General features: G+C 39.9%; 2 pseudogenes; one reads left to right on the top strand and one right to left on the bottom strand.

Annotated features, from left to right (window-relative positions):
* Window positions 1–27,836: 27,836 nt before the first annotated feature.
* On the top strand, window positions 27,837–93,923 carry LOC114687901 (annotated as a pseudogene).
* A 20,882-nt stretch (window positions 93,924–114,805) lies between these two features.
* On the bottom strand, window positions 114,806–119,198 carry LOC114687899 (annotated as a pseudogene).
* Window positions 119,199–144,179: the final 24,981 nt, after the last annotated feature.

The following is a 144,179-nucleotide window of genomic DNA, read 5'->3' as shown; positions in this document are numbered from 1 at the left end:
GGAGGAAGCACAATTCTTGTGTTTAGCATTCACTGTTTTGCCTATATTAACATGGAATAAGAGTGCTCTAATCTAAGAAGAGTGTTTTTCTTATAAGCCTATGGTTATTCCTTCATAATGGATTTGAATCAATTGTTTCATTTAAGAGCAACAGTTTTTTGGACTTAGGACAGGCACTCTTGTGCTTCCCTTGCCATACACAGTGCAAATAGCACTCCAGTCTGTTTCCAGTGAGTACAGTGTATTGGACTGAAGAGGAGCTCCTGTTTCAGTCAGTTTCTATGCTGAGTTGAACTTGATAGCCATGTGTGAGGAAGCACAGTTTTGTGTTATGAGCCACCTCACTCTTCTGGCCCTATATTAAACACAGTGGAATACAATAGTGCCTCTAAATCTAAAGCAGAGTGTTTTGTTTGTTATGCATACTAGGGTTCAATTTCCCCTCCTAAATGGAGTTGAATCCAATTCAGTTTCCAGTTCAAGTAGCAACAATGAGTTTTGCCTAAGGACAGGTACTCTTGTGCTTCCCTTGTTATACACAATGCAAATAACTTGCATTTTTCCCAGCGAGTACAATGTATTGGAGGGAATAGGAGCTTGTATTTTAGTCAGTTTCTCATGCTGTGTTGAACTCGATATGGCTCGTGTGTAGGAAGCACATTTCTTGTGTTCTTAGCCAGCTCACTAATCTGGCCCTATATTAAACACAGTGGAACACAAGAGTACTCCTAACTCTAAAACGGAGTGTTTTTCTTGTAAGGCAAGCTGGGGTTCAATTCCCCTTCCTAAATGGAGTTGAATCCAATTCAGTTTCCAGTTCTAGTAGCAACAGTGAGTTTGGGCTAAGGGCAGAAACTCTTGTGCTTCTCTTGCCATACACAGTGCAAATAGCAGTGTATAGGACTAAAGAGGAGCTCCTGTTTTAGTCAGTTTCCAATGCTGAGTTAAAGTCGAATTGGCCTGAATGTGTTAGGAAGAAGAGTTCTTGTTTTCTGAGCATGCTCACTGTTCTGGCACTATAGGAAACACAGTAAAGTACAAGAGTTCCCTTTCTTAACAATGTTTTTCTTGTAAGGCAAGCTAGGGTTCAGTTTTGCTTCCTAAATGGAGTTGAATCAAATTCAGTTTCCATTTCTAGCAGCAACAGTGAGTTTTGTCTAAGGACAGGCACTCTTGTGCTTCCCTTGTCATACACAGTGCAAATAGCACTCGCGTCTGTTCCCAGCTAGTACAGTCTATTGGACTGAAGAGGAGCTCCTGTTTTAGTCAGTTTCCTATGCTGAGTTGAACCCGATATGGTCCATGTGTGTAGGAATCACAGTTCTTGTGTTCTGAGTATTCTCACTGTTCTGACCCTATAATAAACACAGTAGGGTACAAAAGTGCCCCTTTCTTAAGAGCAGTGTGTTTTTCTTGTAAGGCAAGCTAGAGTTCAGTTCCCCTTCCTCAATGGAGTTGAATCCAATTCAGTTTCCAGTTCTAGCAGCAAAAGTGAGTTTGTGCTAAGGACAGGCACTCTTGTGCTTCCCTTGTCTTACACAGTGCAAATAGCACTCACATCTGTTCCCAGCGAGTACAGTGTATTGGACTGAAGAACAGCTCCTGTTTTAGTCAGTTTCCTATGCTGAGTTGAACTCAATATGGCCCGTGTGTTTAGGAAGCACAGTTTTTGTGTTCTGAGCCAGCTCACTGTCCTGGCCCTATATTAAACACAGTGGAATACAAGAGTGCCCCTAACTCTAAATCAGAGTATTTTGCTTGTTTGCAAACTAGGGTTCAATTCCCCTTCCCAAACGGAGTTGAATCCAATTCAGTTTCCAGTTCTAGTAACAACGGTGAGTTTCGGCTAAGCATAGGCACTCTTTTGCTTCCCTAGCCATACACGGGGCAAAAAGCACTCGCGTCTGTTCTGAGCAAGTGCAGTGTATTGGACTGAAGAGGAGCTCCTGTTTTAGTCAGTTTCCTATGCTGAGTTGAACTCGATATGACCAGAGTGTGTAGGAAACACAGTTCTTGTGTTCTGAGCATTCTCACTCTTCTGGCCCTATAGGAAACACAGTAGCATATAAGAGTGCCCCTTTCTTAAGAGCAGAGTGTTTTTCCTGTAAGGCAAGCTGCGGTTCAGTTCCCCTTCCTAAATGGAGTTGAATCCAATTCAGTTTCTAGTTCTAGCACCAAAAGTGAGTTTGTGTTAAGGACAGCACTCTTGTATTTCCCTTGTCATACACAGTGCAAATATCACTCACGTCTGTTCCCAGCGAGTACAGTGTATTGGACTGAAGAGCAGCTCCAGTTTTAGTCAGTTTCCTATGCTGAGTTTAACTCAGTATGGCCTGTGTGTGTAAGTAGCACAGTTCCTGTGTTCTGATCCAATCCCTGTTCTGGACCCATATTAAACACAGTGGAATACAAGAGTGCCCCTGACTCAAAAGCAGAGTTTTTCTTGTAAGGCAACTAGTGTTCAATTCTCCTTCATAAATGGAGTTAAATCCAATTCAGTTTCCCATTCTAAGAGCAACTGTTAGTTTGGGCAAAGGACAGGCACTCTTGTGCTTCCCTTGCCAAACACAGTGCAAATAGCACTCGCGTCTGTTCCCAGCGAGTACAGTGCTGTGGATATCACTCTATATAAATAAAACACTGCCAGTGACCAGGTAGGATGTATAGCTAGGATAAAGAGAGAGGAGTATTGGGGAATCAGGAAGAAAGAAGAGAGACACTGCAGCCACCGCCAGGATAAGCAGCATGTAAAGACTCCGGTAAGCCATCAGCCACGTGGCAATGTATAGATTTATAGAAATGGGTTAATTTAAGATAAAAGAACAGTTAGCAAAAAGCCTGCCATGGCCATACAGTTTATAAATAATATAAGCGTCTGAGTCATTATTTTATACACATGTTGTGGGACAGCAGGGCTTGGTGGAGCCTGGAGAGAAGCTCTCAAGCAACAAATGGCGCCCAACAGTTCGAGTTTCCATCTTTTACCTGAGAATATTTAATAACCAATTCTAAGCAGCCAAAACCAGGTTCCTGCTTCTTGTCTCTTATGGGCAGCTTGACACCACAAAAGGCAGGTTTGAACACTGGCGGTTCCTGTCTTTTGCGTTTAACCACCAGTACGGTGGTATGAGGTGTCTGCCAGTGGCACATTAGGCTGTGTGGTAGATTTAGTCTTTAGTATTATTTTAAAAAAAAATAAAGAAAGGTTTCTGGGCTACACGCTGCTTTGATAAGAAGCATAGACCCACTATTTCTGAGACTTGATGACTCACAGAACTGGCGGAAAACGCCATGTTGGTAAGCTGAAATGGGCGGAGCCAGCAGCCACAGTGCTGTTTCAGTCTTAAAATACTACAGTTTAAAGCAATAGATTCACAATATGTAGGCTTAAACGAGACAAAAAAAAAGATAAATTAATATAAATAAGCCACATAAAGATGACTACCACACAGAGAATCTGGACTATGTTCTCTTTGATATTCATAACTGAAGAACAACATTTGATTGCAAAAGCTGTTGAGTTATGTCAAAATGTATATTTTAAAGTTACCTTCACTTCAAAATTTGGCTTAAGGATATGTTGCTTTGGAAAAGAGGCTCTGCTTTTATTTCTACAGAAAGCCAGAGGCTATGGATTTGTTCCAGATTAAGATACATCAGGTTTGACCAGCCAAGACCCCCTGAAAGGTCTCCGATGACACCATGGCCCAGATGATTCAAAATCCAGAATCTTTTCAAGGCAATTGGCTCAGATGATACAGCCTCATGGACTATTCCATGATCCTAAAATTTTCTTTGTGTCCCCATAGATGCAGGGCCCCCCTCCAGCAGGAAGTAGTAAGAGATGCTATGCCCACATTCCCAATATACCAAGCTGGCTTTAGAGGTAGAATTGGCTCACTCCCCCTCTAAACCCATACATATGGCTTTAAAAAAATGGTTAAGAGATTCTAATGTCCCAAATCAGAAGAGTCCTCTGGTGTGAGACAGAGAAAAAACAATATTTTTATTTAAAACAGGTTGATTATAAATGTGATCTCTTTCTAAAAAAGAAAAGAGGATATGATATAGATATATAGGAAGATATAGAGATTATAAGATAAAAGGGTAGATTAATGAACCTACTTTTAAAGAACACCTTGTTTAAAAGGTTTTACATTGGTATAGATTTTAGTTTATGTTTAAAATGTTTTACATTGGTATAAATTTTAGTTTATTGATACAAACTTGAAGTTAATTTTGTTATACTGTATATATATATTCTTGTTAGAGGTATAATGTTTATGTAACTCATTTAAAATTGTATTAGATAATTAAAAAATAGATTAATATTTAGTCATCATTGATAATCATATTTGTTGCCATGTTAGTTAAGTCTTCTAGGTATACATAGATATATTTCAGATAGATAGGTAGTCTTCAAACACTTCATTGACCAAGACAATATGGCATTTAACTAACTTAGAATTCTGTTGACATGAGACACAATTGCTCCTGGCTGCGCCAATTTGATCCCAAGAGAATGTTGGGCTTCTAAGACATTTCCATTTGGAAGTTTGTCTTCTTGGCACAAAATGGCCTACTGGGCAAAGAACTGTCCTTGCCTTGATGGCTGACAGTACGAATGCAATGCTGTCCATCCTGGACAAGCAGGACACAAGGAAAGCGACCACTGTACTCTGCCAAGACAGGGTAAGATGGTCTTTCAGAATTACTGCTTCTGAAAATGGTCTGTCAGATACTCCAGGCCTGTATCAAATTTGAATGCACCAACAATGCTGAGAAACATTTGGTGACTGTCCAGGCTGCCAGCTGTCTTGGTCTACTCTTGCAAATTTCCCGAAAGTTGCTTATATCAATCTACCATTTCTCAGGCACCACTATGTTCCTTCTCAAAACTTTGATGTGGTTGAAAACTAGATAGTTGTAATTTCCTCAGTTATGATAAAAGATAAGTTAGATATAAAACCTTAAACTTACAAATATAAGATAGATAGGACATCTTCTTTATTATTGTAACTGTAATTCTTGCTCGATAATTGTTTTGTTAAATTTAATTTTACTATGTTAAAATTAAAACCTTCCTTTTTAAAAAAAAGAAGAAAAGGGGAAGTGCTGTGGATATCACTCTATATAAATAAAACACTGATGGCCAGTGACCAGGCAGGAAGTATAGGCAGGACAAAGGAAGAGGAGAATTAAGGAAACAAGAAGAAGGAAGAGAGACACTGCAGCCACCGCCAGGATAAGCAGCATGTAAAGACACCGGTAAGCCACCAGCCACATGGCAGGGTATAGATTTATAGAAATGGGTTAATTTAACAAAAAAGAACAGTTAGCAAAAAGGCTGCCAAGGCCACACAGTTTATAAATAATATAAGCATCTGAGTGATTATTTTATACATGGGTTGTGGGAATGAGGGGCTTGGTGGAGCCTGGAGAGAAGATCTCCAGCATGAGTACAGTGTATTAAACTGAAAAGAAGCTCCTGTTTCAGTAAGTTTCCTATGCTGTGTTGAACTCGATATGTCCCGTGTGTGTAGGAAGCAAAGTTCATATGTTCTGAACCAGTTCACTGTTCTGGCCCTATATTAAACACAGTGGAATACAAGAGGGCCCCTTTCTCCAAAGCAGAGTGTTTTTCTTAGAAGGCAAACTAGGATTCAATTCCCCATCCTAAAAGGAGTTGAATCCAATTCAATTTCCAGTTTGGGCAAAGAACAGGCACTCTTGTGCTTCCCTTGTCATACACAGTACAAATAGCACTCGCATCTGTTCCTAGAGAGTACAGTGCATTGGATTGAAAAGGAGCTCCTGTTTCAGTCAGTTTCCTATGCTGAGTTGAACTCGATATGCCCCGCATGTGTAGGAAGAACAGTTCTTGTGTTCTCAGCCAGCTCACTGTATTGGGCCTATATTAAACACAGTGGAATAGAAGAGTACCCCTAACTCTACAGCAGAGTGTTTTTCTTGTAAGGCAAGCTGGGGTTCAATTTCCCTTCCTAAATGGGGTTGAATCAAATTCAGTTTCCACTTCTAGCAGCAAAAGTGAGTTTGGGTTAAGCACAGGCACTCTTGTGCTTCCCTTGTCATACACAGTACAAATAGCACTAGCAACTGTTCCCAGCGAGTACAATGTATTGGACTGAAGAGGAGCTACTGTTTTAGTCACTTTCCTATGCTGAGTTGAACTCAATATGGCCCGTGAGTGTAGGAAGCACAGTTCTTGTGTTCTGAGCATGCTCACTGATCTGGCCTTAGAGGAAACACATTAGAGTACAAGAGTGCCCCTTTCTCAAAAGCAGAGTGTTTTTCATGTAAGACAAGCTGGGGTTCAATTCCCCTTCCTAAATGGAGTTGAATCCCATTCAGTTTCCAGTTCTAGCACAAACAGTGAGTTTGTGCTAAGGACAGGCACTCTTGTGCTTCCCTTGCCATACACAGGGCAAATGGCACTCATGTATGTTCCCAGCGAGTAAAGTGTTTTAGACTCAAGAGGATCTCCTGATTTAGTCAGTTTCCTATGGAGAGTTGAACTCATTATGGCCTGTATGTGTAGGAAGCACAGTTCTTGTGTTCTGTGCAAGCTCACTGTTCTGGCCCTATGGTAAACACAATGGAATACAAGAGTGCTCCTAACTCTAAATCATAGTGCTTTTCTTGTAAGGCCAACTAGGGTTCAATTCCCCTTCCTAAATGGAGTTGAATCCAATTCAGTTTCCAATTCTAGCAACAACTAGTAGTTGGGGCTAAGGACAGGCACTCTGGTGCTTCCCTTGCCATACACAGTGCAAATAGCACTCGCGTCATTTACCAGAAAATACAGTGTATTGGACTGAAGAGGAGCTCCTGCTTTAGTAAGTTTCCTATGCTGACATGAACTCGATATGACCGGTGAGTATAGGAAGCACAGTTTTTGTGTTCTGAGCATGCTAACTGTTCTGGCCCTATAGGAAACACTGTAGAGTACAAGAGTGCCCCTTTCTCCAAAGCAGAGTGTTTTTCTTTTAAGGCATGCTGGGGTTCAATTCCCCTTCCTAAATGGATTTGAATCCACTTCAGTTTCCAGTTCTAACAGGAAAAGTGAGTTTTGGCTAAGGATAGGTACTCTTGTGCTCTCCCTGTCATACACAGTTCAAATAGCACTCCTGTTTGTTTCCAGTGAGTACAGTGTATTGGACTGAAGAGGAGCTCCTGTTTCAGTCAGTCTCCTATGCAGAGTTGAACTCGATATGGCCCGTGTGTGTAAGAGGCACAGTTCTTGTGTTCGGAGCCAGCTCACTGTTCTGGCCCTAGATTAAACACAGTGAAATACAAGAGTGCACCTAACTCTAAAGCAGAGAGTTTTGCTTGTTATACAAACTAAGGTTTAATTCCCCTTCCTAATTGGAGTTGATTCTAATTCAGTTTCCAGTCTAGTAGCAACAGTGATTTTTGGCTAAGGGCAGGCAATCTTGTGCTTTTCTTGTAATACACAGTGCAAATATCACTCGGGTCTGTTTCCAGTGACTACAGTGTATTGGACTGAAGAGGAGCTCCTGTTTCAGTCAGTTTCCTATGCTGAGTTGAACTCCATATGGCCCATGTGTGTAGAAAGCACAGTTCTTGTTTTCTGAGCCAGCTTACTTTACTGGCCTTATATTAAACACAGTGGAATCCAAGTTTGCCCCTTTCTCAAACGCAGAGCGTTTTTCTTGTAAGGCAAGCTGGGGTTCAATTCCCCTTGCTAAATGGAGTTGAATACAACTCAGTTTCCAGGTGTACCAGCAACATTGAGTTTGGACTAAGGACAGGTACTCTTGTTCTTTCCTTGCCATACAGAGTGCAAATAGCACTCCCGTTTGTTCCCAGCCAGTACAGTATATTGGACTGAAGAGGAGCTCCTGTTTTAGTCAGTTTCCTATGCTGAGTTGAACTCGATATGGCCCGTGTGTGGAGGAAGCACAGCTCTTGTGTTCTGAGCCAGCACACTGTCCTGGCCCTATATTAAACACAGTGGAATACAAGAGTGCCCCTAACTCTAAAGAAGAGTGTTTTTCTTGTAAGGCAAACTAGGGTTCAATTCCACTTCCTCAATGGAGTTGAATCCAATTCAGCTTCCGTTCTAGAAGAAACTGTTAGTTTGGGCTGAGGGCAGGCACTCTTGTGCTTCCTTTGTCATACACAGTGCAAATAGTACTCCAGCATGTTCCCATTGAGTACAGTGTATTTGACTGAGGAGGAGCTCCTGTTTCAGTCAGTTTCCTATGCTGAGTTGAACTCGATTGGCCCCAGTGTGTAGGAAGCACAGTTCTTGTGTTCTGAGCATGCTCACTGTTCTGGCCTTATAGGAAACACATTTGAGTACAAGAGTAAATTGCCCCTTTCAAAAAGCAGAGTGTTGTTCTTGTAAGGCAAGCTGGGGTTGAATTCCCATTCCTAAATGGAGTTGAATCAAATTCATTTTCCAGTTCTAGCAGCAACAGTGATTTTTGGCTAAGGACAGGTACTCTTGTGCTTTCCTTGACATACACAGTGCAAATAGCACTCGTCTCTGCTCCCAGCAAGTACAATGTATTGGACTGAAGAGGAGCTCCTGTTTTATTCAGTTTCCTATGCTGAGTTGAACGCGATATGTCCCGTGTGTGTAGGAAGCACAGTTCTTGTGTTCTGAGCCAACTCACTGTTCTGGCCCTATATTAAACACAGTGGAATAAAAGAGTGTCCCTAACTCTAAAGCAGAGTGGTTTTTTTGTAAGGCAAACTAGGATTAAATTCCCCTTCCTAAATGGAGTTGAATCCATTTCAGTTTCCAGTTCTAGTAGCAACAGTGAGTTTGGGCTAAGGAAAGGCACTCTTGTGCTTCCCTTGCAATAAACAGTACAAATAGCACTCATGTCTGTTCCCTGTGAGCATATTGTATTGGACTGAAGAGGAGCTCTGTTTCAATCATTTTCCAATGCTGAGTTGAACTCGATATGGTCCGTGTGTGTAGGAAGCACAGTTCTTCTGTTCTGAACCAGCTCACTGTTCTGGTCCTATATTAAACACAGTGGAATACAAGTGTGCCCCTTTCTCCAAAGCAGAGTGTTTTTCTTGTAAGCCAAACTAGGGTTCAATTACCCTTCCTAAATGGAGGTGAATCCAATTCAGTTTCCAGTTCTAACAACAACAGTTAGTTTGTGCTAAGAACAGGCATTTTTGTGCTTCCCTTGCAATACGCACTGCAAATAGCACTCGAGTCTGTTCCCAGAGAGTACAGTGTATTGGAATGAAGAGGAGCTCCTGTTTTAGTCACTTTCCTATGCTGAGTAACTCTATATGGCCTGAGTGTGTAGGAAGCACTGTCCTTGTGTTCTGAGCCAGCTCACTGTTCTGGCCCTTTAGGAAACTTAGTAGAGTACAAGAGAGCCCCTTTCTCAAAAGCAGAGCGTTGTTCTTGTAAGGCAAGCTGGGGTTCAATTCCCCTTCCTAAACTGAGGTGAACCCAATTCTGTTTACAGTTCTAGCAGCCACTGTTAGTTTGCGCTAAGGACAGGCACTCTTGTGCTTCATTTGCCATACACAGTGCAAATAGCACTCCCCTTGTATTCCCAGTGAGTACAGTGTATTAGACTGAAGAGGAACTCCTGTTTTGTTCATTTTCATATGCTGAGTTTAACTCCATATGGCCTGAGTGTGTAGGAAGCCCAGTTCTTATGTTCTGAGCCAACCCACTGTTCTGGAAACACAGTAGTGTACAAGAGAGCCCCTTTCTCAAAAGCAGAGTGTTGTTCTTGTAAGGCAAGCTGGGGTTATTTCCCCTTCATTAATAGAGTTCAAACCAATTCAGTTTCAAGTTCTATCCGCAACAGTGAGTTTGGGTTAAGGACAGGCACTCTTGTGCTCCCCTGCCATAAACAGTTCAAATAGAACTTGTGTCTGTTCCCAGTGAGTACAGTCTATTGGACTGAAGAGGAGCTCCTGTTTTTGTCAGTTTCCTATGCTGAGTTGAACACGATATGGCCCATGTGTGTAGGAAGCACAGTTCTTGTGTTCTGAGCATTCTCACTGTTCTTTCCCAATACAAAAACAGTGGAATACAATAGTGCCCCTTTCTCCAAGGCAGAGTGTTTTTCTTGTAAGGCAACCTAGGGTTCAATTCCCCTTCCTAAATGGATTTGAATCCAATTCAGTTTCCAGTTCTAGCAGCTACTGTTATTTTGGGCTAAATACAGGCACTCTTGTGCTTCCCTTGCCATACACAGTGCAAATATCACTTGCATCTGTTCCCAGTGAGTACATTGTATTGGACTGAAGAGGAACTCCTGTTTTAGTCAGATTCCTATGCTGAGTTGAATTTGAATTGGTCTGAATGTGTAGGAAGCACAGTTCTTGTGTTCTGAGCATGCTCACTGTTCTGGCCCTTTAGGAACATCAGTGGAATACAAGAGTGCCCTTTTATCCAAGGCAGAGTGTTTTTCTTGTAATGCAAATGAGAGTTCTATTCCCCTTCCTAAATGGAGTTGAATCCAATTCAGTTTCCAGTTCTAGCAGCAACTGTTAGGTTGGGCCTAGAACAGGCACTCTTGTGCTTCCTTTGCCATAACACAGTGCAAATATCACTCGTGTCTGTTCCCAGCTGGTATAGTGTATTGGACTGAAGAAGAGCTCCTGTTTTAGTCAGTTTCCTATGCTGAGTTGAACTCGATATGGTCCCTGTGTGTAGGAAGCACAGTTCTTGTGTTCTGAGCATGCTCACTGTTCTGGCTCTAATTTAAACACAGTGGAATACAAGAGTGCCTTTTTTTCTCCAAAGCATGTGTGTTTCTTGTTAAGCTAGCTTGCCTAACAATTCCCCTTCCTAAACGGAGTTGAATCACATGCAGTTTCTCATTGTAACAGAGACAGTTCTTTTCGGGTAAGGAAAGTCACTATTGAGGTGCCTCTGCCAAACACAGTGCAAATAGGACTGGCTTTTATTCCCAGCTAGTCAGTGTATTGGTCTGAAGAGAACTTAAGGTTCTCTCCAGTTTCCTGAGCAGAGTTGAACTACATAGAGCCCGTATGTGTAGTAAGCACAGTTCTTTTCTTCTGAGCCACATCACTGTTCTGACCCTATAGGAAACACAGTTAAGTAAAATACTGCCCCTTTCTCCAAGGCAGCGTGTGTTTATAAGACAAGCTAGTGTTCAATTACTCTAACTAAACAGAGTTGAGTCACATGCAGTTTCTCCTTATACGAGCCACTGTTCTTTTGGGGTAAGGAATGTCACTATTGAGCTCCCCTTGCTCTACACAGTGCAAAAGGAATTTGTGTCTTTTCCCACTATATACAATGTATTGGGTTGAAGACAAGTTTCAGTTCTCTGTAGTTTCCTAAGCAGAGTTCAACAAGATATGGCCCGTGTTTGTAGGAAACACAGTGCTTTTCTTCTGAGCCATCGTACTCTTCTGTCCCTATAGGAAACACACTGGAGTAAAAGAGTGCCCCTTTCTCCAAAGCAGAGTGTCTTTCTTGTAATGGAAGATAGGGTTCGATTCTGCTTCCTAAATGGATTGAATTACACGCAGGTTCTCTTTCTACAAGCCACAATTTTTTGGGGGAAAGATAAGTCACTATTCAGCTCCCATTGCCATACACAGTGCAAATAGCACTCCTGTCTATCTCCAGCAAGTACATTGTATTGGGCTGAGGAGAAATTTCGGTTTTATCCAGTTTCCTGAGCAGAGTTGACCTAGATATAGCCAATGTGTGTAGTAAGGACAATTATTTTGTTCCGAGCAGCTTTCTATTGGGATCATATAGGAAACACAGTTGAGTAAAGAGAGCCCCATTCTCCAAAGCAGATTGCGTTTTCTGTTAGGTTATCTATGGTTCAATTTGCCTTCCTAAATGGAGTTGATTCATATGCAGTTTCTCATTCTACCAGCCCCAGTTCTTTTCGGGTAAGGAAAGTCACTATTGAGCTCCAATTTCCATACACAGTGCAAATAGCTCTCGTGTCTGTTCCCAGCAAGCACAGTGTATTAGGCTGAAGAGAAGTTTCCTTTCTATCCAGTTTACTAAGCAGACTTGAACTAGATATGACCCATGTGTGTAGGAAGCACAGTTGTTTTTTGTTATGAGCCAGCTCACTGTTCTGTCCCTATAGAAAACACAGTGCAGTAAAAGAGTACCCCTTTCTCCAAAAGAGAGTGTGTTTGTTGTAAGGCAAGCTTGGGTTTAATTCCCCTTCCTAAATGGAGTTGAATCACATGCACTTTTTCTTTCTATCCACCACAAATTTTTCAGGTAAGGATAGTCACTATTGAGCTCCCATTGCTATACACAGTACAAAAAGAATTTGCGTCTCTTTCCAACATGTACAGTACATTGGGCTAAAGAGAAGTTTCGGTTCTCTCTAGTTTTCTAAGCAGAGTTGAACTAGATATGGCCCATGTATGTAGGAAGTACTACTTTTGTTCTGAGCCAGATCTCTGTTCTAGCCCTATTGGAAACACTGTAGATTAAAGAGTGCCCCTTTCTCCAAAGCTCAGTATGCTTCTTGTAGGAAAGATAGGTTTCAGTTCTGCTTCCTAAATGGAGTTTAATCACATGCCATTTCTCCATCTCCTAGCCACAATTCATTTCGGGTAAGGAAAGCCACTATTGAGCTCCCATTGCCATACACGGCACAAAGAGCACTCGCGTCTGTTCCCAGCAAGTTCAGTGTATTGGGCTGAAGAGAAGTTTCAGATCTATCCTGTTTCCTAAGCAGAGTTGAACTAGATATGGCCCATGTGTGTAGGAAGCACAGTTCTTTTGTCCTGAGGCAGCTCACTGTTCTGGCCCTATAGGAAACACAGTAGAGTAAAAGAGTGCCCCTTTCTCCAAAGCAGAGTGTGTTTCTTGTAAGGCCAGCTAGGGTTCAATTCCCCTTCCTAAACGGAGTTGAACCATATGCAATTTCTCGTTCTACCAGCCACAGATCTTTGCAGGTAAGGAAAGTCACTATCGAGCTCCCCTTGCTATACACAGTGCAAAAAGAATTTGTGTCTGTTCCCAAAATGTACAGTGCATTGGCCTGAAGAGAAGTTTCAGTTCTCTCTAGTTTCCTAAGCAGAGTTCAACTAGATATGGCCCATGTGTGTAGGAAGCACAATTCTTTTATTTTGAAGCAGCTCACTCTTCTGCCCCGCTAGGAAACACAGTAGAATAAAATAGTGCCCCTTTCTCCAAATAGAGTGTGTTTCTTGTAAGGCCAGCTAGAGTTCAATTCCCCTTCCTAAACTGAGTTGAATCACATGAAGTTTATTATTCTACAAAACACAGTTCTTTTCTGGAAAGGAAAGTCACTATTGACCTCCCATTGCCATACAGAGTGCAAATAGCACTCGTATCTGGACCCACCAATTACACTGTATTTGGCTGAAGAGAAGTTTTGGTTCTCTGCAGTTTCCTAAGCAGAGTTGAAGTAGATATGGCCAGTGTGTGTAGGAAGCACAGTTCTTTTATTCTGAGGCAGCTCAGTCTTCTGGCCCTCTAGGAAACACAGTGGAGCAAAAAAGTGCCCCTTTCTCCAAAGGAGAGTGTTTTTCTGGTAAGGCAAGCTAGGGTTCAATTTCCCATCCTAAACAGAGTTGAATCACATGGAGTTTCTCGTTCTACCAGCCACAGATCTTTTTGGGTAAGGAAAGTCAGTATTGAGCTCCCCTTGCTATCCACAGTACAAAAAGAATTTGTATCTGTTCCCACAATGTACAGTGTACTGGACTGAAGAGAATTTTTGGTTGTCTCCTGTTTCCTACGCAGAGTGAACTAGATATGGTACGTTTGTGTAGGAAGCACAGATCTTTGGTTCAGAATCAGCTCACTGTTCTGCCCCTATAGGAAACAGAGTAGAGTAAAAGTGAGTCCGTTTTTCCAAGGCAGAGTGTGTTTCTTGTAAAGCAAGCTAGGGTTCAATTCCCCTTCCTGAATGGAGTTGAATCACATGCAGTTTCCCATTCTACTGGCCACAGTTCTTTTCAAGTAAAGAAATTAACTGTTGAGCTCCCATTGCCATACACAGTGCAAATAGCCCTCGCGTCTGATTCCAGTAAGTACAGTGTACTGAAGAGAAGTTTTGGTTCTATCCTGTTTCCTCAGCAAAATTGAACTACATATGGCCCATTTGTGTAGGAAGCACAGTTCTTTTGTGCTTAGCCAGCTCACTATTCTGGCCTGTTAGGAATCACAGTGGAGTAAAAGATTGCCCATTTTTCCTAAGCAGAGTGTGTTTCTTGTAAGGCAAACTAGCGTCCATTTCCTGCTCCTAAACAGATATGATACACATGCAGTTTGTCATTCTATTAGCCACAGTTCTATTTGGGTAAGGAAAGTCACTGTGAGCTCCCATTGCCATACACAGTGCAAATAGCACTTGCGTCTGTTCCCAGCTAGTACAGTATATTGGGCAGAAGAGAAGTTTCATTTCTATCCAGTTTCCTAAGCAGAATTGAACTCGATATGGCCCGTGTGTGTAGGAAGCACAGTGCTTTTTTTCTGGGCCAGCTCAATGTTATGGGCCTATAGGAAACACTGTAGAGTGAAAGACTGCCCCTTACTCCAATGCAGAGTGTGTTTCTTGTAGGGCAAGCTAGGCTTCATTTCCCCTTCCTGAACATAGTTGAATTACATGCAGTTTCTTGTTCTACCAACAGCAGTTTCTTTTGGGTAAGGAAAGTCACTATTGAGCTCCCATTGTTATACACAGTGCAAAATGCACCCGTGTTCTTTCCCAGCAAGTACAGTGAATTGCACTGAAGAGAATTTATGATTCTATCCCATCTAATAAGGAGAGTTCAACTAGATATGGCCTGTGTGTGTTGGAAGCACAGATATTTTGTACTGAACCATCACATTATTCTAGCCCACTAGGAAACACAGTAGAGAAAAACAGTGCCCCTTTCTCAAAAGATTTTTCTTGTAAGGCTAGCTTGGGTTCAATTACCCTTGCTAAAAGGAGGTGTATCACATGAAGGTTCTCATTCTACCAGCCACAGTTCTTTGCGGGTAAGAAAAATCACTATTGAGCTCCCATTGCCATACACAGTGCAAATAGCACTTGCGTCTGTACCCAGCAAGTACAGTGTATTTGGCTGAAGAGAAGGTTCGGTTCTATCACATTTTCTCAGCAGAGCTGAACTAGATATGGCCTGAGTGTGTATGACGCACTGTTCATTTGTTCTAAGCCAGCTCATTGTTCTGGCACAATAGGAAAGACAGAAGAGTAAAATAGTACTCCTTTCTTCAAAGCAGAGTGTGTTTCTTGTAAGGCAAGCTAGGGTTCAATTCCCACTCCTAAACAAAGTGGAATCACATGCAGTTTCTTGTTTCACCAGCCACAGTTCTTTTGGGGTAAGGAAAGTCACTATTGAGCTCCGATTGCCATACACAGTGCAAATAGCACACCTCTCTGTTCCCAGCAAGTACAGTGTATTGGACTGAAGAGAAGTTTCAGTTCTATCCAGTTTCCTAAGCAGAGTTGATCTCGATATGGCCCATGTGTGTAGGAACCACGGTAATTTTGTTCTGGGCCAGCTCACTGTTCTGACCCTATAGGAAACATAATAGAGTAAAAGAGTGCCCCTTTCTCCAAAGCAGAGCATGTTTATTGTAAAACCAGCTAGGGTTCAATTAACCTTCCTAAACAGAGTTGAATCACATGGAGTTTCTTGTTCTACCAGCCACAGTTCTTTTCAGGGAAGGAAAGTCACTACTTTAGTCCCATTGCCATACACAGTGCAAATAGTACTCGCGTCTGTTCCCAGCTAGTACAGTGTAATGGGCTGAAGAGAAGTTTAGGTTCTATCTAGTTTCCTGAGGACAGTTGAACTAGATATGGCCAGTGTGTGTAGGAAGCACAGATCTTTTGTTCTGAGCCAGCTCACTGTTCTGGCGTCTTAGGAGTTAGAGTGGTGTTAAAGAGTGCACCTTTCTCCTAAGCAGATTGTGTTTCTGTTAAAACAAGCTAGGGTGAAATTCCCCTTCCTAAACGGAGCTGATCAACAAGCAGTTTCTTGTTCTACCAGCCAGTTCTTTTCGGGTAAGGAAAGTCACTATTGAGGTCCCCTTGCCATACACAGTGCAAATAGCCTTTGTGTCTGTTCCCAGGAAGTACAGTGTATTCAGATGAAGAGAAGTTTCATTTCTATCTCATTTACTCAGCAGAGTAGAACTAGATACAGCCCGTTTGTGTAGGAAGCACAGTTCTTGTGTTCTGAGCCAGCTCACTTTTCTGGTCCTATAGGAAACACAGTGGAGTAAAAGTGTGTCCCTTTCTCCAAAGCAGAGTGTGTTTCTTGTAAGGCAAGCTAGGGTTCATTTCCCCTTCCTAAACGGAGTTGAATCACATGCAGTTTTTCATTCTACCAGCCACAGTTCTTTTCAGGTAAAGAAAGTCACGATTGAGCTCCCAATGCCATACAGAGTGCAAATAACATTCATCTCTGTGCCCAGCAAGTACAGAGTATTGGCATGAAGAGAACTTTGGGTTCTATCCAGTTTCCTAAGCAGAGTTGAACTAGATATGGCCTGTGTGTGTAGTAAGCAAAGTTAATTTGTTCTGAGCAAGCTCATTGTTCTGGCCCTGTAGGAAACACAGTGGAGTACAAAAGTGCACCTTTCTGAAAATCAGAAATTTTTTCTTGTAAGGGAAGCTATGGTTCAATTCCCCTTCCTAAACGGAGTTGAATCACATGCACTTTTCGTTGTACCAGGCACAGTTCTTTTCAGGTATGGAAAGTCACTATTGAGCTCCCAATGCCATACAGAGTGCAAATAACACTCATGTCTGTGCCCAGCAAGTACAGTGTATTGGGCTGAAGAGAAATTTGGTTCTATCCAGTTTCTTAAGCAGAGTTGGACTAGATATGTTGTGTGTGTAGGAAGCACAGTTCTTTTGTTCTGAGCCAGCTCACTGCTCTGGCCCCATAGGAAACACATTAGAGTAAGTGAGTGCCCCTTCTCAAAGCAGTGTGTGTTTCTTGTAAGGCAAACTAGAGGTCATTTCCCCTTCCAAAACAGAGTTGAATCAAATGCAGTTTCTAGTTCCACCAGCCACAGATCTTTTTTGTTATGGAAAGTCTCCATTGAGCTCCCATTGCCATACACAGTGCAAATAGCATGCACAGCTTTTCCTAGCAAGTACAGTGTATTGGGCTGAAGCGAAGTTTCAGTTCTATTCAGTTTCCTAAGTAGACTTGAACTACATATGGCTTGTGTGTGTAGGAAGCACACTTCCTTTGTTCTGAGCCAGCTCACTTTTTGGGCCATCTAGGAAACACAGTAGAGTATAGGGAGCCCCTTTCTTAAGCAAAATTTATTTCTTGTTAGGCAATTTGGGTTCAATTAACCTATATAAACTTTGTTGAATCACAAGCACTTTCTCCTTCTACAAGCTAAGTTCTTTTCGGGTATGGAAAGTCACTATTGAGCTCCCATTGCCACACAATGTGAGACTATTCCCAGCAGGTACAGTGTATTATGATGAAGAGAAGTTTTGGTTCTATTCAGTTTCTTAAGCATAGTTCAACTAGATATGGCCCGGGTATGTAGGAAGCACAGTTCTTTATTTCTGATCCAGCTCTCTGCTCAGGCCCTATAGGAAACAAGTAGAGAAAAGAGTGTAGCTTTCTCAAAAGCAGAAAATTTTTTAAGGGAAGCAAGGGTTCAATTCCCCTTCCTAAATGGAGTTGAATCACATGCAGTTTCTTGTTTTACCAGCCACACTTCTTTTCAGGTAAGGAAAGTCACTATTGAGCTCCCATTGCCATACACAGTGCAAATAGCACTCGCGTCTGTTCCCAGCAAGTACAGTGTATTGGGCTGAAGAGAACTATCTGTTCTATCCAGTTTCCTAAGCAGTGTTGAACTAGATATAACCGGTGTGTAGGAAGCACAGTTCTATTTTTCTGAGCCAGCTCACTCTTCTGGCCCTATAGGAAACACAGTAGAGTAAAAAGGTGCCCCTTTCTGCAAAGCAGAGTGTGTTTCCTGTAATGCAAGCTAGAGTTCAATTTCCATTCAAAAATGGAAGTGAATCACATGCAGTTTCTCGTTCTACCAGCCACAGTCCTTTTTGAGTAAGTAAAGTCACTATTGAGCTCCCAATGCCACAGACAGTGCAAAGAGCACTCGTGTCTGTTCCCAACAAGTACAGTATACTGGGCTGAAGAGAAGTTTTGGTTCTATCCCATTTCAAACACAGAGTTGAACTAGATATGGTCAGTGTGTGTAGGAAGCACAGTTCTTTTGTTCTGAGCCAGCTCACTACTCTGGCTCTATAAGAAACACAGTGGAGTAAAAGTGTGCCCCTTTCTTCAAAGCAGAGTGTGTTTCTTGTAAGGAAAGTTAGGGTTGAATTCCTCTTCCTAAATGGAGTTGAATCACATGCATTTTCTCATTCTACCAGCCACAATTATATTTGGGTAAGGAAAGTCACTATTGAGCTCCCATTGCCACACACAGATGCCACTTGCATCTGTTCCAAGCAAGTACAGTGTATTGGGCTGAAGAGAAGTTTCAGATCTATCCTGTTTCCTAAGCAGAGTTGAACTAGATATGGCTAGTGAGTGTAGGAAGCACTGTACTTTTGATCTGAAACAGGTCACGGTTTTGGCCTTATAGGAAACACATTACAGTAAAAAAAAGTGCCAGTTTCTCCAAAGCAGAGTGTGTTTCTTGTAAGGCTAGCTAGGGTTTAATTTCCCCTACTAAACATAGTTGAATCACATCTAGTTTCTTGTTCTACCAGCCACAGTTTTTATTCGGGTAAGTTAAATTACTATTGAGATCCCATTGCACTACACAGTACAAATAGTACTCGCATTGTTCCCAGCAAGTACAGTGTATTGGGCTCATGTGAAGGGTCGGTTCTATGCTTTTTCCTAAGTAGAGTTGAACTAGATAATGCCCGTGTGTGTAGGAAGCACAGTTCTTGTGTTCTGAGCGAGCTCACTGTTCTGGCCCTATAGGAAAAACAGTGGAATACAAGAGTGCCACTTTCTCCAAAGCAGAGTGTGTTTCTTGTTACGCAAGCTAGGGTTCAATTCCCCTTCCTAAACAGAGGTGAATCACATGCAGTTTCTCCTTAGCTAGCCAAAGTTCTTTTCGGGTAAGGAATGTCATTATTGAGCTCCCATTGCGACACACAGTGCAAATAGCACTCGTGTATTTTACCAGCATGTACAGTGTATTGGGCTGAAGAGATCTTCAGATCACTTCTATCCAGATACCTATGCAGGGTATATCTAGATATAGCTCATGTGTGTAGGAAGCACAGTGCTTTTGTTCTGAGCCAGCTCACAGTTTTGGCCCTATAGGAAACAATGTAGAGTAAAAGAGTGCCCCTTGCTCCAAAGCAGAGTGTGTTTCTTGTAAGGCAACCTAGGGTTCTATTCCCCTTACTAAAGGGAGTTGAATCACATGCATTTTCTCGTTCTACCAAACACAGTTCTTTTCAGGAAACGAAAGTTAGTACTGAGTTCCAATTGTGACACAGAGTGCAAAGAACACTGGCGTCTGTTCCCAGAACGTACAGTGTACTGGGCTGAAGAGAAGATTCGGTTTTTTTTCCCATTTCCTAAGCAGAGTTGAACTAGGTATGGCCCATGTGTGTAGGAAGCACAGTTCTTTTTTTCTGAGCCAGCTCACTGTTCTGACCCTATTGGAAACACAGTAGAATAAAAGAGTGCCCCTTTCTCCAAAGCAGAGTGTGTTTCTTGTAAGGCAAGCTAGGTTTCAATTCCCCTTCCTAAATGGAGTTGAATCACATGCAGTTTCTCATTCTACCAACCACCACTCTTTTCAGGTAAGTAAAGTTACTATTGATCTCCCATTGTCATACACAGTGCAAATAGCAGTTGTGTTTGTTACCAGCAAGTACAGTGTATTGGGCTGAAGAGAATTTTTGTTTCTATCCAATTTCCTAAGCAGAGTTGAACTAGATATGGCCATTCTGTGTATGAAGCACAATTATTTTGTATCGAGGAAGCTCACTGTTTGGACCACATAGGAAACACAGTAGAGAAAAGAGAGCCCCTTTCTCCAAAGCAGAGTGTTTTTCATGTTAGAAAATCTAGGGTTCAATTCACTTTCCTAAATGGAGTTGAATCACTTTTAGTTTCTCAGTCTACCAGCCACAGTTCTTTTCCAGTAAGGAAAGCCACTATTGAGCTCCTATTGCCATACACAGTGCAAATAGCACTCGAGTCTGTTCCTAGATAGTACAGTTTATTAGGCTGAAGAGAAGTTTCAGTTCTATCCAGTTTCCTATGCAGAGTTGAAATGAATATGGCCCATGTGTGCAGGAAGCACAGTTCTTTTTTTTTGAGCCAGCTCACTGTACTGACCCTGTGGAGGAACACAGTGGAGTAAAAGACTCCCCCTTTCTCCAAAGCAGAGTGTGTCTTTTGTAAGGCAAGCTATTGTTCAATTCCCCTTTCTAAACAGAATTGAATCACATACAGTTTCTCGTTCTACCAGCCCCAGTTCTATTCAGGTTAGTAAAGTCACTATTGAGCTCCCTTTGTCACACACAGTGAAAATAGCACTCTTGTCTCTTCCCTGGAAGTACAGTGTATTGGGACTTTGGTTTCTATCAAGTTTCCTAAACAGAGTTGAACAGGATATGGCCCATCTGTGTAGGAAGCACAGTTATTTTGTTCTGAGCCAGCTCATTGTTCTTGCCCTGTAGGAAGCACAGTTACTATGCGATTGTCTGTATGTCAAATCTGTTGCTCTGATTGGTCAATAAATAGAACACTGTTAGCCAGTGGCCAGTCAGGAGGAAGTATAGGCAGGACAAGGAGGAGAAGAATTCTGGGAAGTGGAAGGCTGAGCAGAGAAACTGCCAGCCGCCACCTTGACAAGCCGCATATGAAGACACGGGTAAGCCACAAGCCACATGGCAAGGTATAGTTTTATGGAATGGATTAATTTAAGCTATAAGAACAGTTAGCAAGAAGCCTGCCACCGCCATACAGTTTGTATGCAATATAAGTCTCTGTGTTTACTTGGTTGGTTCTGAGTGGCTGTGGGACTGGTGGATGACAAAGATTTGTCCTGTCTGTGGGCAAGGCAGGAAAACTCTAGCTACAAATGTCGCCAAACGTGTTGGCAAGAGTTTCCACTTAAAACCCGAGTAAAAAGATTCTAAAATGGAGCTAAAAACAGTTCCTAGTTGTCTCTTTCAAGTTAGTGACAGCATGTGTGTTTTAGCTACTAGCCACTATGTCAGGTTCCTGGTGTGTGCGCTTGACCTGCAGTATGGCGTTAATGAGGCCTCTGCAAGTGGCACATTAATCTGCGTGGTGGACTTAGCCTTTGCTAGTACAAAACAAAAAGAGGTTTCTGGGCTACATGCTGCCTTGATAGAAGCATAGACTCACTATTTCTGAGAGTTGATGGCTCCCAGAGCTGGTGGAAAACGTATCACCACCATGTTGGGAAGCTGAAGTGGGCGGAGCCAGCAGCCACAGCCCTGTTTCAGGCTTAAAAGGCTGCAGTTTAAAGCCATAGGCTCAAGGTAATATAAAAAATAAGCCACATAAAGATGGCTATCACACAGAGAATCTGGATTATGTTCTCTTTGATTTTAGTAACTGAAGAAAAACATTTCATTGCAAAAGCTGTTGAGTTATGCCAAAATGTATATTTTAAAGTTACCTTCACTTCAAAATTTGGATAGAAGGATATGTTGCTTTGGAAAAGAGGCTCTGCTTTTGTTTCTACAGAAAGCCAGAGGCGATGGATATGTTCCAGATTAAGATACATCAGGTTTGACCAGCCAAGACCCCCTGAAAGGTCTCCGATGACACCATGGCCCAGATGATTCAACATCCAGAATCGTTTCAAGGGAACTGGCTCAGATGATACAGCCTCAAGGACTACTCCATGATCCTTAAATTTTCTTTGTGTCCCCATAAGATAGAGCGGCCCCCCTCCAGCAGGAAGTAGTAAGAGAAGCTACGTCCAAATTCCCAAATATAACAAGCTGGCTTTGGAGATGTATAAAAGTTAAAACCTTCCTTTTGGAAAAAAAATATAGGGAAGTGCTGTGCGATGGTCTTTATGTCAAATCTGTTGCTCTGACTGGGAAATAAATAAAACCCTGTCGGCCAGTGGCCAGGCAGGAGGAAGCATAGGCAGGACAAGGAGGAGAAGAATTCTGGGAAGTGGAAGGCTGAGCAGAGAAACTGCCAGCCGCCACCATGACAAGCCGCATATGAAGACACCGGTAAGCCACAAGCCACATGGCAATGTATAGTTTTATGGAAATGTATTAATTTAAGCTATAAGAACAGTTAGCAAGAAGCCTGCCACCACCATACAGTTTGTAAGCATATAAGTCTCTGTGTTTACTCAGTTGGGTCTGAGCGGCTGTGGGACTGGCAGGTGACAAAGATTTGTCCTGACTGTGGGCAATGCAGGAAAACTCTAGCTACACACAGTAGAGTACAAGAGAGCACCTTTCTCAAAATCAGAAATTTTTTCTTGTAAGGGAAGCTACAGTTCAATTACCCTTCCTAAATGGAGTTGAATCACATGCACTTTTTTGTTCTACCAGCCACAGTTCTTTTCGGGTATGGAAAGTCACTATTGAGCTCCCATTGTGATACAAAGTGCAAATAGCACTCAAGTCTATTCCCAGCAAGTACAGTGTATTAGGCTGAAGAGAAGTTTTGGTTCTATCCAGTTTCCTAAGCAGAATTGAACTAGATATGGCCCGTGTGTGTATGAATCATAGTTCTTTATTTCTGAGCCAGCTCTCTGCTCTGGCCCTATAGGAAACACAGTGGAGAAAAAGAGTGTACCTTTCTCAAAAGCAGAAATTTTTTTAAGGGAAGCTAGGGTTCAATTCCCCTTCCTAAACGGAGTTGAATCACATGCAATTTCTTGTTCTACCAGCCACAGTTCTTTTCGGGTAAAGAAAGTCACTATTGTGCTCCATGCCATACACAATGCAAAGAGCACTCAAGTCTGTTCCCAGCACGTACAGTGTATTGGGCTGAAGACTACTTTCAGTTCTATCCAGTTTCCTAAGCAGAGTTCAACTAGATATTGCCCCTGTGTGTAGGAAGCACAGTTCTTTTGTTCGGAGCCTGCTCACTCTTCTGGTCCTATAGGAAATGCAGTAGAGTAAAAAAGTGCCCGGTCCTCCAAAGCAGAGTTTGTTTCTTGTATGGCAAGCTGGGGTTCAATTTCCCTTCCTAAACGAAGTTGAATCCCATGCAGTTTCTCATTAACCCAGCCACAGTTCCTTTCAGGTAAGGAAAGTCACTATTGAGGTCCCATTGATACACAAAGTGCAAATAACTCTTGCATCTGTTCCTAGCAAGAACAGTGCATTGGGCTGAAGAGAACTTTGGGTTCTATCCAGTTTCCTAAGCAGAGTTGAACTAGATATGTCCAGTGCGTGTAGGAAGCACAGTTATTTTGTTCTGAGCCAGCTCATTGTTCTGGCCATGTAAGAAACACAGTAGAGAAAAAGAGTGCAACTTTCTCAAAATTGGAAATTTTTTTAAGGGAAGCTAGGGTTCCATTCCCCTTCCTAAATGGAGTTGAATCACATGCAATTTCTTGTTCTACCAGCCACACTTCTTTTCAGGTAAGGAAAGTCACTATTGAACTCCCATTGCTATACACAGTGCAAATAGCACTCGCGTCTGTTCCCAGCAAGTACAGTGTATGGAGCTAAAGAGAACTTTCTGTTCTATCCAGTTTCCTAAGCAGAGTCGAACTAGGTATGGCCTGTGTGTGTAGGAAGCACATTTCCTTTGTTCTAAGCCAGCTCACAGTTCTGGCCCTTTAGGAAACACAGTAGAGTAAAAGAGTGCCCCTTTCTCCAAAGCAGAGTGTGTTTCTTGTAAAGCAAGCTAGGGCTCAATTCCTCTTCCAAACGGAGTTGAATCAAATGGAGTTTCTCGTTCCACCATCCACAGATCTTTTTAGTTAAGGAAAGTCTCTGTGAGCTCCTATTGCCATACACAGTGCAAATAGCACTCAAGGCTGTCCCTAGCAATTACAGTGTATTGGGCTGAAGAAAAGTTTTGGTTCTCTCCTGTTTCCTAAGAAGAGTTGAACTAGATAGGGCCCTTGTGTGTAGGAAGCACAGTTATTTTGTTCTGAGCCAGCTCTTTGCTCTGGCCCTTTTGGGAAACACAGTAGAGTAAAAGAGTGCCCCTTTCTCCAAAGCAAAGTGTTTTTCTTGTAAGGCAACTAGAGTTTAATTGCCCTTCCTAAACAGAGTTGAATCCCATGCAGTTTCTCGTTCTACCAGCCACACTTCTTTTCACATAAGGAAAGTCACTATTGACCTCCCATTGACATACACACTGCAAATAGCACTTATGTCTGTTCCCATCAAGTACAGTGTATTGGGCTGAAGAGAAGTTTTGGTTCTATCCAGTTTCCTCAGCAAAGTTGAACTAGATGTGTCCCTTGTGTGTAGGAAGCACAGTTCTTTTGTTCTGAGCCAGCTCACTGTTCTGGCCCTATGGAAACACAGTAGAGTAGAAGATACCCCATTTCTCCAAAGCAGAGTGTGTTTCTTGTAAGCAAGCTAGGTTTCAATTCCCCTTCCTAAATGGATTTGAATCCCATGTTGTTTCTCGTTCTACCAGCCACAGTTCTTTTCAGGTAAGGAAAGTCACTATTGAGTTCCTATTGCCATACACAGTGCAAATAGCACTCGCGTCTGTTCCAAGCAAGTACAGTGTATTGGGCTGAAGAGAAGTTTTGCTTCTCTCCAGTTTCTTAAGCCGAGTTGAACTAGATATGGCCCGTGTGTGTAGAAAGCATAGTTCTTTTGTTCTGAGCCATCTCACTGTTCTGGCCCTATAGGAAACACAGTAGAGTAAGAGTGTCCCTTTCTCAAAAGCAGAGTGTGTCTTGTCAGGCAAGCAAGCATTCAATTCCTTTCCTAAATGGAGTTCACTGAACTCTTCACATTGACAGAATTCTAATTATAGCAAGACATTCTTCTCACACTAAAAAAGCATGTTACTTGATGTAAAGTGGCTCTTTAATACTTGATGAACAACATGACTTGTGCTCCCTATCAGGAGTTCTATGTGCTCTCACTGTGACACAAAGTTAAAATGACCCCAACAGTTATAAAATGAAGGATAAGATGGGGTAAAATGTCTGGCAACATTGTATGTTATTCCCAAAAATGTTCTGTAGATAAACATTTCTTCTATGTATGATTTCAAAAGAAAATATCCTCCAATCAGCCAGCTAGCCGGAAAGCAGGGATTTCTCATTAAACCTGAACACATTAACAGAAGACAGAACTCCTCCAGTTTTGAGTCTCATTAGACTCTCTTTATCATCCTTTATTTCCATCAATCCTTTTCCATAGTCTTCCTTCTGCTACCTCAGCATGTTTTCCTCTGGGTTGTACCAGGGTAAATACAGTGCTTGTCACTAGGAATCTCCTAGAGGAATACCAGAGTCACAGCATATACCGGTCATATTGTAGCCCTCCCTCGCCACCTCCTCTTTTTACTCCCAGGCACATGCTCCCCAGTGCCTGGTCAGTGATAGAAATACCAGTTTTCTTGTCTCTCAGTTTTGTTTCATGAGTCTCAAACTCAATTGTGTTGGTCCAGCTTCTGCTTGATGAGGGTCCCACATGACTGTTTTCTGGCCAGCTCTTTAAGTTCCAGTAACCATGGAGGGCCAGGACAGCATCAACCACCATGGTGTAAAGGCTTGAGGTTGTGCAAGCTTTGGATCCTATCTCTTTCTGTTCTAGATCTGATCTGTTCTTGATTTAGCTTCTTCCCATCTAACTTTCTTTTCCACTGGTCTATGATCCTGTCTAGTCCTGGGCTTAGGGGAAGGATCAAAGAAGCTGTTTGATCAACTTTGATCCTTTATTCCTAAACCATCTCTCTGTTACGTTCCTTCCATTTCAAATTTGGTAATTAATGTGTTATATGTGAATATGCAGTGTTTAAATACTTACATGAAATCAATACTAAATGCTAGAGGTTTTAGAACATTTCAGAGTTGCCACCAGTAATCAAGTTAGAGTGGTCAGTAGTTTTTCTTGCTTGACTAGAGGATTGTTAGATGTGTGTAACTTCCCCATCTTTTTCCTTAAACTGGTGTTCTCTGCTTGCTCTGTATTTACTCTTTCTTCTTCACTCCCAAATATGAAAAGGACTCATGCCATTGAGATTACCCTTAGGAGCAAATTGTGTACAGTGTAAATATCATCTTACTAGACTTAATGTCAGTTTTATTGTGCAGTGGTCCAGAGCCCCTGTGAAGTAACCATAATTTTAAAAATCATGTAAAAATGGGCACAGTATTTGGATTATATTTCAATAAAGCATAATGATGCTGGTCATATTGAGTTTCAATCATGTGGGCAGTATCTGGAGTGATTAAATTCAGATGACTCCATTGTATGGGAAGCTGAGCCATCAGTAGTTCAGTAAGCCCCAGTGGGCACGCAGTAGTCCTTGGATATTCTGCCCATGCTCAATGTACTTAGTGTAGATCAGCAGGTCTGTTGCTTGATAATACCTACTTCCCTTTCCTCTCAGAATTTTCAGTTATCATCAAATAAGTTCTTCACATTAAAGAAAGTTATAAAACTGATAATGTATAAGATGAGTTTAACCATTTTTTTCTGTTTGCAGCAAAGAAATAAGGTCTCTAAAACGTATCTATTAATACAAGTGTTAGTAAAAGTGACGCCTCTAGAACCTCATCTATTATTCATAATGGACTTTATTCTAGGATGTGAATCTGAAAATAGTGTGCAGCAGGGCTGAAGTTAGCCCTCCAGGAAACACATCAGCACCCCAGAGAATACAGACTAAGTGTAGAAACTGTGTGTGTACCTTTCTCTCCACTTCTTTCCCAGTGCTTAATACGTTTTCTCCCAGAATAATGAAATTATGTTGTGGAATTTTGCTTCCTTTTTGTCATGAGGTAGTGATATGGATCGGAGTTACTGAGTCTGGTTTTTCTTGCTTTCTGATCCTAGCTCTGAGTGGTCTTGCCTTAGTCTTATCAGCACTGTACACCATCATTTGCACAGAAATGTCTTCTCTGTTAACTTCGGTGCTGTTCACTGAACTTGTACTTTCCCTGGGGACGTTAAGAATTAGACAGATGAAGCTCATCTGCAGCTCACTAGGAGTGTTTAGGTGTCAGAAGTGGGAAAAGGGTACAGGGTCCTTAGGTAGTTTGCCCCACTCCATTGTGTCTTCCCTCTTACCTGCCCACTCCTGTCACCATCAATGCTGTAAGAGGCAGTTGCCCTAAGAATTGGACACAGGATGTAGGCCAGAGAGCAGTGTGCTTTTCAGCAAGCCACTGAACATTGTCAGTTTTGTTGGTTTTATACTTATTTATGTGTTTGTTTTGGTGAGAACATGCCACAGCCTGAGTGTGTAGGTGAGAGGAAATCTCATAGATACATTTTTCTCCTTCTACCCTATTGGGACCTGAAATCAAATCCAGGTTTCCAGTTTTGTTGGCAAGTTCCCTTATGCATTGAATCATTTTGGTGTCTCTGTTTGCTTTGAGGCAGTTTTGTTTTTAGTCCAAGATGGTCTTGAACTGATAATCACCCTGCCTCAGCTTTCTGGGTGATAGGATTACTGGAATGCACCATGCTGTCTGCCAACATTTCTTATGCTGGAAAGAATTGTTGGGAATGTTTGCTTTGTACAGTATTGCAAAGTTCAGTGCAAACATTGTTAATATTTCTATTAAACTGATGTGAATTGAAGTTTGGAAAAGATGTGACATACTTAGACTAAGTTTAATGGGTGTTTGGAATGTTCCTAAAGCTAACTATTTTTTTCCTTTCTGCTGTAGGTATATTTTATTTAGCCAAATGTATGACAAATTAAGTGAAAACTCAGTGGCAAAAGGAGTGTTCTTGGAGTGCCTTGAGCCATGTATTTTAAGTGATAAATTGGTGAGGATTATACTCCAAGTCATGAAAGACTTGATTGTTCATTTCAAGACAAAAAGCTAATGGAAAATGTGGAAGCCCTCATATTGTACACATGGACATCATCAGCCTAGACATTCAGCAGGTAAGTTGACAGTCTGCCCACTTGAGCAAGAACTATTCCTTCACTGATCAGATTTACCTGACCAAAATGTCTCTCCCTGCTTTCCACAGACCCTAGTTATTGAGCCCTTTTGCTTATTGATACACTTCTTAGGACTTTATGTAAGTAGAAATTAGATAACAAATGCCCCAAGTCAGAGAGTGATCCTTGGCCATTTTTCAGAGCTCCTGGCAGTTCATCTTTAAATCACCCAGGAAAGGCTTCTTGCCTGACTCTTATTCAGTTTGCTCACTAATGTAGCTTTCATCTGGCAGGTTGTTTCCAACCATGGATACCTTCTCATTAATAAAGACCATTCTTACATTTAAGAAAATGATGTCATTTAAAAATCAGCTAGTATATGAAGCAGAATTGAGTTTTGAAATAAGAGGGTGGTGTGAGAGAAAATGACAGGGATTTTTAGAACAAGTCAGCAGCCTGTGGTTGATGGTGAGCTTTCAATTTTTATGTGAGGTTCGCTTTTGTTGCTTAAAGCATTTCACAGTTTAATTCTTTAATTCTCATTAATCCTCATAATGAGTGTCCAAGCATCTCCAGCTAAGATCTGAGTGGCTTTCAGATGTCTTAGGAGGACCAGTCCCTTCTAAAGGTTCAGATCCCACAGAACGAGAGCTTAGAAACTCTACTATTCTTTTTCTAATGTGAGCATTTGAGGTAAAGCAGGGTTCTCTGTACACATTCCTTTTTGGTATGTGGGTTATTTGGAGTAGGTGGCATGGTCTCCCAACAGCTCAGTGTTTTGAGAACATATTATCACTTTGTCCATAGATGACTGTCATAGCTAGGAGAAATTTTTATTCCTTCCAAGTATTTTCAGATTTTTCTAAGTACAGTGTAAATATGCTGTGATCTCTCTCTCTCTCTCTCTCTCTCTCTCTCTCTCTCTCTCTCTCTCTCTCTCTCTCTCTCTCTGTGTGTGTGTGTGTGTGTGTGTGTGTGTGTGTTTGCTGGTGTGTATCTTTGAATGTGGAGGCCAGAGTTCAGTCTTGGGTGCTGTTTTTTAGGAAGAACCCACTTCTGTTTGGACCTGTCACTGGGACCTGAGCTCTCTGATTAAGCTAGGGCTGCTGGTCAGAGCTCCAGGGGTCCTCCTGTCCTCACTTCCCTGGTGCTGAGATTATGTGTACACCACCACACCTGACTCTTTTCATGGATGCTGAGGATTAAACTCAGGTCCTTAAGTTTGAGTGGCAAACACCAACAAGCTGTCTCTCCAGGCCCCAAATAAAAATCCTTTTTTAGTTTCTTTTATCTGCAGTATTTGTTAACTCCTTCCATAGTGCTTGTTGCATGTCAGGCCCTGAGGATGCTGAAGCCATCCTGGTTGTCAAGTGTCTCTTCATAAAGCTTAAATTTAAGGAGAGAAGTCTGGAGGTTTGCAGAAAGATAAGTAAATGAACCAGAGATTATTTGAAAACAAGTGTTAGATTAGAAATCAAAAGGACAATATAGTAGAAATAGGCTACCTGAGATTACAGAGTATCTTTGACTGACAGAAGGTATCAGAAAACTGAGGGTAGTGGTGTGTGTCTGTTATCCCAGGATTTGGGGTTGTGGAGGATTAGAGGTTCAAAATACAGAATAAGACAGACTACAGCCAGTTTGGGATCCATGAGACTCTCTTTCAAAGAAAAAAAAGGCTTTCAGATGCAGAGAGAAGAAATCAATAATGCATGTATTTTGGATGAGAAGTTCATTTTCAGTAAAAAACCAATGCAAAGGGGAGAAGAGACTGCCTTGTGTGTTAAAATGACAGGAAAGAGGCAAGCAGATCTGGAGGCCAATGATTAGAAGCAGAGCTTGCAGGACAAGGAAAAATTTGTTCATTTTGTTCTAAGAGCTGTATAGAAATCATTAGACTGTTTAGCAAAATCACTCTGCTGCCAGGTATGGTAGATGATGGAGAAGGTCAGTGTGATGGAAGTCAATGTGATGGAGAAGGTCAGTGTGATGGAGAAGGTCAGTGTGGTGGAGAAGGTCAGTTTGATCTGATGTTCTTGAGACTAAGTTGGATGTGAGGATGTGTGAGTGAGGGATGAGGGTATGTAAAGATGTTGTTTACATACAGACATATGGACAGGGTGAATAGTGATTACCTGAAGGTAATTGGAAGACAAGTGGTCCAACTCTGAAAGGCAGAGGCAGGAGTCTTACTTTCCATTTCTTTTGTGTGGTAGCTGCTAGACATCTTGGTGAAGATCTTAAGCAGCTGGACAGGGCAGGGGAGGTTAGGGTAAAAGACATGTCCGTCATAGTAAAGAGAAAGAGAGGGCAGAAATCCTACAAATCGCTTGTTTTTCTACTTCTGCCTCTGGCCACTTGTCCTTGTCTCTGCCAAGCCATTCTCCTCCAGTTGTTTTGACAGTGGATGATGTGACACAACCCTCATGGGAACAGAAAACAAGGACCTCATTCTGCTAGGCATCTGCTCTCTTCCTTCAATGTCTCCTCTCCTCTCCTCTCCTCTCCTCTCCTCTCCTCTCCTCTCCTCTCCTCTCCTCTCCTCTCCTCTCCTCTCCTCTCCATTTATCCCATGTCACAATCCTTTCCCATGTGGTTTCCCATCCTTACCATCATCTACTGGTGCAGCCCCTCATGGTCATCTCTCTTCTTTTGGCTCATGTGTCGGATGTGCTCATGCTATTCTGAATGACTTTGAATGCTGAAGAGGAAGTCGGGCTCCTTTAGAATGCTTATCTAATTATAAGCAATTGTGTGTGCATGCATGTGTTTAGTTGGATGTCTTCTACAAGTCTATTCATTATGTCTTTTATTTTTGAGATTAAAATATAATTATATCATTTTCCTCTTCTCTTTCCTCCCTCTCGACCCTCTTAAATATCCCTCTTGGTGAGTCTTAAATTACACCATTTTATTGTCTTCTTTGATGGTGTCCAAGCTGAGTGTAAGCTCTAGGAAGGTAGAGCTCCAGGCTGCATTTTTCTGAATTGCTTTGTTCTAGTGCTAAAGAGATGTTTTGTGAATTTTTGAAGAACTGTTTTAATGATTAAAAGTAAAATAAATATTGAAAAGAGGTTACAAAAAACGAAATTAGAAGTTGAGGGCTATTTTAAAGTAGTTGTACTGTTTGAAGTAATACTGAACCTGCAATAACATCCTTCCATTGGGTTTGAGGATTTCAATTTCAGTTTCCACCAGAGAAGAAGGAATACAAAAACTTAAGGAAGAGAAAGGTCTTCACTCCCAGAGTTTGAGGGAAAATCGTTGGTGTCACATGACTCACGAGACTCTCCCCTTTACAGGTGGTTCTCATGTGTTGGGAGAATCATCTGTATGATGCCATGATCTATGTCTACAACAGAGGCATGAATGAGTTCATTAGCCCAATGGAAGTAAGACACTTTCTAACTCGATGCATTTCATATTGTCTAATCTCCCTGTACTCTATAGTTGTATACTTGGAATAGCTTGTTTTCATCTATTCATTTTAAATTTTATATCAGCTTATTAGAACTGTGTTCATTTTTTTAATTAATTTTCTTTTTTGTTTTTCAAGACATGGAATCTCTATGTAACTGCCCTAGCCGTTCTGGAACCCTCTTTGTAGAACAGACTGGCCTCTAACTCATAGAGATCATCCTACCTCTGCCTTCCAAGTGCCAGGTTTAAAGGCATGTGCCACCATGCCATCTCTAAAAAATTAATTTTTTATTATGTTTATTTGTGTGTGTGCATGCATGTTAGTGTGTTTATGTGTGGACAGGCATGTGCATGTTGAGGACGTGTGTGTGTGTGTGTGTGTGTGTGTGTGTGTGTGTGTGTGTGTTGATTCTCTTTCTTCTGCCACATGGGTACTGGGGATTAAACTCAGGCTGCCAGTGTGCATTTAGCACTGAACCATCCCACTCACTGGCCCTTACCTCGGGACTTTGAGGTGGTATTTTTTTAATTTTTTGTTGATGATTGAACTCAGGACTTCTGTATATTGTGCATTCTCTACCTATAGGGAGAGAGCTGCACCTCTAGCTTCAGTAGTCTTTAGTTGCATATGTAACTATTTAAATATCAGGGAACAGTAGGTAGAAATAATGCTTACTGTTAACTTTAAGTTCTATTGTGTTTTATGTAACTTTTAGAGAAGGTCTAAGAAATTTTTATGAGTATGATAGGAAATGAAGAGCCGTTGGGCAGTGCTGTTTTGTGAGTATGTTCTGTGAGTAGGTCAGGAGTCACTGTGAACTGCTACTGTGTTGCTTTGCTGAGTAAGGAGTGTTAAGGCATTCATGATAATGCTGTCTCCCAGGATCTCTGGGAGAATGTAGAATGTAGAAAGTAGAGGCTTTGATTGAAACCATCTTGTTGTCACTGTGCATGATATGGCTACAGACACATGTTGCTTTCTCAGTCTCTGCTTGTTGCAGTCATGACAGTGACCCTTGAGGAGCTAGATACTCACTTTAGTATTGTTTAGACAGTTGTCGCTCATTCAGTTGCCATTTGTTGGAGCACACCACCTTGGTCACACTTTTTTCTCTTGGTCAGTTTCTAACCTGACTGGATGATGCTGAGAATCTGTTCTTTGCTTTAACCATATCAGTTGTCCTCTTAGCAAGGCTCCACTCTTCCTCACATGTGGAGCATTCTCAGGACACTTCTAGACCACCAGTAGGAAGAATTAATGTAGTTTCCAATTTTTCTCAAAACAATTCTGTAAAACCAGTTCTAGTTTGAGACATCTATTCCACATTGATAAAAATGGTTGTCAAGGTAGAGTTGGTAAGATGGCTCAGTGAGTAAAGGCTCTTGACAACCTGACCTTGATCCCTGGAAACTACATGATGGAAGCAGAAAACCAATTCTCACAAGTTGTCTTTTGACCAGCACATACATCCTGTGGTACACCCACATACTCCCACATAGACACGTAGAAATAAATTAATTAAAAAATTAAAGTGGTTGCTGTATTTTTATATTGTTTTTGATAATTTAATTTTATATGCTTTTGTTCATTTATGAGAGGCCAGGCAAATATCATGACAGTCTGTCCTAATAAGTCAGTTAAGAACTAGGCCTCAGTCCCTGCTCCTTGGAACTGAGCAGGCAGTTTCTGAGGAAGCCACAAAGGACAATCAATCTTCAGTGCCTCTGACAGCAGAGACAAGGGAGATATCATGTTCCAAGCCTGGGCTACTGAGCCAGTCCCCACAGTCAGAGTGTACAAGGCCAGCTAGCCTCCACAGCAGCTCACGGTAATAATCAAATAAGCACAAAGCCTGGGACTTGTCCAGGCCAGCCCAAAAAGGGAAAAGGTGCTGACTAGCCATAGCCAAGTCAAATATATTAATATGATTGCCACTTGCTTAAGCCTATCATATCTCAGATGACCTAACTGCCCTAGGAACTCCCCTTAGCTAAGCTTAAAGGAGACTGCAAGCTTCTCTTGGGATTGTCATCATTTTGCCTTTGTGTAGAAATAATAGGCCCCAGCATGCTGTAATAATACTCTTGCTGAGTACATACTTCAATAGTGGTCTTTTGTAGGGCTTCTGCAGGACCCTAACAGTTTACAGTCTGGTTTGTTTCTACCTCTATGTTTCAGGTGAAACACTGTGCTTGAACTTGCTTCTCTTTTGTTCAGCGTAGTTTCCAACTTGAATGGGTTTTGGTAGGGGCAGCCTGGAATTTGTTATTAAGCAGTTTGGAGACATCAACAATAGGCATTAGGTTCATCCAGTGGTTCTTTTTTTTTCAGTGTATAGGGCTTAGTTGTTTTAGTACTGAAGAAGTCTATATTAAAAAACAATTTGCATCTTGAAAGTTTCTGGGTTTTTGAGGATAAAAGACTGTGAAATCCCCCTAGTGCCTTGTATTGGGAGGAAAGTCCTCTAACTAATTTAGGTCTGAGTGGTGGATATAAAGGGGCAGTGGAGAAGGGATTGCAATGTGCAGAGAGGAGAAAGGATGATTCTCCAATGTGTGTGGACACTCTCTAATGATTAGTTCTAAGAAAAGACAGAGGTAAAGGTTGAAACACCCAAGCCTTAAAGGGAAGGGGAGGAGTTAGGGCTTTCAGAAAAGAGCTCTCTGCTTGTGTCCCTTTAAGTAATGTGAGCATCTCTCCACGTTGGCTAGCCTCTGATCCTGGGGTTCTCCTATCTCCACCACCAGAGTAGCTGGGATTGGCTAAGACTACAGGTGTCTGCCTTTTTTGTTTTATTTTTTTGGTGTGTGTGTGTGTGTGTGTGTGTGTGTGTGTGTGTGTGTGTGTGTGTGCTTCTTGATGCTAATGGACAGATGAATTTGCACTTCTTGGTGCTAACAGTCTGTCCAGTGGTGTCTCACTGGGTACACAAACCACTTGTAAAGGCAGGCCCTATACCCAGCAATGGATGGCCAACACGAAACAAACAATGGTAGCTTTTGAGATTTATTGTCTCATATTGCTTTGTTTTGGCATTTTTTAAAATCTTACTGACTCTTTGTTTGTATATTACAGTTTCCGATTTTGTGTGTGTGTCATGTTTTTTCTTTTCTTCTTTTTAAAAGAATATAGTTTGTTTGTTTTTTTTTTTTGCTTGTTTGATTCTAAAGAGAGAGAAAGAAGGTGTGGAGGTGGGGAGGAGGAGAGGATCTCAGAGGAGTTTGGGGAAGGGAAACTGTGATCAGAATATATATACATATGTATATGTATGTATAAATATATAGTATTAACTATATATTGTATTAAAAATTTATTTTCAATGAAAAAAAACAAAGTAAGGTGGATTAAAATAAATTGTAAACAAAGCTTGTGAAGCTGCCTTAATCGTGGTAAATAGTTTTGTGTTTGGTTACAGTGATGAGCAAGAACATGAACCAGTTGAACTGATAAGCAGTTGAGTGTCCAGAGCTGTCAGGGCAATTCTGTAAGGGCTATTAGACATTATCCTAGGGGGATGAAGGGAATAATATATGAACTTTAAGTGACCTACTCTGTGTATCTCAAATAATAAATATTCATAAAAGTCTTTTTTAAGAAGTTAGTTTCTTTCCAGTCAGGAATGTTGGGCATGGTGACTCATACCTAGAATCCCTGTACTTAAAGCTGAAACAGGAAGATTGCTATGAGTTATAGGCCATCCTAAGCTACAGAGTAGAACCTTATCTCCAAAACCAGACAAGAATTCCTCTGGAAGACCCTGCCAATGCTCTCTTTTGGCCTGTATGTTTGAGGTAATATGCTTTTCCCTGGAGTCTGTACATGTGAGGTGATGTAGGGATGTGCTTTTCCTGGGGTCTGTACATTTGAGGTGACATAGGTATGTGCTTTTCCTTGGGGTCTGTACATTTGAGGTGACATAGGTATGTGCTTTTCCCTGGGGTCTGTGCATTTGAGGTGACATAGGTATGTGCTTTTTCCTGGGGCTGCAGCTGTTGAGATGTTTTCAGTATAAAATCCTCTTTACCACTTTGGTGAGATGCTGTTCCTTCATTTTATTACTTGTCTTTGCATAATAAAGCTCTTTCGGAGCCTAAGATGCTTTTTATATCAGAAAGCACAACCTCGACAAAGACCTTCCTGTAGCTGGCATTTATTAAATAAGGGTGTGGCTTCAATGTTTCCTGGGGATTCTTCCACATAGCTCTGTTCATATACCAAAATTACTTTAGTTCAAATGGGAAAGTAGATTCCTGCCAGATTCACCTAATTGCCATTTAGCTGAACTGAAGCAACAATATAAATTAATCTTTATAGCTTTTCAAAAGTTTGTGAGCCGCATCTTATTACCTTTGAAGGTTTTGATTTCATGTAGAAGTTAATGTTTATGAAAATTGCTAAGTTACACAGTGCAAACCTTAGAATTCTGAAGCATTTGTAACTGAGAAACTGGGAAGACAGACCTAAGAAGGACTTTGCTTATAATTTGCTCCTACAGGGGTACACCAGCTTCTGCTCAGGCCACCCAGAGATAAACTGCGGCAACCAAGCTATGAACAAAAGCTTCATTTTGTTTAAAATGAAGTGTAAAAACTGTGGTCTTTGTTAGTCAGAGAGGTGTGTCAGTCCATCTCCTGCTGGAGCTCCTCTGCTGCTTCTGTGGATTGTTCCTATTACTTGCCATCAGTAACTGTATAGGATAGTGGCACCTACGTACCTCTCAGCCCTCTCTTGTGGCCACTTTCATTAAGTCTGTGCAGGACCTACACTCTCTAGCCAGTGGGACAATTCAGGGTCATTTGTAAAGTGACAAAGTCAGTGTGGTAGTTTGAAAGAAAATGGCCCCCAAAGGGAATGGCACTGTTAGGAGGTGTGGCTTTGTTGGAGGAAGGACTTTTAAGACTCATATGCTCAAGCCATGCCCAGTGTCTTAGGTCACTTCCTGCTATCTGCTCAAGATGTAGGACTCTCAGCTTCTCCAGCACCATGTCTGCCTGTGTGCCACCATGTCCCACCATGATGATAATGAACTAAACCTCTGAACAGTTAGCTGCACCTTAATGAAATATTTTCCTTTATAAGAGTTGCTGTGGTCACGGTGTCTCTTCAAAGCAATAGAAACCCTATCTAAGATAGTCAGGACCTATTGATCTTTATCTGGATCCCTTTCCCCACTAGACTCTTTGACCAGGCATCTCACATGACTTTTGTCTGTCTGTTGTAAGTATTTTCTAGCTAACACACTGGTAGATAATGGGTAGCAAGCACAGATAGGGACTTCACACCTCTGACAAAGTGCTCAGTGTAGCCTAGGCATTGGCACAGTCCTGTGGTACATGGCCCTCTTCCCGGTTCATCTGAGACAACCCAGGACTAGGATGATGATTTTCTAGTTGTCTCTGCTCTCAGTCACTGTCAGCTCCTCTGCAGCACATTCTGCTCTCTCATGAAATTGTCTGCATCACCTCTCCTCTGAAAATGCCACCCACAATCCAGGTCACTACTTTCTCCTCAGGGACACAGCATCCAGACCCAGTCATGGCAGACAGTGTGTTTTATGGGAGACTGTTTTCTGCCTTCCTGTGTTTTGTTCAGTAGTTGCCTTGATTCTTCCTGAGTCCTCAGTTCTGAAAGTCCAGTAGTATGGTGCTGACTTCACTGGGACTTGTGAGGACCTCACAGCAGCCATCCTCAATGGCAGGTCATGGCCCTAAGACTGACTGCACCCAAGAATATCAGGCCATGCCAATCCCACTAATAGAGGTCAGGGATATTGCTTGTTTCCTTTTGTTTAGGATTTTCAATTCTCTGATAGGTGAGAGTTTTCCTTTGGCCTTTATGGATGGAACTTCAGGGTCAGCTTCCAGTGGTGAGTAGGGCTGTCTCTGGTCTCCCTGGATATGTGTGCAGCTCTCCTGTGTTCAGTGTTGCTGAGATTCCAGGAACATGTGGGACTCTTTAAACCCCTGCAGATTCATCCTCCACATTATCCTTTTGAAAAGGCCTTCTTTGTCCTCAGTGACAGCTGTACCTCAGGCAACTGAGCGCTCAAGGGTAGCAATGATTGTTTTCACGAATGTCCTAAGAGCAGTGCTCTTCTGTCTGAAGGGTGCTGAGTCTGGGTAAGGACAGTTATGTGGAGATTCTGGATTCTGCTATCTTCCCCATAGAGTATTTCCTCCTCCATTTTGTTAGCCAGTTTTACTAAGAATGGGTCTTAAATGAGCTGCCAGGTTGGTACTGTGCATTTTATATAGAGCCTCCTGAAGACTAGGCAGTGCTCTGCCACCAAGCTGCATCCGTAGCCCTCATTCTCAGCATCTCTGTCTGTCACTTAGGCCAGAGAAATTAGAAGTCTTTCTGAGTATTGTGTCAGGTGTGCAGGTCATAATGTGCTTACCCTAAGGGAAAACCCTCAGGAGAAAAGGACTCTGGGTACCCTCAGGTTGTTAGCATCTACTTCCTCTTCAAGGTAAACATGCACAGTTACTTTATGTATTAAGTGCAGTCTTGCAGAGTGTTTTGCTTGTTTACAATGATGGATGCAGGAGTCATTTTGTTAAGCCTTAATCTGTTATATCTAATTACAGCCCAAACTTGGTATTATTGAAATAGGCTTGAAAGTTGGTTTTCACACATGTATCTACCATAAATGAATAGGGAATATAGCACTGAAAAATCTAAATGGAGTTGTTGAGTTTTTACACCAGAAACACAGTGGGAAGACTTGAGTAGTGGAGAGCAGATATTGATTTTGTTTGCAGGCTCTGCACACCCACCAATCACCTGCTTGCATGTCAGACACTATGCTCGTTGCTTAGAGTACAGATCACAGATATCCCACTCCAAAGGAGCTCCTGGGAATGGGATGGTGGAGAGGGGCATGATAATGAGTAAATTCAGCTCTCTAGGAATATTCTCTGAGCTAGATATATTCTTGCTGAGATTTCTAAAAACTAAAGTATTTACATAACCTGCTGCCAGCAAGATGACTCAGTGAGTAAAGGCTCTTGCTACCAAGGCTGAATTCAAGCCCCAGACCTACATGGTAGAAGGAGAGAACTGACTCCAACTCACAAAGTTGTCTTTTAACCTGCCCACATATACTCATGGATGCATGCACACATGCACTAAAAGCATTTATCATCAGTCAATAAACCTGAACTTGGTGCATCAGTGAGGTGATTGCTGTCATGTGCCATACTAGTTGAGGTGGATCAAATAGCACCTTTAATTAAAACAAAAGATAGCTATTCATATAGTATTGAGAAGTTCAGTTTTATTTGTAGAAACATTACAGACTTTCATATTTGTGAAGATTACTGATAAGGATATTTTCTTACTTGAATTATGTCTAGGATTCATTTTATAAAACAGGAAGTTCCAATTCTTCTTTACCAATACCAGCTCCCTACAGTCTTCATGCCATAGTGTTCCCAATCACTTCACCTGATTGATGATGTTCCACCCTTTGCTAACTCCCCCCCTTCAGCTAAAAACTCATCCAGTTATTTTTTGGTGCTCTAAAAGTCTTACCAAATCATGGAATCTCTTAACATAGTTTAGAACAAGCTACTTAGTCAAGGATTATTACTTTAAACATTTGAAAACATGGCCTTCTGAGCCCTGTGTGCTGTGGGTTTTGTGTATTCATGTGACCAATGAGAATACATCGTAACTACATCTCAGTAGTAATTGGCCATGATCTACAATTCACCAACTTTTCTCCCCCTTCCCTTCTCCCTGGCTGTCAACAAGAATTTGTAAGCATCTACTTAGCTCTACATGTGTCTACAAAAACAATCTAATGGGAAATTTAACATGTGACAGTAATTTTTCATCTCAATTTTATGTTATTTGGAAATATATTTACTCTGGTGGTATTCTAATTGTACGGAAATGTGATTTTGATTGTATGTTAATAAATAAAGTTGCCCAGGGGTCAGAGCTATTAGAGCCATAGACAGAGTGTGGCGGTGGTGGCACATGCCTTTAATCCCATAGATCTCTGTGTGTTCAGGGATACAGCCAGCATTGGAGACATATGCCTTTAAGACCTAGGGGGCTGTACATTCAGACAGTGACGAGGCAGTCATGTGTTTGGGTTTACAACCAATGAGAAGGCAGAACAATAATACTATAAAAAAGACTGTACAGACAGGAAGTAGCCCTCTTTCGGGAAGCTGGGACACCGCAGGCGGAAGGGTGAGATTTTAGCTCTGAGCTCTGACCTCTTGGCTTTCTCTTTTACATTGTTTCTGTGTTTCTTATTTAATAAGACTGTTGGTTACATCAACATCTGGCGCCCAACGTGACAAGAATCCATTAAAAACCGCTTGGCTTGGCGGCAGGTCCACTTTCGCGCAAGGGCAGCAGGCGGCCGGCAGCGGCAGGCGGCGGTCAGCTTCTTAGTCTGAGAGGCGGTTTCTTAGCCTGGGTCTAGGTCTGCTTGACCTCAGGCTGACTATCGGTGAGCTGCTTGCTTAAATCCTGCTTGCTTAAAGCCAGTGTTACAGGTGTTACAAACAACTCAGACCTGCCCTGCCGAACAGGGCCCTGCCTGTAAAGCCAACGCACGTGGTCGGAGCTTAAGGAAGCCAGACCCAAGCCTTGACTCGGCACAAGAGGGAACACATTGCTGGATTTAAACTTTAGCCGGCTACACTTTCTTGTTCTCTCTCTCTCTCTCTCTCTCTCTCTCTCTCTCTCTCTTTCTCTCTCTCTCTCTCTTTCTCTCTCTCTCTCTCTCTCTCTCTCTCTCTCTCTCTCTCTCTCTGGATTTACACCTGAGACACTAGCTGGCTGTTGTGAAAATCCCCTCGGATTTCTACTGTTCTACGCAGTTTTGGTAAGTCATAACATATCAGATATTTTAAAGGAAACTATCTAAAAGAGAATTTTTTTCCACATTAAAAAACAAATGGGTTTTATGTGTACATTGGAAGAAAATTGGTTTTTGTTTGAAATTTTAGGCAGTCTGACAATGGAACAACTATATAATATTAGTATTGGTGGAATTATGCAGCTTATCACTATGCTAATACACATTTTAATATTTAAAAAGATAGTCAATTTAAGTGCCAGGATAACAGCTTTAGAAGAACTTGTTAAACCTGTAAAAATTCAGACAGAAGAAATTAACAGTGAAGTTGTTTCAAGTCGGGATCATAAGATTGCAGAAAGAAAGCCTGTTTTCACACAGTCACCCTTAATTTATCCTGTAACCGTACAGCAGATGCCTGATCAAATGGCTACACAAAATATTTGGGCTCCAATTGAAATGTTGGATTTAAAAAGGTTTAAGGAGGCAATAGTATCTTATGGCATGCATTCCCCATATGTAAAGCAAATGTTAAACTCTTGGTCAACATATAATAGGATAGTACCACAGGACTGGCGGGATCTTGCACAAGTGTTCTGGAACACAGCCAGAGACTTCAATTTCTGATCTGGTTTAAGGATGAGGCTAAAAACATAGAAAAACAATGGAGGGATAAAGGAATACAAGTTTGCCAGGATCAGCTTATTGGAGAAGGCCAATATGCTTCAGTACAAACACAATGTTTATATGATGTCCAAACCCTAATTTTATGTCGAACGGCAGCCTTGAATGCATGGGACAGAGTTGAGGAACCAGGAAAAAAATCTGAGTCATTTACAAAGGTGATGCAAGGCCCAAAAGAGTCTTTTACAGATTTTTTACAAAGACTGGCTTCAGCAGTAAAGAGAATGGTCTCGGATTCAGAAGCTGGTAAGGCAATAATTGAATCTTTGGCCTTTGAGAATGCAAATTCAGCATGCAAAAGAATAATCAAGCCATTAAGGGCAAGATCTGCACCTATGGAAGATTGGATTAGAGAAACAATTAATGTTGAGGCTGATGAGCATGATGATACGTGGGTAGGAGAAGTAATTTCAAAAGGTTTGAGGAGTATTAGATGTTTTGGATATGGAAAGCAAGGACATTTGAAAAGGGACTGTAGACAGGTCATTCCTAGAAAAAATGTTTCTTCAAGGAACAATGGCAACAGAATGTCTCTTCCTTCTGGAGTATGCAGAAGGTGTGGTAAAGAAAACACTGGACCAACGAATGTAGATCAACAAAGGACAGACAGGGTAATCCTTTGCCTCAGTCTTCGGGAAACTCCCAGAGGGGCCTCATGCAGGCCCCGGTTCCAAATCCAGTTCAAACCTTCCCTGCAGCCATAGAGGAAATCCCTGCTCTGAGCGATTAAATAACCAAATGCCTATTGGAATAAATCATGCTGGTCAGGATGATGAAACAGAGAGAATAGCAAATTCAGGAGAAAACATAAAGAAAATTTTTTGGCAAACTTCTATTAATGAACAAAGACCAAAATTAACGATAAAAATAAATGGTGTTTTGTTGTCTGGTCTGGTAGACACAGGTGCGGACGTTACCATAATTGCACCAGAATTTTGGCATCCAACTTGGCCTCTTCAGGAGGTAAACGTTCAACTGTTAGGAATTGGGACATTATCTCAGGTGAAACAGAGTGCAAGATGGCTCGAATGTATAGGTCCAGAAGGACAGAGAGGAAAATTAAAACCATATGTGGCTAACATAACTATGAACCTGTGGGGTCGAGACTTGTTGCAACAATGGAATACTCAGATTAACATCCCTCCAATCTCAGAAACAAATCATAAACTAACACATGTTACTGAGAGAAATATTAGAAGATATTGTTCTAATGAGTGGTCACCAGCCATTCATATTATACAAGAACAGGCACAATAACTGATGATCTTCCAAAGACACCAACAGCTCTACCTTTAAAATGGTTAACAGACAAGCCTGTATGGGTCCAACAATGGCCTTTAACAACAGAGAAACTCCAGGCTTTAGAAGAGCTGGTAGAAGAACAGTTAAATGCTCAGCATATTGAAGAATCAACCAGCCCTTGGAATTCTCCTGTATTTGTTATTAAAAAGAAATCTGGTAAATGGAGAATGGTAACAGACCTTAGAGCAATTAACAAAGTAATTCAGCCAATGGGCTCTCTACAATCTGGGATGCCTTTGCCTACTCTGTTACCAAAAGGATGGCCTCTCATAGTTATTGATTTAAAAGACTGTTTCTTTTCAATATCCTTACAAGAAAAAGACAGAGAAAGATTTGCTTTTACAGTACCTACTTATAATAATTCTCAACCGGTTAAAAGATTTCAATGGAGGGTCCTCCCTCAGGGAATGTTGAATAGCCCAACTCTGTGCCAATACTTTGTACAACAGCCATTGGAAGTGATACGTAAAAAATTTCCTAAATCTATAATTTATCATTATATGGACGATATTTTACTAGCTGACTCAAATGCAGATACTTTAGAAATAATGTTTGAAGAAGTAAAGAAAATTTTGCCTTGCTGGGGATTACAAATTGCTCCTGAAAAGATACAAAGAGGAGACTCTATTAATTATTTAGGATATAAAATAGAGCTACAAAAAATTAGACCCCAAAAGGTGCAAATTAGGAGAGATAGACTACAGACTCTTAATGACTTTCAAAGATTATTTGGAGACATTTCTCATCTACGAACTATTGTTGGGGTAAAAAATGATGAACTGACTAATTTGTTCAAAACCTTAGAAGGTGACAAGGACTTAAATAGTCCAAGAGAATTATCACCTGAAGCTGAGAAAGAATTGGCCTTGGTAGAAAAGAAAGTGCATGAAGGACAGGTGGATCGTATTGATCCAAAGCTGGATTGCATTTTGGTTATTTTACCTTCTAGGCGTTCTCCTACTGGAATATTAATGCAGAGGGAAGATATTATATTGGAATGGATATTTTTACCAAATAAACCAAATAAAAAATTAAAAACTTATGTGGAAAAAATCTCTGACTTGATTTACAAAGGAAAATTGAGACTTCGTCAATTAGCAGGCATAGACCCAGCAGAAATTGTCGTACCATTAACTAAGGAGGACATTGAAAAATTATGGACAGAAAGTGAACCTTGGCAAAGAGCTTGCAGTAATTTTTTGGGAGAAATTAACAGCAAATATCCCAAAAGCAATAGAATTGATCTTATAAAGAGAGCTGATTTGATCTTGCCTCGAATTGTATGGCAAAAACCCATATCTGGAGTTTGTACATTTTATACAGATGCCAACAAAAAGGAAAGGCAGGTTACAAATCAGAAAATTTAAGTAAAGTGGTTCAAAGTCCGTATAATTCAGTTCAAAAATCAGAATTGTATGCTATTCTGTTGGTATTAATGGATTTTTCAGAACCTCTCAACATAGTAACTGACTCTCAGTATGCTGAAAGAGTGGTGTTACATATTGAGACTGCAGAATTTATCCCTGATGCTTCAGAATTAACTTCACTATTTATTCAATTACAAGATACAATCAGGAAAAGGAATCATCCTTTATATATAACTCACATTCGATCCCATACTGGTCTGCCAGGCCCTCTAGCACAAGGCAATGATGAGATTGATAAATTATTGATAGGAAATGTGCTTGAGGCCTCAGAATTTCATAAAAAACATCACGTTAATAGTAAAGGTTTAAAAAAGGATTTTTCCATAACCTGGCAACAAGCCAAAGAAATAGTAAAGAAATGTCCTACTTGTTCCTTCTACAATCAAACGCCATTACCAGCAGGATGTAACCCAAAGGGTACTCAGAGAAATGAAATCTGGCAGATGGATGTGTTTCACTTTGCAGAATTTGGAAAATTGAAATATGTACACCACACTATCGATACTTATTCAGGATTTCAATGGGCAACTGCTTTGAGTTCTGAAAAAGCTGATTCTGTAATCACTCATTTGCTAGAAGTTATGGCCATCATGGGTATACCTGCACAAATCAAAACTGACAATGCTCCATCATATGTCTCTGTTAAAATGAAACAGTTTTTTGCTTATTACAATATAAAGCATATTACAGGCATACCACATAATCCTACAGGTCAAGCAGTTATAGAAAGATCAAACAGAACTCTAAAGGATATGCTAAATAAACAGAAATGGGTAACAAAAACCCCAGAAATAGACTGCATAATGCTCTTCTAACTTTGAATTTTCTGAATGCCAATGAGAAAGGAACAACAGCTGCAGAGAGACATTGGATAATAGAAAAAACTACAGAATTAAATCAGCCTATATACTTTAAGGATGTGCTGACCTCAGAATGGAAACCAGGGTATGTATTACATTGGGGACGAGGTTTTGCTTTTGTTTCTACAGGAGAAGATAAGCTGTGGGTACCATCAAAATTGATAAAGGTTCGATTTGAACAAGAGAGACCTCTTAATTAGAGGAGGTGATAGTTCATCAACCAGCATGAACATCCAATTTAAACTAACTTGTATCAATAACACATGCCTTTTCATTTAATCAGATAATAACTTGTCAAAAGGAAACATCCCCAAAATTAGTCTTGGGGAAAGGTTTTTGTTTTTGTCTTTTAGGAGAATGAAGGTTAAGGAATCTGAAGAACACTGGACAAATGAGACAACTGAAGAAAAGGGACAAATCATCTATCCCAAGAAACAGAATGAAACGATGTATGGGTATATATTATCTAAAAAATTTTATGTCTTCCTAAATGTTTGTTTCTGCTTTTCTCTAAAGATTTAACACTATTGGTCTTCTAATAGTCCCAGTTCAATTAAAATTTAAAGCTGACTTTGGAGTTGGAGAATGGCTCTCTCCTTCTTTAAACTCAAGCATGTTGTTAAAAGGAAAATGCAAACTCCCTGTATCATGCCAGAATAAAAGAGCCATCTTCTGCTATGGTACAGGACAAAGGCAAAATTAATTAAGGGACTATTTTAGTACTAATCTCAACTCTTTTGATTCTATTCTGATTCTTTAAACTTTTCTTAAAGTATAAATTTTATATCAAAATTTACAAGATTAATATATATATATACATTTTAAACTTTGTTAAGATATGAATGGTCATATAGAGTACTAACTAATTCTAGAAAAAAGGCTAGCTGCATATATATGTTTTTGTGTTCAAGTCTCTTATCAGTTTTCTGCAGGAAATCACGGCCAGGCCTAACATCAACTGAAGTCTCCAGAAAGAAGATGGGCCCCACAACAACAACCATTCCATGTGGACAATAATAATATCATTAAGCTGACAAACATCATCCACAGATCAGCTTTGAACTACAAGGTGCTCATAGCAATTTTGAGATGACTAGCTGAGATGATCCAGTCTCAAAGACTGCTTGAATAAGGACTTGAGATAAACCCTGAACTTTGGCATTATACACAGGCTGGATAATGAAGGATATAGTTACCTTTCCTAGAATTTGACAATTAACCTAAAATTTTTCTTTCAGGATAAAGAAAACTTCACCCATACCCAGCAGGAAGCAATTTTAAGAATACGACGCCCACATTCCCAAAGAAGTGGTGTGGGGCAGGTGGTTTTTTGGTCCTTTTAATGGTTTTTGGGTCTGGGATAATTTTCAGTATTTAGGGGGGTTGGTTACAAGTTATTGTCAAGGGTTAGGAAAAAGGCTAAGCAAAGGAGATTAGATTTAAGGATCTTGTTTAAAAAAAAGAAAAAAAAGAAAGAAATGAAAAAGACAATTACTAGTTTTAAATACTTTACATTGGATTGGATTGTTTTATATTGTATACAAATTTGAAATTGATATTGTTAGAAAATGCTATATGTATAATTCTAATTGTATTCATACCATTCATTTAACAATGTAATGCAAATTTCTGATCCTTGAATGTTATTATTACCAACTACTAGGATATAAAGAAATGAAAGATAGTAGTTAGACATTACAATAGAACTTGTAGTCATATTATATATGTTTTAAAAATTGAGCAGAGATGTTTTAGACGGGTCATCTTCAAACCCTTCAGAGATCTACAGAATATGGCATTTAAAATGTTTTAATAACTTAGAAAATTTTTCTTTTTTGAGACATGTTGTCTCCTGGCAGTACCAATCTACTTCAGAGAAAATATGGGCATTGAAGAAACTGCATATGGAGTCAACTTTCATTGTGGCAAAAGTTAACCACTGGACAACAAAGTATCCTCGTATCAACAGGACAAAATGGACAGACATAACACAAAACAAAGGACTACTGATTCTTGCCAAAACAAGTGTGGCTATGGCTTTATCAAAAGTCATCTTCTGAGGCCAGGACAATATGGCCCCATCCCTGAAGTGGCCTTCGCAATCCGGAAAAGGTACAGTGCCCTTTTCTTTGAAGGCAGCTTAACAGGCAGAGGGCCGATGGCTTCTGTTGTGCAATGGAACAGCAGCTGAAAGCTCATGCCTCTCGAAAGTAGACTGGTATTTAATAGAGGGATGTGGAGAAGAAGGGGATGCTGAGATGAAGCCATATATACACAGCCAAGAAGAATGAATAGCTGAATTAAAAAACTGTCAACAATTTCCAGAATTTAAAATCCTGAATCATGACAGGACACTAGTGGAATTCAGGTGTTTCTGGTACATGGACTGCTCTCACCCAATGTGAGGTTGAACTGTTGACCTTGTGTACATCCTACATCACAAATGAGTCTGTCAGATACACTAAGCCTATAGGATGAAGATGATGACCCAACACTGCAGAGAAACCTCAGGTGACTGCTCAGGCCGCTGGCTGTTTCTGTCAACTCACAAATTTTTTGGAAGTTGCTTGCATGCACTTCCTGTTTTTATTTTTGTTAGCTAATATTATTCCCTTTTTGGGTCTCTGAGGGAGTTGAAGATTAGTTAGTTATGGTTGAAGATTAGTTAGTTATAGTTGAAAATTAATTAGGATAGAAAGTGCATTAGATACATCTTGGATTTACCAAAATAGGATAGATAATGGAATTATTTTCTCTGATTTGTCAAATACCTGTTTAGGTATTTATTACTTGTATATATTGTATATAGTTATTGTACTTTTGTATATAGTTTTCCTTTGTTAGCTATAACCTTTTGCTTTTTTTTCTTTTTATTAAAATAGAAAAGGGGAAATGTGGTGGTATTCTAATTGTACTGAAATGTGATTTTGATTGTATGGTAATAAATAAAGTTGCCCAGGGGTCAGAGCTATTAAGCCATAGACAGAGTGTGGCGGTGGTGGCACATGCCTTTAATCCCATAGATCTCTGTGTGTTCAGGGATACAGCCAGCATTGGAGACATATGCCTTTAAGACCTAGGGGGCTGTACATTCAGACAGTGACGAGGCAGTCACGTGTTTGGGTTTACAACCAATGAGAAGGCAGAACAATAATACTATAAAAAAGACGTACAGACAGGAAGTAGCCCTCTTTCGGGAAGCTGGGACACCGCAGGCAGAAGGGTGAGATTTTAGCTCTGAGCTCTGACCTCTTGGCTTTCTCTTTTACATTGTTTCTGTGTTTCTTATTTAATAAGACTGTTGGTTACATCAACAATTTACCTCATCTTAAAGCCAACTTGGAGAGTTTTCCCCACATAAATGTTACAGTTCTGAAAAGATTGGAGAGCCAACTGCCAAGTGCCTTTCTTTCTGTTTCAGATAAGCAAGTTGTTATGGGTAACAAGCTCCTGGTGTACATCAAGTGAGAAGTTTCTGATGTGTCTAATTGTGTCCCCTGACTCTCTGTGTTTGAAGTGGTAATAGTATCCTGTCTCTGTAGTGTTTTTCATTCTTTCAAAGCTATTTTATGTAGAGCAGGATCCATGTCTGGCAATATCCAAAGTCATTTTGTGTTATTCCTGATAGGCCTAGAGGACCAGTCATATAGGCTATGGTGCCCAGGGTAGTCCCCTTAGCAAAGAATTCTCTATTGCTGATTGAGAGATCTACTGTGTGGTATATTCTCCTTTTACTACCAGACAGTTTGGATGATGTGTGTTACCCCTGTTTTACATGTAAAGGGCAAGAGTTTTGTTTAAGTCACAGAGACATTAGTGGCAGGCGTAAAACTGTACTGTTTATGTCTTTACCCATAGAAGAGCATTCATTCCAGTAGAGTACGAGGCTCAGTCCTGGTAGAACTGGCCATGGAGCCACTTGGCAGGGAGGTGGAGAAGTGGATGATCCCCTCAGAGCATCATTTTAGTTCCTGTAGCATTGGAGTAGACATTGAGACCAATTTTACACTTCTTACCTTGGTTCACTAATAAGAACATAGCAGCAGTTACCTAGCACTTTATTATCATATTTTAAACTCTAGAATATCTGGTACCAAGTTGTTTCTGTTATTAAAATTTGATGATGGATTCTTAGAATGTAATATTTGTTCCTACCCCACCCTAAAAGAATTAATTAATTGTGATATTCATATATAATTCAGATCATTAGTTATTTTTTAAAAAGAAACTCTGATTCAGAGGTGAAACTACAGGGCAAGTTCTTTCTCAGATGCAAATTCTCCCTAAAAGGCCATCTCTACAGTGCTTATCACCATGGCTCATTGCCGAGTTTACCCACCATCGTGAATCCACTGGTTTAAAAGTCTTGGAGAGTATCAGGCCTCTAACCAGCAAACTGTAGTTGAATGGTAATGCTACATTCTTTCTAGATGCCAAGTCTGAGGTATTGATGGAGTATAGCTGGAAGTTTTCCTGTGTTCTACCCAGTCCTACAGTCAGGACGAAACTCTCCTCCCATATCCTACAGCTGCTTGATTCCAAATAAACACACAGAGGCTTGTATCAGTTACAAACTAAATGGCCTATGGCTCAAACCTCCTTGAGTGCAGTACAGGAATGGAGGCCTCTGCTTAGGCACAGTAAGAGGGGCTGCCTCCATCACTCATGTTTTCTGAACTATCAATTTTTACTTTTTTTAACTAAAACTGAAACCATAAAAATACATATATTTATGGGCTATAATGTGATATTTCAAGTGTTAATACAGTTCTCTCTGGAAGCTTTCTGGTGAAAATATTCAGAAGCTTTTGTTAAAATGTGAACCTGTACCTTTAGACGTGAGTCAAGGCAGACCTCCTTCCAGCTCTCCCTGAAATGGAGAGTTCAGAGGCAGTTCTGGGACTTGACAGCTCTCAGTTTATGGTGCTTGGCTCCACCATGCTCCTCTGTCAGGTCCCCTTTGCTGTGCAGACTCAAATAAGGTCAAACTTCTCACACTCTTAAAAGATTATAGCAAGTCAGACCTTGCCATTGTTCTGAGGGTTGGTCCTCAGGGACCAGTGATGACAGCCAAAAATGAAGCTGATTGTCTATAGAGCTTCCTCTGGCCTCCCTGCCTCATCCTGCTTGTGGTGGCTCTTCCTCTTCCTCTCCTCCTCCCTCCTTCCCCTCTCACCTCCCCCTCCCACTTCATTCTCTTTCATTCTCTTAATGCAAGGCATCTCTAGGATTTAAGGGAAACCGCTCCTTCCCTTTAAGACCCCATCATGTTCAGATCTCCATATTGTATTGTTTCTGTCTAATGTTCTCTTAATACCTTGAGGCCCATCATGGCCTTGAGGAACTCCAATTACAATAAACCTCCCTTGTGAAGACAGCATCAATGTTCACTCCCCTTCTGTGCTTCAATTATATTTCTCAGCAGTAAGAAAATGTGTAGAAGCAGCCAGGCGGTGGTGGTGTACACTTTTAATCCCAGTACTTGGAGACAGAGGCTGGCAGAGCTATGTGAGATTGAGGCCAGCCTGGACTACAGAGTGAGTTCCAGGACAGCCAAGGCTAACCAGAAAAACCCTGCCTCTAAAATCTTAAATAATAAATAAATAAATAAATAAATAAATAAATAAATAAATAAATAAATAAAAATGTGTATAGGGCATATGCTAAATTGTAGGCATCCTGGAAGCCTGATGCTTCACACAGTATGCCCTCGGCTGGGACAACGCCATACAAGGTGATGGTTGTTACAGGTGAGTGAGAATCAGCTGCTGACCTGGAAGGGTCCTTGGCTTTCTCTGCAGCCCTGATGATGATTCCCACTACTCTGAGAGTCAGCAGATATGAGCACTGGCACACTTTTTGCTGGAGACTGGGGGCAGGGGAGTCTTTTCTAGTTATGCTCTTTCTTGATAAAATGCTCCAACCAAAGCACTGAAGGGAGAAAGAATTTATTTCAGTTCATGTGGAGTCCATCATGACAGGGAGGTTTTCTCTGTAGGGGCTTGAGGCAGTTGGTTATTTACTTACACTCTGGAAGCCAAGAGGGACAAACGCTGGTACTCGGCCAGCCTTGTCCTTTCCATGCTGTCCAGACCCAGGCACAGAGAATTGTGCTGCCGCTTAGGGTAACTCTTTCCACTCTGTAAACATAATCAAGATAATCCCTCTCAGCATGGCCAGAGGCCAATCTAATCTAGATCCCACCACCACCTCTACACCTCCAGCCCCCCATCCTGGTGTGCCTGGAAGCTTGCTTCCTAGATGACCCCAGATCCTGTCAATCAGTACTTTGGCACACAGAATAAGTCAGAAAGAGCCTTTCTGTAGCAGCTTTACTACACAGAAGGGGAGATGATTGGGACATACTCTCACAGGTAGTGGCAATCAATGTGGATACAGGGATGCCTACAGAGCTTGGCTGCTCAATCCAGTCTGAGTACAGCTATCTGCATCCAGCATGTCCCATCCTTCACGTAGCAACATCAGTATCTGTCATGCCACTCCAGCTCAGGGTTCTGTCCCAGAACCACAAACTACAGGACCTTGAGTGCTGGCATGTTCAGTTTTGGGGGTATCCTAAGATGCTGCTGTATGGAGGACTCCATTCTGGATACTAGAATCCACCTGTTCCCCTACCCCTAGTGGGATAGTAACTGGCCACCATTGTGGGTACTAAGCCAGCCCACTTAAAATTGATACCAAAATTTTTTTTAGTGACAAACCTTTGCAGTGTACAAAAGGATTATTCCACAGCAAGTGTGTTTACTTTTCAGGTTTTGGCTGTAGTGCTTAGATATGGCTGAGTCTTTGAAAGCAATTAAGTCACAAGAATTTAGAGTTTTGGCTGTTGAGTTGCCTTCCTGGGTGTAGTGCAGATAAGGAGATTCTGGTGAAGTGTAGACTAACAGCAGTGAACCCTTCAGCCACTCTGCTGTGACCCAGCAACCAATGCAGACTGCTTCAGAACAAGGCTGACATTTTGGTTTCCTGTTAAGCTACACTGAGCACAAATAACAGCAAGGGAACTTGTATATTACACCTGTTTGTCTGTATTGGGAGGGCAGATCATGGTGTTCATGGTGTGTACATATGACATCTTGGTATAAAAAACTTCATTGACAGATGCCTGCTCCCAAATAACTAGGAGCCACTTCCCAATTGACTTGGAGACTAAATAAAAGTTATAAATGCTTGGCTGATAGCTCAGGCTTGTTACTAACTAGCTCTTACAAATTAACCCACTTCTGTTAATCTGTGTGCTGTTCTGAGGCTCGTGGCTTTACCTTCTGTGCCATTTTGTGCGTCTGACTCATTCTCTGACTGGCTGGTGACTCCTAACTCCACCCTTCTTCTTCCCATCATTTTCTCTGCCCCCCAAATCCTAGCTGTCCACCAATCAGCTTTTTATTAAACCAATTCGAGTGACAAATCTTTGTAGTGCACAAAAGGATTATTCCACAGCAAGTGTGTTTACTTTTCAGGGTTTGGCTGTAGTGCTTAGGTGTGGCCGAGTCTTTGAAAGTCAAACTTTGGAAAACAACCACAGCACCTTGGCCGTACTAATTACAGAGGTGCCTTGTACTGATGGCTTGCCCTCCTCTAGTTTTGAAATAGTGAAAATTGATAAATAAATTATTCAAGGTCACAAGGTCACTTGGCAACTTCATTCCCTGCTAACCCAGGATTCCTTATACTGGTTGTCATGTAGCAGACTTGGTTTATGCAGCATTTCTTAGTGTTTTCCAGTGGTGTGCCTATAGTCAATAATTAGCTCCCCCAAGTATAGTTCTAATATGAACATTGCCATTTATGTAAATTTATGTAAATAATTAAGGTGAAAATAAAACATGACTGCTCTGCCAAATCAGGCAATGCCTTGTTTTTTATTTCTTCTAGTTAGCATATAAGGTAATGAGTTTCACCTTGACATTTTCATATCTCCTTACAGCACTGCACACCCACACACCTGTACTCTCACATCTACACCACTACCCATTATTCTCTCTCATTACTCCTCACAGATAACAGTTTGGAATAAAAAATAAGTAACTACTTTTCTCCCATTCACAATGAATGCCCACAGACAGACACACTAGTCAAATTACATCTATTTACTTTGTGTGTATATGAGTGGCAGTGCACATGTTAGAGGACAACTTTCAGGGGTCAATTCTCTCCTTGTCAGGCTTGGGGCAAGCTCCTTCCCTTCCCTGCTAGCCAAGACAGTCACACTTTTTAGCTGAGCTGCTTTATTAGCATTTTCTCCATGTTCTTCACCAGGGACTGACAAACTGTCTCTGTCCAAGATCCAAAGAGTCAACATCTCAGAATGTGTAGACCAAAAACAAGTCTCCCTCTTTTGTTTGCTTGTTTTCACAACCCTGCAAAAAATAAGACTTCTCATAGCATTTTGATGATTTATAGGCATGCCACTATGGTTTATTTAGTCTTTCAGTGTGTTGTTACAAAGCATAGAACTGGAAGATGCCAAGCTACCCACCTGTGTGCCGCCACCCCAATCTGATGCAGCTGCAGTGGGCAGAACCAGCCTCAAGAGCATAGACCAGCAAAGGAGGATTAAATCATAGGAAATGATGAGTTTTGTGTTTTATTAACTTTTTTTAACATACATTGTTACAAATCAGTTTAATTTAATTTAATAATATTGAATAACTTGCACACAAAGATCCCTGATGATAACAGTCAGTTCTAATGAGTTGGTAAGATTGTCTTCAACTCATTACATTATTTTATTCCAAACTGACAGAGTGAATAGATTATTCCTATTTTATTGCATATGACAGTACATTCCAGCTCTCCAAATAGATTAAGATTGGGTCCTGAATGTAAAAAAATCAGGCCAGTTTTGCTTAACATCAAAATAATAAACAAGAAGTTCCTGGTGAAGGTTTCCTGGCCCCTTGACAAGGTCATGGTCCTCTGACTCCCCAGCCAGCACGCAGGCCTGAGGTCCTAACTGCAGCTTCACTCTGCTGGTTGTTGATCTTCGGCCACTAGAGTAAAGTGATGTGAGTATCAGTATTTAGGACTTTTATTGCTTTTGTTTTTGTCTTTGTTTTTGAAATGAGGTCTTGCTGTGTTGCCTAGGCTGGCCTGGAATTCATGATCCTCCTGCCTCAGCATTCTGAGTGCTGGGTTTATATGTGTGCACCATGACATCTGGATTAAAATGTCACCTTTTTTTGAGGCAACTCTCATGTGGCCCAAGCTGGCCTGGAACTCACCATGTGGGTCAACTGACCTTGAGTTCCTGATCTTTCTGATTGTGAGGACTTTGAGCTATGAAACTGCTTCAGAAAAAACAACTCTATAAATCACAGAAAACAATCACTGATTTACACCAAGATTTCTTCAAGGTCAAAGTACTTCTAGAAAACAACTATTCCGTTCTAATGTTTACCCTAGATAGAGTGACTAGATTCCTACAACAGGACTCATGTGGCAGCTCACAGCCATCTGTAACTCTAATTCCAAGGGATCCAGTACCCTCTTCTGGCATCCATGGGTTCCACACATGTGTACATTCATGCAGCAAAACATTCATACATATAAAATACAAACAAAAATGAGCTTCTTACAATGGTGTATACAGGTATTTAGAAGTTAATGTGAATGTATGGGGCTGTACCTGAAAATGCTGTGGTATTCCCTCCATGTTTGAAAAGCAGAGTCATCATACAGTAGTGAACGCAGTCCAAAACATCATCAAGTAGTAATACATAAGATAGAAGGTTATGGGCATGGGTAAATGGACCTTAGAGAACTAGTAACTAAAATAAACCTCACAGTGTTTCTACCCATTTGTTTTAAATCCTCAGGTCCTTTTAGAACTGCTGCAGGCTGGGGGCATAGTTCAATTTGAAAAGAGTTGGCTCATCCACATGAGAGAAAAGGCTGAATTGTGAGCTGTCTTGAAGCTGTATGTTAATTTTCCATAGAACTGTTATTTCTCCTACATGAAACCTAGTTTATTTTGCATTTCTGCTATTAAGACTTTGTACAGCCTTGGTGCAGGGAGGAGGGGCTTGGACCTGCCTCAACTGTATGTACCAGGCTCTGCTGACTCCCCATGGGAGAACTTGCCTTGGAGGAGGTGGGGATGGTGAGTGGGTTGTGGGGGAGGCTGAGGAGTGGGAGGAGGGAGGACAGAGGAATCCGTGGTTGATATATAAAATGAATAGAAAAATATCTTAATTTTAAAAAAGAAAGAAAGGGCCTAGGCCGAGTGGTGGTGCCATGTGCCTTTTATCTCAGCACTCAAGAGGCAGAGCCAAGCAGATCTCTGTGAGTTTGAGGCCATTCGAGGTCAGACTGTTCTACATAGCAAGATCCAGGACAGGCACCCAAACTACACAGAGAAACCCTGTCTTGAAAAAAACCAAGGACAAAAAGAAAGAAAGAAAGAAAGAAGGAAGGAAGGAAGGAAGGAAGGAAGGAAGGAAGGAAGGAAGGAAGAAAGAAAGAAAGAAAGAAAGAAAGAAAGAAAGAAAGAAAGAAAGAAAGAAAGAAAGAAAGAAGGGAAGAAAGAAAGAAAAGGGCATTAGCAATAGCAGCCTCAGTAGCAATAACATAAGGGGTTATTTTGGTTTTTTTTTTGGGGGGGGCGTTGTTTTTGTTTTTTGACTTTCATATGAATTCTAAAAATTAGCAAAATGTACAGAAGTGTATAGTATAATAAATTAAAAATGTATATTTGTTTTAACGTGAAAGTGAACAAGCAGTCTTCCTGTGCTTCACCTTATTTATACATGTATTGATCTATTTTTGGTGTTTTGAGACAGGTTTTATTGTGCAGCACCAAATGTCCTGGGGTGTGCACCGTATGACTTGGTTTATCCTGTTGCCATCTCTATTACCCAGGTGCTGGCATCATATGCATGCCCAGCTCTAGATTTTTTAAAAATTAATATGTCTATGGTATTGCTTAGATTATAACAGTTATATTTAGTAGAAATGATATACAGTTTAGCATAATAAATAAGGTAGTGTGCTAACTCTTACTTAGTTTATTGTATTTAGTTTTGAACAAAGAAACAAATTATTGCAAATAATTGATACCTAGCACCAGATATTTCTTTAGAAAACAGACAGCACACTGTCTAAGGCTTTTGAAAACATAGCATCTTAAGCCAGGAGGCAGGAGAGAGGCAGGCACTCCTCTCTCTTAGATACATAATAGCAATCATGTACCCTTATCTGACATACCTGGGACCAGGTTTCAGAGGTTTGCAGAGTTCAAATATTTGCATGTGTTTACTGTGTCCCTGATGTGAGATTCCAAGTCTGAGATGCCCTTGTATAAAAATTCTTAGACCTTTATGTGGCACTAAAAACAACATCATTCCCTTTTACACACGCTTGAGTAAATTTCTGAAGGTCAGAAGCACATCGCCACCTGCCTGTTTGGCAACTGAAGTCTGTTCTTTAATATTCCAGTTATCAAATCTGTGAATTTATGTATGAGCGAGCACACCAGTATGACAAAATCATCCCCTGCTACCTTCATGACCCGCTGAGAGAGGTAAATAGAGGCTGCTTCACCCCGTCTGAGCCTCCCCCACTCCCACAGCTGTATTCACTTGGTTTTTGTTGAGTTTCTGGTGTAATTAAAATGTGGAGTTCCTGACGTCTGAGTATACACCTCGGTGATAGATACTGATAGTAACCAAATGTAGAATTAAACAGTGTGCTAGGGAAGCATGGAGGAGTGTGGCTCTGCAGGTAACAAGGGACTAGCACAAGCAGAGAAGTCTCAGGGAGAGTGGTGTGTAATCTGACTCTTGATGTCAGAGAAGCCACACAGAGGTGAGCTCTTATAGGAGGAATACATGTGGGAGTGTTCAGGGAGGAGCACACAGGGAGGAATACATGGGGGGAGGAAGCACAGGGAAGAGTACACGGGGAAGTGCACAGGGAGGAGCACACAGGGAGGAGTGCACAGGGAGGCATGCACAGGGGGAGTCCACAGGGAGGAGTGTTCAGGGAGGAGTGCACAGGGATGCATGCACAGGGAGGAGTGCACAGGGAGGAGTGCACAGGGAGGAGTGCATAGGGAGGAGTGTTTAGGGAGGAATAAACGGGGGAGAGTACACAGGGAGGAGTACATAGGGAGGAGTGCAGAGGGGGGAATGCAGAGGGAGGAGTGCATGGGAAGAAGTGCTCAGGGAGGCTTGCACAGGGGGGAATGTCCAGGGAGGACTGTTCAAGGAGGAACACACAGGGAGGAGTGCACAGGTGGGAGTTTTAGGGGAGGAATGCACAGGGAGGAGTGTTCAGTGAGCAGTGCACAGGGAGCAGTGTTCAGGGAAAGGTGCACAGGAGGAGTCCACAGGGAGGAGTGCATAGAGAGGAGTGCACAGGGAGGAGTCCACAGGGAGGAGTGCATAGAGAGGAGTGCACAGGGAGGAGTGCACAGGGAGGAGTCCACAGGGAGGAGTCCACAGGGAGGAGTGCACAGGGAGGAGTGTTCAGGGGGGAGTGGACATGAAAGTCCCAAAGCTGGGGAAGTTGCACATCTTCAGGGCACTGATGGAGATCCCATGGATGAAATGAGAATGAATACAGATGGAGCATCCTTGACAAGGGCAAGAGAGATCTGAGATGAAATTGGCAATGTGGACAGGTTGCCACAAACCAAAGTCCACATTCAGTTAGGTCATGGAGGGTTAAGAAATGGAGACCAGATGTAAGTGGAGTAGACTCAGAACTTGGAAGAGTCTACCTTATGGCTTATGTCTTATTCTTCCTCTTTAATGCCAGTTTCCATAAACTATCTCCAAATCCAAATAGTTCTTCACCTCCTAATAATAGATGTTTATTGCGCCTGGTACTGATAGCAACAGTCTCTGAATTCTGCTTGAGTGAAGGGCTGAATGCATGGTCTCATGCTCCACAGGAAGACATCTTCAATTACATCCACAACATCTCATCTATTCCTGGCCTTAGTGCTGTGGAGAAGTAGTCTGTGTGGCAGAAAACAATGCATCATACGGAGGTACTGACTCCAAATCCTTAAAGAATTTTTGACAGTTTCATGTTTTTAGCATTTTAGCATTTTCATGCCATTTCTCCTCTCATTCCCCTCCATCTGTCACTAGAACCCTCTTCTCAAGTCCCTGTCATACTTTTGCCTTAGTTAAGGTTCCTGTTGCTGTGAAGAGACACTGTGACCATGGCAACTCTTATAAAGAAAAATATTTAATTGTGGTGACTCGCTTATATTTCAGAGGTTCAGTCCATTATCATCATGGTGGGAAATGGTGGCATGCTGGAGTTGAGAGTCCTTACATCTTGATCAAAAGGCAACAGGAAGTGAACTGAGACACTGGGTGTGGCTTGAGCATATATGAGACCTCAAAGCCCACTTCCACAGTGACACACTTCCTGCAACAAGGCACACATACTCCAATAAAGCCACACCTCCTAATAGTGCCACTCCCCTTGGTGGCCATTTTCTTTCAAACCACTACAACTTTCACATGTGTGTGTGTGTGTGTGTGTGTGTGTGTGTGTGTGTGTGTGTGTGTGTGTGTGTATGACCCACTGAATGCCCAGGTATGGGTGAGAGGTTATTTACTGGAGCAACAACTATACTACTGAAGAAAATAACACCCCTCCCCCAGCTACCATTACTTGCCCATAGTCTCTAAGGGTGGGTTGGAGCCTCATGGGCCCTTCCTCTAGGATGAAATAGTGATGGGCTCAGTGTTGTACAGATGACCACAGCTGCAGTAAATTCATGAGTGCATTGGCTATGTCATGTCCAAAGTATGTTTTTTGCTGCATATCTCCCCTTCCTCTGGCTTTTAATTCTAGCCACCCCTGCTTCTGTGATGTTCGCTGAGCCTTGGAGGAGATGATATAGTTGTCCCATGCAGGACTGAGCACACAGGACTGAGCACACAGGATTGAGTACACCTCCACCACTTGTTCTCAGCCCTGTAGCCAGGTATGGGTTTCTGCATTAACCTCTGCCTGCTGCTGTAAGATTTACTAATGAGGGCTGTTCACCTCACTAACTTCCCTTGACCAACTGGAGCTGGTGCTGAAGTATGGGGCACATTCCTTACCTCTGATGGTGACGAGAGCTGGGACTGTTAAATCTTCTGAACTGTACCATTTGAATGGGTATTTTCCAGGTTAACTTTTGCTAAGTAGTGACAGATGTTATAGTTTTCCTCAGTTCTTGTACTTAGTTTTACTTTACATAATTCTTTATTGATTCTTTAGGAATTTCACATTGTGCACCCCAGTCCCTCTCATCTTCCAGTCCCTCCATACCTGTCCCTCCCCCTTGTAGCATGCACCCTCCCAAAAATTAATTTAAAAACAAAACAAAACAAACAAACTACCTTGCTCCTCCATCCTTCCAACACCTCTTCATCCATCCCAGTGGCATCGGGAGCTTTGGTGTGTCACTCAGGAGCTGCAGTATGTCACCAGTACACCCTTTTGTTCAATCAGTCCCACCCACAAAATGCTCAGTGGCTCATTGGTCTGGTTCAAGGCCTCTGGCACACTGTCATCATCTAATGCTCACCAAAACTTCTCTTGGATATCCTGCAGTTATCCTTATGCAGGACCAGTCCCTTCATGCACTCCAGCAGGACATAGATGGGGTAGATGTTAAGGTGGACAAACCCAAGGCCCAGGATATGGGTCTGGGTGGTAGCTGAGCTGGTCAGTCAAGGCCACTAGGACCACCCCCCTCAGCTCTCCATGCCCATGGTGAAGCGTGGGGCCATCTCTCCCAAGTACAGGTCGCAGCTCTCCTGCTGCAGTGTCTTGTGAGGGGCAGGACCAGCTATCCCAGTGACAGTGAGGGGCCAGCTTAGCACGAGTGGGGAGCGGGGCTTGGATATTTCAACACATGTGGTTCCTATTATTTCCTGTGGTAACATAGGCCATGGACATCATCACAGATGCCAGCTGCAGCAGGAACAGAGACCCAGACATGCCCTCGACAGCAGCTTGGGCCCAGATGTCACCATGGCCTCGGTGGCAGCACAATTCATCAAGTTCATTATGACCCTCAGACACCAACATGGTCTCACATGGATGTCCAGACCCAGTGCATCAGTTCTAAGAAGTTTCTGGTAGAGTCTTACAATCTTTTACGTATGAGATCATACTGTCTACAAATAGGAGTGAGTTGACTTTGGTGTTATTCCATGTTTTAACGGAAATGACTTCGAGTTTTTTTCTTCTTTAGTATAATGTGGCTGCATGCAACCTTTATTATGTGAAGGTATGTGTGTTGCAGGAATCTTAAAAGTTCTTATTAATAAAATCAAACCCAAGCCGAGTTATTGGGGTCCATGCTGGTAGATCAGAGAGACAGGACAAGCCACAGCTATCTCACCTCACCGGATCCTCAGCTGGTCTTGTCTCCTCAGACTGGTCTTGTCTCCTCAGGCTTCTGAGTCCTCATCCCAATGGCTTTCAGCTGAATTGCTGCTCGAAAGCCTGAAGCTTAACCAGCCACATGCTTAACCAGCCAAATGCTTAACCAGCCAAATGCCTAACCAGCCAAAATGCCGCTAGTTTCTGGTCCTCACGCCTTATATATCTTCCTGTTTTCTACCACCACTCCCTGGGATTAAAGGCTGGCTTTCTGGATTAAAGGCGTGTCACCATGCTTGGCTATTTCCAATGTGGCCTTGAACTCACAGAGATCCAGAGGGATTTCTATCTCTGGAATGCTAGGATTAAAGGTGTGAGTGCCACCATTTTCTAGCCTTTGTATCTAGTGGCTGTCTGTTCTCTGACCCCAGATAAATTTATTAGAATACACAATACCACCACATCTCCTCTCTTTTTGTCTAAAATTAAAAAAGCTTATAACTAATACAAGAAAAAACTATCCAATAAGTATATACAAATATATACAGCCAAAACTTACATTATGATGTCTAGTCCATTAACATGACAGATTCATATGAAAACTCCATTATATATATTAACAATGTCCAGTCTAGTAACATCTGATAAACTCAGACCAAAAAATTTTCATTACTTATCTTATTTAAAACAAGTAGTTCCTTTTTAAAAGTAGATTCCATAATTTCCCTTTTTATCTTATCATATCCATATTCTCTCTTTTTTCTTTTCATAATAGATTCATTAGTCTACTCTTGTCATTTTTATATCTTCCCTTTTTCTTCAGTGTAGATTCAATGATCTACCTATTTATCCTATTATTTCTTTATCTTTTTCCTCAGAGTAGATTCGATGATCTATCTCATATCTATATTCTCTTTTTCTTTTTGCTTTCCTGGGGTGAAGATATCTTTAGGGAATCTTGAAAAGAAAATTTTTGGGTTAATTGTCAAGTCCTGTATCATTTGTCCATTCTCTGCATAAAAGGAAAGTTCAGGGCTTGTTTCAAGTCCTTGTTCGAGTAGTCTGTCAGGCTGTATCATTTCAGCTAGTCCTCTCGAAATTGTCCTGACTAGTTTGTAGTCCAAAGTCGATTTTTCCATGGTGTTAATCGGCTTAATGGCTTTATCATAGTCCATGTGGAATCATCGTTGTAGGATCCTGTCATCTTTTTGAAGATTTCAAAGTCACTGTTAGGCATGGTCATGGTTTCCTGCAGACTTTTTTTTTTTTTTTTTTTTTTTTGCCTCCTCTGTGGTTTGGAGCAATCACAGTCTGATAAATGTCTGTCTCTCGGAACCATGAACGTTCTTCCCTAGAACAGAAAATCTTCACAACAATTTCTCCCCACCATTTGTCTTGCCAAACTTTTTCCAAACTGACCTTTGCTGATGCTTTCTTGTAACACGATGGTCCTGACAATTCTTCTCTGAACCAGAAGCAGTAAACCCTTCGTCCCAGGTAGCAGCATCACCGCAGTCACCAACATGATGAGAAGGAGCTGGCAACGTGGAGCAGTAGCCACTGCTTCCATGGTCCCACCACTGTTTGGGGCTCAGTCTGGGCCAAAGCTTCTCCCAAACCTCCTAGGCCGGCCTCAAACTCGGGATCCTCCTGCCTCTGCCTCCTTCAGCAAATCCTACCAGCGTGCGCCACCAACAAACCGGCTTGAGTGTAGCTTGGGCCTGGCTGGGGCTCACAAGGCCACAGGCAAACAGCTTTTTCATGAATTCGTAACACGAACGTTGGGCGCCAGATGTAGCATGAATCTTAAAAGTTCTTATTAATAAAATCAAACCCAAGCCGAGTTATTGGGGTCCATGCTGGTAGATCAGAGAGACAGGACAAGCCACAGCTATCTCACCTCACCGGATCCTCAGCTGGTCTTGTCTCCTCAGACTGGTCTTGTCTCCTCAGGCTTCTGAGTCCTCATCCCAATGGCTTTCAGCTGAATTGCTGCTCGAAAGCCTGAAGCTTAACCAGCCACATGCTTAACCAGCCAAATGCTTAACCAGCCAAATGCCTAACCAGCCAAAATGCCGCTAGTTTCTGGTCCTCACGCCTTATATATCTTCCTGTTTTCTACCACCACTCCCTGGGATTAAAGGCTGGCTTTCTGGGATTAAAGGCGTGTCACCATGCTTGGCTATTTCCAATGTGGCCTTGAACTCACAGAGATCCAGAGGGATTTCTATCTCTGGAATGCTAGGATTAAAGGTGTGAGTGCCACCATTTTCTAGCCTTTGTATCTAGTGGCTGTCTGTTCTCTGACCCCAGATAAATTTATTAGAATACACAATACCACCACATATGTGTTCTATTCTTTCTCACCCCAACGTTTTTATTATGGAGGGATGCTGTTGCATGTTGGTAAAACCCTTTTGCATGTATTTACATGATCTGCATTTTCTCTCCTTGAGTCTACCCATGTGGTGTATTGTGTGCATTGATTTGCACATGGTGAACCATCCTAGCACACCTGAGATCAAGCAAAGGATACAATTGATGGGGGTTAAAATGAATTTCCCACTATTTGAGGACTTTTGCATTTGTATTCCTCTGGGATATTGACTGTAGTACTAGTTGGTATTGTGTTTTGATTTATCTGGTGTTAATATTGGGGTAATGTTGTCTTTTACCATGAGTGTGGCACTGTCCTTCCTCTTCCTATTTTGTGAGATAGTTTGGGAGCATTGGTGCTGATCCCTGAAGGTATTGCAGACCCTCCCCCAGACATCCCTTCCAGGCTTGTGCTCTTTCAGTTGGAAGACTTGTTTTTGTTTCAATCTCTTGTTGGGTATAGATTTGTCTGACTTGTTTCTGTCTTCATAGTTTAATTTGATGGGTTGGACACATAGACATTTAGCCGTTTTTTTCTAGCTTTCTAGTTTATTGGAACAAAGTTTTTAGAGCATGCTCTCACAATTTTCAGTATTTCATTGATGTGTTGTAATGCCTCAATTTTTATCTTTAATTTTATTAATCTGGATCTTTTTCTTTCGGTTAGTTTTAACTGTGGGTTTGTCAATCTTGTGAAGAACCAACTTTGTGTTTCATTGATTCTTCATGTGTTCTTTTTGTTTTCATGACTTCCACCTGAATGTTTTCAAATGTTTTATTTATGTATGTACGTGATAGTATGTGCACATGTGTGTACAGAGTTCAAAGAGGGCATCAGATCCCTTGGAGCTGGAGTTACAGGCATTTGTGAGCTGCCCCATGTGCATCTTGGATCCAAACTCTGGTTCTCGTGATTAAGAAGTCTTAAACACTGAGTAGTCTCTCCAACCTCCTCTGTCCTAGCCTTACTGGTTTGGAATTTATTTTGTTCTTATTTTCTAATACACTGAAATGCATCATTATTTATTTGAGTGATCTCTGTTTTTAAATCTAGGTATTTATGGATGTAGGCATTTCTTTTAGAACTGCTTTCATTGTATCCAATTATATCTGGTATGTTGTGTTTTCATTTCCATTCAATTCTAGGAATTTTAAGTTCCCCTCATGATTACCTCTATGAACCATTCATCATTCATTGGTGTGCTGGTCAGTCTCTATGAGGATTTTTGTTGTTGTTGTTGTTGTTGTTTTTCCTGGAGTTCACTTTGGTATCAAGTTTTTGTATTAGCTCCTTGTGATCAGACAGAATACAAGAAATACAAATTGATGGATCCTGTTTGAGTCTAATATGCTAATCTGCATCTTTTCATTGGAGAATTGAAGCCATTAATGTTTATCAGTTGTTGAAAGGTATTCATTAATTTCTTTTATTTTGTTGCTTTTGTAATGTTTAAGACTTTTCTACTTTTTTGCCTGCCTGCTATTCTAGTATGCTTTATTCTTCTAAATGACTTCATTGATGTGTTTCCCTTTCTCTTTAGTATAAAGGATTCCTTCAGGTATCTTCTGTAGTGTGATCTGGGTGGTCATGAATTCATTTGGTTTACATCTAGCATTGGAAGTTTTTTCTTTGTTCTTTGTTCTGGTTAGGTCTCTGTTATTGTGCTAGAACACTGACCAGAAACAACGCAAGGAAGGAAAGTGTTCATTTGACTCAGGATAGTACATCACTGGGAGAAGCTAAGGCTGGAGTCTGGAGGAGGAACCAGAACAGAGAACATGGAGAAAGTTGCTTACTGACTGTCTTTGTCTGCTGCTTTGCTTAGGCAGCACAGGCCCATCTCCCCAGGGACAGCAGCACCCACAGTATTTTGGCCCTCCTGAATCAGTTGACAATTAGGGAAATGCCTCAAAGAAATGCCCAGGGAGCCATCTGACAGGCAGTTCCTCAGCTGAGTCCCTTCTTCCTAGGCATCTCAAATTGACAAGAAAGATTAGCTGTCATGAGCCCACTCACTCCTTGTCAACTTGACATACAAACCTAATCATGGTTAAATAATAACTTTCCTTTTTTTGGTTTTTATTCAGGATCTCATGTTAATATTAATACCACAATATAAAACACAACCCCATCAGTTTAAAAAAATCCAAATTCTCATTGAAAAAATTTAAAAATCTATTAATTGTGGGTACCTAGAAATCCAAAATAAATTACATACTTCTTAATCCAAGAAGGAAGAAGCAGGCCACAAATATAATCAGAGCAAAGTAAAACTCAGATCCAACAATGTAAAAATGCTTCCTGTCTGATACATCTGAAGAGATTTGCCCCTGGTCTTCTGAACTCTGATGGGCATGAGTAGCCCTACCTCTCCAGTTCTGCCATCCACAGTACACACAGCTTGTCTCCTCAGTTCAGGCCAGCTCCACCCCACAACTATCTCTGCTCTCAATGGTCACCCATGGTCTAGGCATCTCCAGTCTGCTGGAGTCTCCACTGCAGCTGAGGCTGTACCTTCAGCAACGGCCTCATGGCCTCTCTCTTCAGAAACTTACCTTGCCACATGGCACCAAGCCTCAGCTGCTCTCCAAAACCTCTTCAGTCCTGGACCTTCTGGCAACTGAGGCTGTCCCTTCAACCAATGGCAACCCCTGGCCTCTCATAGTGCCAGGCCTATGCTGCTCTCCATGACCCCTTCATTCCTTCAGACTAACACCATGTAAAAGATTCTTTGACATTGCTGAATTCAACTTCCAGCTTGAGCTTCAACCTTGGCTCCCTGGACCTCGTCTTCTGTGTTCTGACCCTGAGGAGATATTTCCCAGAAGATTTCATCACAGTGATGCCGGTCTCAATCATTGTTTGAGTAAAGCAAAGGTTTCCCTTCATTGATTCTTAATTCAAAATACCACACAAGTGGCTTGGATAGTCTTTGAGGGGGTCTCACACTTCCCTCTGGAGCTTCACAAGGCAGGCCTCCATCACTGGTGCCGCTTTCAGCCTACTTGTCTTCCAGCTCCCACAGAACAGCCCATTCAGCTGAGCACTTAAGGGCTTTTCCAGCCCCAAGTTCCCAAATCCTTCATCTTCCTCAAATAAAATATCAGGCTCATCAGAGCAACAACCCACTCTCCAGTGCCAGCATCTGCTCAGTTATTTCTAACACTGGGCTAAAACACTGATTAGAGGATGAGAGATGGCTCAGAGGTTAAGAGCACTGGCTAATCTTTCATAGGTCCTGAATTCAATTCCCAGCAACCACATGGTGGCTGACAAACATCTGTAATGAGATCTGGGCTCTCCTTTGGCATACAGGTGTACATGGTGTACATGAAGGCAGAACACTGTGTATATAATAAATAAAATAAAAACAAAACTAAAGAACCAGCTTAGGGGAAGAAACATTCATTTGGCTTACAGGTCACAGTCCATCCTTGAGGGAAAGCAAGGCAGTAATTGAACCAGAGTCCACACAGTAACACTGTTCACCATCTTCCCCTGGCTTGCTCAGCTGCCTTTCTTAGACAGCCCAGGCCCACCTCCACTGGATGGTACCTTCCACGGTGGGCTGGGCCCTCCTGCATCAATCAGCAATTAAGAAAATAGCCCCATAGACATGTCCATAGGACAAGCTGATAAAGACAATTCAGATGAGGCTTCCTCTTCCCAGGTGTGTCAAATTGATAATCAAGATTCGTATTTGGTTGTGAAGGTAGGCTTTTCTGGAAGTACTGATGGAGGTTGGCAGTTACTATTTCAGAACGTGGAACACACAATTCCTTGCCCTTAAATTTTAGTGTTTCTGTTGAGAAGTCTGCTGCATTCTGATGGCTTTGTCTATATGACTTGTACTCATCTCTTGCTATTTCCAGTATTCTTTCTTTTTCAGGATGCTATAATGTGATTTGATGAAGTCTTTTTCTGGTCATGCCTGTTTGGCATTCTGAATATTTCCTGCATGGAGATGGCTACCTTTGTCCCTTGATTTCAGAAAACTCACTATGATTGAAAATTTTTTTAAGATTTCTTTTATGTATATGAACATTTTGATTGCATGTATGTGTGTGTCCCATGTGTATCCCTGGTTTTCACAGAGGTCAGAAGAAGGCATCAGATCCCTGGAAATGGAGTTACATGTGGTTGTGAACCACCATGTGGTACTGGGAACTGAATCCAGCCCTCTGCAAAAGCAACAAGTGTTGTTAACTGCTGAATCATTTCTCTAGTGTCCCCTGATAGAATTTTTTTCCCTGCTATAACTTTAGTGACTGTATTCTCCCCACTTCCATATGCATGCATGTGTGCACACACACACATTTATGAGGTCCAGAAGTCCATCTTGTGTGTTTTCCTCAGTCTTCCACCTTGTGTTTTTGAGGCAGGGTCTTTCATTGAACCCCAAACTTTTCAGTGGGCTAGACTAGAAGACCAGTGAGCTGCAAGGATCTGTGCTTGTCCCATGTTCCGGGTTATAGAAGCATCTGCTGCACCTGGCTTTGCTAGGCATCCAAAATCAGTTCTTGTGTTCCAGCTTATACCAACGATTTGTCTACATGGCAGATACTTTATTGATTGATCTATCTCCTCTGCCTTGTATATATTTTCTGTGTCCTTAGTTTTCTTTTTCTTTTGTGTGTATGATGTATAACTTTGTTCTTGTAATGTGTCCTGGAGATCTTCCATGTTCTATTCCTACTTTGTTGTTTTATTTTCATTCCTGTCTGAATGTTTGAAGTCACCCCCCACCACCCCTTTCTCAGGCCCTGAGATTGTCTGCTACTTGATCTGTTTGTGAGGTGCTCTACTGAGTCTTGATTTGTTGAGCTCTTCATTTCTAAAATTCTGATTAGATCTTTTTCAGTATTCCTTACCACTGGTGAATTACTCATTCCTATCCATTGCCATCTTCCTTGTTTCATTTAGACTTTAACTTGTAATGCTTTTTAATTTTATTTATTTTATGTGTGTTGGCGTTTGCCTACATGAGTGTCTGTGTAAGAGTGTCAGACCTTGGAGTTACAGACAGTTGTGAGCTTCCATGTGGTTGCTGGGAATTGAACCCTTGTCCTCTGGAAGAGCAGTCAGTGCTCTCAACCTTCGAGCCATCTTTCCAGCCCTTGTATTGCTTTTTAATTCACTCAAGACTTTGTGTTCTTTGATTTCATTGAACATTCTTATGATCATTCTTTTGAGATCTTTGTTGTTTTGTCTTCTTCACTCTCAGTGGAATCCATTATTGTGGAATTAGTATACCATGCTGTTCTACACATGGCCTTTGCATTTATCTATGTAGTATGGCTATGTTGGGCCAAAGTGTTCCCACAGAGAAAGGCACAAATTGAAAAGCAGTGTTCTGATTGCTTTCTGCTCCTGTGATAAACATCACAACCAAAGCAACTTGGAGAGGAAAGGGCTCATTTCATCTCACACGTCCAGATCATAGTCCATGACTGAGGGAAGGCAGGGTAGGAGTATAAGGCAAGAACTAATCAGAGACCATGGAGGAGTGCTGCTTACTGGCTGGCTGGCTCTGGTTCATGCTGAGCTTGCTCGCTGCCTTCCTTCCTTTTTTCCCTTCTTTTTTGGATTTTATTTCTACTTATTTTCTGTGTGCGTTCAGTGCCTGAGGAGGCCAAAACACAGTGTCACATCCTTTGGGGTTGGACTTACTGTGAGTTGCCTGTCCTGTGGGTGCTTGGAATTAAAACCTGGTCCTTTGGAAGAGCAGCCAGTGCTCTTAACTGTTGAGCCATCTCTTCAGCCCTTCAAACAGCTTTCTTAGACAGCCCAGACCCACCTGTCTAGGGACCATACCACCAACAATGGACTGGATTCTCCAGTCATCAATCAAGAAAATGCCCCACAGACAAGCCCACAGATCAGTCTGATCTAGGCAGTTCTTTAGTTGAGATTTCCTCTTCCCAGGGGTCTCCAGTTTGTGTTAAATTGACAACAAAAACTAAGCAGTTCAAGCAGAGTGATGAGCGAATCCCAGAAAAGAGAGTTTCAAAGCGAAAGTGTAGCCAAAAGGGTCAAGGGAGTTCAAGGAGATAACATATGGAATTCTTAAATTTGACAGGTGTGGATCCTAGAAAATGGGTAATTGACAAGGGTTAATATATTAGTCTTGCCACAACTCATGTTGGTTTCCACAGATACTCCTGGTTTATAAACTCACCCTGCACTAAAGGTGAAGCTAGGATTATAACTAAAGAAGGCATGAGAGTCTATAGGGAGCTTGGGGAGACTGTACTCTTCTGCCCATCCCAGCTCCCATGGCCAGAATCCAGAATTTCCTAAAGCATCCACTGTTTACAAATGAACTGTTAAAAATTAACCCAAATTCTGATTTACAGTATGGGATCATTCTAACTTTGCTAATTGGTAAGGTGACCCCTAAATTAAGGCACAAAGCAGTGTCTCTTGTAGTACACTGTGGAAGGTCATGACAGTATTGAGCCTTGTGTATACCAGTAGCTCACTAAATTTACCATTAGAAAAAAACCCTTTTCTGTTGACTGCAGGAACTTGTGTCCCTGAAGCCCTGTAAAGCTGCTGAGCTGGTTGCTACTCACTTTTCTGGACAGATTGAAATAGTCATTGGACAGCTTTAGGTAAGGACTGTGAGCATATGATGGAAAAGGGCATCTTTGTCTGAGGGCTTCTGATTATAGTTATTGCCTAGATTCATAGTTGCCAGTTAATAGTAATTTTATGATGTGCTATGTGTGGCATGTGTGTGGTGTGTAATATGTGTGTTTTGTGTGCTGTGTATGCATTGTGGGTGTGGGAGTAGCTGTGTATTAATCTTTCGGTATTGAAATAAAGGAGTGCATTTTTTGATAACAAATACTGATATTAAAGAAGCATCTTTGAAGCTCTAACCTACACTAGTCTAGAAATCATAACCAGTAGAAGATCCTCCCATTTTCTTCAGCCATAGGACCCACAACCCTATTATATTGATGGTTCATTTTACTTATGCACTTTGCCATCTTCAAGCTGAACCAGTAGTGAGTTTCTCAAGGAGTAGCTTCTCTAGATGTGGCTGCATCCATGGAGAATGCTGAGGAGCTCTGTGTTGCATGAGAACCTGCTCTTGTTCAGTGTTTACTAACACAGTGCCAGTATTGAGTTAGCTTATTACCATGATGATAAAGAGAGAGCTAGGCAGTAGGACAGCATGGTGGGGCATGAAGTACCACCCACAGTCCTCCAATGCAGCAGCAGTGGTCCGGAATAACTGCAGAAAGGCAAAATGAAAGCTTGAGCAAGCTGGGAGTGATGGGAGACAAAGGTGGGATTCATTCATTTCAGCCCCACTCTGGAGCACTCAGTGGTAGACTTCCAGGAGCATAGATGCACTCATGTGACTGTAGTGTAATGCTGTGGAGCTGTGCTACAAATACACCCAAGGGACCATGGAATGAAAGAAAGGATGGGGAGGGGTGAGGAAACAGCTCCCAGAGCTGCCATAACGAGGACAGGATTCTGATTTACAGAATTGGGAAAGGCTTTCTTGATAAGAAGGGCTCTGGTGTGGAAAGATGGAAAGGCACAATGCAGCTCTTGTGTTCAGAGGCTGGACTAGTCTGTAGGAAACATGAGGTAGAAGGCGTGGTGGGGGAAGCAGCTTCAGTGCAGTGAGAAGCAGTGTTTTAGAAGGAGTGAATTATGATGATAGAGCCCAGAAAATATAATGGGGCCTGCGCTGATTGTAATTTTAAGAAATTTGTATTTCTCTTGTGTTGGAGGACTACCAGTGGTCTAAGCAAAGGCTGGTATCATTAGATCTACTTTATAGAAAATTAACTGTGGCAAGAGCACACATGGAGCAATTAGCACCTGAAAGACAGTGGGCCAGGCAGAAAGGTGGTAACTAGGACAAAGTCAGTGGCAGTGAAAGATATGGATTCCAGATGCATTTGTGCACTTAGAAAGGAGCTCAATATAGTGGGAAAATTTTCAATTGTTCCAAGGTTACCCCATAATAGGTCTACTACCTAGCTCAGAGATCTACCCATTAATTCAATCAGTGCTGATGCTGTGGCCAGAAACTTCAAATACAGAGGAGGACATACAAAAGTTGTGGGAATGAGGGAAACATGGGTGTGATTTCTGCTCACAAGGACGAAGATGAACCAAATGGCAGTTACAGAATAGTTGGGCTACAGTGATGCTGGAGTCAATGAAAGGACTCACAGCCAGGGTGTGGTGGTAATAACTGGGCTGGAATGGTGCTGGAGCCCAGGGAAGGACCCATGGCCAGACTGTGGCCATAATAACTGGACTGGAATGATGCTGGAGCCCAGGGAAGGACCCATGGCTGGGCTGTGGTGGTAATAACTGAGCTGGAATGATACTGGAGCCCAGGGAAGGGCACATGGCCAGGCTGTGGGGGCGGCAAATCTTCTGTTCACGCCACTCAAGCCCAGAGCTTCTCTCCTCCTTAAAAAGCACATCTGCTAAGTCTTGCTTGTTCTGGTGCTTTTGGACTGTCTTTAAAAATGTAAAATTAACAATGACAAGATCCCACCCAATCCCCACCCATAGGAAGACACAGAGAGGACTGTTGAGTGAATATCATTCAGCAGTCAAATAAATAAAAGCTGGGTAAAAGAAAAAGGCAACTGTTTGATTGTGGTTTGTTTGCTGAGTCCTACGCAGTTCTTTTTTTAAAAAAAACTGTATTTTACTGCCAAGTTCTAAGGATCATATAAACCCCACACAGACATTATGTAGTTCCTTTACTTTTAATGCAATTTGCTTCTGAAGAATAGTCCCTAGGACTCTAGAAGTGAAAAATTAGCCAGAATATTAAGTTATAACCAGAAAGAAGTCATGTAAAATAAAATAAAACATTATAGAGAAGACAGGATATGAAGACTGATGGAGACTAGTGACTATATATGAGTCAGTATTTTTAAAAACTAGTGTATATTTCTATCCTTACATATACACATGAATAAATGTGTGTGTGTGTGTGTGTGTGTGTGTGTGTGTGTCTTTCCAGTGCGAGATCAAACCTTAGGTCTTGTGCATGCTAGACATAGATTCTATCATATTTAAAATTATATTCTTTTCACTTTGGATGCATGTTACAGAAGAAATTTGAATACACAGAAAAAAATTAAAAACTTATTTTTGCTTAGGCTTCAGAACTGTGAAACTATATTTATGTGGTATAAGAAGTTTAATCTCATTTAATTATCTCTACTCTACGACAAAGGCAGGGGATGTACAGCTGGGGTTTGGAGGTGATGATAGTAGCCACAGAATAGTTTCATTTTGTTTTCACATAAGGAAAATGAACACTGAGTCACATAGATAGCTAATGAATATTAGAAATAGAACCCAGATTTTCTGGTGTACTAATGGCTAACTCTTTGAAGTTGTGGTTGATTTGTTACAGAGATGATGAGTGGGTTTTGGAAGTCATTGTTAATTTGGACCTTAAATATTCCCCCAAGTCTCCCCACCATTAATTGTCTCGCAGCAGGCCCTGTGAGAGGCAGAGGGCAGGCGAGCCAGGTTGAGACTATCTCTACAGCCCACGTCCACTGTCAAAAGCAAGGTCTGAGCACTGGCCACTTGAGTCCCTTGTGTTGGGACAAACTTGCTTGTGAAGGGTCTTCATTTGAGGTAGTGGAGTGTGTGTGCTTCTACACTCAAGTGACAGTGACTGGAGCCTGTGAGAGCCTGTAACACTGAGGTAGGCACAAGGCTCCATGGCAGCAGTGTCTGCACATTGAAGGGGCTGTCTAAAGCGTCTCACAGTTTTGGAAATTCAGTATTTAATTGTACTTTTTAATTTTCTATTCAGAACCAGGTTTTCAAATTTTTGAGGAGTCTTCTTGACCCAAGGTATGTTAATAAACTTTGACTTTCATAATACACACATGGAAAGTTGGAAAGAAAGAAACTGGAGTTAAGACACTGACCCTTGGCATTCAAACAGTAAATGAGGTCTTTATTTTTAATATAAGAAGGAGTGATTATAACACAGAAATCTGAAAGCAGATGTGAGATAGTACTTTCCTTGCCATTTGAATGTAAGCATATATGATGAGTTTTCACTGGTGGAAATAAATAGTGAAGCCCTACATGTAGACTGTCCATTCGGGAAAGATCCTTTCTATCCTAGATTTTCGCCTAGTCCTTATTCTGTGGTGTATATGGGGGTAAACATCTAGTTCCCAGCCCATCCGTCAATTTATTTACTCTCACTTGATATGTTTAGTTTATATTAACTTCCTGGTAGTGTAGGAAGGGCAGTTCAAATGTAATTTTCAGTTACTGCTTAAAAAATAATCAAACCACAATGAGACAAACCTCAGGAGTTTGGAATTAGCAATAGATATGTGAGTAAATCAGGTCAACATGTAAAATCCTGAAGTTAGATTGTGACTGGGTGGAATGTGCTGGGAGTTGAGCATTATGACAGGTTCCTCTGAACAGCTGCCTTTAGTTGTTGTGTGCTGGACTGCATCATGTACTGGAGTACAAAAAGTATTGTGCCCCATGACTCTCTTCCTCCCCTCTCATTATCCTCTGGTCCTGGGACAGTTTTGCTGCTACACTCTTCTCACCCCTACATACATGATTTATGCAGCTGTCTTAATCCAGCACCCAGGAATAAGAGAAAAACATGCAATATTTGTCTTTGAGACTTCATTTGCTTAATATGATGCTCTCCAGTTGCATCCATTTTCCTGAAAATGACGTGATGTGACTTGTTCTTTGTGCTAAAAAAATAGTAGTGTGTATATAAACCAGCTTCCTTGTCCATTCCTCTGTGGATTGACACCTGGATTGGTTCTGTCACAGAGCTGTTGTGAATACGCTACAATAAACATTAGTGTGAAGTGTCTCTAATGTGTTGACTTGGAGCTGGGTCACATGGTGTCTGAGATAGAGTTCTACTGCTCTGATGCCAAAAAGCAAGTTGGAGAGAAATGGGTATATTTGGCTTACACTTCCATATTGCTGTTCATCACTGAAGGAAGTCAGGACAGGAACTCAAGCAGGGCAGGAACCTGGAGGCAGGAGCTGATGCAGAGGCCATGGAGCAGTGATGCTTACTGGCCTGCACAGCCTACTTTCTTAAAGAACCCAGAACCACCTGCACAAGGATAATACTACTCACATTGAGCTTCCCCCCCCCCATCACCTAATTAAGAAAATGCCGTACAGGCTTGCCTATAGCCTGACCTTATGGAGGCATTTTCTCAGTTGAGGCTCTTTCCTCTCAGATGATTTTAGTTTGTATCAGGGTGACATAAAACTTTCCAGCACACATTAAGGGTATTTTTAGTGCTTATGTGGCAGGATTAGTTTCTACTCCCCTAGTACTGTGTAAGGCTTCTCTTATATCCTCATCCTTATCAGCATTGGCTGTTTCTTGCCGTCCCAATGATTGCCCTTCTAGCCAGGACAAAGCAGAAGCTCAATTTAACTTCTATTTACATTTCTGTTTCCATATATTTATTGGCTATTTGTTTTTCATTTTGAAATCTTTGTACATTCTACATATGGTTCATCTGTCAGATGTATAGCTAGCAGAGATCTCCCTTTCTATAGGCTGTCTCCTTACTCAATTTGCTGTTTGTTTTGCTGTGCAAAAGGTTTTTTAATTTCAGGAAGTCTGTTTATCTGTTTTGGTGCTGTTTCCAAGTGACTGGAGTCCAATTCAGAAAGGGCTAGCTTACACTGACATCTCAAGTGTTTTTTCCTCCTCTTTCCATTGCCGCCCTTAGTCAGCTTTGGCACTAAGGTCCTTTGGAGTTGGTTTTTATACAAGGTGAATGAAAAGGATCTAGTTTCATTCTTCTACATCCAGATTTCCAGCATCATTTGTTGATAGGTGTCTTTGCTGCAATGTGTATTTTTGATGCATTTATCAAAGATTAGGGGCTGTGGCTGTGTAGGCTTATATGTAGACCCTCCCCCATTCTGTGCATTTTTTCTGTTTACAGCAGCACCATGATGTATTTGCTACAGTGCTAATACAGTGTGATACTGAACATGGTGAGAGCACCCTCATAGTTCTTTTCTCTCCAGAGTTTGTCTTCTTGATTATAGCCTTTCTTACTTGTATAAGGTGGGATCTCAAAGTAGTTTTAATCTGCATTTCTCCAGTGGTTAAGAATGTTGAAGACTTTTTAGAATGCTTGTTACCTATTTATAGTTCTTTTGAGAACCATTTAGTTCATTGGCCCACTTACTGATTGGCAGTTTGCTTTTTTTATTTTTTGCAGTTTTAAAAGTATACATTCCAAGTACTAATCCTGTCTGATATATAGCTGGGAAAGGTTTTCTCCTGTCTCTAGGCTGCTTTTTCACTCCACTGATGGTTTCTTTTGCTTTTTGATGTCATGTGGAAAATTCTTGGCTGTGCTGTGTATCAAGATGTTTTCTCTATATTTTCTTGCTTCGGTGCCATTGTTTTGGGTTTAAAATGAAGTTCTTTGATACGCTTTGAACTGGTTTTATTAGGGTGAGAGATAAGGATCAGTTTCGGTTTTCTGCAGGGGAGATTCATTTTTGCCAGCACCATTTGGTAAATGGGAAGGCTTTTCTCCAGTGTATGTTTCTTGACACCTTTGTCAAAAATGAAGTGTGCATACCTGTGCAGGTTTGTTTCTGGACCCCTCGTGTGTTCTGTTGGTCCACATGTCTGTTTTCCTGCCAGTGCCTGTGTGTGACACTATAGTTCTGCATCATAGTTAGAAGTCGAATACTGTAGGATCTTAACAGTGCTCCTTCTGCTTAGGATTGCTTTGGGTATCCACAGTCTTTTGTGTTTCCATATGAATTTTAGGGTTTCTTTTGGTTCCAGAGGTCAGTGGAATTTTGATGGAATTACATTCAATCTGCCGTGCTTTTTCCAATATAGTAATTTTTATAACATTAGTTCTATCACATCCAAAAGGTGGAAGGTATATTATTAATCTTTTCTCTTTTGGTTAGCTTGACTAAAAGTTTGTTGATTTTTGTCTGTCTTTGTGCCAGACCCCACTTTAGTCAGGCCCCACTTTTACCATCAGGGTACTCTTGAGCAGGGAGAAGTGGGAAATATCAGATAGAAAGAGATATCTGGATGATGAGAGGAAAGACAGAAAACATAGGATAGACTCTGGAGGGCTGAGTCAAAGCCCACCAGCCCAGAACTTTATTCAAAAGGGCTTTTTATAACAATGCCAAGGGTCAAGGCAAAAAGACCTCCCTTTTGCTAGATATAGCCAAAAGTAGACCCTTCCAAACACCTGGTACCCAAGCCCATGGCCCAATCATCCTCTTATGCAGTCCTGCTGGTTACATCCACTAGGAAACCTCTGTGGGCTCCAACATGTCTTTAAAAAAAAAACAACATTTGGGCAGTGGTGGCTCATGCCTTTGATTCCAGCACTCGGGAGGCAGAGGCAGGTGGCTCTCTGTGAATTTAAGCCCAACCTGGTCTATAAAGCGAGTTCCAGGAAAGACACAAAGCTACACAGAGAAACCCTGTCTCAAAAAAGGGGGTAAAAAAACAACGACCAACTCTGTTTCATTGATTCTTTGTCCTTTTATCCACACTTACATTTCATAGCGCCTTAATGTGCATCATTAAGTTATTTGAGATCTCTCTTGTTATGAACTTCCTTGTGAGCAATACATTCTTTTAAAAATATTCTTTAATGATTTCATATATGCATACAATGTGTTTTTGTCATATCTATTCTGTCTAAATCCTTCCAGACATTCTCTACCATGTACCCCTTCCTACCTCACATTCCCTCCTGTTTTTCTTTTTCATTTTTCTTTTGTAAATGCTGAGTCCCAATTAATACTGCCTCCATGTGCATGGATGCCAGGCCAGCCATCCACTGGAACATGGAAAACACATCAGGTTCCATACCTTTGGAGAGAACTGATTCTCCTTCCACCATCAGCCATCAGCTCCTCCTCTGGGAGTGGGGTCTCATAAGCTTGTCCCCATCCATGTTGAAATGTTGATTGGCTAGATCATGTGCAAATTTCACTCAGTCAGTCAGAGCTGCCCTGAGATCCTGAGTGCAGCAGTCCTATCATGTCTGGAAGACAGTCTTTGCCTCCGTCTTTCCCTGACCTCTCTGGCTTTGCGATCCTTATTCTCTTCTCTGAGAGTTTTCCTGAGCTGTTGGGTATGGTGTATTTGGCAGCCATTCATTCTCTGCTGTTTGATCAGTTGTGAGCCTCTGTATTCACCACCATCCAAACCAAAAAAGCTCCTCTGCTAAGGGTCAAGAGCTGCCCTCGTCTATGGCCACAAACAAGTATTTAGAAGGCAGTTTGATGCTATGTCCATTAGCACAATAGTTTCTCCTGTAGGGCCTATGAAGTCAGCTACAGGCAGCTGGCCAGTCATGAGCTCCCTTTGGTGCAATACGGATTAAATCCACTCTAAAAGCAGATGATTACCCTGTAACCACTACTGTACCTATAAGCATTATTTTACCATGATGGTCAGTCATTATTGTAGCTCCAAAAATTCAGTTTTGGGTAAGACCATTTATGCCTTCTCTTCCCAGTGGTCTGCATAGCACCTTGTGGTACTGTGAAAACTAGCCAGCAGGGAAGCTTCCAGGTCAGTACCAGCTTGATTTCTCACTGTGAGTCAGTGTGTGCTAGCAGTCTTCAGAAGACTGATAGGGTTTTCTGGATATTTTTCCAAGTGCCTCTCGACCTCAAATGTGAGAAGCCAACAGTCTGGCCTGGTTTCATTCGTGTAGGTTTGGAGGCAGTTCCCCTCTGCTGTTTGCAGGTTCTCTGGGATAAACTGGAAATTTAATTCAGAGAAAGGACATGGAAAAAAGGACATCACACCATGGAGGCCAGTGACAGTAGTGTGGTTAATCACATGCTAAATGCCATATAGAAAAATACATACACCGTTCAAAGTAAGAAAGGAGAGAATGAGAAATGCAGACAGTTTTTAGGGAGATACTAAGTTATTGGGGAATTCAGTGGGGTTCAAGAATGTATAATGATCTCAGTCACATTTTGGTCTTTAGAGTGGATGGTAGTTTATTATAGAGCCAAGTGGGACAACAGTGTGTGACAAGCATCTGTCTAGTCTGTTGACGACTGCAACGTCTCTTCCTCTGAGGAGTTCAGCTAATGAGGACTTGGGATGGGCCTGAAGGAATTGTTTCCTCCTTAGTAGACCTCAGGAAAGGGTGCACTAGCCATGGTGGGTATCAGCACTTCAGAGGATCTGCCTTTGGCGGGTGTTCTCAGAGGCCCACCATGGTGCCTGCTGACTAACCTACAGATTTACTAGAATCTGTTGGCACTAGGAAATCTGAAGTACAAAACTAGGGAAATGCAGAAATGCCAGGAACAAAAGTGCTTCACAGATAGGCAGATCAGCCCCTCCCTTCAGCTCTCTGGAAGCCAAGTCTACAATGTTTTTGCCTTTGTTTCTTCCTTTTCTGTTTTTAAGAAAACAATTAAAAAACTTCCAGGCCTCCCATTTCTCCATGCAAACACCTATCTATACAAGAATTCTGGAGGGCAGGGAAAATAAAACATTTTGAGAGATGAGGGTTGCTTGCTTTTTTGTATATATCACAATAGAATAGCCTTTGTCCCAAGTTAATTGGATCCATATATATATCTTATGCATATTTGACTTAACACTATTTTGAGCTGTTTTTAATTCGTGTATTCTATAAACAGCACTTTTTTTGGTTTTTCAAGACAGAGTTTTTCTGTGTAGCCCTGGCTGTCTGTCTTGAAATTCACTCTGTAGAATAGGCTGGCCTCAAACTCACAGAGATCCTCCTGCCTCTGCCTCTGGAATGCTGGGATTAAAAGTGTGCACCACCACACCCAGCTGCATACAGTATTTTTAAAAGAATTCATTATCTAGCTGAATTTTTAGGTCTTTTTTTCTTTACTCAAATCCTTTAAGTTATCTTTATTATATAATAACTTTGTCTAGACTTAAATGACCCACAGAGATACTAGTGTCACATGGTGTCTGTTCCTAGAAAGATTCAATAGTTCGAGGGATTAGCCCTCCACAAACAGGTACTTTTCTGCATAGAGGCATCCACTTGGGAGAGACAGGATCTGCATTCTCTTCCATTTCTCTCCTCTGCCAACTGCTCCTCAGGGCCTGCTGACCACCAGTCCCTGCAGGATCCTGGCAGACTGGCATGTGTACAGAGGGCACACTTGATGGATGCCACAAAAGGACACTGGTGGCCTTTGTGAGAACATGAGCTATGTAGAATCTAGAGAATGTGCAAGTGAGTTTAAATTCAAAGCTCTTCCACAGTGTGATTTTCCTTTGAATGTTGATTTGGCTTTTGTTAACAATATCTTGGAGGGCTCTGAAGTATATAATAGGGCTTTTCTTGAGGGAAAACTCACACATCAAATGGCATGCTGTATTTTTAAGTCTTCAAACAAGATAAAGCAAAAACTGAACATTAGTAACTTTGCCAAGAAGCAAAATATAGATTTATGGATATGGTTTTGGGTTGTCACTAAATCTGTCAGTATTTCTGTGGACATCTTTGAAGGACATATTAAGATACCAAGTCTCAATGTTGAAATGGGGGCATCTCAAAATTAAAGATTAGAACATGATAGATGCTCTTGAACTTTTCCATATAAAAATACAACCCTCTTGAATGAGTTCCCAGTGGGAAATATGTTTGTCAGCGTGGTCAGCCTTGTCAGCCTTGTCTCCCCTTGGCTAGAATATTGCCCGAAGTCCATATTCAACATTTTAAATTGTAGTATCATCTCCTTGCCTCTCTCTCCTCATTCTCCCCACCATATGTGTAACCTACACACTTTTATTTCTTCATTCAGTATTTACAGGGATATTGCTGTGGTTACTATTTTTCTAGCTCAGACCTTTCCCTCACTTTATTTCTTAGCAAATGGCTTTATCAACTCATTAAATCATTTAGTAATTTTAGCTGAAGTCTGCTGAGCTTGATAATTAGCATGGGATATCAGCTGGAGAGGACAACAAAGCCCTGCCATCGAAGAACCCCCTTTCTACTGGAAGGCCCAGGCTGATGTGCAGGCAGTTATCGTGGGCTTCGTCAGATCTTCAGAGATGATCTAGTTTCACTTTCTGACTCACTGCCATTCCATCTTCTTAATTATACTGCACAGAATCAGACAGTCCTTAGAATCTACAAAACCAGCCATGATGGTATCTATGTGTAGTGTGGGCTACTTTAGGGGCCAGGGCCAGAGGCTCACTTGAGCCCACAAATTTGAGACCAGCCTGGGCAACCTGGTAAGAGACCATATCAAAATAAGCAGTTGAAATCTACAAACTACACTCTCCCATGTCCCTTAAGTATGAGATGCTTATGTACACACCCTCATTCCCTCATCACACCTGTTTCCACCTCAGTGAGCAAAGCATGCACTTGTCACCCTCCTTTCTTATACTTCTTTTTGTTCCCATTATCCACAGCAAAATCCAGCTTTTGTTGAGCAGACTTGGCCCATCTGTCCAGCTTCACAGGCTTTCTTCCTCCTGTTCCTGCTGTCTCTTTACCTCTGAGCAGTACTGGGCAGTTCAGAGGGTACACCACCATATGCATCCCTCCCTTTGTGTGTCTGTGTCCTCCTCCTTCCACACTGCTGTCTTGAGCACAACTCACCTTTGTGTAGGGCAAGGCTATAAAGCAGCACAGATGCTTTGATTTGATTCTGTTTTAGAGACTATTTAAGGAATGATTGATAGAATGGTAACCATCTTAGCGTCGTAATAGAAAAAGCTATTCTAAGAAGGAAATAGGGAAGATAGCCAGTTAAACACTTGTGAGTCTAATTGAATCCAAATCAGCAAGTGTGACAACATGAATGAAGAAAAGAGGCTGAGAAGGCCTTTTTTTAGGAAGACTGACATGCTCACCTGCTTTGATGGCCCAGGACTAGCTGTGGGATTTCTAACATGGAATGCGTATTGTTGTTGTTTGTTTTTGTTTTACTCTAGCCAAAATGCTTTTGGTTGTTTTTGCTCTTTTGGGGGACCACCACTCAGCTCCCAAATAAATCACACATGGAGTCTCATTCTTACTTTTAGATGACTAACCTTAGCTTGGCTTGTTTCTAGCCAGTTTTTCTTAAATTTTAAATTATCCCATCTGTCTTTGGCCTTGGGGCCTTCATCTTTCTCTATACCTCTATACCTTTTCTATCCTTCTTACTCCTTGTCTGGATGTTTGGCTGGCTGGTTGGGTAGCTGGCCCCTGCAGTCCCCCCCTCCTTTGGCTACTTTTTCTGCCTTCCAGATTTCTCCTTCCTTTTATTCTCTCTGTCTGCTAACCCTGCCTGCCCTTTCTCCTGCCTTGCTATTGGCCATCCAGCTCTTTGTTAGCCTATCAGGTGTTTTAAATAGACACAACCACAGATTCACAGAGTTAAACAAATACAACATAAACTAAAGTAAAGCTAAAACTTCAGCCTTAAGGACTTGTGAAGCAAGTTAATCTGAGAGAAAGCTACGGAAAAAAAACAAGTTTACAGTTGTGTGTAAAAGTTTACATTGAGTGAAACAGCTGAGTTCTCAATCCAAGTATAAAAAGTACTCATTGGTTTGCCACCACATCTAAGGATTGGTGAGGGGGTACAAAGAGTTTTCAAGCAGACAGATTTGGTTAGCCTAGTGACCCCAACTTGTTAAAGCAAGTACTGAAGGAGGTTGTGAAACCTTTTCACAAAGCCATGGAACAATCTAGGCTGGCCTGCTCACATACAGTTTTAGAGTGCAGAGAGGGAGTAGACCAGCCCTTTCCATTGCCAGTCCTATCATGGAGAATGATTCCCAACAAGTAAGTTTGTTAAGCATATAGCAAGGAAGAGTAAAAGAATATCATCAAATTGGCACTTAAATCATCCTGTAGAAATCAGCTAAAAGCTTGTACTAAATCATTCAGGCAAGTCAGACCAGGAACTCAAGGCAGGAACCTAGAGGCAGGAATTGAAGCAATGGCCATGAGGCTTGCTGCTTAACAACTTGGCATCATGGCTTTCTCAGCTTGCTATTAAAAATTATTATAAAATTTAATTTCTTAATGTTTTTAATTGAAAGAGAATTTCATTACTTCTCTATCCCTTTTCTCCCTTGAACCACTCTCTTGCTGGTCCCTCACTCTCAAGTTGATAGCCTCTTTTTCTCTGATTATATTTTTTACATACATAAATGTATAAATATGTTTGTATGCAAAGGGACCTGCTGAGTCCATTTTTGTTGTTTGTGTGTATGTGGTTTCAGGGCTGACCAGTCTGCATTGGACAACCAATGAGGGGCTCATCTCTGGAGAGGCTAATTCTCCTCCTCCCAGCAGTCAGTAGATGCCTGTCATTCTTTGCCGTGGGGTGGAACCTTGCATTCATTTCCCCTTCCATATTTACATGTCCTTTGTGCCACTGTTTCACTCTTCATGTAACTGTTTCTAGGAGAACTGTTTCACAAGACACTTCCTGGTAGTTTGGCTTTTATACTCTTTCTGCGCCCTTTCCCACAATGTTCTTTGAGCCACTGATGCAGAAGCTGTAATGTAGATGTATGTAGATGGGGCTGGATTCCCTGCCATCTTTGGTCTCTGCATTGTGACCAGTTGTGGTTCTCTGTGATGGTCTCCATTTGCTGTAAAAGAATAGCGTCTTTGACGAGGGGTAGAAGCTACGGTCACCTGTGTCTAAGGATGAGATGAAGAATGAGTAGGAGTCAGGCTGTTCTGGCAGAGTATCAGCTTGCTTTCTTATAATGATCCTGTACCACCAGCCAGGATGACACTGCCCACATGGGATGAGCCCACCCACATTAATCATTATTCAAGAAAGTGCCCCATAGGCCTTTCCACAGGCCAGTCTGATGGGGCCTTGTCTCAGCTAACTTCCCAAAGGACCATAACCTGTGTTGAGTTATAAAAAAACTAGCCAGCATAGTGGAGTCATTGGAGCTGGAAGGGAAGTATACTAGAGTCAGTAGCTCAGACTGAGGGCGATTTGTTAAGTATAGCAACTCATAGTTCTCATTGTTTAAGCTGAACTGGATCTTACTTCTTTTAGGACAAAGTTTAACTTTTGCTAACTGTTCCATATGAACCAAGACCTATTCTATGCTTCTGCTGTTATATATGGCATAGTTCAGCTGAGTACTCCAAACACAATAGGCATTTTGAGTCATATTTTTATCCCGTAAAAGGTGGTCTAGTTTTAGCACAATGTGCCCCTTGCCTTTGACTGTAGATGTGCTCTCTTGCCTTTTTCTTTCAGGGAGGGCATTCATGTCAATCAGGAACTGCTGCAGATACCGCCTTGTGTTACAGAGCAGTTCATCGAACTGCTGTGTCAGTTCAGTCCAGACCAAGTCATAGAGACGCTGCAAGTCCTCAAGTGCTACTGTCTGGAGGAAACCATTCAGGTAAGGCCTGCCACACACACAAGACAAATGTGACTTTCCCAGCAGCCTCCCCTTTCCAGGTGTGTGCAGGGACTCAGGTGTGCAATTCCTTGCAGAAACTGGGAAGTAGTAAGTGCTGGCACCCATGTTGGAGTTGTCACTGCTACAGTCAACTGCTTTTAAACAGCACTTGGCCCTCCCTGCAATGATTCAGGTTTTATGTAGATTCTAACTAGCAAATTAAGCCTGAAAAGTGGAACTTGGCAAGCTCCTGTTTGCAGACAATGTGAAGGTTAAATAGTCCTGGTATACCATGAAGTGCAGCAGGCTTAATAACAGTTCAGTTGCTTCAGCGTACTTCTTGCCTTGATTTCTTCCTTGTTTTCTTCTGCTTCTGAGTGAATGAGTGAAAGAGACAGACCTAGACAGTGACTGTGTTTGTGCATGCAGGTGTGCATTATGAGGCTAGTATACTTCCCTTTAAAATTTAGATATAACATTATGTCTTCTTTCCTTTGGCTGCTAACAAACAGTAACCTGTGCTTTCTGCATCCACTTTCTGCTGCCTCCATACTTTAAAATATTGAATTATGAAATATTTCATGAACTGAGAGATGTGCACAGTATCAACTCCTTATGTACCCACCAAGTAAATTTCAGTTCCAACTTCTCCTTACTTATATTACAGATAAAGCACCTTTCTATGTTATTTTTCTCTTTTCGGGGGTCTGCCACCCAGCTCCCAAATAAATCACACACAGAGGCTTATTCTTAATTATAAATGCCCTGCCTTAGCTTGGCTTGTTTCTTGCCAGATTTTCTTAACTTAAATTAGCCCATCTACCTTTTGTCTCTGGGTTTTTCCTCTTCTCTTACTTCTGTAAATTTTACTCTTACTCCATGGCTGTCTGTGTAGCTGTGTGGCTGGCCCCTAGAGTCCTTTTTCTTCTCTGGCTCTTCTCCTCTCTCTCCAAATTTCTCTTTCTGTTTACCCTCTCTGCCAGCCAGCCCTGCCTATTTATCTTTCCTGCCTCACTATTGGGCATTTAGCTCTTTATTAGACCATCAGGTGTTTTACACAGGGACAGCAACACAGCTTCACAGAGATAAGCAAACACAACATAAAGGTAACACACCTTAAAATAATAGTCTACAACCTTTCCCCCTTTCTGTCTAAATAAAAATAAAGGTTTTATTTTTAGTATAACTACATACAACAAAAACAATTATCAAGTAAGAATTAATTTACAATATTCAGTCCATTTACATTTAGCAGATTCAGTGAAAGCACTCCACCATCCATCCATCTTAGTGACTCCAAAGTTTTATACCTAAATTACTTACTATCATATCTAAGGAAAACTGCAATTATAACTATCTAGTCTTCAATTCCATCAAAGACCCTAGAAGGATATAAAATTATTTAAGTAAACAAGTATGGCATTGCAAACAACTTCCAAAAGCTCTAGAAATGACAAGAGATATCTGACTTCCTGGGCCATCACCCAGAGTTTCTCTGCAACATTGGGGAATCCATTTTCAGCCTACAGGCCGATAATATCTGGCAGACTTTTCAGTGAAGCAGGAATTTTGTACTGTCCTACCTTGTTTTGGCAACATTCATCAGTCACTTTACTCTGTGTCCTGCAGAGTGTCTGGCAGACTCTTCTGTGAAGCAGGAACCCTAAAGGACCATCCCTCCTTGTTTTGGCAAAGTTCAGTGGTCACTTTCCTGTGGGTCCTGCATGTCCAGTTTATATAGCATACTGTCAAGCAGTCAAGGCAAGAGCAGTTTCTTTGCCCAGTGGCTAACTTTGCAACATTGAAAACAAACTCCATAAGGAGTTTCTTGGATGCCCATCATCTCTGAAGTAAATTGCTGTAGCCAGGAGCAGATGTGAATCATTGTCATGAAAAGCCCTAAGTTAACAAAACTTTTTAAATGCCATATTCTGTAGGTCTCTGAAAGGTTTGAAGACCATCTGTCTATTTGAAATATATCTCTATGTGATCTGAAAAGCATACCTAATATATCTACAATTTTGGTTGTTATAAATGACTAACCACTAAACTATGTTTCCTGATTATCCTATGTAGTTGATAATAATAGCTTTCAAAAACTAAAACTTCACCCTACATTTCCAAAGAACTACAAAGGCACAATATGTCAGGCAAAAATAAAAACATACATACAATATGTTGTAAAAAATAATCTTAAATTTTTATCAACATACAAAAATCCTTTAAATAAGACTAAAAACATATATACAGTGTAACAAAATAACTTTAAATTTGTATCATTATTCTATATTCATATAAATGATAGCTAACATCCATAACCCACCAAAAAAGCAGAAAACATCCACACCTCCCAATCTCTTGAGAATGTGGACATAGTTTTCTTCAAACTGCATCCTGCTGTCTGTGGACAAAGCATCTTTAGGGTCCTAGAGAGAAAATCTGAGATAATGGCCAAGTCCTGGGAAGAACAGCTGTAACCTTTGCTGATCGATATCACCTGTCAAGATTCAGGAGGTCTTTGCCTGATCAAACCTGATCCATATTAACCCTGAATGATTCCATAACCTCTTATCTCCTGTGGGAACAAAACTCCAAAGCATTTTGGATTTCCATTTGACAAATACAGTTTTTGACTTCTTTTTTAAAGTTAAGGCATTTCTAAAGTATCTAGATTGGTTCAATTTTGCAGTCCTGTTCCCAATCCCATGTCTATCAGCAGCTGTCCTTTGCTTTTCAACAATTAAAAAGTTAAAAATCAACACAATAACATACAGGATATAGACTCCTTGTGAATTTCCCACCTCTTGATGGCTTATTCTTTTTTATATTACTTTATTTCTCTCTTTAAAGACTTTATTATTTAACTATTCATTTTTTCTATAAATACACCTTTTTCTTAAGCCTATGCATATTGTTAAACACACTGTAACCTGTTTAGAGGTTTTTCCATCTGGACCTCTTTTATTTCATATCTTTTAGCCTTTTTAACCACATGAACAAACTTTAAACTGCTAAGCAGCGTGGACCTCTGCCCGCAGCTTTGGCAGCTGGCTGGGCTCACTTCTTGGGTCAGTAAAGACAGGCTGAAACTCATGAGCCCAGTCAGAGGTTTGTGTTCAGAACTGCATTCAACCTTAGAGCTCTAAAATGATGATGCTATCACTATGCCAGGCATACTTAGTTTGTTCCTACTTAACTTCATACTGACTGCTCAAGGGCTCACTGGCTAACATAAACTGGCCAAAACTCTTAAAGGAGATGTGTTTTTTTTTTCAAGCTTTCTCAGGCCCTATGGAAATTCGAGTGCCACATTGGTTCACCAAAATGTTGTTGGTTGTTTTTTACTCGTTGCTCTTTTGGGGGGCCTACCACCCAGCTCCAAGATAAATCACACATGGAGTCTTATCCTTAATTATAAATGCCTGGCCTTAGTTTGGCTTGATTTTTGCCAGCTTTTCTTTACTTAGCTTGTCTACTGTTTGCCTCCGGCTTTTCTTGTTCTCTCACTCCTGTAAAGCTTACTCTTACTCCGTGGTGTGCTGCGTAGCTGGGTGGCTGGCCGGGAGTCCTCCTCCTCATGCTGGTTGATCTTTTCTCCTCCCAGATTTCTCTTATTTATTCTCTCTGCCTGACAGTTCCACCTATCCTTTCTCCTGCCTCGATATTGCCCGTTCAACTCTTTATTAGACCATCAGGTATATTAGACAGGCAAAGTAACACAACTTCACAGAGTTAAACAAATGCAACATAAACAAAAGTAACATCACTTAAAATAGTATTCTACAACATTTCTCCCCTCTCTCCTCTGAGACCAAATACTTGGGTGTTTGCCCTTCAACTCATGGTTTATGGATGATAGCTTTACATGCTTTAAAATTTGTATTAATGGTGTCAAAAGGTACATGTCTTATTGCTAATCATTTTTCTGCTTTTTTGTTTTGTTTTGTTGTTTTGTTTTTTCCAGACAGGGTTTCTCTGTGTAGCTTTGGAGCCTGTCCTGGAACTCACTTTATAGACCAGGCTGACCTTGAACTCAGAGAGATCCACCTGCCTCTGCCTCCCGAGTGCTGGAATTAAAGGTGTGTGCCACCACTGCCTGGCTTCTGTCTAGTTTTTAATTAGCTGATCTTATGTTTTCAAGTCTGTCTTGTCCATCTTAATGATGATAGAATTTTCCACCAAAGGAAATTTGCCAATTTGATTTTTTTCTTTGTTGAGAACTGTTTAGAGGCTTCCAAGTTTGTTGTTGTGTTTTGCTGTTATTATCAGAGCTACAAGTGTATATCTTTGTGTATATGTTCATATGCCTGTATGACTTTCCACTAGAAATGAATTTTCCTCAGGTGTGATCTATCCTTTGATATCATATGACTTCTAAACATGTGTGTGGGCTGCATTCATAGGTGTTCTGGGATGCACATGGCCTGTGCACCTCAGGTTGGCCATGCCTGCTACAGTAGCTAAGTGATGGTATTTCCAGTATTCCTAAGAGTTTCTGTTCTCATCAGCATTTTTGATGCGTGTCATTTCCCCACAGCCTTGATGAGTCCTAATTTCATAACCAATTAAGAAACATTTCCACTCAATATATTTAGTATGTTTCATTGTGACAGTATGATGGTATCACTGGTGGGTACTCACCTTGGTTCTGTTTTCCTGCTGGCTTTTGCCCTTCTTCACCCTAGACGTTGTGTCTGGTTTCTTCATCCCCTTTTCTTTGCTGACTAGATTTAAAGTGCTTCTTCCTTCTGTCTGATGCATCTTTGACATGGCTTTGCTTCTGTTTTGATTTATCACTCCTCTCAGGGTTAATCTTGTGTGTTCCTCTTTTAATGACACAAAAGGATTCTCTTCTAACTTCTATAATTTAACATCTTATATTTTAGCTTTAATCCATCTATAGGCGGGTCAAGAAAAAATGTCTTTTTCCTTACATAATGCTAAATGGCCCATACTTATGACATTTTATATTTCCTCACTGACTTAAAAATTATCTTTATTATCATTGTAAATGTGTGTATATATATATATATATATATATATATATATATGTGTGTGTGTGTGTGTGTGTGTGTGTGTGTGTGTGTGTGTTGTGTGTGTGTAGCTTTGGAGCCTGTCCTGGAACTCACTTTATAGACCAGGCTGACCTTGAACTCAGAGAGATCCACCTGCCTCTGCCTCCCGAGTATACACACACATATATACGTGTGTGTGTGTGTGTGTGTGTGTGTGTGTGTGTGTGTGTGTGTGTGTTCATTAATGTGCCACAGTGCACATGTAGAAGCCGGAGGACAACTCTCAGGAGTCCTTCCACCATGGCAGATCGGAATTGAACTCAGGTCATGAGTTTCCAGGCAGCAACTTTAGCCACTGAAACATTTTGCTGGTTCTCTGTCTGAGTCAGGGTTACTATTGCTGTGATGAGACACCATGACCAAAGAAACTTGGAGAGAGAAGAGTTTATTTGGCTTATTCTTCCTCATCACTCTTTATCACATCAAGACAGCAACTCAAACAGTTCAGGATCCCAGAGGCAGGAGCTGATGCAGAGGCCATGGAGGGATGCTGCTTACTGGCTTGCTTCCCATGGCTTGCTCAACCTTCTCTCTTTTAGAACCCAGGACCACCAGCCCAGGGATGGCACCACCCACAGTGGACTGGGCTCTCCCCCATCAATCACTGACTAAGAAAATGGCCTACAAGCTTGCCTACATCCCAGTCTTATGGAGGCATTGTCTCAATGGAGGTTCTCTCCTTTCAGATGACTCTAGCTTGTGTCAAGTTGACATAAAACTAGCCAGCACACCCCCTCTTACTGATTATTAACACCATGCTGTGTTATTTTAAGCTCTATACATGCACAGATCTGTGTGTGGTTCATGTCTGTTCCTTACATATGTACCACATATTAGTCAATGCAGCTTTACAGGAAGGCTTATTGTTTGGAGAAAGCCATGTCCCCTTCCTGTCTTGATAATACTCCAGCAGTTCCCTGCCTCTTCCCAGCCCTGAGTCACTTAGGAATCACAATACTAAGTTTCTTTAGAGACTTTCTGGAGCTTTGGCTATGAAATGCAAATTGCACCAGTGTGGAGAGAATTGACAGCTCTGTGGCACTGATACTTCACATTCATAAATACTTGCCTTTTTAAAATGCCTTTTGTGTCTTTTGGTGAGGTTTTATAAACTTTTTTTTTTGGTTTTTTAAGGCAGTCTCACTGTGTATCCCTGGTTAACCTGGAACTTGATATGTAGAGCGGGCTGGCCTTGGACTGAGAGATCCTACCTCTGCCTCCTGAGTGCTTTGGTTACAGAGGTGTGCATCCCATGCCCTGCCTCTATAAGGACATTTCAACACAGCAGTGCAAAAAGAAATGGATGATCTGTGAGCCTGCCCATCACAGTGACACTTTAGTATTTCTCTAGTATTTGCTGGATTTCATTTTCTGTACTTTCCCTCTCTTATTTATGAATGTACTTAAAATTATTTTTACTGATTTAGATATTCTTAGTTTATTAATTTTTACTAAAACCCCATAAGTCAATATCTACTCTTTTTATTTTGTTCTGAATGCTCTCTATAGAATTATAGCTGACACTTTCCAGTTTATAGCATTATTGTTTGTTTATGTGTGTTGGCTTTTCTTCAGGGGATGCACCTCATTCAGATGTGTAACAAATTTGGAAAATAAACAAACAAAGCAATGAATTTGTTGAAAGTAGAACTGCCAGATGGGTTCAATATAAGACAGGCTCTCCATGCTGCACTGCACAGCATGCTACAGACACAGGTTCATTAATGAGCATTGGGTGTGTTTTGTGTGCTGTACTCTTTGCACTCTGTAAACAGAATCTACAGGAGTGCTTTCTTGATTTTCTAGATTACACAAAAGTGTCAGCTCCATGAAGTCACTGCATATCTGTTGGAGAAGAAAGGGGATGTTCACGGTGCCTTCCTCCTGCTGCTGGAGGTAGCGTTTGCGAGTGCTCACTGTCACACTTTTGTCTCTCTGAAATTCTGTCTGTCTTTGTCTCTTGTGTTTTGAGGTAAGCTTCAACATAAGTATGTTTTCTTTTCTGTGATTTTTTTTTCACCATGATGCTTTTGAGATTTCTCTCCTATTTATCAGTGATTTTTGTGTTGTATAATATTTAGTTATTAACAAACTGTCATTGTGTCTCCATTCTCTTGATTGACACCTGTCATATATCTAGATTTGGAGTCTTCAGGAATAAAATTGTTTTCATCACTCTAGTACTAATGATTTTTGCAAGGGCTATACCATTTTATACTTCCAATAATAGAAGCTTGAATTATTCCTTTCTTACTAGTATTTGGGGTTCTCTCAATTTAAAAAGAAACATTCCTTCTTGCAAAGATGATTGTAAAGTATAAAATTCACCATTTTAGCCACTTTGGTAGCAAGTGTAACCCATTCAGCAAGGCCAAATATAGTCATATTGTTATGCATCTGCCACCATCCACCTACAAACTGTCCCATCATCCAAGTTTGCAGTAGTACATATATGAGCTGATGAGAGCCTTTGACATGGATGTGGCTGTAGTTGTAGAGAGAAGAGGTGTGAATCTGGAAAGTTGACTATCATTTGATATGAAGGGGAGGAAGGATAAATGTTGACATTGACTTATAAACTGAAAATCCATAATTCTATGGATTTTGGCTTACAAGGCACCCAAGAAGAGGAGCCCTTTGAATTATGGGCAGAATTGGTGACACCTGATCTCTATAGCCATTCCTATACTGCAAGCTATGTGGACAGGTCGTCAGTGCTGAAGGACAGCAGAAGAATGCTGGATTTGTTTATTTACTTACTTACATGTGGATCTCTATGTAAGCCACAGTGTTCATGTGGAGGTCAGAGGACAAGTTTCAGGAATCCTTTCTCTCCCTCCACCATGTGGGTCCCAGGGTCCCAGGGTTGGAGATCAGGTCCTTAAGGCTTGGGGACAGGGACTGAGCTATCTCACTGACTGTTTCTTTGGGGTTCACTTGTAAAATTTGTGTAAGTATGTCGTGGGTAGAAATATAAAGTGTTTTGTCACCTCTGTGTTTTTACCTCCTAGAGACTGCAGAACAGACTCTAAGAGATAACACAGCAGGGAGGAAGTAAGTTCATGGATGTAAAACGCTTTTCCTCCACTAACCTCATGTTGTGAAAAATGTTATATAATATACCGCCTTAATTTAGTAATGACTACACTTAGCCATTTTCTTAGTTACCCTTTAGCTACTTTAATGTAGATTGAAGACTTAGTGGTCTTCAAGGATGCTGGACAGGAAGACATGCACCACTGTGGTGTGATGAGGTTAGCTGTGCAGGGAATGCATCGCTTCTCACTGTCTGTGGTCATCTCCAATTGCACTTGCATATGTATGACTTGGCTGTGTGTGGGTCCATAACTAACATGCTTAAACTTGGTGTCCTCTGCCAAACAGCAGCAGATCAGAGCGTTTGGTCTGTGGCCCCAAGCAGTAAATCTGGAGTGACTGACACAGATAAACTTTGTTGTGTTCATTGACATTTCTTTTAATTTTTAAAAATTATGGTAAAATAAGAAAAAACTACCAAAAGTATCAACGGCAATAAATATTATCATACTGTAATGCATGCTTCACCAGCACCTAGATCCAATTTTTTTTCCCCCCAGGCAGACCCTCTATCTCCACAGGCAGCAGTCCCCCCAACACCACTCTGCTTTCTGTTCTGCTCTCTATTTCAGATTCACTTTCGGAATTTGCCTGACTCATAAGAGCGAAATCCTAGTGTGTTTGAGTTTATGGTTGACTCATTTCCCTTGGTGTAACATCTTTAAGGTTCGTAAATGTTGGAAAACATGTCAGGGTGGTCCTCTAAAGCTGTACAGTGTTCTACTGTATGCGTGTCTACCACATGCATTTACCCTTTTAACAAACACTTGGACTGGCCCACCTTGGTCTGCTGGATAATTCTGTTGTGAACATCCTTTTCATGCAGATATTTTCTGGTTTCTCACTTTCATTTCTTTTGGGTATAAAAACAAAAGTGGGGTCAATGGATAAAGTAGTAATTTTAAAAGTTCCTTTGTGCTGGGAGTAACATCCAGCCTACCAGGCAGGTGTTCTAACCCTGTTTTTAGGATTCTCCATAGGCATGCCATGGTTCACATCCTCTGCATTGTGTGAGATCAGTCACACCACATTCTCATTGACACGTTCATCCTTCCCCTTCTCTCCCCTTTCATTCTCTATCAATCATGATGGGTGTCAGGGGGCTCCCTTCTACTCCACTCCTCTCCCCCTTCATCCTTCCCGTTCTCTCCCCTTCCCTCCCCTTCCCTCCCTTCATAGTTTCTGTCTGTGACATCAGGTGTTTTGACTGGCCAAGCATTTTTCATGTAATTGTTTTTACCATTTGCATATGTTATCTGTTCTGTTCTTCCATCCATTTTTAGTCAAGTATTTGCTTTCATATTCCTTGACAATCTAACATATCTTGCCAGAAGTTCAGGGAATCCCTTCATAGGTGAGATTTAGATTATCTTACCACTTAAAAACATGTTTCTTGAACCACACCTCCCACCATTCCTCTAGTCCTCTTTTATCCAGCAACTCTTTAGATAATTTGCCCATATTTTTGGATGTTTAGGTAACAGTTTGTGTTAGATCATGGCCATCTTGTATTACATTGTGGTTTTTTGAAACCTATGAAAATACTAGACATCTAGTTACTACTTTTGAACTGTCAGTATGTGCTCAATCAATTTGATTATATTGTATTTGGTGTATTTTATGCATTTTTTTAAATTTAGTGTTACAAGAATAATTTTGCAAATATATGATTGGCCAAGGGAAAGTAGGAAGGGTATTTCCCAACTGCTGTGGTAATTTGTAGGCAGCATGTCCAGAAGACAGTTTCCCAAAGTTTATAGTCTCATAACTTATCCAATAACAGCCTTGAGCCTTCAGATTCTCTCTTGACAGTGTGCTAAGACATCCAAATATCTGCTAAGTGCATGGCCTTGTGTTTAGTCTTCATGGGTATCACACAGTTAACTAAATCACAGCCCTCCCTCATCTGAAGTTTTAGTCTCAAGGAGACAGAGAGATAAAGCATGTAATACAAGTTGAACAGAGTGTGTCAGAGGAGCCATAGGAATGACAAAGGAGTTGAGGGTTCAGGAGTCAGTGTGTGTTATGGAAGACATGTACAGAGCATGGAAGGGGCTTTGAAGCTTAGGGTGGGAGTGTGTGGAAGTGGCCAGCCAGTAGTCTCAGGGGGAACATAGGTGAGGAGAAGCCAAGGCAGAGTCTCTGTTGTTAAGGACTGGGGATCTTTGGTGGTTTCCTGTACAGAGAGGCGGTCTGATTGGACTTGTATGAAAGTGAAGGGAAAGGTAGGCTCTGAAAGTCAGAGATTCAGTGAAAAGCTGTGCTCCATCTGGGATCAGGGAGGGGCACAGCAGGTCTACAGGTAGAATGAGCAAGGGATAAGAGAAGGAAGCATTAGAGATGAGAGTGACTCATAGATCAGGGAACTTGGAGATGGCGACTCTAATTCCTCTGGAAATTGAGGTGAGTAAGATGAGTTACAGGACACTTGATCAAAGTGACTAAGGAAGGAAGTTTCTCTTAGCTCACAGTTTAAGGGTGTGGTCCTTCACAATGAAGGGGGCAGCAGCTCCAGCTATGGCAGCAGGAGCCTGAGGCACCTGGCCATGTGGAAGACAGAAGCAAGGACACTGTTTTCTTCTCCTTATTAAGTCTGGACTTTAGCCCTTGGGAGAGTGACACCCATGTTCTTGGTGGCTTTCTCAGCTCTTCAATTAAAACTTTTGGACACACAACCACCACTACCAGCACACACACACACACACACACACACACACACACACACACACACATACACACACACACACACACACACACACACACACAGGTATGTTTCCATGGTGATTCTGAATTTAGATCAGTTGACAATGAAGATTAACCAACTAAAGCTAGACACAGAAAGGAGGGGAAAATACATGTTTCATAGAAGCTCTGAGGTCTTAATAGCATATCTTTGACATTTATCCTCTTTTCAAATCTAGATACCAAGGAGGCTTTTCCACTGAAGGGTGTTGAAGATACCATGGTAGAGACGATTCCTCTTTGCCAGAGAAATTCACAGAATTTGAATCAGCAGCAATAAGAGGTAGACTGATATCTGCTTAGGCATGTAAAAACTTGTTCTGTGTGGAAACTTGCAGTTAATTCTATTTCCACTGCCCTCTTGGCAACCTGAATTTAATTTGTTTGGGCTTTAATCACTTTTTAGTGTTCCCAGGAGCGTAAGGTTCTTGATGTCATTATCAGAAGGATCTGGCTCTTTTCTTTTATAAAGGCCTCAGGAGGCCCATGGATTCAGCTGCAAAGTGTTGGTGTGGGAATGCTGGGTGCCTGTGGTGCCTGTAGAATGGAACTTCTGTTTCTGCCAGGTGGTGGAACTGGTCATCAGTTGTCATCATCTCTTCTGTTCACAGTGGATAGGAGTGAGCATGAAGATCAAGAGCAAAGCCCTTGCGGGTAGCAAAGTCCAGCAGAGGGTAAAGGGAGGCTGTAACACGTTGAATATCAGCCTTGGCTACACATAGGAGTGGCCTGGGGGCTTTGAACATTTTCATTTCTTAATTAACTGACAGTCTCCATGGCTAACATCAGTATGTCCTAATGCTGTGTATGTGATTCTAGTGAGTAGCCAAGCTTAGGAAGCTCTGCTAACAGTGCAGACTGAACAAAGTTAAGGCATTAAACCAGAGAGGTACAGATGAGCACCCCATGCAGTGAGACAGGAACCACAGGTGCCATGGGATGGAGAGCTGAATACTCCTGTGTTTTTACAAGTCAAGTTGTCGACTGGGGTGGGAGTCTAGTAACAGCACATGCCTAGCCTGTGAGGGCCTGAGTTCTGTCCCCAGGGAGAGTTGATAGCGGTTAGCTGTAGCCCACGCACAGCTTCTCTGTCTCTGCTTGCCCCTCCAGTGTTCCTGATCTGGCATTGTACTGATAGTAAGGCCTTTTCTCACATCCCAGATTTCTCAAATGGGGAACTAAGGTTAAATTTTCATATGTGTAGCTGAAGTTTTCTCTAGTCCTGCCCAGCACCACAGACCCCACAGCCACTTATAAAATAATCATTCAGAAGCTTTATTAATGAAAGCTGCTTGGCCATTAACTCAGGCCTACCACTGACTAGCTCTTACATTTAAACTCAGCCCATTTCTGTTAATCTGTATGTTTCCACGTGTTCTGTGGCTTTACCTGTGTGCCATTACATGCTGCTCCCTGGACAGTGGGCTGGCATCTACTGACTCAGCCTTCTAGCCTTCCCACAATTCTTTGTTTGCTTATCCCACCTATACTTCCTGCCTGGCTACTGGCCAATCAGCATTTTATTTATCAACCAATCAGAGCAACACATTCACAGAATACAGAGTGATATCCACAGCACATATGTATGTACTATGTATGTTAAAATAAAAAGAATGCATCTTGGCATGTTTTCTGTCTTCATAATTTTATAATTTATTATGTTTTTGTCAGGGATTGTAAAAAGTATGCATAAGAAACATTTACATATAGATGTTATTTTTTCCTTATGACAACTTTTTGGTGAAATAACACAGATACCTTTTAAAAAATCATTCAGTACTGGAGACTGGGGTGTGACGCAGCAGTTAGAGCACTTGACATGAGCAAGAGGTGTAGGGAGCCGCCATTCTAAGATGGCGCTGGCTTCCTAGTAGCCTAGCTGTAAACAACTCCATATTTGACTATGCTCCTAGTACTACGTGTCCTAAGCTCTGCGCATGCACGAGTATGGTAATTGGCCCTATGTCCTCAGCCTATCCCGTGGCTCCCCGTGCTTGCATTCTGGCGGGACCCAATCACAGTACGGCACATTTGCCTGATTCCCTATATAATCAGCGGCATTTTAGTCCTCGGGGTCCCTCACCTCCCACTCTTCCTTAACCAAGAGGCGCTCCAATAAAGTGTGATCTGAGAAGAATCCTCAAGTGGTGGTCGTTCTTCCTCGCTGGCCGAGGAGCTCACTGCAAAGAGGGCTGGAGTACAGACCTCCAGAATCCATATAAATTCCAGGGAGATGTGGTGACTGTTAGAGGCTAGCCTTCTACAAATTCTGGGTTTGACTGGGGGTCTCCATGTGCACATGCATACATGCACACATATACACATGCAGACACACTCTAACCTTTATTTCTTAATTATCCTAAAGAGTTGGTAATAATAGCTTTCAAGGACTAGAACTTTACATTTTTTTAAAGATTTATTTATTTATTATGTATACAGCATGTATAACTGCACACCAGAAAAGGGCGCCAGATCTCATTACAGATGGTTGTGAGCCACCATGTGGGTTCTGGGAATTGAACTCAGGACCTCTGGAAGAACAGTCAGTGCTCTTAACCTCTGAGCCATCTCTCCAGCTCCCCAGAACTTTACATTTTTAAAATGGGCTGCATAGGTACAATACCTTAAACAAGAGTAGAAATATGTATATATAAATGTTACATTATAACAAAAATAACCTTAAATTTGTATCAATACACAAAATTCCATACCAATGTAAAATATTTGAGACTAGTAGTTGCTTTTCAGTTTAAAAGTAGATTCAATAATCTGTTGTGAAATATTATTTTGTAGTGTGTTACTTTTGTTTATGTTGCATTTGTTTAACTCTGTGAAGCTGTGATAATTTGCCTGTCTAACACACCTGATGGTCTAATAAAGAGCTGAATGGCCAACACCAAGGCAGGAGAAAGGATAGGTGGTGTTGGCAGGCAGAGAGAAGATATAGGAGGAGAAATCTAGGAGGAAAAAGGGAAAAGGAAGTATCCAGAGAAGGAGGAGGACTCCAGGGGCTAGCCACCCAGCTACAGAGCAAGCCACGGAATAAGAGTAGGACTTACATAAGTAAGAGAATGGGAAAAGCCCAGAGGCAAAAGGTAGTAGATGGGATTAAGGAAAGCTGGCAAGAAACTAAGCCAAGCTAAGGCTAGGCATTCCTAATTAGGAATCAGCCTCCGTGTATGATTTATTTGGGAGCTGAGTGGCAGCCCCCCACCCCAAAAGGAGTAAAAACCCACCAACAACAATAATCTACTGTTTCATTCTATTATTCCTTTATCCCCCTCCTTTTTTTCACTAAATAAAGAGAAAGAAGGATAGAGGAAAGAGAAAGAAAAGAAATCCCTTAATCTAATCTCCTTTGCTTAATTTCCTACCTGATTATGACCAATGACTTGCAACTAACTTCCCTAAACGATGATATTTACCCATAATCCATTGAATGACCAAAAATCATCCACCCCACATCTTGATAATGTGGGTGTCATGTTCTTAAAATTATTTACTGTTGTCTGGGGGGTAACTACGTCTTTAGGGGCTCCTGAGAAAATTGAGACAACAGTCAAGTCCTGGGAGAGCTAGCTGTACCATTTGTTGTCCAGTCTCTGTGTTATGGGAAAATGCAGGGCTTAACTGAAGTCCTAGCTGGAGTAATCTCTCAGCTAGCAGCTTTGAAGTTGTTCTGAGCAGTTTTATGATGACACTGTAACAGAGACATTTTGTGAGACTGGATCACCAGGCTACATGTCTTCATTAGTTTCTGGTCTTTTTTTTCTGAAAAGACAAGTATGGAATGTGGTGTGCACAAGTCAGCTAAAGATGATTTTCTGTTCTATGTTTGAGCAGGTAAAAGGCATCTGTCAACTTTATAAGTCTGATTGGACAATATAATAAAACTGTACTTTAAAAGCTATGGATTCCTTCCATATGAAAGGATGGCATAGAATAAGTCTTGAGGACTCTGTATCCAACAAGATTGATCATGTCTCAGCCAGTCTCAGAGCTGTTCCCATGCAGAGGAATCAGCATATACATCATCTGTCTTGTAGTTTTTCTTGGATTCTTCCTTCATGCTCATAGCCAAGATTTTCAGGAGGTTTCCCCCAGTCTAATATGATTTTTATTAATTTTGAAGGAATCCATAGTTTTTCATTTCCTGTGGGAACAAAGGCATAACCTTTTGTCCAATGCAATACATTTCCTGACTTCCATTCTCAAGTTAAGACATCCTTAAAATATGTATATGCTGGTTTAATTAAGCATTTTTTTACAATCCAATGTCTCTCAGCAGTTATTTTTTGCTCATGAGTATTTAAAAAATTTAAAGTTAATGAAATACTATATAGGTGACCCGTCCAGCAGGCCAGGTTATTCGAGGGTCTCGAGGAGGGACCACCTAGGAATCAATGGGGGGCGAGAGGGAAAGGAGACCAAGCGCGTGAAGAAAGAGAGTCAGTCTGAGTTGCGTCAAGGTCTCTCTTTATTGACTGATGTTAGAGCGTCAAGGTCTCTCTTTATTGACTGGTGTTAGAGCTTATAAACAGGGCTTCAGGTAGGGAGGGGGAGCAGGAGTGAGGAGAGGACAAAGAAAATTCCTAAGGAGGGTCAGCAGGAGGTCGCTTTGGTCCCGGGCCCCTGCAGCTAGCTGATTTAAAGAGGTTTATTTAATCCTACATTCCTAGGTTAGACTAAAAGCCTCTTATTTACACGAGGCTTGATAAATCGTGGCAGGTAACACAAGGTTCAAGACACAGCTGTCCAGAGTCGGTCTCCAACAGTTCCCCCTCTTTTCTCAAAAATGGACCAAGTCCATGTGATCGGGGTGGCGGAGGTCCGAGAGAGCCTCTGTCTTAGGCTATACAGGGGGACTCCCACGCATGGCAGGTGTCATGTTGAGCCGGTCTCAATGACCTCTGTACGCTGTTGTCTCCTGCGTGGGCCCTGTACTATTCCCGTCATTGAGTACTCTCTAGCAAGACCGTGGGGACGTTAGGGCTTTAGGACACTGAATCTGAGTCCTTGATGGGGCTCCTGGCTGGCCTCCTAGGAATCTACTCTGTGATAATGAATCAAGACGTGTCGTGGTAAGGCCAAATCAATCTGATTTTTGATAAACCGAGTCAACCGCTGAAAGGCCCAGGGACCAAAGTTAATGAGAAGGAGAAGGAAAATAATCAGGGGTCCAGGATGGTGGGGATTAGGGTAGAAAGCCAAGGGATTCTTTAAAGCTTCTATATAGAAGGGCAAACCCTGCTCCTAAGAGCAAGAGCCGCATCTTACTGAAGCCCCATAAAGGCTAAATAAAGGAAAAACCACAAGATTACAATTCCCATACAATTTCATTTCACAAGATCATGGTCTGGGTACAGAGTGATCACAGACGGGTAATTTGCATCAACAGGTACATTTTTCCTGAAACCTCAAGGGAGGGGTATCAAGGCGGGAGTGGAGTTTACACAAAGGTCACAGTGGTCCTTCCTGGAACACCTGCAACTATCCCAGTCACAGTTGAGCACATCTCTTAGCAGAAATCTCTTTACATTGTTATATGGTTGCAGGGGAGATTGAACAATGGCTAAGACAGGTTGCTCTTGGAACTAGATTTTTAGTTTCTCATTTCCTGGTGCTTGAAGTTTTCTCCTTTCCTGAGGCTTGGGGGTGTAAGCCTGAAGGGCTAGGGTCTTTCACTCCCCCATTTTCTTTTTGGCAAATTTTAATCTAAAAAATTAAGGCATTACATTTGGTAACTCATGGCCTATTTTAGTAACTCATGGCCTGTAGTGGCCATGCATAGTTCATGTACAATTAGTCATCTTGTCTGGATGCCAGGGAGTTTTCTTTTGACCCAGCATTTCAGCCTTTTTTGAACAAGGAAAATGGGACGATGTATTCTCTTTCTGGAACTGCTTCAAGCTGGCATTGGGGCGTCGTTATCAGGGCTCCTCCCCCAAAGGCTGAAAAGCTGGTCAAAGACTGGGCAGGGGGCATTTGTCAGTAGCATGTAGCTGCCTGACCCCATAGGGACAGAGAAGAATCATGTTAGCTGGGCTGGTCCACGTTAGCCTATAGCACATCTGGAGTCCACAGTCGTCTGGAGTGGTGGAGTCAGCAACTGAAACTTGGAGGTGTCTGCCAGCCAAGTAGAAATCTGTTGAGACAGATTTAAACTAGGAACAGAGGTTAAAATTTATGAATTTATTTGGAACCCTTAGGTTTATACCCTTAGTAATGGGAAAAACAGTGATCCCAAGACCAGGAGAGAGGAAAAATACCATCTTTAGGAATACTTATCTGGGGTCCTTTCGACCTCTGTGAAGTGGGTCTATGTTTTTATGACTCTTTTAATCCTTTGAAGCCTATTGGCAGAATGACATAAAAGTTTTAGATACATTAGTATTACCAATCTGTACTGAAATCCATATTATAGACAAAGCAGATAATGGGTATCTGTAAAACAGCAGAAGTAGACTTATACCTTTGAGTCCCAACAAGAACTACATATTTGGGCATTTTTCTTCTGTCCAGAAAGCAGGTGTAAATTGGACAGAGATTTTAGGCCTGGTGAAAAGCACTTTTAGGTTTACATTTAGACATATCTAGATGACATCTAAAACAAATCCAAAATGTTGAGCTTGTGACTGGACAGTAAGTGGTCATTGCTCTATCAGCTCATCAGGACTCCTAAATGTTAAGCTCTGAACCATAGAACAGGAGAGTAATCTGAAACATATCTTATTTTAGACTCATACCCGAACCTTTATGATTTATTTAAATTTTTACATCTTAGAACATTTTTCTTTTAAAGTGAGCTAAAAGGCTAGCTATGGCCTTGCAGAAGGATCTGGCTGATGGTGCCATGCTGACAAAGTTAGAGCTAGCCTAGCCATCAGTACTATCAGAAATCTGAGAAGGATAAACTATATCTGAGTGCAGACAAGAAGCTTTCAATCCTATAAATTACAGTGATCAATCCCTACCAGGTCTCTATAGCGTTGGAGGTACCAGTCAGAACAACATCAATCTTCTACCACCATCAAGCCCATAAGGCAGAGTACCTTTTCTGTGGAATAGGGACATGGAAGACTGACAGTGTCCTACTACTTGTCCACAGTCTGGGCTGGGTCTTGGAGGCAGGTGTTGCATTGGGGCATCTTGCCCTGTGGTCAGTGTCGTTCGCAATTCAGGTGGCATCTTCTTGTCATTCCATATCTTCTTTGGAGACCTTAGGAGTCATTGCTAGGAGCTGGGGAGCTAGGAGTCTCTGTTTCTGATAGTAAGTTTTTAATCAAATAATTTAAATGTCATATTCATCAGATCATTGACAGGTTTTAGGACCATTATCTAATAAATGTATCTGAGCCAAACAAATCTAGGCCTAATCTTGAAAATATCTCTAAATTTGGTAATAATGACCAGGCTAATTTGTTCTCTTATAGATATATTAGTCAAATATACCTCTCAGTTTGTTTTTATTTAAATAGAACCGTTTATGCTTTAAACTAGTATCTGGATAGCCAGATGACTAGTATTAACTTGTATTCCTTGACACAGAAGGACATGCATGCAAACTCAGACATTCAAAACCAAACATACATGTGGCCACATTTTCATTCATACCTGCAGAGTAGACAGACATTTTTTAAAACTATGACCCTTTGGAGTCTCCATGTAACAGCAGAATAGCAAGAGAAAGAAATCTGAAACATGTTTACTTAAACTTTAAAGTTAGACCTTAAAGTTTCATTATATTTTTTTTCAAACACTCATGACATGTTTAAGCCTTTAAATTTTTACATTTTAAACTGTTTCCTCATATCAAAAATCACTTATCTAAACTTTTGTCTTAACCAACAATAATTTGAAACCAATTTTCTTAAATGATGGCAAGTATTTGTAACACATTGAACTCAAATGACCAAAACCCATGTAAATTTTTATTTTTCCTGTGGAAACAAAAGCATAATTTCCCCAGTATCTTGAACTGGTAATTTAACATTTCTTTTTAAGCAATATCAGTGTTATGCCCAGGTCTCGGTCTCATCCCCAAAGAAGCCATCAGAGACCTCAGGTACAGAATGCAAAAGCAAGGTTTATTTAAATGAAGTTTACAAGCCTCGGCGGGGGGCTTGTTCCAAACCTCTCACACACACAGCAGGGAGGTTGGAAGGAGCAAGAGCCTTCTTTGTGAGGCTAGCACAGACCACATAATTCATCTCCCACCGCCCGCGTCCCTCTTTAGGTTCATATCAGTAGTTTTTCATGTTATCTTTACTTCTCATTTGTTTAGCAACCTTGTTTAGGAGTTTTATGAGCTGTCTCCCGGGTTTGGGGAGTTTGGGATGTTTTATGACCACTTAGTCTCTGTCAGATGGTCATATATCCTAACTCTGTGTTTTCTTAAGTTTCTGTAGTTGATAAAGCCACCTGGAAAAAGGCGTCTAAGTTCTTATCTACATTTAAGAATCCTGGTTTTAGCTTCTCTTTGTCTGTAGGGGATGAAGTTGGGGGGGGTTACTGAGGTTTCACAATCAGGACAGAGAAGGGTTAACAAGAGAAATTCCTGGCTGGCAGAAGAGACTTTGAAGTTATCACAGTAAAGGAAGGGAGGGGAGCAGTGGTCATAAAGTATGTCCTTGGCTGCCAGTGTTCCTGAAAAAAAGTTTTTGTTAACTCCTCTGACTAAAGTCAGATTCTCTGTTCAGTGTTCACACAGTTTTGTCAGTTGCAGGCAGCCATTGTCCTGTCCAGAGCAGGACATGAGAATCTTAGCCCGCCTGTACCGAGAGCACTCACCCCCACCCTCGTGAGAGCAGCCAGCTGCCTAAGTCCTGACAGCAAGAGAGCTAGGGAGGGAGGGAGGTGGCCCTCGCTGTGCCTCTCTCTCCTTCTCTCCGGGAAAATAAGGGAGGTGAGTAGCAGAAACAGATGACATTTACACAGACAATCCAAGTACCGGCACATCAGCACTGCGATGATGATGTCCTCACTCACAGCAAGCAAGCCCCTCGATTGTGGCTCGCACATCCTTCTGGTGGGCTAGGCAAAGGTCTAGTGGAGAAGAAGGGGACTGTCCCATAGCATCTGTCACAGTCAAGTCAACAATGAGAACAGTTAACACATTACACACAAGACAAAGGGCACACGAAAAAAACTTTGCCCCAACGAGACAACCAACAAAGCTCCAAGAACAATGACAGCCTGTTGTGCTCTGTGGAGAGTGACCCTCCAGGCTCAATCACACCAAAAACAATCCAGACTTGAGGATCACTGTCCTTGATCAAACAGACATCTGGGGGCTTTCACATCCCTGTCAGTCAGACATGTACCTTATTTCTTGGAAGAGAAACAGAGTGTAAAGTAACAATAACCACAATAAAACATACAAAAAACTCCCACAGAATGGCTCTAACAATTTCCCAGGACAAAATACAAAGTGGCACTTCCTCCCACCATGGGGAAAGGTACCCAAAGATGCTCCTCTCCTGAGCACTCCCTGGAGGAGACTCCTAAAATCAAATGGTCACATCTGAGGTGGCTCCAAATGGCTCGGGACTAGGGGGTCCCTTGCCCAAATCAGGGAATGAGACGTCTCTCTTTCCCTCCCAGGATCACTGTCCGGACACGTCTGTCCCAGTGAGCCTGCAAAGTACAAATCAGTCGACTGGCACAAAACTTAACGAGACAAGACAGAGACAGAGACAAGACAGAGACAGAGACAAGACAGAGAGCGCTCTTACCGGTAGATGTCAATAAACCTCTGGACCCTTGAGGGTCCCGGTGGGGTCTTTTGGTCTTTTGTTCGATGTGATTTGTGGCAACCTCACTCTTACCGTCTTCTGGGACGGACACATCATTTAATAGGTCCTCAGCAAGTGCCAGAATATGTGACACCCTACTATCCTTTTCTGAATCCTTTAAAACATCTCTGATTACTCCATAGAAACTAAAGAATGCATCAGGGACATTCTCTCTGTCCCTAAGCAAGTTATTGATATCCTTTCTGACTTTATTCCACGACAAAGGGTGGATGCCCGGGCCATTAATAACCAGCCAGGGACATATTTCTTCCACAAAACAGAAAAACTTAATTAAATCTTTTTTTCTTTCTTTTTGACTCTTATTCCCCTCTCCCTGAAATCTTCATTTCCTAAATGAAGACAGCCTCTTTAGAGAGTGCTTTACCCATTGATTGATGAACGGCACTTACCTCAAGGCTGCCCGCGGCGCACGAGTGATGCTGTTGGGGCACCTCTACCCTAGTGAGTCTGGCCAGACCACGTTTTCTCTTTGCCGTCCAGTAGTGAGCCGCCGTGCCTCGAGCCCCACGTTCGGGCGCCACTTGACCCGTCCAGCAGGCCAGGTTATTCGAGGGTCTCGAGGAGGGACCACCTAGGAATCAATGGGGGGCGAGAGGGAAAGGAGACCAAGCGCGTGAAGAAAGAGAGTCAGTCTGAGTTGCGTCAAGGTCTCTCTTTATTGACTGATGTTAGAGCGTCAAGGTCTCTCTTTATTGACTGATGTTAGAGCTTATAAACAGGGCTTCAGGTAGGGAGGGGGAGCAGGAGTGAGGAGAGGACAAAGAAAATTCCTAAGGAGGGTCAGCAGGAGGTCACTTTGGTCCCGGGCCCCTGCAGCTAGCTGATTTAAAGAGGTTTATTTAATCCTACATTCCTAGGTTAGACTAAAAGCCTCTTATTTACATGAGGCTTGATAAATCGTGGCAGGTAACACAAGGTTCAAGACACAGCTGTCCAGAGTCGGTCTCCAACATATAGGATCTACATGCTCTATGTTAACAGTATTGCACATCCATATGTGGCTTGCTCTTTATATATTACTTCACTTTCTCTTTAAAGACATCACTTTATTATTTACAAACTATTTATTTTTCTATGACTGTCTATACCCATTTTTGTTTTTTCTTCTGCACCTAAGCACATTTTCAAGCATAATGTACCTGTTCAGAGGTTTTCTTGGTCTGGACCTGGCTTTCTGCATGCCTTCAGCCTTCTCTGACCATGCGAGCCAAGCCTTAAAGGGCCAGGCTACTGGCTGTGTGATTCTTCTTAGCACCTGGCGCTGGGAGCTGGCTCCACCCCACCTTTGGTCAGTCCAGTGGGATGCCCCTTGGTTCTGGACCATAGCCACTATTTTCCTTTCTGGGGGAGCCTATCTGCTCAAGTTATGAGACATTGGTGGCCCCATGCTGCAGCAAGTGTTTCTACATAGTGCCAAGTGTTGTGCCAGCTGTTTAAGTGCTTGACCTCACAGTGGGGCATCTGAAAGGAGCCATGCCTCTGTATGCCATTAGCACCTGGCCAGCTTCAGAGATGGAGTTACTAAGAAGCAATGTCTGGCTCCATGTCCAGAACTTTTTCAGCTTCCTCAGGCCCTCTGTGGATATATGTGTCATGTGTTGGACACCAAATGTAGTCAGACTTTCTTTGGATGACTAGCCCCCAAATAATGATTCAGAGACTTAATAATTATGAAAGCTTGGCCTTAATGTAGACTTGTCCTTAGTTAGCTATTATAACTTAAATTAACCCATTTATATTAACCTACATTATGCCAGATGGCTTGTTACCTTTCCTCAGTACCATACACTGTACTTGCTCCAAGTCTCACTGGTGAATTTTCTGCCTCTCTGATTCTTCCCAGAGTTCCTCTCTCTCTGTCTGGAAGTCACACCTTTCCTCCCCTGCCTTAGCTATTGCCCATTCAGCTCTTTATTAAACCAATCATTAGGTACCTTTCAGAAAGTGTTATCTAATTCCACAACAGATTCCTTGAGGCTTGGTGTTATTTGTCCTTCATTATTTCCCCTCCTGTACTGACCCCCCACCTCCCCAGTTGGAGACCCCTTCCCATGAATACTCTTTACCATCTCTCCCACTATCAACTAGTTTCTGCCTCATTTCTGAGCAATTTTCACAACAATAGCAAAATATTTAAATGCTCATCTTTCTGCACATTTATTTTCATGAAAATCATTAAGCTTAGAGGATTTCTTTTTTAATATGATTTTATTCTTTGAGAACTTCATCAAGTATATTTTGATCATACTCATCCCCACTCGCCCATATAACTCCTCTCAGATCCATTCCCACCTCCTGTTCCCTCCTAACTGTGTGTCCCTCCTTTTTTTCTCAGAATCCACTGAGTCTCATTGTTCAACCAATATATTATAATACATGTGGCTCCACCCACTGGAGCATGATCTGCCCCTCAGGGACTAGACCTTTAAAGAACACCAATGACATTTCCTCCTCTAGAAGACTTCCGCCTCAATGGTGCCTCAGTTAGTGGTGGGAGATTTTTAATCATAGTTTACTTTGTAGCTCTTTGTTTTGTACTAAAGAAATTGAGAACAAAAACAGTTGCTAGAAACAAGGAAGTAACTAGAAGATTTTGAACACCCAAAAGCTTGATAATGAACCATCTTGTCTATTGCCCAGGAGAAGGTCTACTAGAAAATCCAGTTATTTGGGGGTATTTTCTTGAAGATAGACCTTAGGAAATTGGATGATCAGTCCTTCTCCAAGGAGGCTGAGCACACCACCTCTGCTATCTGTTCTATATGACTTTCTGTGTTCTGCAGAAACACTTGCAGTGTTCTATGACCATGGGAGACAAATCTTAAACTGTTAGGCTACCACAGAGTGGCACTGGCTGCTTGCTGTGCACCCCTTGGTTCTCTGAGAGCCTAGCCTCATGCCAGCAGGTACAGGCAGGAGCCACATTTATTGCCCCAGCTCTGGACAGGTGCTGAGCCCACTTTCCAGAGTCCCTGCACATGTCAGCCAACTACTGTGAGTACTCACAGAGAGGCCCAGGCAGCAATTTCTCTATCCATGTGGTTGTGCCCCATGTTGGGTGCCAAACGTAGCAAGCTTTCTTTTGGGTCTCCAGCTCATAAATAATGGCATGGAGATTTCTTATTAATTATGAAAGCTTAGCCTTTAGCTTAGTCCTGTCCCCAACTAGCTCTTATATCATAACCCATTTATATTAATCTATAGTCTGCCATGTATCTTGGTTACCTCTCTTCTGTACTGTATGTCCAACGTGTTCCATGTCTCACTGGCATCTCTATTCTTCCCAAAGTTCTCTCTCTCCCTAGAAATCCCACCTGTTCTCTCCTGTGTGGCTATTGGCCATTCAGCTCTTTATTAAACCAAGCAAGTAACACATCTTTACACAGTATTTGTATTGTGTAATCAAATACTGTGCAACAGTCCCTACTTCTGCATATCTATTGCTATATTCTGATTGTCCACACCTCTGCATAAGTGTTCTTATATGTCGAGTTCCCCTACCTGTGCATATCTGTTCTATATGCTGAGTGCCCCCATCTCTGCATATCTGTTCCTATGTGTCATTATTTTAACATGAGTTTTTAGACTTACTCAGCTTAAAATCTTATAAATCAGTATTATAGAATAAGAGAGATAAAAAAGGTGAAAGGACTGGTATTAGCACCAGATACTCCAAGACCAAGTTCTCAGAACAAAGGAGAGTTATTTGCCCCAAGGGGGACAAAGGACAGGGAATAAGAAGAGACAAAGACAGGAGACAAAGGATGAGGGAAAAGGGGGGGGGAGAACAAGGGAGAAGGTGGAAGGGATATTTGCTCCAGAGGGACAAAGGACTGCCTGTGGATAGAGAGGAGACAGACATGGCCCATAGACAAATGGCAGTTTATAAAGGTAAAAGGGAAACCCTTGTTAGGATAAGGTGTTTAACTTTAATTGGGTGTGTTAATTAGGTGAGCCAAAGGGAGCCTTTGATTGCTGGACTTTAATACTTTGATAACTGGACCTTGGTAGTCAGCTACAGGAGGAAGAAGTATCCAAATAAGGGACTAGACCTTGGTGACTAGCTTTAGAAATGTAATCTAACAGTTTTTAGCAAGGAAGAGAGAATAGGGGAGAGGCAAGACCTGCCAGAGCCATGGTTACCATGCTTGGGCTTGCCAGAGTCCCTTATGCCATATATTTAAGCTTAATATAGAGATTTAATAGAAGACTAGCTCTCCCATTTAAGATATGAATATATACCATGGTTTTTATTTCTATACATATATCATCTGCCATTTGGAAAGTAAGAATAAACTTTTTTTAAAAGATAATTTTAAAAAATCATTTGATTAAATAATTTTATAAATCAAATTTCTAAACATAATAAATAGACAAACAAAAAGTAAAACTCAGGTATGCTATGTAAAATAAGAGTTACCTGAAATAAACAAGTACATGATGTGCTTCTACAAACAAGCTAGAAAGAGAACTGAAAGCAAGATACTTGAGAGGAGATTACAAGGAGGACAAAAATCCCCAGCTGAAAGAAATACAGCTCTGAGTCAAGGAGCTACACACTTGGAGAGGGGAGCCTGGGCAGCACAGCTCACTGCCTCAGCCACCGATGGGTAAAAGGAGCTCTTTGCAACACTGGACACCCATTATCTCAGACATCCTCCTCAGTGGACCCCCAATAGGAAAGCCACCAGACCTGTCTGTTGTGAGATATCTGTATACTGTGTGAAGATGTATTGCTGTGGTTGGTTTAATAAAACTGAAGAGCCAATAGCTAAGCAGGAGGTATAGGTGGGATTTCCAGGGAGAGAAAGGAAGAGGAGGAGGACCTAGGAAGACAGGAGAAGCCAGGAGACACGGAGAGGAAATAGGAAGTACAAGATAGAAGAGAGGGAACACCACATGATAGAACATAGATTAATATAAATGGGTTAATTTAAGTTATAAGAGCTAATTGGGGACATGCCTAAGCTAAAGGCCAAACTTTTATAATTAATAAGTCTCAATGTCATTATTAGCAGGCTGGCGGTCCCAATGAGAAAGCATATCACACCTGTCTGTGTGTGTTTATTGGCAGTAGGTGCCGGAGTCCTGTGAGACATCATGCTCCTGCTCTGTTACACTGACCCCTCCTCAGGTCTCCTGGATGCTTTGGGTTCAATATACCCATACTGCCACAATTGCTAAAAGGAATAGACTCACTTCTCATCACAGGAGAGAAATGAAAATCTAGCCTCTCAAGCCCCTTTCTCCTTGACTTTAATCAGAATATCTGCATCTGAACAGGCCACTGTCCATGACTGCCTGTTGTGGCCATGTGACATACACAAGCTCACTCAGTGGGACCCCCAGCCTTCTTTGTTTTTGACTGATCAGGATCATGTTACAGTGGTCCCCTGATTAGAGTATTCTATGAATTGTGAATAAATGGAGTCCCTGAGTTAACAGATCTAGTGTACAATGAAGAAAGAAATACTAAAACAGCAAATTATTCCACTAGTTTAACACCAGCACCACATGTCTTTCCTTTGAAAAGTAATACCAGTCTTTCAGAAACAGAGCTCTTTGCCAAGATGCCTTATCCTATATGGGTCCTTCATTCTGCTATTGCCTGGCTTCCATGTTGGAAGTGTGGATAGTTTCCTTCAGACCCCTACATTGCCTTTCTATTTCCCTGTTTATATGGGTCATGACACCTCTTTCTGGATTCCAGTGACTGTCCTTTCATGCACAGCAAGGAATGAATTCTCTACCTTGTTACTCTGACACTTTCTATCCATCTTGTATCATGGAAATACTGTCTACACATTCATCTCACCCTGAGACCTCTTGTTTTCTATTCTCATTTTCTTAAGACTACTAGGTGTGTGGAACATTATTACCCATTGTCTTTAGGTTACTAATCTACAAATTCCTTTTTTACATTTGGATCAAAGTCACAATCAAGTATTTAATTTACAATGAAACAGGTTTTATATTACAAACCGTAAAAAGAGTAACTCAAAAATAACTAACACACAAAGATGTTTCTATTGAGAGCAGGTGGTGACTAACACAGAGAGAAAAATTTGGCCAAGGTACATGAAATAAGAGTGGATAATTTTCAGCCCTTTGGAACATCATATCACCTCTTCACCAGCCTCATGAATCATTGTAAAGGAGTGGAAAGATTCTAAGTAAGAACCATGGTTGATTAATACTAGAAAACAATTCCCCAGTCCACAACAAGTCAGGTGAGCATATGAACTCACATTAAGTGTGACAACATGCACAAACCTAGTGCAAGTACACAGAAGACCAATCCCTCAATTGAGATTGGAGGTAGCTATGTAGACCTACCACTAGCTCAGAAATATCTGGCATTTGACATGTACATGTGGAGAAGAAATGAGAATATTTTTCAAGAGTTATACCCTGGGCTAGTAACTATGTTCCAGTGGAATACAATCCAAAAACTTTAAGAATAGGACTCATTATCTTTGATGATAGAAAAGTATGGCAGAAAATTCTTGGTCTACAGACAGGTGTTAGATCTAATGTAACTGGAGGAAGGGGAAGAAAATCTACAGTATCCACTCAACACAATTCTCAAAAACAAATAGAGAGAAACAATCAATTCCTTAATCTTGGTTCAAACCCAGTGACTTAAAGTCACTTAAACCCAGTTTGTGACAAGGCTCTGGAATTGGCAAAGAGAGGAATATCACCAATACCACTAAGCAGAACACTTATGCTGTGCACAGTAAAAATATTTAGGTTTCCCTCACTTTAAAACAGCACCCATAGAAGACTCCAAATAAGAATGTGGCAATTCTTTGGGAATGTATTCGATTGAAAATGCTGGTCAAATGAATCTCTGATATAAGCCGATAAAATACAGACTTATTACTGTGGGTTATCACAAAGAGACTGTTGTAGCTATGACCAAAGCCATCATGATACAGTTTAAGATGGTTACAGGATTTTGCAGCATTTAATAAATTATGTGTTGCAGGAAGTAAAAAGAGTTGTAAACAGTTTCCATCAATGTTTCAGAATTAATGACAATGGTCTAAAGGAAGTCCAGAGTCCTATAAGGAGGAAAGGCCTAAGACCATATTGCATCTGGAATGCCTTTTGCTGAGAAAGGTTATATGCCTGCTGTGGAACTGAACCCACACAGAGGTAATGTGTGATATTGTGAACATGCCTGATGTTATAGGATGTAACAGTATGGCCCACATTATCTCAATATTATACTTAGATATTGGGTGTGGGTCTGAACTTGGGAATATCTTAATAATGACTGCTGTTCTTTCTCTAATTCATTCTTTTGTGATACTGAGTTCTGGTAATGGGGGATAATTTTGAAGGAAGGAGAGGTAGGATTGCAAAGCATTTCAGCCTATATAATGAAAGTAGGTCATTATTCATAGACTTTTGAAAGTTGTACCTACCCCAAGCTCTGGACTTCAGTCTCAAGTTTCATGTCCTCTACTATGAAATGTTGATACACCCACATCTCACCACCTGCAGCCCACCTGAATCCTACTTTGTCTTTCCTTTAATAATGGTGATATCTCTTAAACATCTGGGAACATAATAAGCCTATCTTCCATTTCATTTTTCATTTCAGGTCAATTTTTCATAGGGAAATGAGAAGTAACTAATAAAAATAATGAATAATCATTTGTTTATAAGTCAATGCATTCCTTGTTTATGTGAGCTGATATATATGTTGGATGTTGTTAGAATATTGGAATACTTGACCTGGAGAGCTGCTTATCTCTCCAGAAGTACATTGGCTTAAAGTATAGGTTCCGTGAGTGTAAATATCTTTCTTATAGATGTCTGTTAACTCTCATCACAATATTTATACTTGTTACTATAAGAATAAATTTGACCATTGCTTATTTTAATAATTTTTTATCTAGAGTCACATGTTATCCTTAGGGAGATAATCTCTCTAGGTTTATGTTCCATGACAAGGTATTTATTACATTATTTTTGTTTGGGTTTTTTTTTGAGACAGGGTTTCTCTGTGTAGCTTTGCACCTTTCCTGGATCTCACTCTGTAGACCAGGCTAGCCTTGAACTCACAAAGATCTGCCTTGCTCTGTCTCCCAAGTGCTGGGGATTAAAGAATTTATTTATTAAATTTTAAAGAAAGAGCATGAGCTCATTTAAAGGCAATTTCTACTTGTCTAATGACCAATTTTCACTGCTTCAGATGCTATAAGAAGAGAAATCTAACTTCTTCAGTTATTCACTGCAGAAACTTGCTTAGGAAATGAAAGGAAAAACTAGTTATCCTCAATGAGATCTCACAGGGTACACAGACTCACTGAAGATTAAATAGGCACCATGTCCCACATTACATGGAAACACAAAATGAAGAACTCAGTGGAGATTTCTGACTTTTTCTATTTGTATGTTTGTTTACTAGACTGTATTGATTTTATTTATTTATCTTGCATGTCTGTGTATTCTTACTGAGAAGGAAAAAAGAAAGGTTGAGTTTTGTGTGAGTAGAAAGTTGCAGAAAATCAGGGAGAAGTAGGGTAAGGAAAACCATGATAAGAATATAGTGTATGAAAAAATCTATTTCCAATAAATTAGAAAATTAATACATTGAAATCATGATATCTTGTATAAGTTTAGGGACTCATAATTCTCTGTTTTTTCATAATTTATCTTACTCATCATTTGCTTAGATATTATGGTTTCCAATTACATTTTTTTGTCTTTTTTATCTTTCCTTTTCATTGATGGAAAATATCTTTTTTAAATAGATGATATATCCTAATTCCAGTTTCCCTCTTCTCTTCTTTTCCTGCTCAAATCAAACCCCATTCTATCTCTCATTAGAAAAGATTCAGATTTCTAAGGAAATCTAAGGTTTCTCTCAAGACACCATTGAGTTTGTTTCCTCTTTGCAATCTAGTGTTAGTTTTGCAGCCTATACTGAAAGAAGATTTTGTTGCCTTAGTGACACTCCCTTAGAGAAAACTAGACTTTCATTTGCAAAAGTATAGAGAGTTGCTGTGGATGATTGATCAATTTATTGATAAATAAAAGACTGATTGGCCAGTAGCCCAGCAGGAAGTATAGGCGGGACTAACAGAAAGGAGAATTGAGAAAAGAGGAAGACAGGGGGAGACACTGCCAGGTGCCACCAGGACAAGGAAGATGTAAGCTACTGGTAAGCCACAAGCCCTGTGGCAAAGTATAGATTAATAGAAATGGGTTAATTTAAGATATAAGAACAGTTAACAAGAAGCCTGCGCCATTAGGCCAAACAGTTTAAACAATATAAATGTCTGTGTGTTTATTTTATAAATGGACTGTCGGACTGCCGGGGCTTGGCGGTCCCGGAGAGAAATTCTCCAGTTACAGAGAGTGGAACTAGCTACTGGGTTAGGAATGGAGGAATGTGAAAACTTCCAGTTTTAGCTCTGGGTTTTTAATAGTTAAGAACCAGTGCAGGTCTTGTGTATGTTGTCACAGTCTCTACAAGTGCATATGTGCATCTATCTTGTTGATATAGAGGGTCTTGTTCTCTTTGTGTTTTCTATCCCTTTTACCTCCAACACTCTTTCTGTCTCATCTGCCATAATGTTTCCTGTGTCCTGAGGGGAGAGATTAGATGGAGGCACACAATTTAGGGTAGTGAATTCCAAGGTCTAATATTCTCAGCATAGTGTCTGGCTGTGTGTCTCTATACTGACTCTCATCTGCTGCTTAACAAAGCTTCTTTAACAATAGTTGAGGAAGGCACTGATATATTCCAGAATGCCATTATGAGTCATTGCTATGTTATTTACTAGAACTGTAGTATTTGGTTTTCCCTAGGCCCTTGAGCTATCTATCTGGTTTTTTGTTTGTTTGGGGGTTTTTTTGGTTTTTTTTTTTTTTTTTTTTTTTTTTTGGTTTTTTCAAGACAGGATTTCTCTGTACCTTTGGAGCCAGTCCTGGAACTCACTTTGTTGACCAGGCTGGCCTCAAACTCACAGAGATCTGCTTGGCTCTGCCTCCCGAGTGCAACCACCACCCAGAGAGCTATCTATCTTTAGGTGCTTTGAAACATGAAAATAGTGTCAGGTATATTTTCCATTTCATGGATTGGACCAAAAGTCAAATCGGATGCCTGTTGGTTACTCCCCCAAGACCTATGTCACTATTGCAGTTGCTTATATTGCAGGCTGTACACCTGTGTGTAAACATATGTTTGTGTGTGTGAGTATGTCTATATTTCCATGTATTCTGCATACTGTACTTTGTGTTGATAATCTGTGTTTGTTTTGTTCTGCTTGGGTTTTTCCTGTTTGTTTTCTAAATAGACAGAATATATTTTTAAAAGTGAGCAAGGTGAATCTATTCTCAAAGACAGAATCTGGCTGGTTTTTAATTTAATTAATATTGTAGATATAATTAATCCTCTAACTTATTCTTAAAATGTTATAGCCTGAAAACTATATAAAGACTGATTACAATGAATGACAAGATACAAGGCAAATAGCATATAAGGTCTTAAACATTTATGGATACGTATATTATAGAAGAAATAATATGTGTCAGAATTATACATGTCATATGAAATGTTGATAAAATATGGGGAAACAAGTATTCATAAATATGTAGGAGTTACATAGTACACAGTTTCTGTTGGAAGAATATAGAACAATTTATCAAAATTGAATAATTATAAATGACTGAGTACACAAAACATTTGGACATCTACAATCAATGATAGCCATGAGCACAGGTTCTATAGAAGTCATTACAGCAGGGATTTTCACATTCCTCACAGATTTAACAGTGCTGTCATGAAACTTACTGTTTAGGGAATTATCTGAATAACTGTTATCTGATTTAAATTATAACTAAGTAATAGACTGGTCTTTATTCTATTCTAGTGTGCTTCTCATTATGTAATTATTTGGCAGAGTAATATCTTCATGTCTAAATCATATTCATTTTTTAAAACGTGTCTCCCTTCATAGCAAAAACATACATGAAATGTAAACATAAATCCTGGAAAGATACCAAGTGCATCAAAGACACATGGCTACATATAAAAGCATTGGTTGCTATAAAACCAAAACTATGCATTGTTGAAGTGGTGAAGAATGCATACATGTCCCATTCATCATTTCTTTAATATTAATTGAGAGAGACAATGAATTTTATGGAAATAGGCTTTCTAATTTAGAGAAATATGTAAAAATATTAGAAGAGTAGATAATAAAGATGAATTTCAATATTAAATGAAAGCAATAAATATAAATTTTTAAATTTCTGTATAATCTCTGACAATTGCATTCATGCTAAACAGACTTGAAAACTTGTATATAATTAAGAAAAACATGGACTAGGCAGTATGATCTACTTTTCCTCTAGAATGTACTTTGTTCTTGACATGATGAAGCACATTCCTATGTGGTCTGAACAAAATAATATAGCACTTGGGGAAAAAGATGCATTCTAGGATACTTGCACTGGAAGCCAAGATGGAGAAGACTTTCATGGACACCATGAGTTTCCCCTTGGTGCTGTGGTAGACAGGGAGGAAGATGACCCACACACTGAAGAACACCAATATGCTGAAAGTGATGAACTTGGCTTCATTGAATGTGTCAGGCAGGTTCCTGGACAAGTAAGGCATAGTGTAGCTCCCAAATGCCATGGAGCAAAAGTAAGCCAGGAAAGAATGGAAGGCAATAGTGGAGCCCTTGTTGCATATAATAATTATGTGGCCATGTTCAGTGTAAGCATCTGAATCAATAAATGGAGAAGAGGTGCTCAGCTCATCCACAGAGCACAAGTGGGATAAGAGTACAGACAGGAATGATAAGATTAGTAGTCCTTGATATCATTATCCACCTTTTCAGCCTCCCTGGTATTGTAATCTTGAAAGCCAGAAGCACAGTAATAGTTTTGGCCAAGACTGTGGAGAGAGCCACTGTGAACAGAAATGCAAACGTACTCTGCAGGACACAGGTGGCTGTGTTGGGATGGCCAATGAAGAGCAATGGACAGAAAAAAACAGATCAGAGTGATGAGCAGAATGTAAGAGAGAGTTTGATTGTTGGGCTTGACAATGGGAGTGTGGTGGTACTTCACAAAGACACCAAGAACACCAGCTGTTAGTGCAGAGAAGCCCAAAGCCAAGTTGGTGAGTGCCATTCCCAAAGGGTCTTCATAGGCCAGAAATGTCACTGCTTTCTGGAGGCAGTGGTTCTGCTCTGTGTTTACATATTGACTTTCTGGACACCTCACACAATGATCCATATCTATTCAGGAATTAAAGTTATTGTGACTCTCTGCTCAGGTTCCCCTTTTATCTCAAGCCTTTTCCCAGCACCAGCTCTCTGGCATTTCCCCACATTTCCTTTGTTGTTTCAGATTCAAGTAAATCTGTTCTTAATAGTAATAATTAACAAATGTTCTCTAGTCACTCATTCCAGATTAATACTGCCCATTTTCTTTGTTGGACATGAATTGAACAAGTCTATCCTTCTCATTGCTATACTTAAAATATTGTAAATTAAGTGATAATATTTTTAAATTCATATTGTCATAAAATATTGAATTAAATTACATAAACCTGACTTGTCAGAGTACCATCTCCTTCTGAATTCCCTTGTGTGACTTTGTCATGTTAGTTAAGTACAAGTTTACATGCCTTGAAATTTCTTTCTTTTAGTTTTTGTTCTTATACTCAATATCAAAATTAAACTACTTTCATAGAATTTATTAAATTCTCCAGTGTGCTTATTCTCTGATAGTGCTTGTGGGGAATGAGAATTATTAGGTTCTTGAAAGATGGAAAAACTCCCTTTATGAAACTGGTTAATCATTGCCAGGGAGAAAAAATATATTTAACAAAACTCTTGTTTTAGTCTTAGATTGTAATGGAATAATTTTGTGATACTTCATCTTTTCTAAATTTTGAGTTTCATCTTGAATTCAAAAGATATAAGTATCAATGTACTTACTACATATTTTCATTAAAATAATTCTATTTCATACTTTAATTAAAAATTTTTGATATTTTTTTCAAAGTGGAATTTGTGATTTAATTGTTGAGAATTCTAATGAAAAACCTATTTATTTCATCATTTTGCTAGTGTCTACAGAATTGTTTATTCCATTATCAGTATTTTTTTGTTTCTTCTAGATATGCCCTCCTGCTGTGCTCACACTCTCAAGGCACTGTCTCTACTGTATTGCGTGTGTTTAGTTCTACTCATTTCTAAACAGAGCAAGAATGCTTCATATGCCAACCTCATATATTCTCTGGTGAAAGAACAGGGTACATAAGTCATGACAATTATAAATATATAAGTATGATTTTTTTCAATACAGATACACCTCATTTTTTAGGATTTCTGGTAGAGTTTTCACTGTTTTTAAATATTTAGCATTGATCTGTTACTCTTAAAAGGGACCTGTTTTCAGTTGTATGTACCCACCAGGAGATATATATCCCTCTTCCAACTTTGATGTGTACTAAACAAGTACATGGTACACTTATATGTATGCAGGCAAAACACTCAAAGATAAAACAAAATGAAAGAAAATCTAAAATAAAGCATTTAAAAATATGTCCACAGTTACATCAAATTTGACCTTTCTGATAACATCTGATATGTTAGATTGCCAAAGGTAAATTAAGCATCACCATTGGAAAACAAAACTGTACACTCCAGCTGTGAGGAAGTACACAACAGTATCCACATGCAATTACAGTTGCCCATTTAGACAAGAACTCAGTGACCAAACTTCTTATTTTGCCCTAGCTTTTATATTTTCACAATTGTTCAGATATCTATTATCTTTTGATCATTATTTAAACACATTGATCTTCATTTGTATACTATGTTGAAATTAGAAGCATCAAAACAAGAGTGTGCAAAGAATAATTATAAAAATTTGACATGAACCATGACTGAAATTATGCATGTAAGAGTCACAAGGATGAAACCATTAAATGTGTGTTAACTATAAACTAAGTTTGCTTTGAAATACATGAAAAGTCAGGAATTTATAGGTTGTGTGTGTGTTAAATGCCATGGTGAATCAGGCAGACTACTCTATTTTGAGTAAATTGTTCTCTGAAAAATAACAATGGCTATAATGCATCAAACAAATAAATCTGGTGGTAGTTGCAATAGCCTGAGCACCGTTTAAAGTGATAATAAAATGAAACAAAATATTTTTACTGGTAACTGAAAGAATCACAGGACTTATCTCTACTGTTCCTTTACAAAACTTGTCCATCTGCTAAGGCATTGCAGATTACTGTGGAAAGGTTGGGAATACCCCAGTTAGACTGATACTTACCTGTCTCGTTAGAAATCTCATTGTCTGGACAACGAATGCAATCATAGCAGCAGGCAGCCTTGCCCTCCTGGGGGGATTTTCTGAATCCAGGAACACAGCTCTCACTGCACACAGAATGAGGAAGCTGAGAATTAAATATAAAAGAGAAAATAGTCAGGAGTGTATAGTTTTAAAACAATAAAAATATTATTTCTCAATATTTACCAATGAGATGACAAATTTTTATAATTATTCTTTGCACACTCTTGTTTTGATGCTTTTAATTTCAACATAGTATACAAATGAAGATCAATGTGTTTAAATAATGATCAAAAGATAATAGATATCTGAACAATTGTGAAAATATAAAAGCTAGGGCAAAATAAGAAGTTTGGTCACTGAGTTCTTGTCTAAATGGGCAACTGTAATTGCATGCGGATACTGTTGTGTGCTTCCTCACAGCTGGAGTGTACAGTTTTGTTTTCCAATGGTGATGCTTAATTTACTTTGGCAATCTGACAGGATTTAGAATTCCCATATAAACTATTCTTTGTGAATCTCTGTGAGATATCATCTACATTAGGGTACTAGAAGCTAGAAGACATATTTCATAATGAAGTATTGCTATTTCATTGGCTATTGTTAGGGATTGAATAAAATCAAAAAGGGATGTGAAGAGCAGTGTTCACATCAGTCTACTTCCTGACTGACAATACAACATTTCTCAGGTTTCTCACTTTCTCAGGTTCTTGCCAACATGATTGCCTGAATCATTATGAACTGCTCATGCCAAATGTGACCCAATAAAGTCTTTGTTCTTATGTTTGTCAGCCTGTTTTTCTTTTTTTTTTTTTTTGGTTCTTTGACAGATTATTTCCTTTTTTTTAAAATCAGGAAGACATGTATTTAAACCATGCACATGTGCCTTTCATGCTATTGTACATTGCCATGTGCCTGAAATCAAATGACCATGCACTGATATTTTCTAATCTGGCAGTCAAATTACTACATTTGTCAAGTGGTTGCAGGACAAGAATGAAATCTCAATAAATAGACACTGTATTTATTACTGGAAATAAGTGCCCACAGAAAAAATATAGAAAAATAAATAATCCCATTCCTCAGAATAATAGAAAACTTCCTCATATGACAGTAATTTTGTTCATACTGATGGGCATTCTGTAAGGAACCAACTATCATAACATTCACAAACAAATGTTATTGACATAAAGTTCAAAGCAATGAGACAAAATGCATCCCACCTCTGTAAATCCTATAGCCCACTGTATCATATACTCAGACAAAAAGAGTTCTTGGCCCTGTGGAGCTTTTGGAGAAAATGTTCCAAATTTCATCTTTTGTCTGAGGCCATCTGGAAAATCTCAGAGGTTGAGAATATCATATTCTGCTTCTAATTTCCTTTGTGAATCCAAAACCATAAGGTTTCCAGCACCATTTTTGAAATGGATATTCTTGAGATAAGAGTGAAGTTAAAAGAGATACAAAATTTGATGATGAATTTATTCCCAGAAAGATCAACAGAATCCATTGAAGCAATGGGTCTCATTTGTCCTAAATCCCTGATATGCATTGTAAGTTATACCATTGTTGGACCCCAAAGTTTAGGCTCTCAAGTAGGCGCCCCAAGAACCCAGACTCCAGTCCAGTTGATGCAAAAGCACGAGGATTTATTAAAGCTTCTGTACAGAAGATTGCTTTCAACATTATAGAGCTCAAATCCTAGAGATGTGTGGGGTAAAATGTGAGTGTTCCTGTTGATCTCCTCAATGGCAAATATGAAGGCCAAAGAAAACTGGTAGCTCCTCAACTTGAATCTGCAGAGAAGGATTGTCAATATTCATGGCGTGGACACATATCATACCTAACAGTATGTTGCTGGACTACATTGTAGATGGTATGGTAGCAATGGCTTGTATATATCTATGAACAATAATTTTTTCATCAGAGGAATTTTTTTGAATGCCACATTATCTAATAAGTGATGGTTTAATTATCTAAAAGACATGGGTATGTCTAAAATTTCCTGGCAGGAATCTTGACCTGCACTAATATTAACCTTGGAATCTCTAGTATGGGGGAATATAAATAAAACCACCTAAATTTATTATACTTTAATGATATAAACAGCTGATGGTGACTTCCATCCTTAAAGGCTTCCCTGTTCTGCACTATAAAACGCCAATTCCCCCACATCACAATCACTCTGTCTGTATAAAGATGGAGAGACAGCAGCCTTTCACTGGTTTTGATGAAGGACCAATAATGATTATGGGGATGTCAGCCTGTGTTGAAAATATAAATCCCAAAGCAACCTTGGATCTGAACCTGAGAAGGTTTAGGAGTCCAGCATCAAAACACATCTCTTTGAACAAGCTTCCCTCTCTCTCATGCCATCTTCCTCTCCTTTCTGAGAGCCATACAATGAAGAACATAATGACTGAGTGAACTTCTTATAGTTTATCAGTCTACAGTCATAACTTGAATCCCCTGGGCTACTTAGTGCCAATTTTTTGCTATTTCTACCATTTATCTGCCTTTTTCTTTATTCTTTCAATATGTTCTTACCTCCCACACAAAGTGGATTGCAAAACAACCTTGAGTGCCCTGATGATAGATGTAATTACATTATCCTGGAGCTGAGTACAACTTGAACAGAATATATGACCTGGTTTATTGCACACATGACTTGAGGATTCTCATCAAGATGGAAGCAACCATTTGCCTTGGCAGCTAGTTTGCTAATGATATCATAAAGCAAGCATATTCAATGTGACTTTTTGGAACCATCCAAAATGGTGACCATTGTTATATGTCATTGTCCCATTGAGTTCAGTAGGATCCACACACCCATATATATGTGACCATGGAGAAAACATAAAACCTCTGTGGTGTTTGTTTTGTCATTATTAATGCTTTTCCTCTATTTTGTTTTAACATTAATACGTTATTAAGTGATATAATTACTAGCTTCTAAAAAGATCCTTATTAAAATCACAATACTCAACAGAGACTCTAAGGATGAATTGCCATGTGAGAGAGAAACTGTAGTCAGGAAAGCGCTTCTATGGTAGGCTCTACTGGGTCTCACTGCTAATTTTGACTGGTACATCCAAGTCAATTTTCTTCTAACTGGGGTAAAATGTTTTTTGCCCCTCATGCTTGTTTGATATCTGAGTATCTGCTTTTGTTTCTGCCCAAAGTAACAACATGTTGACTAAAGATCCCTCTGTGTGAGATTTTCCTTTTACAATGAAAAAGATAAAAATCTAATCTCAACAAACAATAATCATAAAATCTTGTTTTTTTTTAGGATTTGTCATTTATATTTTTATGTATAGAGTGTCCACATGAAATTATGGTTTGTTGTTCACATGAGGTATTTAACAAAATGGTTATAAGAAAATGCTCCAGGAAAGAATAATAATTGACTTTGCCCTAGGTTATTTTGTTTAACTTCAAGAAAAAAAACTTACATAAACTTTGTATTTAATCTGACTACATAGGTAAAACAAATAGAAATGATTATGTTCCTGCACACTTCTTTGGAATAACTAACCTGAGATTCTACATGTAAATTGAATGTGTACTTTAAGTCAAAGAGATATGGAATCATACAATTCTGGTCAAAATGTATCTCCTTAATGCTTATTCCAGGTCTAGTTCTACAATATTGTTCATTACCCTTAAGGTTATCTATTACCTTTATGATATTACTGTTCTTAAACCAGGATATGTTGCTCATATTAGAAAAGAGCCATCATTTATTACAATTAGTTATATGTGTGATTTTAAATATATATATATATATATATATGATTGCATATACAGAAATACGTATTTTAATGGTTCTAAGTGAGGTGTCCAGGAATATATAAATATAAAATTGTACACCTACAAAATAAAAGCAGACAGTCATAATCTCAAAAGTTTAACTTCTAACAATGCCTCTCTGCTTATAGCCAGCTCCTCTGTCAAAAGCCAATGGTTAACTTTTAAACCCTTTTCCTTTTATAGTCAACAAATGCATGGATCGAAGTTAACTTCTAATAGTTGTTTCTATGTGACTTCTAGCATGCATCCCATGCTTGATTTCTGTGGATATCCTTCTGTATTCTGTGAATATATTGCTCTGATTGATTAATAAATAAAGTGGTGATTAGCCAGTAGCCAGTAGAGGCAGGACAAATGGAGAGGAGAATTCTAGGTACAAAAAGGCTGAGTCAGAGAGAGGCTGCCAGCCACTACCATGAGAACCAAGATGTAAAGGTCCCGGTAAGCCATGAGCCATGTGTCAAGGTAAAGATTTATAGAAATATTTTAATTTATGATGTAAGATCTAGCTAGCCAAAAGCCTGAGCCATTAGGCCACATAGTTTTAATTAATGTAAGCCTCTGTGTGTATATTTGGGTCTGAGTGGCTGCAGTCCTGGCAGTCTGGAGAAAACTCCAGCTACACTTGAAGTTTCTCCTTGACTCCTATCATGAATCCCATGCCTGATGCTTACTTTTGCTATAAAAAGGGGGGTGAAACCCTCCCCCTTTACCAGATCTTCATAATCCCAAACTCTGGCAGTGGTTTCAGATAGCTGATAAACTTTTGTCCCCTACAGAGAATTTCTTTTTTATTTTCTTTGATTTTTTTTTTTCTAGAATAAAGTTTGCTTCTGGTTTAATAGACTTTGTTGTTTGGTACACCATTATTGTATTATTATGCTACACTGTAAATATAACAATATTTCCCAACAATAAAGCATCATTAAAACAAATAAAAGAATAAATATGCTTTTGAAGATCCAACATGGTGATTTTGTTAAATCTCTCAAGTTAAACAACAGTCACCTTCATACCTTCAAATGAAGAAAAAATAACCTCAGAGGGACATCTAAATAGTTAATACAACTTGAAAAAATAAGAAGCTGACTTGAAAATATTTTTAAAAGGTGGGAGGTAGATACTATTTATGAAATGATAAATTATCTTCATACAGAGTAAAGAATTTTCAGTGTGACCAGCTCTGATTCATCACACTATCATCAGAAAGACCATGCTTATTTTCTGTAAGTAAGCCCTATGAAATCGTGGGTTCCCAATAGTGAACTTTGATAGAATGAAATTTGTTGTCATTGAGAACTTAAAGAGAAGGGATATACATTATTTGAGCACCTCCCATTGTAAGAATATTCTCACAATACATAGTAAATTTATTTGTTAAAACCTCCTATGTCTCATGCCTTGTTCATTTGGTTATTAATCACATCAAAAGGATGTATGATTGTGTTTCCACTTGTCAAAGGGTGTACTTGTAATGGCTATTCTTGTTTATCTACCTAACTACATATTATATGGATCTTAGTGGTAAGGAGACATTCTTTTAATCCAGGTATTTCACACACTTCCTTAATCTAGATCTATAGGAAGGATGACACATCTTCAATGAGGATCATATATGATGGAAACCTATATATGGATATGGAAGAAGGAAACTTTTGGGTTTTGCCTGCTTGCTATCATCCCACTACCAAGTCCATTCATTCACTGTAGTTACTGTCATTAGGACCTTTGTCTTCTGGATTCCATAATAAATATCAAGATATGTGGAATTGAAATTTTTTTTGTTGTTTTTGTTTTTGTTTTGTTCTTCAAGGCAGGGTTTCTCTGTGTAGCTTTGCACCTTTCCTGGAATTTACTCTTTAGCCCAGGCAGGCCTCAAACTCACAGAGATCTGCCTGGCTCTGCCTCCCAAGTGTTGGGATTAAAGGCATGCACCACCACCACACAGTCAATGAAATTTTTAACCCTGGGATTTATCTTGATAGCCTACATTATATGCTCAAAGGACTATATGTTTACATGTAAATGCTTAAAGTTAAAAAAGTATTCATTGATTAGTAATGTATACAATAATAATTACATTGTCAGAAGAGATAAAATAAAACTTAATGAGCACAATAAAAAATAAAATCCATGAAAATAGAAAAAATAATATATTGATAGAATTTTAAAGCTGGTTCAAAAGTATTCATGCTATAACATATTATGCACAAGTTCAACAAACACACACATACACACAAACTCACACACATGCATGAGAAGAGCTAGAAAAGAGAATGTTCCCATTATGAAGAAATGGTTAATATTTTGTAGAAATGTGTATCTTGTTATATAACATTTAAATAAATGTAAACTTATACTGAAAACAAAAAATTAAAATAAAATTGAAAAAATTATTTAAATTTCAAAAAAATAACAAAAATTAAAAACAAAAATAAGAACATTATTCATAGTGATAGAAAATCTTCAAGAGTGAGTGAAGAGTTTTTTCGAATGAGACCAGAAGTGGAATTTTGTTTCATATATCATTTTATTTCTATTGTAAAAGTTTGATGAGCTTCCAGAATGATTTCCATAACAAATCTGTCCATTTTAATGACCATCAACATCAAATGATTTCTCTTTGCCAAAGACTTGCAAATTCTTATGGTTATATTTTTTATGATAGCCATTACTCCAGGCACTTATAGATAGTTGTAATTACCTTTACACACTAATGGTACAGCCAAAATTTTTTTAAGCAAGGAGGAAAATGAGCAGTTGAGAACAAACAGCTTACACAACAAAGGCAGCTGGCAGGCTGGGTCTCGGCATACAAGAGGGTAAAAAGAGAACATTACCCTCCCCATTATATAAGAATCATTTCAAAATGATCACAGTCCTTAGCTTAAAACATGAATCACTGAATGCAATAGAAAAATATGCACCTAATAATTGTCAAGCATTAATGTAGGCAAGAAATTACTGAAGAGAATGACAATGTTACACAAAATATCTTCTGATATCAAAAGGTGGAACCATACAAAATGAAGATGCAACTAATAAAACTAAACAGAAAAGTATTATGTACAGTGAAAAAAAAACTATCATCAGAACATCACATAATGGGAGAAAACAAGTTTCAATTTTTCTTTAGACGTTGGACTAATGTCCAAATGTTTCAATTAATTTAAGAAGTTGTAAATCAAGGAAATAAAGCCTCCACCAACAAATGGGTAATTACATAAACAGAATCTGTACTAAAGAAAAGCACATACAACTCGTACCTACTTTAAAAAGTTTTCAATATCACTTATCATCAGATATAGGCAAAACTAAAAAAAACAATATTACACATTAACTGTTGCCAGTATTTTTTGTAGAGTATGATGCTTCAAGATACAGAGATACATGAACACAAAGAAACTAAGTACAAAAATGTCCACTATGGATTTCTGAATGTTTCCCATTTCACTCAATTCCACTGAAAAATCAAAAAAGATAGAATATGTTAAAAATCCAGTTAAAAGGATAATATGAATGACTGGAAAAATTAATGGGTGGTAAAACCATTGATATTTCAGGAAATATTAAATGGCATGCAGTTTATATTATTAATGAGGATAAATGGACTGGAAGAATTGATATGGTCATATTTGTAGACAGTGTGTATTCATGAGAAAATGAATAATAAAGACAAAGATGGAAAGCTTTTGATCAATTTTGAAATTCACATTTTTATTTTCACAAAAAATATATAAAATCTATTTGAAATGAACATAACATTATGAAAAATTTAGAATAACCACAAAGCAAATATTATGTCCTTTAAAGTGAAATATTACGTTAAATATATAAATAAGATATTTATTATGAAGAAAGCAGCAAATTAGAAACATTATGAAGTTAAAACTACAAGGAATATATTCTTCATAAAAATGGAAATCTTCTCTAAGGCAAAGCACACTGTCAAAAGGACAAGACAGCAGCCTACAAAAGGGAAAGTATCTTCACAAACTGTATATCAAAGGACTGATTTCCAAAATATATTAAAACTCAGGGAACTGGACATTGAGAGACCAAATAATCCAATTCAAAAATGGGTTAGAGACCTAAACAGAGATTCTCAACAGAAGAATCTCAAATGGCTGAGAATCCTTAAAGAAAAGTTCAACAGCCTTAGCCATGAGACAAAGGGAAATCAAAAGAACATTGGTCTTCTAATTTATACAAGACAGAATGACTAAGATAAAAACCTCAAGTGACAACTATTCCTGGTGAGAATGTGGAGATATATATTTTACTTATTATTGTTTAAATTAGGACCTCACGAGGGTAAAATAAAATTACACATTAAGACCCAAAATATAATTGCAATAGAATATATTCCTGGTCACACATTCAATGTGCTTTTTGTTATGATTATCAGAAAGAAAATACTTGTGTGGATCCAATCAAAATGTGAGGAGAATCAAGTAAGAGGGGAAAAGACAAAACAAACCCACTTTCCACATATAGTCACATAGGCAAATTCATGTGAATGGATTTCTGTCACCATATTTGCTATGTCTATTTCAGACTAAGCTGGCAAAACATACTTATGTCTACCAACATTTCCTCCCTGATCATGTTTCCTGTTCTACATTCCAGGGCTCATAACTTGGACCTACATACAGGTTTCAGCATAAACATAATTGTATTTCAAGGATCTAAATGTATCTTTACTCCTAATTGTCTATCTGCTGACTCTCATCCTGTACCTTGCTTGCTCATTTTCATTTCAGAGGTTTTTGTTCTAAATGGAATGAAAGCTATCTTCCTCCATTTGAGAACTTAATAGGTGGATTCTACAGCTATAGAAATGTCTGCATGGAGTAAAATAAATCTTACATCATTCAAAAAGACTCCTACATAGACATTTCTCGCCAGGAGAGTCTTCTCAATTCTATCTTTTGTCTGCTAATACCCTCTAATCCTACAGGCATCATACTAAGAAACAACCCTCAGAGGTCACCAACAACATCTATGTGTCTTGCAGAACACACACATACCAGTTGTAAATAATTAGAAACACTGGAATGAAATAGAATGGTGTAAAAGTAACAGAATCTAAAATATTACTACTCAAAATTATAGATACAAATTGTAAGTCATTTTGAAATCATCTTAGCAGATGAAGACACAAAAGCAAATTCTCATATTCTGACTTCCAAAACAACAGTAGCTAGCACAGGCAGCCCCTCTCACCCTACCATCACACAAAGACTCTCAGTAACTACAATTTATGGCATTATTTCCTCCCCAAGGAGAAAAACTACACTTTGAAAATTGACCAAAACAACATGTCAACTTTTTAAAAATATTCTGTCTGCAGAGAAAGCCATGAAAATATCTCTCACCTGAAAAGCTAAAGGTAAGTCAGAAGAATGTAGAGAGATTCAGCTTATCAAGTGTGTAAAATAACATGAATTAAAACAATCTCTATTCATTTGAGAGAGGAAACAAAGATATACCTTAAAAAGTTTTGTGAGTAGAATAAAGCAAATGACAGAATGGGAAATTAAAGATAAATTCATGTGAAACCAAACTTACTTGAGGACAATGAAATCTGAATTCTGAAAAGAAATAAATTTTAAAAGCACTTGCTGTATTGTTGGTTTATCTTCACATTTAAAATGATGGATTTTTGTGCAATAATAATTAAAAAGTGTAAAAGTTGCTGAAATCATCACATTTCCATCACTATGTAAAGGACTTAGTGACTTTAAATTGCATTGAAAATCATTAAAAGAACAAGAGTCTCCAGGAGCAAGAAAAGAAAAATCCAAGAGAACATCATGAAATAGTAGTGTCTACCACACTGTAAGCATGGGGGACACAGATCTCAATGTGTTCAGCATCTACATATACAGATCATGTTTTTGTGAGGAGAAGAGTTGGTAATATTTTTGGTGATTAAAGTCATTACTCTAATCACATATATTTTTGACAAGCCGCTTCTACACCCCATGGAGATATTTGGTCAATTTTCTTCCCTGAGACTTCCCATCTGAGACCCTTCACTCAAGATTTAAAAAAAGCTTCAAAATACATTTGTGAATCTTCCTTAAACACAGGCCTCATGACTTCAAGAGTAAAGAACATCAAGACCCCAGGGGTGACTCCTCTTGAATAGTCTTGGCAAGAGCACTCTATCACAAAAGTTACATGAGACAGTGAATCAGCATGATGCAAAGACCATGCAAGGAGAATGCTAAGGGAGATGAGACAGAAAACATCCTGGAAATGTCCCAAACGGACAGGGTTCAGTGAAAATAATTAGGACATACTGATCTTTAAATTCATTATTGCCTATACCAACCAATATATTGTGTCTCACAATAAAATTTACCTGAGGATCACAGGGAAAATCTAGCCACTATATTAGCATAGAAGTCAGGCAATGGCAACACATGTCTTTAGTCCTATTACTTGGGAGGAAGGGATCTCTCTGGGTCTCTATGAGTTCAAGCCCACACTGGGAACAAAGCTAGGCATAGTGATGCAAGCCTTTAATCCCAGAGCTAACCATAGAGATCTGGAGGTCTATACAGACAGGTAAGAAATGACAGAGCTGGGTAGGAAGATAAGTGATGTAGCTGGGCTAAGAGAGCAAATAAAAGAATAAGACAAAAGGCATATATTAAGACAGGAAGTAGCTTGCTTTGGAAGCTGCAGAGTTGGTGAGGTGAGGTTAGCTGTGGCTTTTCCTATTCTTCTGATCTTTCTCAGGCTTTAACCCCGATTTCTGGCTTCGAGATTTTTATTTTTTTAAGACCATTTAGTAATTTGCCTCCAATTGGCACTCCAATGATTGTGGCAAGAATTCAATAAAAAGCCTCTTGTGGCCTTAGAGGCCTCCAGGCTCAGGCCGGAGCTGCATGGCTCAGGCCACAGATGCACGCAGATAGATCTCCACGACACCTGGGCTGGAGAAGTCTCTTTGGCTTTTATTTCTCCTGCTGGGTAGTGAGCTCTCTCTGGATTCCCATCTCAGACTGCCATCACACTAGGTAGCTGCTTTGAAATTCCCTCAGACTTCTACTCTTCTGTGCAGTCAACAAAATTGGCAAGTCAATTAAGATATCTTAAAGGTAGAAGTTAGTTAAAAGAGAATTTTTCCCATATTAAAAAGTGGGAAATATTTTTACAATGGAAGAAATTTAGTCTTTGTTTAATAGAACATTGGTCATTCTGAAAGTGGAACAATTTAATGATAGGATAATTAATGTTGATGGAATGTACGCAACAGCAATTATGAATATTATTTGTTTGATCATTTTTATTTTAGCCTTAAAAAGGTTGGTCATTTTGAGTGACAAGATGAAACCTTTAGAAAAACTGGTTTAAATGAATTATTGAGAAATTAAGACCCAGACAAAAGAATTTAAGGTGAACCTATCTCAGGATTAACTTTAGAAAAACCTGTTAAAATGAATTATAGAGCAATTCAGACCCAGAAAGACTTAAATGTGAACCTATCTCAGGATTGAATTATATATTTACAGAGAAAAAGCCTGTTTACAAACAACCAAACTTAATCTATCCAGGAACTATCAAATGCTCAAGGGTGTATATGAGTTAACTTAACTCCAGTGGAAATGATAGATTTAAAGAAATTTAAAGATGCTATAGTATCATATGATATGCAGTCTCCATTTGTAAAGCAGATATTAAACATGTGGTCAATTTGTAATAGAATTATCCCTCAGTATTGGGAGAATTAGTTACAGCAATCCCAGAGGCTGGACCACAATTACAGTAGAGATCAAGGGTGGAAAGAGGAGACTGAAACTATAGAGCAAGAAAGTAGGAATGGAGGTATGGAGTTATGCTGATATACAAAGACAATGTTTATATGATAACCAAACCCTAATTCTATACCACATGGCAGCCATGAATGCTTGGGACAGAACTGAGGAAGGGAGAATTAAATTGAATCATTTCAAATGTTATGCAGGGCCCCAAAGAATCCTTCACAGATTTCTTACAAAGGCTGTCTTCAGCAGTAAATAGAATGATACCAATTTTAGAAGCTAGACATATAATAATTGAAATTTTGGCTTTTGAGAATGTGAGTGAAACATACCAGAGGGTATTAAGGACATTAAAGGCCGGCATGACCATCCAATTTAAAATTATCTTATACCACTAACAAATGCTTTTCATTTAATCAAATATAACTTGCCAAATGGGATCCTCTCCAAAGTTAGGCTTGGAGAAGGGTTTTTGCTTTTGTCTTTCAGGCGAATAAAGGCTAAGGAATCTAAAGAACACTGGACAAATGAGACATCTGAAGAAAAAGGAAAAATCATCCAGAAAAAAGTCCCAAAGAAAAAGAAAAAATTGACCTATTGGTATATCACACATAAATTTTCATAAATCTTACTAAATGTTTGTTTCTGTTCTTCTATACAGTCACATAACAAAATGGTCTTTATGTAGTCCCAGTTGAATTAAAAATTAAAGCTGGATTTGGAGTTGGAGAATGTCTCTCTCCTTCTCTAAACCCAAGCACCTTTGTTAAAAGGAAAATGCAAAATCTCTGTATCATGTCAGAAGAGCCATCTGATATGGAACAGTAGGAAACCAAAATTAAGAGACTATTCTATTGTCACTAATCTCATAATTCTTTGGTTCTATTGTTACTCTTTAAATTTTCTTAAGATATGCATTTTTAATCAAAATTTATAAGATTAACATATATGTTTTAAACTTTTCTTATGATATTAATGGTCATATAGAATACTAATTCTAGAAATAAGGCTTCATTTAGCTGCCTATACATATTTTTGTGTTGGAATCTCTATCAGTTTTCTGCATGGAATCATGATCTCACCTAACAGTAAATTTGAGGTCTCCAAAAAGATTTTGGGCCCTACAATGATGATTCCACATGAACAATAATAATACCAAGAAGCTGACAAACATCACCCAAAGATCAGCTTTGGAATACAACTCCTCAGGACAATTTTGAGATGGCTAGCTGAGATGATACAGCCTCACAAATTACTCAAGCAAGGATTTGAGATAAGCCCTGCACTTTTGCATTATGAATGCAGAAACTGGACAACTTCTGATACTGCTACCTCTCCAAGGTCTTGACCATTAACCCAAAATTTTTGTTTTCAGGATCCCCCTAAAGATGTCATCACCCTTAAACAGCAGGAAGCAATATTAAGAACATGACGCCCACATTCCCAAAAAGGTGGTTGGGTAGTTTTTGGTCTTTCAAGGTGTTTTGGATAATTGTAATTTTCTAGAATGGTTGGTTACAAGCTGGTATTGTTAATTATCGGGAAAATGATTAAATAGCTGAGATCAGATTTCAGGTTCTTATTTGAAAAAGAAAAACAAAAGGAAAAAGAAGATATAGTTAAGAGGTAGAATATTGAATCTACTTTTAAAAATGATATAGAAATGATAAAATAAGGGTAGATTATTATATCTACTCTGAAAAGCAAAAAGAGAGGAAATAGATATGATATAGATGAAAAGGTAGGTAAGTACTAGTTTTAAATATTTTATATTGGATTGGATTTTTGTATATTGTATACAAATTAAGAACATTGCTTCAAATTTGAGATTGATTTGTATAGGTATGATAAGATAAAAAGATAGATTATTGAATCTTTTTTTTTAGAAAGCAACTACTAGTTTTAAATACTTTACATTTGATTGGAGTTTTATGTATCCTATATAAATTATGTATATTAATGACAATTTGAGATTGATATATTGTACATGTATTTCTAATATTGTTGAGGATATTGTAACTATACAGGTTTATTTAACAATGTAAATACAATTTGCTGGTCCTTGAAAGTTAGTAGTTAGATGTTACAATTGAGCTTGTACTTACATTTGGTATGTTTCATGGTCAAACAGATATATTTTAGATAGACAGGTCATCTTCAAACCCTTCAGAGATCTACAGAGTATGGTATTTAAAATGTTTTTATTTTTTATTTATTTATTTTTTATTTTTCGAGACAGGGTTTCTCTGTGTAGCTTTACGCCTTTCCTGGAGCTCACTTGGTAGCCCAGGCTGGCCTCGAACTCACAGAGATCGGCTGGCTCTGCCTCCCGAGTGCTGGGATTAAAGGCATGCGCCACCAATGCCCGGCAAAATGTTTTTATTACATAGATTTTTTTTCTTTTTTTATGACTATGAACCATGTCTGCTCCTGGCAGCACCAATCTACTTGTAGACAAGATATGGGCATTGACGAACCTACACATGGAGTTTAGTTTAAATTCACTGTGGCAAAAGATAACCACTAACCAAGAAAGGGCTTTCACATCAATTGCTGACAGTATGCTGTCCAATATGAACAAGCAGGACACAAAACAAAGGACTGCCAATCGTTACCAAGACAAGTGTGGTTGCAGGTTTGGCAACAGGTATCCTCTGAGGCCAGAGCAATATGGCACCATCACTGAAGTGGCTTGGCTATCCAGAAAAATTACAGTGTCCCTTTCATCAATGGCAGTTGAACAGGCGGTGGGCAGATGGCTCCTGTTTGCAGTGGAACAGTAACTGGAACTGTTATTCTTTAAGAAGTAACTAGACTGATGGAGTGTGGCCTCTCAATGTTAGACTGGCATTTTATAAAAGAGATGAAGCCACGCACAAGTTGAAAAGAATGGTAAGCTAAATTCCAAAAATACCAGCAATTCCCATAATTTAAAATCCTGAATCATGACATGACACTGGCAGAATTCAAGTTTATCTGGTACATGGAATACTCACACTGAAAGCGGAGTCAAGCTGTAGGCATTGCATACATCCTGCTTCACAAACGAGTCTGTCACATATTCTAAGCCTGTAGGCCAAATATGTTGCCACAATATTGCAGAGAAACCTCGGTACTGTCTAGGAAGCTGGCTGTTTTTCTTATAACTCTCGTTTTTTGGAAGCCACTTGTTTGCACTTCCTGTTTTACTAGATACAATTTCCTCCTCAGGTCTCTGAGGGAGGTGAAGATTAGATAGTTGTAGTTACACTTTTCCTTGTTAACAATTTCAGAAAAGAAACTCACTAACTGGTATAAAATGTACAAGTTTGAAAGACATCACAAGATAGTTTTCTGTTGGTAATATAAGTTAGGATAGAAAGTGAATTAGGTACATTTTGGACTCACTAAAACAGGAAAGATAATGGAATATGTTCCATGAATTTGTCAAATGCAAATGGACTAGGTATTGTTAATGTATTTATTGCTTGTATATATTGTATATAGTTATTGTATTTATTGTATTTAGTTTTTCGTGTATTAGTTATAACTTTTTTATTTTTTATTAGACAACAAAAGGAGAAATGTGGTGATGTATTGTGTCCCCCAATATATTGTTTCTCACAATAAAATTCACCTGAGGATCAGAGGAGAAAGCTATCCACTATATTAGCATAGAATCAGGCATGGTAGCACACACTTTTAATCCTATCACTTGGGAAGCAAGGATCTGTCTGGATTTCTGTGAATTCAAGGCTACTCTGGGAATAGAGCCAAGCATGGTGATATATGCCTTTATTTTTAGCACTAACCATAATAGACTGGAGGTCAGTAAAGACAGTCAGAAAGTGACATAGCAGGGAAGAAAGAAGAAGTGATGTAGCTGTGTTGAGAGAGAAAATGAAAGAACAAAACAGAAAGGCATAAAGGTTTGAGGAGACAGGAAGTAGCTCGCATTGGAAGCTGCAGAGTTGGTGAGGTGAGGTTAGCTATGGCGTTTCCTATTCCTCTGATCTCTCTCAGGCTTTATCCCCAATTTCTGTCTCGAGATTTTTATTTAATAAGAAGTTTAGCAATTTTTCTACAAGAGAATATATTTCTCATGTGTTAAAACACATGTGTTAGTTTTCTAGCATTAACAGAACAAAGCACTATATATTAGATGGGTGGGCTGCTTCAAATCTTTTACAGTCTCCTGGGTAACTCAGAACAAGCCATATAATTCTATTGGAATGAGGAATATTTGTTCTCATTTTTATTTTATTGTCTGATACTTAGTATTTCATACTATTACTAGGACTTATGATCTATTCCTGTAATCTGTCACATGTATGTTTTACTTAAAATTTATATCAGTATGATAGAAATCAAAACACCTTGCATTTTCATTAGACTGGGAAGAAAATATGGAAATTTGAACAAAGTGGACATTGATATGAGAGAGATCATAGAAACTGGGATGCAGAACAATGACCATGAGTCAAGCTGCATCTGAGTTAACATTACTTTGTATTTTAATTAGCTTATAAAGTAATGGGTTCACTTAGAATATTTCTGCAGGAGGTTGGTTTTTATTGGTTTTCCTCCCCATTTTCTAATCATTTAGACATCCTTGGAGTATCCTTCTGCTACTTTCTGTCTGCATCCTTACATTTAAATGTGTCCTGTTTCCAGTTCTTTCTTTAAAGCTATGTGTTCTTCCTTAGGGAAGACTATTTCTTCTGGAGTCAGAATTCCTTACTTACCATTTCTCCCTTTGAATTTTACATAACAATTTCTCTTATATTGGAGCAAGACTTTAGGGAGATTTTCAAAACAGTTTTAACTAAGGGTTTCTGGGTGTTATTTGTAAAGTAGATGTTCTTTCTGGCAGCAGGAACATACATTTTGGTGTTTTAGAAGAATCTTGGACAACAACTCAGAAATTTGTTTTCCATGTCAGGTGTTAATATTTTTTAGGTGCTCTATTGCTCTTCAGAGAAATATTAAGTTAGATGGGAAATTAGCATATGTATTATTTATATATATTTATTCATAGAATTACATTTTGTAATTTTTGCATAGAGAGTTAATAGTGTGATTCCTTTTGAAATTGTCATATTTCCTGTCATTTAGCCCTTCTTAATTCTCCTTCTGTATTTACCTCCCTCCCTATCCCAACTAAAGTCACCCCAACCCATTTTGTCATTTCTCTCCCCAGATCACTGGTGTACTGTTCCTGTTCTTCATTTCTACCACACACCCTGCTGTGGTTACTTTCTCTTTTCCTGATTTCTCAATTGCTTCAGGTCATGAGTTCTTATTTGAAGATATGGAACTAAGACCCAAAGAAAAGGGTAGTGAATAAATTATTACAGGATGTAATTTGAATAAGATGGCACTGGACTTGAACACCATCACAGTCATGACAAAATGCCAAAAGTCCAGACACTTTCAAAATTAATTTCAATAGCTTAGAGACATGTCTCCAAAATATCACAGGCTGGAAAAAACAACATTAAGAAAAAACATAAAAATAGTATAACATCATTATAATTAGGAATACCAATCCCTCAATAAATATCAACAAATACTAACAGTGACATTGCATGCAACTCATGATCAACAGGGCAGAAAAGATATCACAGCAATAGAAGGGAAATAAGAAGCCAAAACTTTATCATCTGTTTTTGTGAAGGATTATTTTTAGCTTATCGAATCATGATTATCAAAATGCCAAACGAATCTCTGAAGATATATTGAAAGTGATTTACTGATCAAAAATAAGCTTTCATGTAACAGTATTTTCGAGTAAGACAACCAACCCTCAAATAATAACATAGAGACTCATTAATTATGAAAGGTTAGCCTATAACTTAGGCTTATTTCTAAATTCTTATACCTTATATTAACCCATTTCTATTAATCTGCACATTTCCATGTGGCTTATGGCTGTTACCTCTCCTCCTTCATGTCTTGCTTGTTCTGATTTCTGATATCTCTTCTCTCATCCTAGAACCAATAGAAAACACAAACTATAGTCCCCACCCTTTCCTTCCTGTTTATCTTATCTATCCAAATTGCTGGCTTGTTTATAAACAATTCTACTCAGTCACCGGTTTTACCCCTTAATTTAAGGTATAACTTTACTGGGTAGTAACAGGAGTGTCAGAGTGTGATCAACCATCTCACCACACCAACCCACATCTTCTCATGTATTGTAATTTCAATTACTTAAAATTACAAAAGTGAAGCCAACACTATTACCTATTCTCTTTAGGCTGCTGTTTTCCAAATTTCTGTTTATGTTGTAATCTCAATTATTTATACTGAAGTAATTAAATATTCCAGTACTTAATAGCCAAAAATAGGTATTATATTCCAACTCCCCAAAACAATGATCTCAGGCTTAACTAGTATGAAAAGAAGCTTCTCTTTGGAGCAGATAATGACTAATACAGAGACCAAAAAATGAGCAATGTACATTGAGTAAGTGTGGAGAATGGTCAGTCTTAAGTGGGACATTACAATATAAGGCTCCTGGATCCTTGTGAAAGTGTGAAAAGATGGTCAGAGATTGTGGTGTTTGATTTACTATAGGGAAACAGTTTCTTTTTGCTCAACTGCACAAGAAGGCAGTTGAGCATATGAACTCACATTCAGTGTGAGAGCATACAAAAGCCTATTGCAATAGAAGAGGTGACGAAATCTCTGTATTAAGATAAAAGGTAGCAATGAAGTCCTAACACTAATTTTCTTAAGAAACATACCCCTAATATCCCTACTGTATCACAGGGGATTAACAAAGAATCTGGACATATATGGACAAGAATTATTTACTCCATGTTTGAAATATAGGGCAGAAAGTTAAGCTGATGAAGAGAGGGTAGACCAAGAGTCCACAAACTGAGGGGAAATAATCATCAAAACCCACTCAACAAAATTTATTCAGAACTAATAATAATAAATAAGGAATTACTTGACCTTGGGTCAAACTTGTTGAGTTAAAGTTGCAGGCAAGATGTTGCAAATCTCCTGTAATTGGTAGAGATTAACATCATTATAGAGAAAACATATGTTCTGCACAGTGGAAATATTTAGGATCTCCATGGAATAAAACTGCATCTATACAAGACTCTCAATGAGAAAATGACAATTCTGTTAAAATATATTTGGCTGAAATGCTGATCAAATAGAACCATGCCAGAGAATGATCAAATTTGGACATATTCCCAAGGATTATCATAAGGACATTACTGTAACTTTGAACCATGCACAAAGGTACAGTTTAAGATGACAGGACATGTCAGAATTTTTTTAAATAGTTCTGTATTACAAGAATTAAAAAGACTTGCAAACATGAGAGCTACAAAGATGCTTGCATCAGGATTCATAATTCACTGACAAATGGTGTGCAGCATGCCCACAGTCCTGTAAAGTGGCCCTAAAATGATATTGCATCTGGGATGTCTTTTGCTGAGAAATACTATATGAATGATATGAATGGTGTGGAGCTCTTCCAAGACTTGGGTAATGTGTGTACAAAAGATGATCTGAAATTACGAGACATCCCAGTGGGGATTAAATCATCTCAAAGGTACTCTTACATGTTGCACGAAGGTCTGAAATTCAGGGTTTTTGCTTGATTCTTTTTTTTTCTTCTTGAATTTATTTCAGTGTTTTGTGGTACCCAAGTTCAGGTGATATGTGGAGGATGTAGGGCTGTTAACATTCTGAGCCTATATAATGGAAATAGATTATTAGTCACAAGTGTTTGAAAGCTATACTGATCTCAGATTTTGGCTTTCAGTGTCAACTTCCTTGTCTTCTATTATGTTAAGACTTGATATCTCAAGATTTCAACCACCTGGAGCTCTCCTGCATCTTGCTGTGTCTGTTTTGCAACAATAATGATATCTCTCCTAATATGCAAGTAAAATAGTCCTATCATCCATTACATTTTTTTTAAAATACAGGTATCTTTTCTTTTCAGGGAAGAGAGAAGTAAATAATACAAATGAAGAGCAATTTTTTGGTCATAAGTCATCATAATTCTTTCACGGTTGAACTGATGTATATGTCGTATTCATTAAGAAAATAAAAATACTTGAAATGGAAATGTGCATGGAAAAAAATACCTTAACTTTATATTTGCCATCTTACAGTATAAATACTTTGTTGTAGCTGATGTTTCTCACCAAAGTAGTTGCATATGCCGTTACTAGAAGAATAAATTTGAAAATTACTTACTTTATCTAGAGACATGCATTTCCTTTCAGGGCCCCCATAAGACTCAGCTTCTTGGTTCATGCTAGTGGCATGGATGGCTCCTTTGGGAGGTCTTGTTACCAAGCAAATAGATGGGATTTATGAGTAGTGGAAAGGGTACTGCTCAGTGGCAAAATGGACCCAGAAATTCCCCAGAGTTGGGGTGGTGAATTTGACTCTTGCTGATGCTTCCATAGGAAAGCGGAGCTCTTAGGGAACCAGGCAGGGTGGAACCAACTTCCAGGGTAGAGTTGGAGGCCCTAGCCATGTCCAGACATTCCACTTTGCAGTTTAAAGACTCATGCAGTAAAAAAGGATTCAGATGGAAGAAATGTCTAAACGGGTTTCAGTGTGTTTTAAAATGTCAGAAGGCTTGAAGGAGAAAAGAGAAAGGGTATATAAAAATAGCATACATAACATTAAATTCTTAAAGAGAGTGTAAAGTAATATAGAAAATAAGCCATATAAAGATGGAAAATACACAAAGTATCTGCATCCTGTATGTTATTGTGTTCTCTTTGAAGATTTGATTGCTATATATTGAACAATAGCTGCTAAGAGATATTGGGTATTATGCTGCTGGATTAAAACAACCTATATATTTTTAAAATGTCTTGACTGCTTAGTGGAAATCAAAAGATATGCTAGTTTGTAAAGAGGTTCTGCTTTTACTTCAACAGAATATAAAAGTCTCTGAATTTATTCAAAGTTTAAAAAAATCATGTTTGTTGAGAAAAAATCCCTGAAAATCCTGATTGCAGAAATATAGAAATAAACCTAAAGGAACTTCAAGAAACTTGCTGTATATTTTACATGTTCAAACACAAAATAAAAAATCATCTTTGACTGATGGTGTACAATGTACACTCTTTCCTTACGTTAATACAGATGTGCATGTTCTTTAAAAATTTATATGTTTTCAGAACAAGTGGACCAGACACCAATGAAAAAAGAATGTCCCAATTATTCCAGCATCTTAAAGTGCCACTGTTGCAGTTCACTGAGAGTTTTGCCTCCAGAACAGCTTCAAGGCTTCTGGCTTAGATTATGTATCAAACAGGACTTGACCAAAATTCTGAATTCTCTCATGTCTCTGAAAGATTACCAGTGGCCCCAAACAACAGCACTTTGTCTAGAGAACTATGCTCATGTTTCCAAGTAATTGGTTATGGATGTTTGTTTTCATATAAGAAGGGTTGGTTACAAGTTGTTATTGTTCATAGTATAAAAAAAACTAAATGACAGAATTAAATTCAGAGATATTTTTCTAAAGGAAGAAAGGAAGATATGATATAGAAATGATAGAACAAAGATAGATAACTGAATCTACTTTAATCAAAACAACAGCCTTTAATCTCAAAATATTTTACATTGTTATGGATTTTTGTTTATCAGTGCATATTTAAAATTATTTATGTTACACTATATGTATGTTTCTACTCCTATTTGGGATGTTGTGCTCTGGCAGCTCATTTAAAATTTAGTGTAAAATAGTTACAAAATACAGATTAGTAGTCATCTATAACAGACAAACTTATACTCATGTTAGGTACTGGCATAAAAACCGACATGTGGACCAATGGAGTCGAATTGAAGACCCTGACATTAATCCGCACACCTACGAACATATATTTTTGACAAAGAAGCCAAAAGTGTACAATGGAAAAAGGAAACATCTTCAACAAATGCTGCTGGCATAACTGGATATCAACAGTTATGTAAAAGCTGGTTCAAAGAAACTAAAGAATTCATGCTATAGAATATTATCTACAAATTCAACAAATACACACACACGTGCATTTGAAGATCTATAAAAAAGAAGGTTCTCATTATGAAGAAATGGTTAATATTTTGTAGAAATGTGTCTATTTATGTGAACATATTGAAATAAATGTGAATTTATACTGGAAACAATAAATACAAAATAAAATTGTATAATGTATTTAAATAACAAAAAATGCAGAACAAAAAATGATAAGAACATTATTCACAGTGATAGAAAATCTTCAAGAATGAATGCAGAGTTTTTTGGAGATGAAGCCAGAAGTGGAATTACTGTTTCATGTGTCATTTTATTTCTATTTTAAAAGTTTGATGAACCTCCAAAAATGATTTTCATAACATCTCTATACATTTTAATGCCCACCAATGTCAAATAAAGATTTCTCTTTGCCAACAGACTTTCAAATTCTTATGGTTAGATTTCTTGATGATAATCATTATACTGGAGTAAGCTGGTACTTCTAGATAGTTGTAATTACCTTTACACACCAATGGTATAGCTAAATATTTTTTAAGCAATGAGGAAAATGAACAGTAGAGGAAAAACAGCTTACAAAACAAAGGTAGCTGACAGGCTGGTTATCAACATGCAGTATAGTGAAAAGGGACCATCATCCTCCACCATGTATAGGAATCAATTCAAAGAGATCACAGTCCTTAGCCTAAAACCTGAAACACTGAGTGTTAGGAGACTGTACACCTAATAAATGTGAAGACATTAATGTAGGCAAGAACTTACTGAACAGTATGCTAATGTTACACATATTAGCCTCAGATATCAAAAGATGGAACCACAAAAAAATGAAGATGTAACTACAAAAAATGAAAAAAATACTGTGTACAGCAAAGAAAACTATTACTTATAATGGGAGAAAACGTGTTCCATTTTTATTTTAGTTTTTGGATAAATTTCAAATATTTTCGATTGAATGAAGTAGTTTTAAATCAAGGAAATAAAGCCTCCAACCAACAAATGGGTAATGACATAAACAAATCCTGTAACATGAAAGAAAAAATTTACAACATAGTGCCTCCTTTAAAAAGTTGTCAACATCACTAATCATCAGGTAAATGCAAAACTAAAAATAAGAGATGATTTTTTCAGTATTTTGAGTAGAGTAATAATGTTTTATGATACAGAGATATATGAGCAAGAAGACACATAGAACAAAATTATCCACTATGGATTTCTGAATGTTTTCCGGTTCATATAATTTCCAAATAAAAATCAAAGGAGATATAATATGTTAGGAATACAGTTAAAAGAGTGATGTGAAAGACTGGAAAAATTAATGGGTAATTAAACCATTGATATTTCAGGGAACATTAAATGACATGTAATTCATATTATTAATGAAGGTATATGGGGTAGAAGAATTGAAGTGCTTATATTTGTAGACTGTGGGTATTCAATATTTTATCAACATTTCATATAACGTGTAATTCTGACGCACTTTATTTTTTGTATAATGCATAAATGTTTAAGACCTTATGTGCTATTTGCCTTATATCTTGTAATTCATTGTAATCAGTCTTTTTATAGTTCACAGGCTATAAAACTTATTTCAAGATTAAATTAGAGTGTTAATTATATCTACTATTTTAATTAAATTAAAATCCAGCCAGATTCTATCATTGAGAATTGATTCTCCTTACTCACTTTTAAAAATATATTCTCTATATTTAGAAAACAAAATGGTCTTATTAGGGCTCTTGGTCCAGCCATAGCTGACAGATTCAGCATTTCAGGAAGCCTCTCTTGGTCCAATGAGAGGTGGCAGATTCTACTTCTCAGAAAGCCACTTTTGGTTTAATCAGGGCTGGCAGATTCCCTGTCTCCTGAGTTTATTCTTGGTCCAATGATGGCTATTTGTCCAATGAGTTCTCTCTCTTTCTCTGGGCTGGATGGGTGCTCTCTGGGCTGGATGGGAGGTCTCTGGGCTAGATGGGAGCTCTCTGGCCAAGATGGGAGCTCTGGGCTAGATGGAAGCTGGGGCTGATCTCTAAGTCTCAGGCAGTGGCAGGGTCTTGGGCAGATGGATGTGGGGGCAGGGTGTGTGTGGATGCAGGGTTTGCTGGGGGGTCTTGGAGAAGGGGAACCTTCCTGCAGCCCTGTTGGCTGGCCAACCACTGGGGCCAAGTTGGGTGGGTCTTCCCCAGCAACAGCTGGGTCCCAGGTATGGGATCTAGGGCAGGCCTCCCTGGGTATGACCCCAGTCATTCACCTCTGGTCTAGATTGGAGCTATGAGCTGGATGGAAGCTGGGGGCTGGTCTCCAATTCTCAGGAAGTGGTGGGGGTCTGGGGCAGAATGGGTGTGGGGACAGGGCTTGTGGATTGCAGGGTCTGCTGGGGGTTCTTGGAGAAGGGGAACCTTCCCGTGGGAGCTCTGCCCACTCACTGACATCTATAGTAGCATAAATCTTAGGGGGAATAACCAACCAATATCTGGTTTAACTTAAGGTCCACTCCATGAAATGGAAAATACACCTGACACTGTTTTCATGATTAAGCACCTGAGAATAGGCAACCCAAGGTCCTAGGGTAAGACCAAACACTACTAGTATAATGAAGGAATAAAATGACTCCTAAGGACATTCTGGTATATATCAGTGCCTTGAACAGCTGTTGTCAGAAAATTTTCCGCCTGAAACAGATGGAAACAATAGGGACCCACAGGCAGAATTTATGCAAAGACTTGGAACATTCAAGACATCCTTATGTAGGATGTCTGCATCAAATCCCTCTTCTCAGGGCACAAGGAATCCTGTGGCAGGTATGGCAGAAAGAGTGTCATAACTGGAGGAAATAGAATACACCAAGGAAACAGGGCCTTTTAGCTCAAAAGGATAGATGCACATATGAAATCACAGAGGCTAAGGTAACATTTCCAAGGCATGCATGAGTCTGTACCAGATGGGGCTATTTGGCTGAAAAGAGAAATGGAAACATGACTGACTCCTAACCCTGTAGATACCTCCAATTGGTAACCATTTGCAAATGAAAATTTAAGTTTAGGCTGCAAAACCATACAGGATGACCAAGAAAATAAAAAGCCAAACTCAATGGCATATTTAGAGGATACTTCTATCATAATATCCAGTCAAGGCTCTTTGTGTTTTAACATTATATTTTATTTTATATGTTAATATGTATTACATAGTACATAATTCATACTTATATATTATATGAAAGAAAAATAAATGATAAAGGAAAGGACATGGTTGGTGCTGAATATGCTGGAGGAGAAAGTTTATGATAGACATGAGGGAGAGCATAGTCAGAGGAAGAGACATCTGGGAGAGTCCAGAATGAACATGAACAGAAAAAGCCATGTGAAGAGAAATGGGAGAGGAGAGGGAAGATGAGGGCACCATGTGTGGCATCCAGGGTCCCATGTTTATATACCCAGTGAGATTCCACTGAAGAAAATTATTTTTTTCCTTTCCTTTCTTAAGCTGTCCTAATACTCTGTAGTGATCAATGAAGATGTTATAACTTCCTTCTTAAAAGCATCTGGTGTTTTTAAATAATCAAAAAAATAAATATTAAAAATAAATAGATTTTAAAAAATAAACAAATGCTATGAAAAATTGACCATAAGAGAAGTGGAAATTGTTTTAAGCATAAGCTCACATTTGTTGGCAGAGTTTCACTGCCTCACTAGCTGTTTCCGAAAGGCTTATATTACAAATGCTTGGCATTAGCTGGGGCTTATTACTAACTTACTCTTATATTTTAAATTTACTCATATTCATTATTTGTGCTCTACTACATGACAGTACTTTTATTAACATGGCATGTTCATCCTGCACCCTCTGCATCTGCCTGGTAATTCCTCTGACTCTACCCTCTTCTTCCTAGAATTCTCCTATTCTGGCTTTTGCAATTAATTCTACTTTGTTCTGGTATTGGTCAATCAGCTCCTTTATTGACCAATGAGAGTAATACACATTCACATTGTACAGGATTGTTCCACAGCATTTATTCCTTTTTGTCTAATTAAAAAGAAAGATTCTGACTACAACATAGTAAGATTATATACAATAAAAAGAGGTATCAAGAATTTCATCTTCATATCCCATACATTTGTATTTGTCAAAATTAGAGAAAATACTCAATTATCTATACTATCTTGGTGAGTCTAAAATTTTGTACCTAATTCACTTTCTATCCTAACTAGGGAAAACTACAATGACTATCTAATCTTCATCTCCATCAAAGACCCCAAAAGAAATGTGAAATGTTACCTAATGACAGGGACATCTCACTGTCCAGACAGTCACCTTAAGTTCTTCTGTAATTTTGGGTCATCAACTTTTGCACACAAGCTTAGTATATCCAATAGACTTTCCTATGAAGAAAGGAATTTGAAAGGAATGTACTACTTTGTCTTGGCAAAGTAAAGAAATCACTTTTCTTATGTCCTGTTTGTCCAATTTGTACCGGATATTGTCAGCAATTGAAGCCATGACAGTTTCTGTGCTCACATGGCTAGTTTTTTGCCATAAAGAAAAGAAATTCTATACAGAGTATCTTTGATGCCCTTCATCTTCTCTGAAGGAGACTGGTGCTACCAGGAGTAGATGTGTCTCACTGTCATGAAAGACTTAGGTTATTAAACACATTAAATGCCATGTTATATAATTTGTTGAAGATTTTGAAGATGATCTATTGAAATGTATCTGTGTATGACACTTTAAAAAATACATTTTATTTAGCCATTATTCAGTTGAAGGGCATATAGGTTGTTTCCAGGTTGTGGTTATTACAAACAATGCTGATA

The sequence above is a fragment of the Peromyscus leucopus genome, chromosome 23 (assembly GCF_004664715.2).
Source record: "Peromyscus leucopus breed LL Stock chromosome 23, UCI_PerLeu_2.1, whole genome shotgun sequence".
NCBI lineage: Eukaryota > Metazoa > Chordata > Mammalia > Rodentia > Cricetidae > Peromyscus > Peromyscus leucopus.
This window is presented reverse-complemented; position numbering and strand designations above follow the sequence as displayed.